Raw genomic sequence first — 125671 nt, forward strand, 5'->3', positions numbered from 1 at the left:
TTGTTGGTCTCTCTTCGGGATCTTGATTTGCACTTTCATTCTGGTTGTCCTTGGTATAAGGTATGTTTTTACCTTGGCAATCTTCCTTTTGATGATCTTTCGGCATTTTCTAGAGTGACTCGATGTCTTCCATGAACAGTACCATACTAGAATCCTAGACACTACATTTTCTGACAGTAGTGGCTCAATACGTGAAATCACCAGGTCCCATTTTAAGGTAAAGTTACCAGTAACTAAAGTGACTTAGTAACCTAATGGACGAAGGAAAATTATGTTAATGTAGCTAGCTACAATAAACTACATACCTAATTGTACTCAGTAATTTTTTATGGCCGATAGCTATTCAGCACTGTACTGTTGAGTAATGACAGGACTGTTGTCTTTCCATTACTGGTAACTGTAGTGCTATAGAATTACTTATAACTTGGTAATATAATTTTGCCTACTTCACTGGTAACTTGCTGAATAGCTGAACCGTTAAACATTATACCTTTGTCTACATTACTGGTAACCTGGTAACTTTCAAGGTTAAATATACAAAAACTTTATATTTTGCCTACTTTATTGGAGACTGACTTGGTAACCTGCTGAATAACAGAACGTATATAAATTCAAATATTTTTTTGCCTACATTACTGGTAACCTGGTAATTTGGTAATGTACAGAGATAGAAGCAGAAAACTTTACATTTTGCCTATTTTACTGGTAACCGACCTACTGAATAACAGTAGTAAAACTTTGTATTTTCACCTACATTACTGGTAATCTGGTAACTTGGTAACTTACAGGGCTAGGAGCCAAAAACTTTACATCTTTGCCAATTTTACTGGTAACCAATTTGGTAATAACAGTAAAACTTTATATTTTGCCTACATTACTGGTAACCTGGTAACTTGTAAGGGGGCATCTCCAAACTGATTTTGGTATGCTTAACATCATAATGACGCTAACGTGAGACCCCCCTCCTTAACGTCACACTATGAAAACAATGCATTGGCAATAGAAGCACAAAACGTTATATTCTTTACCTGAAAACATAGTCCACAAACAGTATGGCTGTTTAATCACGTCACTTTCTCAGCTGTTTACGCTATAACTGCTTTAATAAAAATTAATAACATCATGGGCTGAACCCCCTCCCCCTTTAACGTCATTATGATGTTAAGTGTACCAAAATCAGTTTGGAGATGCCCCCTAACTTACAGGGCTAGAAGCAAACAACTTCACATTTTGCCTATTTTACTTGTAACCAACTTGGTAACCTGCTGAATAACAGAACCGTAAAACTTTATATTTTTATCCACATTACTGGTAACCTGGTAACTAACTTACAGGGCTAGATGCAGAGAACTTTATAATTATGTTTTTGCCTATTTACTGGTAACCAACTTGGTAACCTGCTGAATAACAGTAAAACTTTATTTTCACCTATATTACTGGTAACCTTATAACCTGGTAACTTGATAACTTACAGGGCTAAAAGCAAAAAAAAATACATTTTTGCCTATTTTACTGGTAACCGACTCGGTAACCTACTGAATAACAGAACTGCAAAATTTTATATTTTTACCACTGGTGACCTGGTAACTTGGTAACTTACAGGACTAGAAGCAAAAAACTTTACATTTCTGTCTATTTTACTGGTAACCAACTTGGTAACCTGCTGAATAACAGAGCCATAAAACTTAATATTTTTTTCACATAACTGGTAACTTGGTAACTTAAAGGCTAGATGCAGAAAACTTTACATTTTTCCTATTTTACTGGTAACCGACTTTGTAACCTGCTGACTATATAAAGAACTGCAAAACTTTTATAATATTTTTTTACCTACATTACTGGTAACCTGGTAACTTGGTAACTTACAGGGCTAGGGCTAGAAGCAATAAACTTTACAATTTAACTGGAAACCGACTTGGTAACCAGTAAGATAGACAAAAATGTAAAGTTTTTTTTTGCTTCTAGTCCTGTAAGTTACCAAGTTACCAGGTTACCATGCAGTAATGTAGGGAAAATATAAAGTTTTAATATTCTGTTATTCAACAGGTTACCAAGTATAATAGGCATAAATGTAAAGTTAGCTGCTTCTATCCCTGTAAGATACCAAGTTATTAGGTTACCAGTAATGTAGGGAAAATATAAATTATAAATTTATATACGGTTCTGTTATTCAGCAGGTTACCAGTAAAATAGGTAAAAATGTAAAGTTTTTTTTCTATCCCTGTAATTTACCAAGTTACCAGGTTATTAATGAGACCAAAATATAAAGTTGTATGGTTCGGTTATTCAGCAGGTTAGCTACCAAGTCATGTACCAGCAAAGTAGACAAAATAAGTTTGTTGGTTCTATATGTACTTCAGCAAGTTAAAAAATTGATTACCCATCTATAGTCCTGCAGTATAAATTATACCATAGGCAGTGTTGGGCCAGTTACTTTGTAAAAGTAACTAGTTACATTGTAAAAGTAACTAGTTACATATTACATATTACTTACAACTGAATTATTTAGTTACAGTTACATATTACCCATAAAAAAAGTTACTATAATAATATTACATATTATCATACAGTACGATAGTAACTGTATAGTAGGGACCACAAAGGAGTAGGCGTGGCCCACGAAATAATATTACCCAAAAACCATCCTCGATTTTCTATTACGACGATGAGGCAGTATTGGTGAGGTAAAACTAAGCCCAAACAAGCTTTCAGATCGACCCGAAACGCTTTTAACAAGTTGCTACGGAATTTAAAAAAATTCTTATTCAACGGAATTTTCTACTGACTGACTGAGTAACTGACTGACTGACTGACTGACTGACTGATACCTTCAGACAAGCGTAACTCGATAACGGCTAAGGCTACGGGGTTGATTTTTTCACTGTTCGACGTCGCTTCTGCCCGACAGGTGCCTTTTGGCATACCGCAGTACGTGCAATGCATTCATCATGGACTTACCAGTGTCCTCCTTTGTGTTCCATTCATCTTTGCTGACAGGGAAAGGTGTCGATTTGGTGCGAGCACGTGATGGCTTCCTTTCGAAACGGAAATCATCCGTATTTTCATCGTGGCTATTTCGATTGCAGAGGTGCTTTTCAAACAGTTCTTAATTCGTACTGCTGTGTAACGGGTTGAACATAGCTGACAACGAAGCGCAATGGATACTTCACTTTTGAGACTATAATTGATATAGCCGGGGCGCGCGGTGCCTTTTCAGATGCGGTAGCTGATGCGTGTAGACGCGTTTTGTCAGACAATGTTGCGTGTAGACGCGTTTTTTGTCAAACGTACACGCAAAACGCATTTAATTTGTCTCCGGTTTGTACCGTATGCCTATACCATACGCTTATGGTAGGGGAAAACGTACTGTACATGTATGGTACAAACCATACGCATACGGCGCAAAATAACTTTAAGTATTAGCTACATATAGATATATAGATTTTTCGGATCCGAACCTCCAGTTGATTGATGTTAACTCAGAAGAACTTTCTTTAACTTCTGTAATACAACGCATATTGAGTAGTGTGAAATTGAAATTCCTTTCTTTTGGTAGGGTTGGCAATGAAAAAATCGACCACTATAGTTTCCTTTCTCTGATTTTCCTTTCCTCAAATCCCCGTTGTAATTAATTGTGTTTGTAGTTTAGTTGTAGAGTAATTTGTATTGCAACTGTATTATAAAAGAAAGAAAAAAAACCACTATAGTTTCTCCTCCAACTCTGGGTGATCAATCCTACTCAAGCCTACATCAAAACCGCAGGGTAATAATACGATCATTCCCCTTGCTGTTTCTGTAGCGCGCATTTCAATTTTTCGAGATTTTTCAGCTTTTTAAATAAAATGGGTAGCAGCATCAACGATGCTGTTTAGAGCACCACAATGTTTCCATGAATGGTGCATTGCATGGTAGTCACTATGCTATCGATAACGGATTAGTATTCTTGGTGAAACAGATGCTGCGAGTTTCTAAATTATAGCGTTATCGAGGGCATCAGTTTTCGTTGGCAGGTAAACACCGTAAATCTCCACTTAATAGGTCCAAAAATGTGCCCGGGAGTTAGTAAACCAACCTTGGACTTCGTTAAGTGAGTTTCAGTTGGTTGATTTTTCATTGCAAACTCATCAAGGTCCTTTTTAGCAAACACTGAAGTACAGCGAATTACATTTTAGGCAAGTGTATTTTGTGGAGCACCTCATCCAATAATGCAAAACAGCAATGGACAACATTCTAGATGTTCCTGCCCATTTTTATGAAAATGAGCAGAAATCCTTCAAAATTTACGACACCGGTTATATCACAAACGGAAGGCAATTGGTCTGTAACAAAATATTTGGTCCGGGTGCATAAATGGTCCGGCCGGACCAGCTGTGACAACAAAAATGGTCCTACCCGAGCAAAACTGGTCCGGGTTATAAAATTACTGAATGTCGATGGTAAAGCTAAGCCATTCGTCACTATACTCACTAGCTACTTGTCATCACGGATTAGCTATAGCTCATAGTATAATATTATACGGAGAGACAAAAATAATTGTTATAGCTACGTATACGTACCATATAACTATTGCCGTACATAGTTTCAGCCACACCGGTCTCTTTGACAGAGGCGTAGGCAAAACCAGGGCCACTTGAGTCCCAGTACCTGGGCAACCATAATTGTACACTACAATAATTATAATAACATGAAGATCGAGATACTCTAATAGAACAGTCAACGTACAGCAGTTTGTTAAATGTTCAGTAATATATAACAGCTACAAATAAGCTGCTAAAACTAGCCACATGTTAAGTCACCCAAAATATTTTGATTGGATAAGAAAAAATTATAGATATGATTTATAATTCCTTTTTGCAGATCGATGTAGCTATAAGCTATGGCCTGACACTATTAATTTTGCGTAAACATGAAACCTGAAGATGTCATAGAAGATGTCTTTATTATGGAACCTTGAAACCTGAAGATGTCCTGTGTAAACATGAAACCTGAAGATGTCCTTAAACATGAAACCTGAAGATGTCTTTATTATTTCTAATTTATAGTGTCAGTCAATTTTTATATTCCGGCGTACATTTTCAGGAACTACGTCGTGAGCAAGGATTTAATATTTACGTTCAGTGTAGCATCAACCATATTAAATGCTTCAAATAGCTATAATTACACTGCAAATTCCCACGCCAGCATAATTGGCGGGTGCATGCACGGCACACTGGAGGCGGACCGTTTATGTTCAACCCGGACCATTTATGCACTGGCATAGGTGGTCCGGGGGGACCAGTTATGTAAGCACAAGTGGTCCGGCAGGATCATTTGTGACAGCATAAATAGTCGGGGAGACCAGTTATGTAAGCACAAGTGGTCCGGCCGGACTATTTGTGACAGCATAACTGGTCCGCCCGGACCTTATATGCCCGGACCATTTGTGCGTTGACAGGTCACTACCGAACGAACCATTTAAAACTAGACCATTGGTAGGCTCCATCCCCTGAGTTACAAGGTAATCCAAAAAGGGACGATTTTTCATTACCAACCCTACTTTTGGGGAAACATCATTGTCAGTCTTTCTTGAACGTCAGACAGGATGCTAAGGACGATTAGCTACTCCTGTGTCCGCTCAAACTTTTGCTAGCTCTAAGTCTCAAATGGTGTTTTCTACAAAATCTAATTTTGTACTGTCCAGGTAACTTGGTACGACGAATCGAACCAGCGTAATTGTAAAAATTTTCCTTCGTCACAAAGGCGTTTTTCAGCTTTTTTGCTCCGCGCAGGCCTTCTTTTGCTAGCTTTAGTGTAACGAATCGACGTCCTGTGGAAGTGATCGCGTAATTTCATGATAGATAATACATCAGTTAATCGAACCAGCACAGTTTGAAACTCAACTACAGCCTTGAAAACAAAAATTACAGTATCGGCAGTGGGAAGGTAATTTAGTAGATAGAGCATAGATTTATTTCGTGTAGAAAGAGTGGCGAAATTAGACCCATCCTCAGCAACTCACTTCGGCGAAACTTTTCAGCTGTTGTACCGTGGCGTTTAGTTCTACTAACGGTACCCTCGAAGGTTTGAACCTAAATTTCGTTGAATTGTTGTCTTGGTGTTTAGGTCTCAAATGGTGTTTTCTACAAAATCTAATTTTGTACTGTCCAGGTAACTTGGTACGACGAATCGAACCAGCGTAATTGTAAAAATTTTCCTTCGTCACAAAGGCGTTTTTCAGCTTTTTTGCTCCGCGCAGGCCTTCTTTTGCTAGCTTTAGTGTAACGAATCGACGTCCTGTGGAAGTGATCGCGTAATTTCATGATAGATAATACATCAGTTAATCGAACCAGCACAGTTTGAAACTCAACTACAGCCTTGAAAACAAAAATTACAGTATCGGCAGTGGGAAGGTAATTTAGTAGATAGAGCATAGATTTATTTCGTGTAGAAAGAGTGGCGAAATTAGACCCATCCTCAGCAACTCACTTCGGCGAAACTTTTCAGCTGTTGTACCGTGGCGTTTAGTTCTACTAACGGTACCCTCGAAGGTTTGAACCTAAATTTCGTTGAATTGTTGTCTTGGTGTTTTATTGAAACAGCCGGTGCGTGCTATTTGGAATGAGATGTCTAAAGGACCTATAAAACGAAAAGAGCTGGCTAGTTCAGTCTCACCAGAAGCTAATCGATCAAAGAAGCATAATCAGGAAGGTGATACATGTGTTAATTGTAAGACTATTATTAATGATGGGGAAGAATGTAGTATTCAGTGCCAGTGGTGCCAGTTATGGGTGCACAGTAAGTGCGCCAATCTGAAGGATGAAGAGTGTGCTATTCTACGTAAGCCCAGCATTAACCTTGTGTTTTTCTGCACTACTTGTGCGCCAAATTTAGATGAAGCACTAGAGTTCATTGAAGACAATAAGACTGATAAGTCAGTACACTCACTTGTATCAAAATACGATTCCTTATCACAGTCAGTTAAAGATCTCTCCTCTAAAATCGAAAGCCTCTTCTCCAGAAATAGTAATCTCCAGATGGAGATTGACTCTGTTTCAGAATCAACTACCACCCACACTCAACCAAATGAAAAGCCGACCTCTGCTGCAACCACATTGACTATTCTAGATGAACTGGCAGACAGAGAGCGAAGAAGCAAGAACCTGATAGTTTACAATTTTAGAGAGGCATCCGACTCCAAGTCTGACACACCAGAGATTAAGGATCTAATCAAGTCTGTCTTTGATCTTGATGTCAATCTAACTAAAGTAGCACGCCTTGGCCGCAGAAATGAGTCCAAACCAAGACCTTTACTAATATCTCTAGAGGATGTACTTGCTAGAGGCTCAATCTTGTTTCAATCCGGAAAGCTCCGCAATTTTGACCAACACAAGAATGTGTATATAGCACCAGACAGAACCAAAATGGAACGAGAGAAACATAGAAAACTAGTAGATGAATTAAAACATAGGAGATCTAGTGGGGAACAGAATCTGGTTATTCGCAATGGTGTTATTGTTTCCATAATTCGTCGTCATCAATCCTCTGTCCCTAGTAACCCCAGTACCTCTAATCAGCATTCCTGATAACCCTTCAGTTTGTAATATAAGTAAATCTACATTGTCTGATTTGTGCCAAATTCCCCAAAACAACCTCAACCCTAATCGGAATTCCAATTCTATTCATGCTCTCAAATTTATTTCTCTAAATAGTCAAAGTATTGTATCTAAACGGGCCTCCCTTGCTGCATTACTAGATGAATGTGACCCTGACATTGTGGCAGTATGTGAAACATGGCTAACACCAAACATTTCCAATAGCGAATTCTTCCCTGATGGGTATCATGTTTTCAGAAGAGATAGAGCTGATGGCTATGGTGGGGTGCTTTTAGCATGCCGGAACTCAATCAACTGTCAGGAATTAACATTTGACACTAACTCTGAAAGTGTAGTCTGTCGGGTCACTCTAAACTGTCACCAATCCGTAATAATATGTTCCTTCTACAGACCCCCAAACAAAGAGGTTCAAAATGTAAAAGACCTGTGTGATCTATTTACCAGTATTACAACAACTTACCCTAACATACCCATCTGGCTGGCTGGTGACCTAAATTTGTCCAATATTGACTGGGAGAATAGTTGTACACAAGGCTCTGCATATCCCCTTGCTCTATGTGATACAGTTTTTGATTTTTTACAAGAATATGGTTTCACTCAAGTAGTGAACTTTCCTACCAGAGCAAACAATACCTTGGATGTATTTATCACTAATAGACCATCGCTCATCCATTCATGTAGTTCCATAGCAGGTATCAGTGACCACGAAGCTGTCTGTATTGAATCCTCTATCTCACTTCCACAACAACAACAGTGTACTGAGAGAAAATTATATCTTTGGCACAAGGCAGATACATCTTCTATTAATGAAATTATAACCCAATTTACTAGTTCCTTTTTAAATAAGTTCTCACCTTCTACTCCAGTTGACACCTTGTGGGAAGAGTTTAAGATGATGTGTTTCGATTGTTTAGGTCTTGTTCCCACCAAACTTCGTTCTAATAGATCAAAGCAACCTTGGATAAATGCTTACATAAGGCGACTATCACGTAAGAAACAACGCCTCTATAACTTGGCCAAATTTTCTAACAGTAGGCAAAACTGGGAAGTCTATCGAACCTTTAAAAGACAAGTTCAAGGAGAATGCCGCAAAGCATATAACAACTACATTGGAGGGTTAATTGATGAGAAAGGTTCTGTTACAAAGAAACTGTGGTCTTATATAAAGAACCAAAGAAAGGATCATTGTGGTGTAGCACCTTTGAAAGTGGATGGAGTTGTCTACAATGACAGTCTAGATAAGGCTAAGATCCTTAATCATTATTTCACCTCAGTGTTTACACCAATCACAACAGATACACCCCCACTGATGAATGAGCCACCAACAGCAGATATTGATCCTATTCAGGTTGACATTAATGGCGTTGTTGAACTATTAAATTCTCTAGAGACTCACAAAGCTGCTGGACCTGACGAAATACCAGCACAATTTTTGAAGGAATTTAGTCAACTTCTTGCTCCCTCACTTACTGTTGTTTTCCAAGCATCGTTAAACCAGTGTTCTTTACCGTCTGATTGGAAAAGGGCATATGTTGTACCCATTTTTAAGAAGGGTAACCGTGCTATCCCTAATAACTACAGACCCATTTCCTTGACTTGCATTTGTTCAAAAACTCTAGAACACATAGTTTATTCACATGTATTTGCTCATTTATCTCACCATAACATTTTATGTGACCAACAACATGGCTTTCGTCGCTTAAGATCATGCGAGTCCCAACTGATATTAACTGTAAATGATTTTGCTGAAACCTTGAACAATGGAGAGCAGTCTGATGTAATATTTTTAGATTTTTCAAAAGCATTTGACAAAGTGTCCCATTACCATCTATTTCACAAGCTCCATCATTATGGCATTCGAGGAGATATACTAGATTGGATAAAGAACTTTATGGTAAACAGATCTCAATGTGTAGTAGTTGACGGTCAACAAAGTGACCTGACTGGGGTATCATCTGGTGTTCCTCAGGGGACAGTCCTTGCTCCCCTATTGTTCCTTTGTTTCATTAATGACCTGCCTAACCGAATTACATCTAAGATAAAACTTTATGCTGATGACGTGCTATTGTATACTACGATTCATTCCCAAGATGACTGTCACAGATTACAACAGGATCTTAACACTTTAGAACAATGGGCAGCTGACTGGAAAATGTCATTCAACTTACAAAAATGTGAATTTCTTAGAATCACTAACAAGAAGCACCCAATACTAGCTCAATACACACTGCAAAGTAAAACTATAAAAGAGGTAACACATGCTAAGTATCTAGGTGTAACTATCGACAAAAACTTATCCTGGTCAGAGCACATTAAACAAATTACTAAAAAGGCCAATAACACCAAATGCTTCTTGCAACGTAACTTGAGCAAGTGTCCTCTCCAAGTCAAAAGTAACTGCTACAAAGCCCTGATTAAACCTATCTTAGAATATGCAGCCACAGTCTGGTCACCCCACACGCGAAGAGACATTGATGCCATAGAAAATGTCCAAAGACGAGCAGCACGGTTTGCATTTAACAACTATTCTAGATATTCCAGCGTCACTGAAATGTTATCTAACCTTAATTGGCCCACCTTAGCCAGATGCAGGAATGAACAGAAGGCTACAATGTTATTTAAAATTATATCTCACCAAATCGATATTAATGCTGATGATTTCCTTTTTCCTAATCCTAACCTACATCACACCAGAGGCCATGATAAGAGATTTTTAACCCCAATGACTAGAATTGACTGTTATAAATTTTCTTTTTTCCCCTCTGCAATCAATATTTGGAATTCCTTACCCCAACACGTGATTGATTTAACAGAGATTGACCAATTCAAGCGCAGCCTAGCTGGACTAGTAACTGTTTAATAATTTATCAATGTGTATATATGGTCTTGTGTATAGTAAATATTGTATAATTATATAAGTTTGTTTTTCTTTTGTAATTAACAGTAGCAATTGTACCCTTTTTGTGCACCATACTCTTTTGAGGTCTGCACAACAATCAATAATAATAATAATAATAAAGGTGTCAACGGAGGTACGGATAGAGGTGTCATAAACAACCAGTTTCCAATCCCTGGTGGGTGTAGTATCTATGCATACATCGGACTGACATCAATGAATTTACCACCTCTTTGTACAGGTACAGACGTGGTGACTTAATAATTTCTTTTCAAGATGTTGAATGGTTACTTCAATCCGCTGAACACTCCAACTTTTTCACTCTTTCCCACAATACACAAACTATAGGTCATGTATATATATATAAATTACTTAAACCTCTGCCCACCATTCATGATGGGTCAACTATTTGGGTACTAGAGTAATTAAGGACTGTACAAGTGATATTGTAGGAAATCCTTTATTAAATGATTTGAATCAGCTATAGATAATTACTTTTATGACTAGATTTATGTTAATGTAATAATTATATTCGCAGTCAATTTTTGTTTATTGCATCTAATTTATGTATGTATATGTATGTAATTGAATGGGTGTACAGGCTTCTAAACCTCAACCCAAATCATATCATAATCATAATCATAATCTGCTAAACTTTCAGTAAGTTCATGTAAGGTAGACAGTTTAGCTTAGTTAGTTTTTTAAGTTTAACCACAAGGTAAAGTGGATACAGAAGGCTATAAGACCTATAGGGGTATCATCTACAAACACAACAGTACAAAAACAATAAACACTATAGCTCGAACATTGAGGTCTCATAATCAAAACTAAACGTGTCAGCTGATATAAGGGCGTGACCTAAGCACAAATACTGCTATTTCAGAGAATGCTGACACACGATGGAATGACCCAGCTTCAAGTATTTTTTTAAAAGGAGGCACATATGCATTTTAGTTCATAGTTTGTATTGACGCTAAAATGTCGGTTGAGTCTTCTCGCAGTGGAGATGTAAAAACGCTTATAGAAAAGTTTGATGGGACAAAGCAAACTGATCAGTCTAAACAAATTTGTCCGACTATTAAACAAAAACCTACTGAGAACATACCAAAGAAAAGATCAAGTGGACCACCACCAGCCATACCAAAGAAGCCTAGAAAGAAAGGTTTAGCATCTGCATCTAAATCAGTAGATATTCAGTGCAACTGCTGTGGTTTTATAAATGGTGGAGATGCCAAGATATGCTCAAAGTGCAGTAATTCCAGGACTGAACGACGGTCTAAAGTAAGCTGAACTTTAAGTACATGTAACTAAATGATGGTGCAAATATTTAAATGATGGAGTAAATACTTAAATAATTGTTAAATGTGCACACTGAGTACTGGTTAAAATAGATATTCTGAGAATCGGATATTTTAGCTAAAAGAAATTTAAGCAGCTCTTGGGTAGCTAATTTAATGAATTTGCTATTATTATTATTATCATTATTATTATGAAGACACACGGTAGTGTGTCGTGCGGCCAAAGAAGCTGGAGCGCCACACAGTGAGTATATTTACAGGAAGAAAAAACGTCATTTTCACACTTTGTATCTCGATGATCCCTTATCCGATTGGAACCAAATTTGCTAGTGTTTCCAGCCAGCCATGAGAGTCTACTTTCCAATTTGAAAGGAAATCGCTCCAGCTGTTTCCGAGATACGAGCTGCCAACGTTTCGGTTTTTTTCTTGGTTTTTTTCTTCTTCGTGTTTTCGCAAACTTGTAAAATTGCTATAAAACGCAAACGAGTTTTCCGATCGCCTTAAACTTTGGCACACAGCAAGGAAGTCAAAAGGCCAATTCTAGCATTAAATTTGGTGTAAATCCGATTGATGGTTCAGGAGTTATGACCGATTATTCACGTAAAACAAGATCGATTTGTTGTCATGCCTACAGGGTAAACCGCTTCATGGAATGAGTTGAAAATTGCTATGTAGATGGAGTAACGATCGTAAAAGTGCCTTTTGCTGGTTTGAAAGGAATCGAGATAAAGACCACGGAGATATGACACAAAACCCAACCTGTGTCACAATTACGCGCTCGATTTTTATGAATTAAAAAGTATTAGTTTTCACGCCTACTAGGCAAACCGCTTACAGCAATGAGCTGAAAATCGGTGTATAGCTGGAATAATTTTCATAGAAAGTCCTTACAGTAGTACTGAAGAATTGGATTACAAAGCACTGAGTTATGATTCGAAAGCCAACTCCGTGTAGCAAATGCTAGATCGAGTTACTCTAATAGAACAGTCACCCTAATAGAGCATTCGGCTAATTTATTTACTCCATTATAGAATTCTATTACATTACAAGTTATTCTGTAGGGAGTTCAGCTGCAAACTGTTAATCTTATAGACAGCTCAGCAAGAAGCAAGTCACCCTGTGGAGAGTTAAGCTACAAATATATCACTGTAGAGATTCAGAACATTACAAGTCACACTGAAGAGAGTTCAGCTATAAACAAGCCATGCACTCTGTAGAGAATTCAGCTACAATTAAGTCACTCTCTAGAGAATTCAGCTACACACAAGTCACTGTGGAGAGAGTTCAGTTACAAACAAATTACCCTGTAGAGAGATCAGCTACAAACACAACACTTTTCAGAGAGTTCAGCAACAAAAAAACAAATCAACTTGTAGAGGGATCAGCAAGAAACCAATCAACCTACAGAGAGATCAACTACAAACAAATCAGCTTGTAGAGAGATCAGTTACTCACAAATCAACCTGTAGAGAGATAAGCTAGAAACAAATAACCCTGTAGAGAGTTCAGCTACAAAAAATCACCCTGTAGAGAGATCAGCTACAAACAAATCACCTTATAGAGAGTTTAGCTATAAACAAATTACCCTGTAGAGAGATCGGCTACAAACAAATCAACCTGTAGAGAGATCAGCTACGCACAAATCGACTTGTAGAGAGATCAGCTACAAACAAATTGTCCTGTAGAGAGATCAGCTAGAAACTAGACACAATGTAAGGAGTTCAACTACAAACTAATCAACCTGCAGAGCGATCAGCTAGAAACAAATCACCCTGAAGAGAGGTCAGCTATAAATATCACCCTGTAGAGAGACCAGGTAGAAACAAATCACCCTGAAGAGAGGTCAGCTACAAAAAATCACATTGTAGAGAAATCAACTAAAACAAAACATTTTGCAGAGAGTTCAGCTACAAACAAATCAACCTTTAGAGCGATCAGCAATAAACAATTTATCTTGTAGAGAGATCAGCTAGAAACAATTCAACCTGCAGAGAGATCAGCTACAAACAAATCAGCTTGTAGAGAGATCAGTTACACACAAATCAACCTGTAGAGAGATAAGCTAGAAACAAATCACCCTGTAGAGAGTTCAGCTACAAAAAATCACCCTGTAGAGACATCAGCTAGAAACTAGACACAATGCAAGGAGTTCAGCTGCAAGCACATCACCCTTTAGTGAGTTCAGCTACAAACAAATCAACCTGCAGTGAGATCACTTACAAAAGTGCACCTTGTACAAAGTTCAGTTACAAACAAATTACCCTGTAGAGAGATCAGGTAGAAAAATTCACCTTGTAGAGAGTTCAGCAACAAAGAAACCACCATGTAGAGAGTTCAGCTGCAAACAAATCACCCTGTAGAAAATTCAGCTACAAACATATCACCCAGTAGAAAGATCAGCTAGAAGAAGTTACCTTGTAGAGAGTTCAGCTACAAACAAATCCCCCTGTAGAGGAATCAACTAGAAGAAGCCACCTTGTAGAGAGTTCAGCTACACACAATTCACAGATCTGCTAGAAGAAGTCACCTTGTAGAGTGTTCAGTTACAAAGAAACTGTCATGTAGACAGTTCAGCTGCAAACAAATCACTCTGTAGAGAGTTCAACTGCAAAGAAACCGCCATGTAGAGAGTTCAGCCTCAAACAAACCACACTGTAGAGAATTCATCTACAACAAATCACCCTGTAGAGAAAAAGTTACCTTGTAGAGAGTTCAGCTACAAAGAAACCATCATGTAGAGAGTTCAGATACAAAGAAACCACCATGTAGAGAGTTTAGCTGCAAACAAATCACCTGTAGAGAGTTCAGCTAGAAACAAATCACCCCGTAGAGAAATCAGCTGGAAGAAGTCACCTTGTAGAGAGTTCAGCTACAAAGAAACCATCATGTAGGGAGTTCAGCTACAAAAAATCACCCTGTAGAGAGTTCAGCTAGGCAAAGTCACCTTATAGATAGTTCAGCTACAAAGAAACCATCATGTAGAGATGTCGGCTACAAAGAAACCACAATGTAGAGAGTTTAGCTGCAAACAAATCACCTGTAGAGAGTTCAGTTAGAAACAAATCATCTTGTAGAGAGACCAGCTAGAAGAGGTCACCTTGTAGAGAGTTCAGCTACAAAGAAACCATCCTGTTTATAGTTCAGTTACATTTCAAGTCACCCAGTAGAGAGATTAGCTGTAAAAAAATATCCTGTGGGAAACAATGGGCATGTAATAAATATATGTATATAGTTTGTATAATTATTCATAAAATCAAAAATAATTGAAGTATTAAAAATCTTCTTTAAGTTCTTTTCTTCTTCCTGTGGTAAAGAAAAAAACACATGGGTTAAAAAAGCCCCAAAGCCAGCCATGGGCTGGCTTTGCAGTATACAAATACAAAAAGAAGTGATATCTAATCAAAAACAGCCAAGCTGTAAACAAAGGTGCGGCCCCCAAAAAGGCCATGGTGAAAAAAGATGTGAAATCCAAGGTGGCAGCCAAGAAATGGCTGTGATGGTAGGTTAATGGTTAAATTTTAATAATGACAATTCAGGTGAATTTTGTGCCACTTGGTCTTGGCACCAAATTCACCTGAATTTTGTTATTAAAATTTAACCATTAACCTACCGTCACAGCCATTTCTTGGCCGCCACCTTGGATTTCACATCTTTTTTCACCATAGCCTTTTTGGGGACACACCTTTTTTTTACAGCTTGGCTGTTTTTGATTAGATAGATACAATACAACAAAAAAACACATAATTACGTATAAATATACAAAATATTAACTGAGTTGTAGCGTTAATAATGGTGCAGTCCTCAAAACTTAAACAACGCCATATTGTTTTCATTCATCTGATGCACAAACCAGTGGCTTTCACAAAAGCAAATGTCAGGCCCAGGGTTATTATTATCAATATGTGACCGTATCTGCAAAAACTGGACATAATTTCCCCTGAGATCTACTATATAACCACAATGAACAAAATACAAATTACCATTAGCTATGGGGATAGGGAACAACAAAATAACAAAGAAAGAATAACTACAGAGAAAGGGAAAGTCATCATCACCACCTTGCAGAGTTCAATACCTTAAAACCATTCGAGCAGTATTGATTCGTCCATAACAAATAGAAAGTTGCTAAAGTAAAATTCTACTGGGTACTTTAGAATTACAGGTGGTGGTACTTTTCAAAAATGATACTATTATTCCAGGATAACCAGCACCAAAGGGACTGTATCAGCGAAAACCGTCTATTTCGCACAAGCATGCGTATTGTGATTTTTTTTAATTTTTTTCGATTCACTAAACAGCTAATACAAAAGAATTCAAAGACTAGCTAATTACGAACTACCACACTAATTACAATAAACTTAACTACTTACAAACTACACCTATTTAACTGCATTGAAATTTTTAAAAAAATTGTAAAATTACGCATGCTAGCTACAAGAAAAAATACGCAAGTTTTTATTGTGCCAGCACTCGAAGAAGGAAAACTCAAATCGATTAAAATTATATATACATCGTCTTATTCGCCTACTCATTGGGACTCATTACTCTTTGCATCATAGTGGGCGAAATGGAGCATGAAGCCAAATGATCATGGTGTTCGAGCATAGTCTTCTTGATGAAGTCTGCAAATCGTCAAGTCCACTTTGCAGTGCCATTGCACCTACCGGTAGGTTTACCGCGCCCATATAACGTGGAGCTAATTAATTGTTTTTCTGCTATCTTCAAAATGTCAGTTAACATGCACATGTGGCATATAAAGTTGATTTACATACTTAAGCAGACCTTGATGGCACTTCTTTGGCTGGGTTCCCTGTGATTTTGCAGTCAAACAACTAAACAATGTTGTCACAACACTCTGAACTGTTAGCTGTGAACATGCAGGAAACAATCTCCGTCTAGCTGTGAACATGCAGGAAACAATCTCCGTCATCATGTCTTGGAGATTAGGAATGTTTAATGGAAATGAAATGGAACATTACACCAAACTGTTAAAACTTGGCTGCAGGCCTCAGGGAATCATGCCTGCATAATTTTGAGCATAATGATGAGTTAAAAGAATTGGAAATTATTCTGGTATTTTAAAGTCATTTAAGAGTATAATTTGCATAATATACAATTTCGTGTAAGTTGAGATTGAGATATTTTAATAGAGCAGTCAACTACTCTAGTAGAACCATCAGTAGAATAATCTTCACTCTATTGCAGTAGTAACTAAGCATCTTGCCAGCTAAAAATAGCTTTCTTATCTGATAAAACAGCATGACTACTACTCCAAAATATTTCTAAACATTATAAATTGCAAAAATTGAATAACTATTATAAAGACTGGGAATAATTTTGAAAATAATGAATTTATTTTGAGAAGAATAAAAGCATAATGATAACTTTTTTGGAGAAATTCAGAATATGAAAAATTATAGCATAATTCTCTGAGGCCTACTCAGGTGGTCATAGCACACTTAACCAGCAGCACATGTAAAGCACATAAAACAAGCAGTGTGACTGTACATTGGTGTGTATGTCTGTATGACAACAGTATTTATACATGAAAAGCTATTCTCTGCCATTATAGATGATTCTAGTATTTAAAAGCAGTATTTTGTGGCATCCTTTATCATTGAGGGGTTGTAAGATGGGTCAATTTCATTGAATTTATGTGTTACATAAATATAACTGTGAAAATAAACTCATTTTGTGCTAAACTATTACACACAGACAGTTCAGATCAATGCACAAAGCTAGTATATATGTTTGTATCAACAAAACTAATTTCCATTAACTCATAGCTAAACGAAATACATTCAATTATGTAATCAGACATCAGAATGTAAACAACAGTAAAGGGATAACAATACTGTGCACTAATGATCAGTGGGACCAGTACATATCATACTGTAGAACATGTAAGCCTTAAACCACACAATCAAACTCCGTGCTTGGCGATATAGGTTTTAAATACATTTTGAAAACAATGTTTAGGTGGAGATGTTAAAGCAGGTAAGTTGGACTACACATAGACATAGTGTTGTGTAATGTTTTTGTAGATTGTTGACATTCCAGGATTGCAACACCAATTGTGAAACTGTAGATGATGCAGCATTTCACAAATAATACTGAGATTAGTGATTGACTTTAGTAATAGCATGTCGTGGCATGCCTCCCACTGCTAAATGCATTAAGTGCTTTTTACTAGTTGTAAATTTATGGCCACATTCTTATTAGTGTGATTGATGTGGTGTGCATACTACCCTTGTAAAGATGTGCCAGTTTGGACAGCAATATCACATCTGTCCTGGTGTGTTATTATGACCACTTCTGCATGAACAGTGCATGTGTGCCAGCCAGAGGGCTCTCCCTCATTTTGTATCCCCTATTCTCTATTGATAATTTGATATCTCATGTGACTCACAAGTTCTTGGACAGCTAGCTGTCCTATATAACAGCTAGCTGTCATAGCACCAGCAACCACCACCACACTGTTAATACAGAAGTGGTCACAAGACCCATAACACATTCACTAACACAGGTGTGATATTGTTGTCCGAACTGGCACATCTTTATAAGGGTAGTATGCACACCACATCAATCACACTAATAGTGATGTAACCATAAATGTGCAACTGATAAAAAGCACTAAGAATATTATTTAGAGTGGGAGGCATGTAATGACATGCCATTATCAAAGTCAACACTCACCTATAGTATTATTTGTGAAATGCTGCATCACCTACAGCAATTAAAGGTTTTTATTCATAAAAATCGATCGCGTAATTGTAGGTTTTGTGTCATCTCTTGATAGCCTTCATCTGGATTCCTTCTAACTACAAAAAGGCGCTCCTACGATAGTTACTCCATCCATAGATAATTAACGAGAGTTAATTATCTATGCTCCATCTACATAGCAATTTTTAGCTCATCCATTCAAGGGGTTTACCCTGTGGGCGTGACAGAGCTTCGACCTTATTATACGCAAATAATTGGTAATAATTACGTGAATAATCGGATAATAATCCGATTATTTTCTTCGCAAATAATCGGATTTTTACCACTCTTGGTACTGAGATCCGCTGTAATGAGCCCTTTAAGTGTGCCAAATTTCAGCTTGATTGGAGCACGCATTTGTGTTTCATGGCGGATTTTACAAAGTGTGTAAAATGAAGAAAAAACGAAGAAATTAAAACAAAAGTTTGATCTCTCGTACTGTATCTCGGAAATATCTGGAGTGATTTTATTCAAACTCAGTATGTAGATAGGGTCCGCAATGAATAAAATCAATTATCACGAAATTACTCCCCTACTATTTCAACCGGTAGGGAATGTCAAAGTATTTTTCTACGTACCAATAAAACTTATTTATCTTTCTCCATACGACGGGAATCGCGATTGTTTTGTGCTGGAAATTGTGAAAAATTGCGCGCTCTCTGGAAGAAGCATGGGTTCCTTCCCCACACTTGGCATATATAGTCCAGGTCCATGCATACCTGATTATAACCCACAGCAGAAATAAATCGATTTGGTACGGAGCTACTCTTTGCCGAAAATCGGCCGAAAATCACGTATTTTTGGATTCGGAGCAACCCAGCAATCAACAAAAGGAAAGCCCACAAACCTTCACTATACAGCAATATAGATTGGTTATCGCTTCATGCACAACGCAAGTTTCATATGGATCTGAGCTTTCCTTCCATCAAACTAAGCGGCATGAAATTTCTTCCTAGCGCGTCTGAGACTAAAATAGGAGGCGTGGCTGCAATAACTCCAAGTTTTAGTTTCTCCAGCAAGTTATTTAAGTTTCATTATTGTGTTGTGACCACCTAATGGTATAAGTTTCCAACTAGAAATGGATCACGTGATTATGGATTGATTTTTCGTGTGAATTATAGCTATACATGGTTAGCTATGTAGTGGTATAATTCAGGCAAATTTTTTTTATCAACATATGACTGTCACACCACTGACGAAGCTACTAGAGTTAGACATAGTAAAACTCCAAAAATGGCAGGGTCGTTTGCATGTAAGATCAAGATACTCCAATAGAACAGTCATACAAACAGTCGTGGTATTTAACGGATTTGAAGCAGACAGCTGACAAAGTGTTTCATACTATATATATATTTTTTACAGCCAACACAAATCATTTACATCAGTGGTATGCAAATTTTAGCTAGTTTGTATTAATTTCTTCTTAAAAGTAAGGGATGGTATGGCATTGTCCTTAATCTTATTTTTTTACAGCAGGCTGCAAGCAGTTACTCTGTGCTACATTATATATATATAATATTATGAGCCTTTAATAACAAACAAGTAATTTTAAGTTTTTCACCCATAGTGAAGGGTATTACTTATTTTTGGCTTTATCGTGAGAAACCACAACAAAGGCCTGTTCGATAACTGTTATATATCAACAGCCACAATGTAATGAATGCTCTATAATGTATATATAACATGCACTTTGCAGAGCTGTCTATGTGTGTGTATAGCCATTCCTGAATTTATGTGAGGTTTGTAAGTCACATTAAGGTAACTTAAGTCACATTTATGTAAGGTTTGTAAGTCACATGCACTTTAGAAATCACATTTAAGTCACATTAAGGTAATAGATCCATAGTGGGAAGACATAGGCCATTGAAACTGCATGTTATACAGAGTATCACAAGTCCTTAAACTTATCACTCTTAATAAAAAGGATATCTATAGTAAATGTCTACATCTCACACATGCAATATGTTACCAAATATATACCATATACAGTCTATATAGTTCAGCATACAATTGCATGCACATCCTACAAGCAAAACAGAAATTTAAAAGCTTGCAAAAATTAATTAAAGCATAATTATATAGTTATGCATTTGTACCATTAAAATTATAATTATATTGTATTGTATTTATTACTGTGCAGAGCCTCCACCAGGGAGTATGATTAAGGCACAGGAAAATTACAATTTTGCAGATATTTCAACCATTGTAATTTGACATCCCGTTTGTGTGATGAATTTTTGCTTAGCAGTATAGTAGAAGGACCTATACAAATTATGTACAAAACTTACAGTTACAGTTAGTATGAAGATATAGCTGATTAATCAAAAGTGTGCGTTGTGCCATTTAGTAGTGCAAGGTGGACAATTTATACCAATATTTCTATTTGAAATACCCCTGCAGCTATATAGAATCATTATTGTAGTGAATTGAAACTCTATAGCAGCATAATTATTCTTATTACCTACTCTTGCTATAAATATTGCCTCTGTGTATTGCCATGCACTCATAATGTGGTTTCATTTATGGTGTGCCCCCAACCAATAATCTGATACTGCTGAGGTTTATTTCCAATTGCACTTTTACTCTGATGTTTAATTCTTCCTGTTTATGGATTCCGCTTTCTTACTAAAGAGAGCAAAATATAATAGAGAGAGTGGAGACTATTTACATGACTGCTCTGCTAGAATATGTTGCTCTTACATACAAAGAACCCTGCTTTTTTGGTAGAATCTGAGTTTTACTATGCTCAACTCTATGCTTCACCAGTGCACGGTGTCTCAGTCAAATCTTGATAAATATTAGTGAAATTTTACCATATTGTTGTATGTACCCGACATAAAGCTAACCATGTATAGTTATAATGCACACGAAAAATCAATCCATAATCACGTGATCCATTTCTAGTTGGAAACTAATACTGTTAGGTGGTCACAACATAATATTGAAACCTAAATAAGTTGCTGGAGAAACTAAAACTTGGGTTATTGCAGCCACGCCTCCCATTTTAGTCTCAGACGCGCTAGGAAGAAATTTCATGCCGCTTAGTTTGATGGAAGGAAAGCTCAGATCCATATGAAACTTGCGTTGTGCATGAAGCGATAACCAATCTATATTGCTGTATAGTGAAGGTTTGTGGGCTTTACTTTTGTTGATTGCTGGGTTGCTCCGAATCCAAAAATACGTGATTTTCGGCCGATTTTCGGAAAAGAGTATAACTCCATACCAAATCCACAGTAGCAAATCGAGCTGTGGGTTATAATCAAGTATGCATGGACCTGGACTATATATGTCAAGTATGGGAAGGAACCCATGCTTCATCCGGAGAGCGCGCAATTTTTCACAATTTCCAGCACAAAACAATCGTGATTCCCGTCGTATGAAGAAAGATAAATAAGTTTTATTGGTACGTAGAAAAATACTTTGATATGCCCTACAGGTTGAAATAATAGGGAAGTAATTTCGTGATTATCGATTTTTTCATTGCGGACCCTAATGTAGACCCCCCTGGCCGTCACGTATGTAGCAAATTTGTTTCCAATATGATAAGGGATCACAGAGCTACAAAGGTGTGAAATCACATTTTCTCGAGGGCTCCCACACTTCGGAAAGAGCTACGAGATTTCCCGATTTCTACCGTCATTTCTTATTTCCACATAGATTTTATTGATTTCCGCCCACGTAAGCTTTAGTTTACTCAAAAAGTCTCCAATTTACAGAGAAACACGGACGTTAAAGGCTTGATTATTATTATTATATATATTTTTTTGTTTGAAGATATAAAGAAAATAAGATTAGAACATACAAATAACAGTTAAACAATTAAATCAAAAACTGAGTCTCTGATTGCACCAAGGCCACAGGAGCACTTTTGATGTAAAGACCTTGTGAAGATCGTGCTCCTCTAATGCATTGGATTGCTGAACGCAGTAAACAAAATGACAATCTAAATCTAATCCATCCTAGTACTGTGGCATAAGGGTCATTCCATTTGTCAGACAGTAAACTCGCCAATCGCTTGTAAAAAACACTGGCTTCATGGCCCATTCCCCCGGAAGCAGAGAACACTAGAGGGGTAAAAGAACTGTGTTCCACTTCACGGATTCGCAACTCATAAGCTCTCTTCTTTGTTATTTCGTGTTTCCTGTAACATGACTGAAGGGTAGTTCCACTGTTGGATGGTGCAAGTGGGTTAAAAACTCTGACGTCTGTATAACATTTTTCATAACGACCACCCCAAAATGGCTTGATTATTGATTTCTACTGTAGAAGTGTACGAGATTTCACAAAGTGTCGGACCTCTCGCATTTTCTTCAGTCTTCCTGTTACTATACTCACAGTGTGGCATGCCGACTTCTTGGGCCGCATGACACACTATTGTATATCACTGTTTGTAACTTATTAGATGACAAATCAGCAGATGCAAGGTGCCAAAGAAATGTTGCCAGTGTTTGGGGTATTGAGTGGAATCCTACACATGTTGGATCAATATCTGTTCAGAATTGCTCAGGCTCTGATGGATTATATGGTATATTTCCTACACCTGCTGGATCCCTATCTGTTCAGAATTGCCAAGGCTCTGATGGATTATATGGTATGTCATATGTTTGTTATTGGCATTAACACAACAAGTGGCACATAATAATGGTATATACCATATTATTGCCTCAAATTGTTTTTAATTCTTTTAAGTACTTATCACCCATGTTAACACTGATATGAGGCTAATCAGCTATTAATGGCTTCTATTGTCACACCGAAGGCTTCAGATGATATGATATTTTAAAATCTATCACACAGTATGGTAGTACTGACTGTAGTATCATTAGGAATCATGAAGTTTTTTACTTCCTCTATTTAACAGAATTTTTCTAACTGACTGCATGATGCTTTCAAGTAAATGTAACTTTATTATTATTATTATTTATTACAGGTAATTTATAAGGCTAAACAGCCTGTTACACCTGATCAACAGGTAAAAAAAGTACAAGTAGACTAATTACATACATTTATACATAGTGTTAGATGAATATTGGTCAATCAATTTCTTAAAATCATCAACTGATGCTGCACATGCTACTTCTTGGGGTAAATTATTCCATGGTTCTCAGTAATGGCTAGCTATGGATTTGTAATTTTTCACTGTTAGTTGCTGTTTAAGCCTGAAAGGTGCCTTTTGACATAACACAATACAAGCAGTGCATGCATCATGGATTTACTTTTGTCCTCCTTTGTGTCCTATCACCAGTCATAATAATTGTTATGTTACAAAACAAGTAAACAACCACATATAAAAAAATTGAGATTTTAAGTTTGATTAGGGATCATATGCATAAAAAGTAGGAAAAACAAGGGAGGTTGCCCACATCTGCAAATATCTAGTGGACATTTAATCCCTAATTCACATGACTAAATTAGGGTGTCCACTAGTGTATCTGCAGGTTTAGGTGACCTCTCTTGTTTCACTGCTTTACATGGGTGTGATCCCGAACACTAATAATTTTTCTTCTACTTGTAAATATGTACTTTAATACCATACCTGTTTCACTGCCTATATAAGTCCCAATAGCAGCAGTGAAATTTATCCCAAATTTTGCTAGTAACAATGAAAGGATGAAAATTGTAATTTTATTGGCTAGAGTATGTAGTACAGTTACTTTAGCAATGGTTGCTAAGGTATGGGTCTAAGGCCCTAAATGTTTATTACCTTGAAACAATCTCTATGGCAATGATTGCTAAAGTTACCACATGGGTGGTTTCCTAGAAATGGCTGTTATGAGCTATATTGATGATTCTCAATTTGAGCCTTAGCAATCAACCAAAGTAACTGTTGCTAGGCAACCAAAGTAGGAGTATGGTATTAACTTGAAATAGCATGGGTAGCAGTGAAATTTAGGGTAAATACCACTCTTGTTGCACTGAAAATAGAAATTTCACTCAGCTTCTCCTTGTGAAATTTTACCTGTTTTCAATATAACACTTGTGATATTTATCCCAAATTCACTCCTATGCTATTAGTAGTATGAACCTGACATTTATTGTGGCTACGATGTTACTAACTTGGCAACTGAATGAAAAAGGTATTTATATTTATATGAGACCGACCATAATTTGAGGCAATATGATAATGTGGAGTAAGTAATATGCGACCTGTTCTGCGAAAATGGGTCTTATAGCTAGAGGTGGGTGGTATCTCGGTTATATTCTGATGTAATGATTCCTGTATCATCAAAAATTCTTGGAAACGATATTACCGTGATATCATGATTACCACCATGTTCTCCAATAACATTCGTATTAGCTAACTAATGTAAACATAGTACGACTGTTTAGCTCCAAGGAAAGATCGAGATACTGTAATAGAGCAGTCAAGCAACTTTATAGAGTTTTCATGCGAATATGAAAGTAGCTACTGAAGGTACTTTATTATTTAGGATTTTTATTGAGGAAAGAATATTTCTACACATTGTGGCATTGTAGCTAATAAAATGTGCATGGGTGAATGAGCTTTTGTTGCTATAGTTAGCAGTCTTTTAGTCATGCATGGGAATCTGTAGAACACCTTAATTTATGTCATGTACTTGGGTGTTTAAGACATATGTGACCCAGTCTGAGAAAACTGGTCTTATCGCCCATGTCAGCGGATCCGATTTTTCACCCAGGATACACAGCTACAGGAATAAACTATCTAATTCCACATTTAAAATCAGCTAGACTTGAGTGGTCTGGTTTTGCTGGCTGCTTTTCCCAAGCCCAGTGGCGATCTGTACATGTAGTGTGGGGCCTTAATGGAGCTCTGGTCAGCCTGGGAATGACTGTATGTGCATGGCTGTACAGCTCTGTGGTGTTGAATAAGTACCTCTGCTGTGAATTTCCTTTCATTTTAGCCAGTTTTGATACCTCAATGGCTTAAAACTTGGCCTAATTCATCCTTTGGCCTTCCTTTTCAATTTTTGAACATCATCTTGCCCGCCTTCCAGGGCCCCTGTCTCCCATCCAATTTGCAGCTCGCCTGATACAGTGAACCTCGGATTAAAAACTATCTAAAATGGCGGGAAACTTAGTAGTTGGCTACTTGCACAGTGGATGCTCTGGAAGGTAAGGAATTGATGTAAAACATGTTAAACTTTGGTACACATAGCTTCAACCATTGGTGAGCTACAACACACTGAATACTTAAAACCGGAATTTCTCGATACTTTTAAATAGGCGATAAATCCGGTTTTGTCAGACTGGGTCACATATCCTCTCCATACTTATTGTAGGTCTAGCTAATGTCTATATCTCTGAGTATAATTCAATAAATGAATAATGCCATGTACATGTATTTTTGCAAAACCATTCATGGTGCTGCAGGTTATATCACTTGTGTAGGTATAGGTGTAGTTTCATAGTAGAGCATCTGTCAAAATATGAAAAAAACATTGTGGTAATTAGTAGTATTGTGATATTTTTCCAATGATATATTGTGACAGTAAAATTTCAATACCGCCCAGCCCTACTTATAGCCTTTCCAAATTGTCAAGTTTTACTAATCACAACTCTGCATGTTTTCTGCCTGTCACCTTCATATTGCACCAAGCCATAGTGCTATGTTAGGAGTATGTGGGGTCCAAATTTCAGAATGATTCCACATTCACAAGTCACGTTACAGGTAACCAAGTACATGCAATTGAAAAGGCTATAAGGCCCTTTTTCGCAGACCGGGTCGCATATATTATATGGTAAATATGTGACTGGGCCTACGAAAATAGGGCATGTGGGCACAAACTACATCCCAGCACATAACATCTCATATCTCAGTACTGAGATAGAATATTATTATTATTCTGTAGCTTTTATTTTAAAGCCAACTAAATTGTTAACAAGTACTGAAAATTTCATGGCCATGCAATTATGGAATACAAAATTATGATGCATCCAAGTTTGAAAAAGTTGGCAATTTTTATGTGCCCAAATGCCCTATTTTCGCAGGCCAGGTCACATATGTTGACATGTGTATCTTCATAAGTGTGTACATACTGTAATATTAGATAGTGATTATATCAAATACGTCCCATACAAGCTATGTTCAGTGATAGTAGTGGCTCATCCCATTAATAATTATTATGTGTGTGAAAGTTTATTGTTAAGTATAGGATGACTACAGAGAGAATTTGAGGCCCTGAGAGGTGTGACTCATAAAGCGCTTGCCTAGACTGCAAGTTATCTTAGGATCAAGTCACCAACTTGGAGTGGCACTAAGTTTTTGCTGTCAAGATTGTGATTCCATGCTAAACAAATGTTTACATTATGGTGTGTCCCTAGTGGAATAATGTGTCATTAATGGCTATGTTATGTAGGCATGTTCCTTACCTGTCAGTATACTGTATGTGACCATACCTGTGAAAACAAGAAATGTGGGCACAGTTAGAGATGCGGTGATTATGCCAGCATAATGTAGGTAGCCGCTATGTGTGGGATACAGAAATTATATTAGCATTTTGAGGTGATTTTAAAGAAAAGGCTGAATGGGTGTAGTACCCAAGGAGTTGTCTCTAGCACTTATTATAATGCTGGGTAGTCGTTTGTATAGTCTTAATTACCAGTTTAGCTTTTGTGAGGTAGCTAGCTATTATTGTCCTTGATGGGGCGGATCACCTCGGGATCCAAACTTCTAAAAGCGAGGGTTCCACTCGTAATGGTGGACTCTCCAGCGGCATCTTACTGTAAATCATCAACATTTAGGTCACTAGAAATGCAGCTAAAGCCTTTAGCAGTTGCTGTAATAGCTATAAAAGACAAAACGATGATTAAGTTTAGAGTCGCTTATTGTGTACGATGCTAAAATATAGCTCCTTCAAGTGATATTTACACTATGTGGAAAACAAAAAGAGTATACTATACCTAGCTAGCTAGACAAAAACTTAAACAAACTAGCTATTAAAAAATATTTTTTTCAAAAGTACGTGTGGGCTGATATAATAATACTGTAGCTATAGAAATTATGCTACAAAAAGTAGGGAAACAAGCTCATAATTGTTACAGCTAAATGAGAAATGATCTAGCAGTAAAAAGTAAGGAAAAAAGATTAGATGACTACTTGCTAAAATAGGACACACTTTAATCCCTATACTTTTGGCTACTTTGATGGTCTCATTTCAAGATGCGAGCCAAAAGTAGGCATTAAAGTGTGTCTCATTTTAGCAAATAGTCGTCTAATCTTGTTTCCTTACTTTTTACTGCTGGACCATTTCTCATTTTAGCTGCAACATTTTTGAGCTTATTTCATTATTTTTTGTAGCATGTATACTATATCAACCCCACTTCCTTTTGAAATTTAAGTTTTTTTAAAAAGCTAGTAATAATGTATTTTCATGTGTAGTGGTTTTGTTGTACACCATTTAATTAGTTGATTATTTATGACATATTTTGATGAAGAAGTGTTCTTTCAATTAATTATTTTATTTGATTGCTTTATAGTACAGAAAATGAAAGATGAGCTCTAACCCTAATGAGTACCCACTGATAATAACTATACTCTAAGGACGTTCCCATTTTATAGATAAACACCACTAAGTCTTCAACAAAATCCCATTTCATAGATAAAGAGTCACTAAGTCTTTGAATAAAATAGCTAGTTTGTTTGAAAACTTAGCGACTGTTTATCTATGAAATGGGTATATCCTTATAGTATTCTTACTTATTGGGTTAGAGCTTACCTTTTGTTTTATAAATGCTTTACAGTGACTATTGTAGCAAAGTAGACTATCAATCATAATGCTGAATGGAATTAACGATATTAAAAAAAACATACTTAAGGTCACCATGGGATTTGTGGCATGATATTTGTTGGATCTCTGTAACTACTTACGTATAATTTTATCTGTAGACACATATCAAACAAGCCAAAATTGATAAACCTAAAGAACTGCAGAAATTGACAGAAAAATCAATTGGTTTGTATATTTACTGAGATACATAGGTGGTGTTAAAATGTTGCTGTAATGTAGGAAGTGAAGGGTTTCCATCTAATTGGGATACACAGCCATTTGAAAAAGAAGGTGTGAGAGAGATGTGCCATTTAGTTACACTTTCTAGCGATTCACAAGAATATAAGGATGCTATAAAAACATTTCAGCTGACAGTGCCAGACTCCAAGTGGCAGGTTGTTGAGGTGAACCGCATCCAGAACCCATACCTATATCAGCAATATAATACATTGAAGATGCAGATGATGTCTGTTGCTCCAAAGGATCATCCATTGGAAAAAGAATTGTTCCATGGCACTAACAAGGATGCTTGTGAAAATATTAATTACCAAGGATTTAACAGGAATTATGCTGGAACACATGGTTAGTTCACCATTATGTTGTTCAGAAAATATTTATTAAGTGTATTGTAAGTACGATTGCTATAATGGTATGCAAACACACTTTGGTCAGGTATACTTAAGTAATATGATTTAATACTATCATTGATTTCTGCTTAGCACACGTCTGCCATATAGAACGTATTATGCATGTTTTGTCTTCAACTAAACCATAGATGTGATGGACTTTATCAAAGATGGGTAAGCTTTCTGGTGGAAGCATTACCTCTAATGTGGGTGCATGTGGTCTGTAGGCGAAACCGATCCTACATGGTCTATAATACAACCATGTACTAATAAGAAAGTAAGAAAAATAAGAAATGCAGTTAAGAATAAAGATTACATCATAAATAAACAAATTAATAACGTTTGATAAAACTGCAAGACTTATGGCTTTGCACTCACCGATAGCTAGCTATCTGTATCTTTTTATACAGATAGCTAGCTAAGTCATAACAAGTTGTATTATTAGACTTACAATATACACTGTATTGTATGATGCACTCACCATAATGAATAAAGGAAAGACTACATTAATTTTTTCAAATATTCCAATGGCAGTTGGAATTGGTTACTAAGCACATGGTAAAAAGCTACTTGTAATGCAAAGAAACGGCTGCTTGTAACATCATGCAACAATAATCTATTATTAGTATTTATAATTTTTTGTATTGATATTATTGATTAAAACTTTTCATATCCACAAAACTTCTATACTAAAGAAAGGGAAAACCCTTTTGTCTACTGTGGTCTTCACACCCATCTCCATTAAAGCTAAAAATACATAATATATATTGATGCATTCAATTACTACACATGCAACTACATGCATGCAATCATCATGCGTGCAATTTTCACGCATGCAACAACATGCATGCAATTATAACGCATGCAACACACATGCAACTATCATGTATGCAATTATCATGTACGTGACACTCATACAATTATCATGCATGCAACAACACGCATGCAAAGATTTGATTTTGAATTTTACCTCAAACCAGTTGGCAATGCTGTTCTTCCCTGGCTGGCAGAGGAGCAAAGACATCTTCCCTAGCAGAGGAGCAAAGACACAACATACTTACATACATACATTCATACAAAAATTAAATACAACAGAACACATACATTAACACATGTACAACCAAACAATCACAACAGTTATCCCACATGTAACAACACGAATGCAATTATCAATCATGCCAGCATTATAAGTGGGTCAGTAGAGTAAATGGTCATTCTACGGACACCATCACATGGACATCATTATATCAGCCGGACCAGGCTACTAGCTGCAATTGAAACTGCACTGCTTTGAAGTACTTGCATTACTTGTTTTTGCATAAAAATTATAGGAGCATAGCACAGCCACTGTGAATTAGAGAGCTACACTTTTTGAGGCCTTCCAGACCATCGATTAATGGAGCAGTGATGCATATGCTGGACAACAAAGGAATAACTTCCACATTGCAAAAAAAATGTTATCCTTTTAGAAATTACATGTCAGTCTATGCACATCATTCTATGTAGTAAGCCCCTGTGGTTGGCAAATAGTATTCAGCCTGTCACTCCCTCTTTAATGCAGTCATAAAGGCGCCAAGTAGCCAACCCTCAATGCATGGAATATCAGTGGCGGATCTAGGAATTTATAGAGGGGGTTTCCAGTTTAGAAGGTGGAAATATATATTGACATGAGATACGCAAAAGTTTGCACTACATCGTCTGGTTTGGTAACCAAAAAAAAAAAAAAAAAAAAAAAAAAAAAAAAAAAACAAAAAAAAAAAAAAGAGGTCACAAACCTAGTAATAGTACATAAATAACTTCCTACATACTACTTTAGTAGCCACTGTGACTGCTCTATTAGAGTATCTCGATCGAGACGCACGCCGCGATAATTAAAACATTTAATTGTTACGCAATCATTTTTCAAAGGGAGTTTCCGTGGAAACCTTTGAAACCCCCCTAAATCCGCCACTGAATATAGTCAGCTACAAAATGCACAAATTACAGTGCATAGCTTTGGTAAATGGTTTGGTGTGGCATTTGAAGTCATCAATAACATATTTTGAAAATTTCATAATGCATACGTATTAGTACAGCTGCTATAAAAATCATGTCTACATTAGTAGCTAATCACATGTAGGGTTGACTGCAATTCTGTAAAGTTTTCTGTAGGATCCTGCTCCTAAATATCACAGCTATTGTTTTCTTTGCTTTAATGGCTAAATCAATCTTGTTAGTTTTGATCCAGTTTTTATTACTACCACAGCAAATTCTGATTCTGTTGCTTCCTCCTCTGTAAGTTTTGATCCAGTTTTTATTACTTCCATAGCAAGTCCTAATCCTGTTGTCACCACCGCTGCAAGTCTCTCTCCTCAGTCTCCTGCCTTTTCAGCAAGTCCTGTTCCAGTTGCTACCACCTCTGCCAGTTTTGGTCTGGTGTCTACTATCACAGCAAGTCCTGATCCAGTTGTTACCACCTCTGCCAGTTTTGATCTTATATGTTCTATCACAGCAAGTCCTGCTCCAGTTATCTCCAACTCAGTAAGTGATCTTGTGTCTATTACTACAGCAAGTCTTGCTTTTCCTACCTTAGGAAGTCCTGATTGTTTAGTTATTTCTACCGATGTAGCCCTTAATACTGATACTACTCCAGCAAGTCCTCCTCACTGGTGGCAGTGGATACCACAGCTTTGGATGCGGCAGTGGCTGAGTGCTCCTTTTCTCTTTCGACATGCCCTATCTGTAATAAGTCTTGTGCTTCCTGTTCACTCTTATGGCAACACATTAATTCTGTGCATATCTCCAGAGCTGTCTTTCTACCTGCAGGTTTTTTTTTACTAGTTGTAATCGTCTTATTTGTTCTGTCTCCACCTGCCGTTGGGCTTCTCATGAACAATATCGTAAGACAGGCTGCAGACGTTTACTTAAACCTGGCCAACTTTGTAATGCCCCTTTGGTTCTAGCTAATGAAATTCCAAATCCCCGACTATCATAGTATGTTACCCTTAGTGCCACACCACTAATACCACCCTTGGTTTAGAACTGTGTTCCCTTGTAGGAGAGACGCGCGGATTTTAATAATATCTCACGTGATTGATCTTCATTTCATGCACCCTAAAGAAGATGTCTAGAGCTCCCAGATTCTGAGTGTGATATCAAGTGTTGTAGGCCTACCAAATCATGCATAGAAGTGAGTAAACTTTGCCTGTGTTTTTCCAAGGAGGGTGATTTTCTGCAGATGAGTCGAGAAAATTTTCGTTTGAGGTGGTCTACCAGCCAAGAGAAGAAAAGCCAATCCTATCACATAAGATGGTAATGAAGTTGGATATATAAGTATTCTACACACCAACTTTGAAAGAGCTGCAACCTTTCTAACCATCTGGCTGGCAGAGATGAAATTTTCAGTGCAATGATCTTCAATGATTTTGGTGGGTTGCCTCCTTCCTACTGTTACAAACTGTCTTCATAGGAGCTTTAAATCAGGAGAAGATCCAGAAGAACATCTGAGGTTTCTAAGAAGTGGTCAAATCCTTGACTTTTAAAGTTAAAAGGTCATTGGAAGCTACTATTCTAATAGAACATGCAGTATTCTATTAGAACAACCATGTATATTCACTAAATTTACTATCTGCTTTTGATTGTGTATAGATCGCTTGGAAAATGTTCATTTATGGACATTTACATCTTGATATTTTAACCTTGTGATGGTACAAAATATCACCTTGTGATGATGCAAGCAATGCAGTGTCCAGGATGCTGGAGAGTCTAATAGTATTTGAAATCCATTCATTTGGTATGAAGTATATAATCATTTTGTATCAGCTGGAGCACTTTATCAGGGGCGGATTCACTCAGGATACTCTAATAAAGCAGTCAAATCGAGAGCAGTCACAGTAGTCTTTTGAGGAGCAGTGTAGCAAGCTATATATTATCTAGTTATAAATAAGGAAGGAAATATAGTTGGTGAAGTGACAGCTATTGTCAGCAGGTGCTGACTTTTTTTTTTTTTTTGGTCTTCAACTTATACAGCTAAGCTGAAGTTGCAATTTCAAAGTGGAACCCCCCATTTTAAAAGTCTGGATCTGCCCCTGTTTATTGCAGGACCAGTTCCATTAACCTCAAATTTTATGTACCTGGTTTTCTATACAAAAATTAACAATAATAATTATGTATCTTGTGCAACTGCCTAAACAAATAGCAACTTAGTAATGCAGGTATAACCAATGCTGCTGTGTGTATGGCATATTGATTCATGGCTAAGATAGAGGTAAAGCTTCATAGTTTTGTGTCAATATGATCGTTCTATTAGAGTAGTTTATTACTTTATAGCTGTAGTAGACCAATAGATCACACACGTTTTTACAGTGTCCCTTTATCATGTTTTGCACGGGTAGTGAAAATAGGGCAGGGAACCACAAGGTCGTAGTCCCCAACTTTTGGTGGTCAATTCTTCTGGCAAAAGATCAATGTGTTATTAATCATTCTAATAGAGCAATCACAACTGTTAGTAGCTGTTTAAATTTTAATTTACACCCAAAGTACTGTCTTTGAGCCCTAGGGCATGTATCCAGATGGAACCTGTGTCTGTATGGGTTAATTAAAGAACTTTTTACATTCAATTGCAAGTAGACTTGTGTCAAATATGCTCAAAATTTTTCCCAAAAAAGCTTTCAGGAATTTCCCTAATTTTTCACCTATTATGCTCATCAGATGTTCCCATTATGCTTGCATTATATTTTTAGATTAGCAACAATTCTGACAATTATCTTTGAAAATTTTAATCAGTGAATGCTCTATTAGAGTATTTCACTACAAAAGTGACTGTTCTATTAGAGAGTATCGATCTACAATGTATTTGAGTGCTCAGTTTGTAGCATCCATGCACTGGCTGCTCTGTTAGAGAGTATCAATCTATTTTCATGAAATTAAGCTCCATAGCTTGCGACATCCACCTAATATGCTAGCATTATGCTGGCATAGCACTCCTGCCTATTATGCTTTTTATTATGCTGGCATATTTGACACAGGCCTGATTGTAAGTACTTCATAATTAAATGTATCATGCATAATTGAATAATTATTTGAACAAATTAGTGCATTTTATTGTCCAAAGAATACATTTGACCTGTTGTATTGATTTCTGATTGTCGCAGGTCCACATGCATTGGAATGGTCTGTGTAACAACACCCGTTCAAAATAACAAACTTATCTTGATAATACTCATCAATCTGCAATGTTATCTGCTTTAATGAAGCCAAGTTTCTCTTCACTAGATCTATTAATTTAGCATCTCTACCTGTGTTATTGTTCCCTTACCATATGAATGATATATTGGTCCATTGATTGTAGAGTGCAACTGTAAGAAGCCGTCATCAAAGTCAATAAATGCATGGCTACAGCAGATTAAATAGTAACATTACAAATCATTTGGGTATCAATTCAGCTAACTAGTTTGGAAAAAAATAATTGGCTATATGCTTGTGCAATATTTTGAGTACTGATAGATGATAAACTGATGATTGAGTTTATGTGACCTAATTTATTTAAGTGTATGGTTATGCACATGTATGAATAATTGTTTACTGTAAACTACATGTGTGTAATGTAATAGACTAATCAAACAATTTGTTCTTGAAGTGACCTATAGAATGTGAGTAGGTTAATGTACGCCTCACTATATAGATTAATAGGATGTGGGAAATGTATGCAGGAGCTGGAATAAGAAATGAAAGACCTGGCAGTTTGTCTACTTATTGAGCACAATGCAACTACTGAATATAGATAATTGTTATAGAGTTAATTATGAAGGAGTCATTGCAGTGATAAACATGCTTACTTATTAAGCTCATAACTATAAATTTAGCATGTACTTATTGTGCTACACTTGAAAGTTGTTAACACAACTTTATGGCAAAACAATCTATTCCTCAGGGGTAGCAGAGAAGGGGGCTGTAGCCCCTGTGAAAAAATTATGAGGGGCTTAGCCCCCCTCCCTAAAATTATCTGTAGCTGTGATGGAGAGCCTAGCTCAATAGCATCAATAGTTAGATACTCTAATAGAGCAGTCACAGTATTCTTAGAGGAGCAGTGTAGCAAGCTATGTATCTAGTTATAAATAAGGAGATATAGTCTAGTTGGTGGAGGACAATTATTGCCAGCAGGTAGTGACCTAGGTCTTCAACTTACAGCTAGACCATGGCATCATCAATCTAGACCTCAGTCTCCCCTCCCCCCATAAATAATGTCTGCCTTTGCTATTCCTGCATTAAAATCATACTGCCAATTGTTCCATGAATTATTATTAGATTGACTACTATCATGGATGATTCAGTTTTGGTGACTGCTTTCCAAAGTAACATGAGTGAAATGATGAGTGTGCAACATATAACACCGGAAGTGCAACACTTAGTGTGTGCTGGGATCAACTACATGGCAGGGGTCTGGGATTTCATCCTAGAATACTTTTGTGCTTTAACACCTTGATTGAGAGTGCTGATAACAAAATGGAAATTGTAATGCTATAAATTAACATTGTACAACTTTTAAAAGTATGTACCACATTGTTTCAAATGAAACTATAGCTAGATGTACTCCTATAATTATAACTAAGTGCATTTGGATAAAAATGTAACTACAAATGTCAACAATTAGTGAAAACTAGCAGCAATTCTATCATCATGTACATTGTAGGATGTCTGGGATACCAACCCTGAAAGACTAATTTACTTGTACATAAAACACCCAACCACACTGCATGAGGATGTCAAAGTTCACAATAAGCACCTCAAACATTGCAGATTATACATAGGTTCTTCAGTTTGATTTAAAGCTGTAGCCTTTGCCCTAAACATTGAAGACGTTGCTAGCTAGCTAGGTTATGACATACCGATACACAAGGTTTTTGATCTGAAACTATATTCTATATTATTTATACAATAATATTACAATGACTGTGCAACTTTTATTAACTATGCAACTTGTCTACAGCTGTTCAATTAACACAACCAATAGTAGATGGCAAATGTAGTGACTATACATGGTTGTTCTAATAGATTGAATGTTCTATTAGAGTAGTAGCTTGCAAAGGCCTTTTAACTAAAAGTCAAGGATTTGACCACTTCTTAGAAACCTCAGATGTTCTTCTGTATCTTCCCCTGATTTAAAGCTGTTATGAAGACAGTTTGTAACAGTAGGAAGGAGGAAACCCACCAAAATCATTGAAGATCATTGCTCTGAAAATTTTGCCACTGCCAGCCAGATGGTTAGAAAATTGCAGCTCTTTCAAACTTGGTGTGTAGAATACTTATACATCCGACTTCATTATTTGTGACCGGATTTGCGAAAAGGGGTCTTCCACACACATCCAATTCTATGAACTTGGAAGACCATAACTTAGTGTTCAAGTAAAATATGACTCTGCCATTTTCTTCATCCATTAAGCCATGTTGGTACTCACTACTGACCAAATTTCAAGCCATTACCTTTTTCCAATCCAAAGTTATGGATTGTCACAGTTGGTAAATTGTATGTGTGTGGAAGACCCCTTTTTGCAAATCCGGTCACATTTTTGGAATGCACGAAATAAAGATCATTAACATGAGATATTAATATCTGTGTGTCCCTCCTAAAAGGGAACACAGTTCCAAACTAAGGGTGGTATTAGTGATGGGGCACTAAGGGTAACATACTATGAGAGTTGGGGATTTGTTTCTTGCTACTTCATTATTCATGTTGCGGACCCTATCATCATTGAAATTATTTCTGAGAGATTAAATATTGCCTTAAATTTATGCAGTTTAGAAGATGAAATTAATTTTGATGATTGGGAAAATGTAACGGATATTTACAACTTTTTACAGTCTAAAATTTATGGATTTACTAATTTTGAATTTACTAAATTTTGCAGAGAACGTTACCTGAAATATGTCTTGAAAGATGAAATATGGGCAGTCATATTTCTGAAAGATGAAATATGGGCAGTCATATTTCTGAAAGATGAAATATGGGCAGTCATCTTTGAAATTTTGTAGATGATTTTGGCTCGTTACCTACCCCTCGAGATTGATTAAGTAGCAAACGGCATTGAATCACATTGACTAACCACAATTGCTAATCAAAACCCTAGTAGCTACGTACTTCGTTCTTGATAAATAAAACATCCCATTTGAATTTTAAAACCAAGGAGATTCTCGCACTGTAATGGTGTGGCGACTCATGAGACAGTGCAGCATGTGATTGCAGCAACTGGCTCTATCGCACATGATCTAGTCTAGTTGTGTATGTTAGCAACATTACTATGCATTGTAACTCTCATCGGGGTACAATAACTTCAATTGTTTTGTTGGTGGACAATAAATTACATAACAAATCACCCCATTTGCAAGATAATTGTGACTTGATCTGCAAAAAGGGGTCTTATACCTTTTCCAATTGTATGTACTTGGCAATCCATATATCGACTTGTGAGTATGGTACTAGATTGAAATTTGAAATTTGGTAACTTTACACTCCTAACATAGCATTATTCCTGGATGTACTTTTAAGACAATAGGTTTATCACATGATGAGTTATGATGTATCAAACTTGGAAATTTGGAAAAGTTATATATAAGACCCCTTTCACAGATCCAGTCACAATTGGTGTCCCACACTTTGTGAAGTCACTACATAGTCTGATAACACATCTCCTTGCAGAAAGAAGCTTTGGGTGTGAGACTTCAGATGCAGCAAAAAGGTTTAATAGTTGCCTATCCAATTGTGCAAACAATAAGTTTTAATATGCTGAAATTTTCAATTGAGTTTTCCTACAAAAATTTTTTCTCCAAAATTGGGCCGCAATGATCATTTCAGTGTTTTTTTATTTGCATAGTTTACTCGTTTTGTATTAATGCTTCATCCTTCACCTGGCATGCTAGCTAATTAGTATTTTCCATCTTCAGCCATGCCAAAAATAACTTGTTTGATACGTGTATACTAGCACTGCTAGCTACAGTAATATGAAGCTGTCTGTTGCAATTCTGTCTATTTTTCTGGGCACTAACACTGACTGTACTGTCTGTCCAAGCAAATAAACATCTCCTGTATGAAGTATTTACAAAATTGAAGCCATCCTGTAGAGAGCTGCCAGATTCTGTATAAATATTTTTTCTAAATACTCCAATATGCTGACTACACTAGATCTACCTACACTACAACAGAGAAGAGTCAGTGCTAAACTCATAATGATGTACAAGATTGATAATGAATACATTCATATCCCTAAAGATTTCTTTAACCTAATTGGACCCTCAAATAAGGAACTGATACATTGATTCCTTATAAATTTTCCTTTTTCGCCTTTGTGATTAAGCTTTGGAACCCTATCCAACCTATGTAGTTAATTCTTTTTCTTTAGATCAGATTCGCGCTATTATATCTGTGCATTATAACCTTGTGTGATTTGTGCACCGTAAAACAACTAAGCTACTAAATAAAATAAATTACATACACCAACCTATCCCACTAATATTGCAAGGATTGATAATAGACTAAGATTTCAGTGTACCTTTAATTCTCAATAAGTGTTTGTGTTCTTGAAATGTAAAATAACGTGCATGGTTCGTTATTAGAAAGGAGCTACACTGCATTAATAATCTTCTGCTCAGGAAGATTTTTCTTTTGTGTGTGTGGAAGGAGAAACTCTACACAAAAGAAAATCTGGTCTGGGAATGAATCAGATACTACAGTATATTTGGTGATTTCAATTATTCATCTAACAGGGAATATAGTCCATGCAACATAATGTAGTGAAATAAGAAGAATAACAGTTACATAGTAATATTGGCAATATAATTATTAGCTGTTACTATTGTTCCGGCAGTCACATGAATAAAAATATAACTTTGACAAAAAGGTCCTCAAATGATAAAAAGAAAACGCAAAATGCCTTGAGTGGGAATCCAACCCGGGACCTCCAGTGCTTGAGCCCAGAGTCCTGATCTTTGTGCTAAGTGCCTCATAGCTACTCACCTCTCTTAGTTTCTACTTTATACGTCTCTGAGTAGAGTAAGCTCTGTACAATATAATGAAGGTGAAGAAGAAACTAAAGCTGAACCTGACCCTACCCCTAACACTAGAACTACTTTTCGTATCCCCTAAAGTTTTATGCTTGGGGCCGGGCAACCTACTAGACATATTCCCTAATGTTGAATGCTCGGGGCAACCTACTAGATGCATTCCCTAAAGTCGAATACTTGGGGCAACCTACTAGACATGTTCCCTAAAGTTGAATACTTGAGGCATAGCATACATCTAGGGTGCTTGCTAGGGAGGAATCTAGTGGACTGCTGGAACAATAGCTCTGACAAAATATTTCCGGCTGCCGGAACAATAGCAACTTTGATAATTATTATATGTGGCTCTGTTGGAAAATATTTAAAATTACTGTGTACTACAGTATGTGTATATTATTGTATAATATTATTTATCTGTTGCATATAGCTGCTCTTTATGGCAAGGGAGTATACCTTGCAGTTAATGCTGACTATTCCTCAAATGAACAGTACTCCCAAGCAGATGAAAATGGATACAAGTATGTTTACAGTTGTCTAGCCCTACCTGGTGAATACACAAAAGGAAATGAAGACATGATTGTACCACCGGCCAAAAATCCTAAACAGAATAAGGCCATCTTGTTTGACTCCTTGGTTGATAATGTGAAAGATCCTCGTATATTTGTGATGGTAAAAGACAATCAAGTGTATCCCCAGTATCTTATTACGTTCAAAGCAAGATCTTTAAATACTTCCAACCTCAATTGTTCTGAAGAATGTTTAAATCGGAATGATGAATCTGTCACTTTGAATTGCTTAAAAGAAGATAATTATGTGGAAGTATCTGACGAAGAAATCACATTTAGTACTCGTGGAGATGGTGAAAATTTGGTGGAGAAGATCTGGGAAGAAGATTGATGCTTATTTCAAGACAGTCACTTGTAATCTAACTACTTTTGTCCATTAGGTAAAAGAACTACTTTTACAACTAGCCAGAGTGGGGGGAGGTATTTGTTACACATGTAAACAAAATTTTTGCATTTTATGTTTGATGTATATACATAACGTATTCTATACTTATTGTTGTGATTGTTTAAATAGCTAAAGTAGTTAATAGTGATCTTGTGTAGTGAAGTGTCAGTGGATGGGGAAGGCCAAAGGAGGGCTGAGGCATATAATTATACTGCCCCAGGAAATTTTTGAAATGTAGTTGTGATGAGATTGAACAGTTTGAGAAAAATGACTGAAATTTGGATGTTTTAAGGAAATAGTGAATTGAAGGATGAAAAGAACTATGTATAGAGGCAGCATAGGTAGAGGGTTTGAAAGTAGTTTTTTTTTAAAGAATAAAGTATTGTTTTATTAGCTAGATTTAGTGCAATTTAATCATGGACTGTAACTATGACTATAGGCTGAATTGTAAGGCAATCTCTAATCAAATAGTGTAGTGGAGATTTTTTTTCGCAAAATAGCTATCTCAAGATAGGATCTTGAGGCAGTTTTAGCCAAATCGCTGTAAAAGAGATTTAAGCTGCACACATATGCACATAATATTATACGCAACTTTGAGGTTTTAATTTTCTGTGGTGTAGCTTTCTATTTTAGCCTGACTTTACAACTAGCCCAATCACCATACACAACTAACCAAAAGTCACTTACAACTAGCTTTTTGGCCACAACTAGCCCCCCGTTTTAGCTGCTGCTTTTGTCTGCTTTTATCCAGATTTCAATTGTGAAGATTACTATAAGGAAACCTTAAATCTGCATAACTTGCTATGGATAGCAAGCACACTGCATTTAATATTTACACAAAAGATGTATCAATCTATTACCTTTCAGACCACTTCCAGTACTTGTAGCTGCTTGTAGAGTTTCCTGCCAAATAAGATAGAAAACTGAGTAGTTGGACAAGCGAAGTAGTACCACGAGTGCTCACAAAGGGGAGGAGGGTGGGCAAGAGATAGACTTCAAAATGGAGGAAGACCACGATAGGAGTATACACACGCGATTACAGTGCTGCACTGGATTCTTAGTGGCTGATACATATATAGCAAAATCAACAAACAAATCATTTGGCCAACATTATTAGGCAATCCACCAGTAATCTAGTGAAGCCAGACCCTTCACAAGGCCAGAAATTGCCATTCGAGCTCTACACACTACCAAGAAAAGATGTCTGTTAAAACCAGCTTCGAGTAGTTTGAGTAGTACTGAGGGTCAAAACTAGTAGTATGATAGTGTAGCTATCCAGTGGTTGTGTTAGTTTGATTTTGCCTTATGTGCGATTTGGATTGGTTTTGTAAAATCTGATCACTATTGTGTATTAGTGTACTATTATGCATTATGTATACCCCTGGCATCTGAAGTCTAACTTACTTAGACTCTTTGTGTGGCTGTTGTGTAAACCTGTACACTCTAGACAGCTGCTTGTAACAGAGAAATGTAGCATTAAATAGTAGAAACAAGCTATTACTCCAACCAGGGGGGTGGAACAGGCCAAAGAGTGAGGGGGCCAGGCCAGCGGTAAGTTAAAGATTTTTTAAAAAAAGTCACAGCCTGCTGTCAATAGCTGCTCTCCACCAATTATATCTCCTTATTTATAACTACACATACGTAGCTAAGTAACTTGCTACACTGTTTCTCTGAATACTGTGACTGCTCTATTAGAGTATCCAGATCCTGACTGTTCTATTACAGTATCTCAATCTTTACTTGCAAACATTGTTCCATAAAAATGGAGGGGGAGAGGGGGGGGCATGGAATCCTCATCCCCACCGCCCATGACTTCAACCAAATCTGTTTAAAATTAAATTTCAGGTAGTGATATGATGCCAGCGCTACCAGTGTTGGTGCACGTAATTGACATGAAAAGAATCTGAGCAAACATGAGATCTGAGATTTTGTCATATGTGAGCACAAACATAGGTTAATCTATGGAGAAAATTTCAGGTTTTTGTCTTTCTTGAATGTTATGGTCTTCCAAGTTCAAAGAATTGGATGTGTGTGGAAGACCCATTTTTACAAATCCAGCCCCATTTGTTTATTGTTAGTCCCATGATCAGATGATAGTTAGGTCTCTGCACATAATAGTGACTGGGCATGTGATAATTGATATGTAAAAAGTTGCCTACTGCTCCAAACTGTCACAACTGATCACAGTTATTGTAATAGTGTAGCTATAAAATTAATGATAAATTTGAATCACCTTTGCAATAGGTTATGGATTACATTTTGTTCTTTTGCTTAGATATAGCCTGGAATATATGTATAATATTATATGTGATGGGATGTCGTATTTGCTCAAATACCCGGTTTTCAAAATCTGAGTAACAGTTTATTTTTATAGTAACAGATACTACATCACTGGTGATTATTTCTCAACTCAACAGCCCACTGTCTTTACATTAACGTGTGGATCTATCTTTTAGCACTAAATTAATTTACCAATGGTGGATCCAGGATGGGGAATTTGGGGCAAATGCCCTCCCCCCTCCTTCAAGAAATTGCATACAAGATCGAGATACTCTAATAGAGCAGTCAATTACTCTAATAAAGCAGTCACAATGTTCATGAGGCAGTGCAGCTTACTTATGAAGCTTAATAGAATTTTATTTTACATAACATACGTGATATAATATATTTGGTAAAGGATAACTAGCTACTATTGTTGTGACCTTTTTTTGCTCTTAAACGTTTTTCAGCAAGGTGCCCTCCCCCTCTTTCCAAACTCTGGATCCGCCCCTGTTTACAGCCCTTTTTTTTCAAAATAATATTATAAAAAAGTCGAGAAAAAGTTGCAATTAGTTGTTAGTTTAACTGTTGTCACCAATATTAATATTGTAAGTTTTAGTTAGCTGTACAAGACTTGTATAGATGCAGTAGTTGTATTCAGCTTGGCCTACTACGTACTTCCACATAGTTACATGCCGATAACTAGTACAACTCCAGCAGAAATATATACACTCAGTATAGCTGTATAGCAATGTCATGCAGTAGATAATGTAGCTAGGTACCTGCTTAATCAAGAGCATTATTATTTAGACACACTGTACAGTTATTGCCCATAGGCCATAGCTAGCTACATAGACTTTTTTTTTTTAAGTTTCCCGGGGCATCCAGCACCCCTTGCCACCACCCCTAGCACTAGATGTTGAAGTGCTAGCCAAAAGAAAGTCTAAAAAATTTATTGGATTAAGGGAAAGGCACCTGACCTTCTATCAGAGCAAGGTCAAGAGCCCTATGGCTGGCCGGGCAGCCACTGTGAGAGCGTGCTCCCCTGAGACAAGCAATTGCTGAACGTAGCTGCGAAAAACTAAGGCGACAGCGTAGCCAGGCCATTACACTACTGTAAGGAACACCCCTTTTCAAAGACAGCAAATAGGCCAGACGTTTGTAAACAACATTAGTGCACCCACTCATTCCACCAAATTTGGAAAACACTAACGGTACAAAAGACTCAACTTCTCTGATCCTTTGCTCATATTTTCTGCATTTCTCCTTCTCAAATCACTGATACAGTGAAGACACTGGAGTGGTGCAGTATGATGAAGCAGTTGGGTTGAAAACCTTGACATCAAAAAAAATCCTCTGGTGTTGGCCACTCCAGAACCCCTCAGCTGAGACGTCTAAACGAGCCCCATCCTCAGCAATTGCCGTTGAGTATGTGAGTGTTTCAGGGTCTGTAATGAAGGTTCCACACACACACCAGAACACACTTCTAATAGGGCATCAGCAGTAAAATCCCTTAATTCATTATGTCTAAGGGTGGGATAACCACCAGTGGGACAATTCATGGCACCATCCACAGAGAATCCTATATAATTATATAGATTACGTTGTAATAGCTATCCCATCCAAAAACAGCTTATAGCTGTAAAAAAGTGCGCGTCCAAGTAAAGCAGAGTTAACTGCGACAAAAAGTAATGATATCATAATTAGAGTTGCACCGATAATCGGTTGAATTATCGGTAACAACCGATATTAGCTAATTTTACAAGTATCGGTATCGGCTACGAAGCGGAATAACTTGCCGGTTAACCGAAACCCACAATCAATCGTTAAGTTGACGACAATGAACAGGTGAAAGTAAAGAAGGTGGTGAATGTAGCAGTAAGTGGTTTGTTGTAACTGTTTTGTAACTATTTGAGTTTGTTTGTTTGCACAAATGTGGTTGCAAGGCTATAGTAGGCTGTGTATATTTATCGGCCGCCCACGCAATTAGTTGATCACTCTTCACAAAGAGTCTGTAGTCCCACTAAAACACTGTTTGATTAGCTGTTTTATAACTACTTGGCTTCCTTTTCCATGAAAGGAGATAGTAGCAAAACTGTGTAAAACATTGTAAAAGTCGGCCGCCCACGTAATTAATTACATTGATTACATTATCATTACAAATGCAGTTTATACGCATAAACTTTAGGTGATTTTCTGCTCCTCCTCCTCTGTTCTGAAGAAATGAAGAATATCGGTAAATATCGGCATATCGGTTACAGGAATAGGCAAATAATCGGTATCGGCAAATGTGAAAAAATGCATATCGGTGCAACTCTAATCATAATGCGGCCATGTGCGAGGTGTGCAAGTTGTACACCTCGCACATGGCCGCATTATCATATATTGTCACCTCGCACAGCGAGTATATATGCAATATTCAAATCAAAATATATAGCTACAGCTAACTAATTACAATTTTACAGTTCATTTATAAGAAGGTTGTTAAACACGGTGATAGATGAAGCTTCAAAAGTCTCTGGTTGCAAGTTGTTCCATATATAGCAGTGGAAGGAAAGAAGCTGAATTTGTATGTGTCAATTCTAGTGAATGGCAGGGTAAGTTGATCTGATTACTGCGATTAAGATATAATTTACTTTACTGCATGATGCAAACCTATTTAAAATAAAGCATTCCTTAAAATAAAAGAATAGCATGATATCTCGCATGACTATATATAAGTGATGAAACTGACATGACATCTTGATTTAGGACAATATATGATAAAAACAATCATGAATTCATCACACTTTTGGCAGATCCAGTCTTGAATTGACAGTGTGTTAAGTCCTGCTGATCTGGTAGGATCTGATGAAATTCTACATTGTCAAAACTAATAAAGGTCAATCATCTGGGTTGGAAGCTTTACGAAAAACATGATAACACTTAGCTGCATACAGTATAAGTCTGAAAAGTATAATCAAAGGAAGGGGATTAAATATAATATGTCTTGATTTATACGTAGTCATTGGTGTATATCTAGCTATAACAATGTATCTCGTTGTCTGTTTAACATTTCATTTCATCAAAGCATCTGACAGTTCCACAAAATACATGCAATAGAGCCATCACCCATATAATTATGATGGTTATATGTAAGCACCTGTGGATTATTTTCTTGATGTCTTCTGACTTTTGTACATATTGATTTATTGCCTCGTCCTGCTGTCTACTGCCTTATTTGTCATGGATTTCCATCTTGCATTTTTATAATAAATGACTTCATTTATCCACAGTGTAATTGATTTGAAAGTACACAAGCTGGTATACTGTATATGTTCTTTAGAATAGTTGAGTTAAAATGACCAGATTTGTGAAAAGGTACCTTTTCCACACATTTTATATACCAGCAAACAAAATGGCGTAACACTTGACTCCTTACACTGATAAACTTGCTCTTAGTATCAAAATGCAGATAGATACTAGTAGCTACTGTACTGTACACTCATGGATAATTGCATACAGGCAATTATAAGGTATATGTTCAAAAACTTACGGAACCCCGAAGTTCAAAATATACATGGGTCAAATTTTGTCTGTGAAAAGGTACCTTTTTGCAAATCCGGTAACAAATTATCTAGCTGTTGCATAGCAACTGCACACACTGACAACGTATAGTAAATTTTAATTTATGTTTCTTCTTCCACACAGTACATTGTGGCTCCAATTGCTACACATATATTGCTTCTTATTGGATTCATGATCCATTGTTGATACAATGAAAATTCAAAAACTAGGCCATTATTACAAATGCTACTCCTCCTTCATATTCTATAATAGAGTTAATGATGTAATGTAATGATGTGAAATGATGTAATATAATGTAATTTATGCATACCTGTAACATTAATATTGTGTACTGTAGTTGTAAGAGTTAGTTGTTATTGTGTACTTTCAGTTATTGATTAATAATATTATATACAGTAGTCTGTTTTGCCTATAAATGGTCTGCCACAATTATAACAATACCCACACATAATTAAACAGTACGATAGTACTGTTTAAGTAGGGATCCGGGTGGATTTGGCGCGCGCCTCAAATTTCAATCCCTCAAAAATCATCCTAGAAATATCTCACGCAGCAAATAAACCTTTTACTAAAGAGTCTTCAAGTTTCTAACTTTATTTCTAGCGTTATATATCAGGAAACGACTAGAAAAGTGCTGAAATTTTATTTCTAAAAAATCGCTAAAACAGAAATTTTCGTCTACCTGCCTGCCTGCCTGCCTGCCTGACCACATTCGCAAGGCTACAGGCCAAACGAAGCAGCGAAGGATAACCATTCTTTGCCACAATATTTAACTAGCTGCTGGGATGTGCCTTTTCGGGTTCCGACGAGTGTCTGCCTTCTGCGCTTTGCCCTTCCTTTTATCTTCAATTACGGATCGTCTTCTTCTTTTCCAGTCACGGAGGCGTTAATAATTCGTATCGACACTTTCCTTAGAGCAGCCGTATTCGGACGCCACAAAACTAATAACGGATTCCGTACTGTAAGGGCAAGTAGATGCCTGTATAGCAACACTTGCAAAGCGATCAAACAGCCTAGCGAAGTATGCGCAATAATAACACACTGTTACGCCCTTATCAATCAGAGCGCGCGCTCGTACTTAACGATCAGTGGACCACGCCCATTATTAATGGTCCAGCTGTAACTAATTGTAGAAAACAGGAGATAGAAACCCTGCATGCCTTTCAATTTAGTAATTGAGCAGCTTGCATAAAGCAAGCAGCAAGATCGAGATACTCTAATAGAGCAGTCAGTGCCAAAGATCAATAATAGCTATATACCTATACCAAAAAGTTAACAAACTAGTGAATTTAAAAAATTGTTAATTTAGAAATAGAAGTAGGGATCAAGCCATAAAAACTACTGAAACAAGTGATTTGAATGATGGCAACTATTACAACATAGCTTTGTGGGGAAATCCCTACTTTGGCATTGAACATATATGGTGAGGTGGTGAGATGCCAATGTAAGGATTTCCCCACAAAGCTATGTTGTAATAGTTGCCATCATTCAAATCACTTGTTTCAGTAGTTTTTATGGCTTGATCCCTACTTCCATTTCTAAATTAACAATTTTTTAAATTCACTAGTATTTATGTGTTTACAAATACTCCTGAAGATAGTCAAAGATTAGTACAATGATTAAATCTATGTAGAGCGATATTACCCAAAACTCTACTAGGGATTTCTCTATACTGAACTTTGTAAAAACGTGTTTGGGTTTAAAGGTGCCCAATTATCCCTTCAACATAAAACAAGAGCAGTATGCTCCTTGTTTTATTCAGAAACTGAAATTTGAAGTTTGATCTTCTAAAGCATTATTTAGGACAAAAGACATTGATTTCTTTTAGGCTGTAGAATTGTGCCAGCATATTGATGTTCACGATTTTTCAATGAATATAACTGGAATGCATAGTGATATAAACGCTAAGCCAGTAGAGGTAGCATTGTAGCTAAATATAAACATAAGATTTTGATATAATTATCCTTATATTACATTCTGATTGGTTACAACATAGCAACCATATTAAATAATTTGCATCCATTGGCAAATGGAGCCAATTTTTTCAGGCATATATATAGTACTTCATTAAATATTTTATTCTATTGTTGCTACATAGAATCTATTGTTTACCTTTAATTTGTTAGTACACTATATAGCTTCCACTTAAAAATGGATGTTTATGCCTGGTGGCACTAAAGGTGTGTCACAGTTGAGCAGACAATTTTAATCAGATGAGCTCGAGAAGTACAATGTAAGGATTGCTGAAACAGAGGAAGACCTGGAAAATGCTGGTACAATAACATTGAGGGAGGTAGCAAAGAGATATAACTGTAGAGAAAGTAATGTTTTTAGTTTGCTAATCAATGTAAATCTGCATGGCTGTAGCTTATAGCAATATTAGACATTCTATACTCTAAGACTGATGCGCATAGTAATTAATTTTGCAATAATTTTTTTTAAAACTGTAGTTCACTGAATCTTTGCTATTGAATGAGGCATGTGCATCGCCTGCTGAGATGAAGTAGGAAAACATAACATGGCAGAGATTTTATGGTGAGTTTATGAGTTCTAATATATAGTTCAGTAATGAATGTATATTAAGTAGCATTGTTTTATTATTGTTAAGTGCGTTGTATAGCTACTCGCTACTTACTGTCATGCTTGTGGATGGGAAGACAATGTGTTTAGCTACTCTTATCTGAATGTACTCTTTAAAGTTAACAACATCCACATTAATTTGTGCTGTAGGTCCAGTGTGATGAATATACTATTTACAGTATATATAAACAAGAAAAGTATGTAAACAAGAAATTGGATCCTCAAATGAAGAAGAGTGTACATAGTATATAAAAATGCAAATAGAGTGAGGAGCCATGTTGCACAACTGATGACACTTACGAAGCTCATTTTTCCAGTCAGTTATTAGCTTTGCACAAGCAGCATAATTATGTATAATTCATTTAGAACTTACTAGCTACCATGCATGTTGTAATTGCTCTCCTTGCTTATTTACCCAATTCTGTTGTAAATTGTCAGTTATCCACACTTATAATTGAGAATATTATAAGACCATCTGCATGCTTCTGATAGCTACTGTATAAAGTAGCATACATGCACAGTACCATTTATGTAAAGTTCTGCAGACAAAGTGACATAAGATTTAGGTACATTAGTATAGGACTATAGTGGATATTGCATGGGCGTGGCAAGGATTAAATGCATGTGTGTGCTGATGAATAAATTTATAGTTACAGCTCAGTAGTAAGAAGATTATTGTGTTGAGTTCTAAGTTTGCTCAGCTAGAACTGAATGCTTGTAAAGACAGCCCATTGTAGCTAGGTGATGGCAAGGCTAGAGAAAAGGCATAATACTGTCACCCGGCCAAGATCAAACTTTTTGCAGTAAGGAGCATTAATGTATGGAACAATTTACCAGAGAATGTGATTGCAGCCCAATCTATCAACAGTTTTAAAACCTACTGGATCAACACTTCTCCTCACAAATGTTTACTATCGATCATGACTGGTAGCTAATTTAAATTATGTTTGATTTTATTTTGCTAGCTATAGAATAGGATCATATACAGGCATTGCCTATGTATCCTAAGTCACTAATACTAATAATACGCATATGGTACGTACCATACGCGTATGTCTATACCGTTCGCGTATGGTATGTACCATACGCGTATCATACACGTACGGTACAAAATACGCATATGGCAGGGGCGGATCCAGAGTTTGGAAAGAGGGGGGGGCACCTTTCTCAAAAACAGTTGAAGACCAAAAAAACTTACTGAAAACCAGTTGAAGACCAAAAAAAAAAAAGGTCGCAACAATAATAGCTAGTTATCCTTACCAACTATATCACGTCTGTTACGTAAAATAAAATCCTATTTATAGCTTCATAGGTAAGCTACACTGCCTCATGAACATTGTGACTACTTTATTAGAGTAATTGACTGCTCTATTAGAGTATCTCGATCTTGTATGCAATTTCGTGAAGGGGGGGGGGGGGTAGCATTTGCCCCAAAGGCCCCATCCTGGATCCGCCACTGTATGGTATAGAACACATATACAATATCAAAGAACGCATATGATTAAAAAGTTGCATGATACTTATAGGCTGCTTTTTCACTGTCAACAATTTTTTGTGTGTGTGTGGGTACCCACCCTCCCCTCCGCACCCTCCAACCCACCCACCCCCTATATGATATACGTGCTATACAGGTGAGCATATAAAAGTTGCTAAAATTAACAGGTTTTGTAGAAACAGTTTTTAAAAAAATTCTAATTGAACAAACAGTACATTTTCATACTATAGCTGAATGACATTAAAATATATTGAATTGGTTTGATATGATATCTCTAATCAGTAAGTGCCGTGCAGAGAATTCTGCCACCTGGAGTCTTGCTTGATTCATAAACAGGTAGTGCGTAAATATATCAAGTCACACGGTAATGTGTCGTGCGGCCCAAGAAGCCGCGCGCAACACACGTGAGTATATTGACAGGAAGAAAGAAAACGCAATATTCGCACCTCCGTAGCTCTGTGCTGCCTTGATGAAACAAGACGATTTTTGCTGTGGACACTCCCTCCAACTTCAGTACTCCACATTCCTAATTTGAGAGAAATCGCTTCAGGCTTTCCCGAGATATGCGACACAGCAAGTACGTGTTCTCCAGCTGGTCGTGGCCCAATTGTCACTTCAGCAATTCCTGATAAAGTCGTGTCCACTTCAACAAGTTCTGTTGAAGTCGTGTCCTCTCCAGCGAGTCCTGATAAATGTGTTCCTATTCCAGCAAGTCTTAAAGGTGTGTCTTTTCCAGCAAGTCCTGATAATCCTGTTACTTTTTCAGCAAGTCTTAAAGCTGTGTCCTCCTCAACAAGTCCTGTTAATGTTATCACTATTCCAGTAAGTCCTGTTAAAGTTGTATCCTCTCCAACAAATCCTGATAAAGTTGTTCCTTCCCCAGCAAGTCCTGATGAAGTCTTGTCCTCTTCAGCAAGTTCTGATAAAGTTGTTATTCCAGTAAATGTTGTGTCCTCTATGGCAAGTCCTGATAAAGGTGTTACTATTCCAGCAAGTCCTGATAAAGCAGTGTCCTCTCCAGCAAGTCCTGATAAAGTTGTTCTTTCTCCAGCACGTTCTGATGTAGTTTTGTCCTCTTCAGCAAGCCCTGATAAAGTTGTTACTATTCCAGCAAGTCCTGATAAAGTTGTACCCTCTCCAGCAAGTTCAGACAGTCGTGATTTGTCTCACACTATGATGCAGTCATCTTTGCAGCCCTCACCAATGATGGCGGATATCCCAGCCAGTGCTTCCTCGGCTGATCACTTTTCTTCACTTCTATCTTGTCCTATTTGTAATAAATCCTGTTCCTCCTGTTCTCTTTTATGGCAACACATCAACTCGGTTCACATATCTAGGTATGTTTTTCCATCTGCGACTTTCTTTGCTTGCTGTAACCATCTTATTTGCACTGTTCCCTCCTGCCGTTGGGCTACTCATGAACGTTTTCGTAAAACAGGCTGCAGACGTTTACTTAAGCCTGGTCAGCGCTGTAATGCTCCATTAGTTTCTGCTTCTGATCTTCCTTTCTTAATTTGTGATCAGTCTGAAAGTCAGTCTCCCACTTCTCCTTCACCACCTTCCTTAACTTTCTCCACCAGTATTCCTTCTGATCCTTTAGAGTTAGCCCTTCTGTCAGCTTCTGCATGTTCTTTTGTTGGCCCTCTTCATCTTGAGTCTGAGGCTCTTTCTGTAGTGATGAATTATGTTATGACCTGTCCTGTCTCAACTGTTGTTCACATTCCCCGGAGTGTTCGTCCTTTGCTAGCTAGAGTCTTGTCTACCTAGTTTCGAAATGCAATTTCTTCAGTCTGGGGCTTTATGCGTCTTTTTCTGTTTGCTAAACTGCACTACGTATGCCTCCACTTCGTCAGCGCCGCCGTCGTTTTATTGTAGCTTCTGTTTTGCTAGACCGCCTTCATCTCTGGTCTCAGTCCGATGGTTTGTATAATCTTTGGAAAGCTCTACAAGATGATTTACATGTCTTTCGCTCCAGTCACTGTGTTCAGTCTTCAAAACACAATATTTCTCGAGCTTTGTTCTGGGCTCGGGAAGGTAGGTACAGTAATGCTGTACAGTCTCTTACTTCTACTGGTGTGGCTGATAAGAATGATGATTTGGCATTTCAAGAGTTGCTTCAGCGACATCCTGTCTCTGATCCACCTTCTTGTTCGGCCCCCAAGACTGCTTCTTTAGTTGTAGATGAATCTGCTGTATTAATATGTTTGAAGGGTTTTCCTCGTGGTACTAGTCCTGGTTCCTCTGGTTTACGGGCACAACACCTTCTCGATGCAGTCAGTGGCCACACTGCACCTTCTGCTGAACTTTGCCTTACCACCCTCACTCGTCTGATGAACTTTTTGCTTTCTGGTAAAGCTTCTCCATCGCTTGCCCCTTGGTTGTGTGGTGCCCCTTTAACAGCTCTTCTGAAAAAGAACGGGGGTGTTCGCCCTATTGCAGTTGGTGAGATTCTTCGTCGCCTTGCCAGTCGTCTGTGCTGTCAGTTTGCTCGTCCCTTTCTCTCTGAGTTTTTCCTACCTTATGGTCAAGTGGGTGTTGGTATCCCAGGTGGTCTTGAGGCAGCTATCCATGCTGTCTGTCATCCTCTTTCCCAATTTGGCAATGATGAATCTCTAGCTCTACTCAAAATAGACATGAAGAATGCATTTAATGAATGTAATCGCTCAGCTTTTCTTGATGATATGTGTAAAGAGTTTCCAGAGATTCCCCCCTGGGTGTATTGGTGCTACAGTCAACCTGCTGAGCTGAGGTTTGGCCACAGGCGTATTCTTGCTTCCACAGGTGTCCAACAGGGAGATCCTCTTGGTCCCTTACTTTTTTCTTTGGTGTTGGTGCAATTTCTTCGTTCCATCTCTTTTAGTGAAACATGTCTTCTTAACCTTTGGTATTTAGATGATGGCACATTTATAGGTACTAGATCTTGTCTTCACGCATTACTTTCACATTTTACTGAGTCTGGTCCCAGTTTTGGTCTTTACATCAATCTATCCAAGTGTGAACTATACTGGCCTTCTGGTGACAGTTCTTTTCCTAACTTTCATCCTGCCATCAAGCGTATCAACCCCAAGAACAGTGGTTTGGAGCTTCTTGGATCTCCTATTTGGGGACCTCCACAGTTTTACGATGCCTTTTTATCTGTTCAATTTGATAAAATAGTTGCAATTCAGGATAAATTGGTTGACCTCGAGGACCCTCAAGTAGAGTTGCATCTGCTTAGGAGCTGTCTTAGCGTTTGCAAGGTCACTCACCTTTTATGTTGTGTGCCATCTTCCTCTTTGGGTTCCTTTCCCTCACATTTTGACCTTAGGTTGCGAGAATGCCTTAGTAGAATCTTGTGTTGTGGAATTTCTGATAGTAGTTGGACACAAGCCACCTTGCCATTTAGGTTAGGAGGCTTGGGCCTACATGAATCTGAGCGTTCTGCTGCTCCTGCATTTGTGGGGTCCTGTAATTCTTCCCGTATTTTAGTGTCGCGTTTAGTGGAAACTTTTGATGTTTTTATGCCATTTCCCGGGGAGGATTGTTCCCTCGCTTTCTTCGAAGGTATGTCTGTTTCTGTGTTGCAAAACTCCTCTCAAACTGACCTTCAAGCCATTTTAGATGATTCACTTTTTAAACAGCTTGTAAGCAGTTCCACCATTTGTGATCAACACGTCTGCGTGCTTTATCACATTCTTCTGGCACCAGCAGTGGTTGGCTTAAAGCACTTCCACAGCCTGCTTTGGGTCTAGCTATTCCTCCTCATGATTTTACTATAGCTTTACGTTTGTGGCTTGGCATTCCTTTGTTCCCTTCTTTACCACTCTGTACTTGTCTATCTGTCATTGACCAGTTTGGTGATCATCTGCTGGGGTGCTCTCATGGTCCCTTGAGGATCCAGCTTCATAATGCTTTAGTGTCTGTTGTACACCATGCCTTGCTCCAAGATCACCCTGGTGTTCTTAGGGAGCAAGGCATTCCATCTGACTGATCTCGTCCTGGCGACATATACCACCCTGACTTTCATCTTGGTCGTCCTGCCTATTTTGATCTTTCCGTCAGGAGTACCACTCAGTCTGCTGTCATATCTTCTGCTTCTTCTCAGGCTGGGGTGGCCGCTGCTGTTGGTGAGATAGCTAAGGACAACCAATACCAGGACATTGTAAATGATAATGGAGGAGATTTTATCCCTCTTGTATGTGAGACCTTTGGTGTTTGGTCACCATATGCCCTATCGCTTTTAGGATCCATAGCTGACAGAACAACTGTTAGAAATGGTTTACCTCGAAAGTTTGCTAGGCGCCAACTTCTCCAGCAACTGTCTGTGACTTTGTGGAGGTACAATGCAAAAATGATACTCCGCCAGTATTCGCTTACTGCTGAGGACGAATTTCCTGACTTTGACATTGGTTAAGTTTTTTTTTTTTTTTTTTTACCCGGGCTTGATGGACTGCCCTTGCCTACCACCCCCAGCACATAAATGGCCTGTGCTGGACAAACGGGGACTTTCTTAGTCCACGGCAAACTGAGACTCTGCCCGAATCAGCTCCACAATTGGGGGAGTCTTAACATAGTGACCGATGGATGAGCGGGCTCCGCGGATGCATTGTATGGAGGACCGCAAGAGAGAAAAAGATAGAAAAAGTTAGGTTAAGTTAAGTACGTATAGGTAGTAATAAGTATAGTTAGGTAATAAGTAGTAGTATGTTGTAGTTTTCAGTATGTACGTGTATACTTAATTTTACTTCTAAAATTGGCTTAGTTTCTTCGTTTTTTTCCATTTATTTTTCTTCCTCTTGTCGCACACTTACAAAAACTGCTATAAAACGCGAACGCCTTATCCGATTGCCTTTAAATTTGGCACACAGAAGGGGCGAATCTCGGTACCAACCTTGGTTGGAATACGATAAACAGGCAAAGAGTTATGAGTGATTATTCACGATAAATAACACCAATATGTTGTTACGCCTACAGGGTAAACCGCGTACGGGAAGAAGCTGAAAATCGGTGAGTGAATAGGTTAGCTATTGAACCTCAAACCTTTTGTGGTTTGAAAGAAATCGAGCTAAAAACCAGGAAGATACAACGAAAAACCAACAGTGTGTAACAATTACGCAATCGAAATTAGCTAATAATAAAACAACTGCTTGCCATGCCTACCAGATAAACCTCTTGGGGTAATACTTTGAAAATCGTTGTACAGATGGAGTTATCATCTTAGAAAGGCTCTTCAATGGTGTAGAAGAATCAGACTTAAAGCCACGGAGTTATAACACGAAATCCAACTTGGTGCAGCAAGTGCGAGATCGAGATACTCTAATAGAGCAGTCATCCTAATAGAGCAGTCACCCTGAAGAGAATTCAAGAGATCAGCTAGAAACAAGTAACCTGTTTAGAGATCAGCTACAAACAAGTCACCCTGTAGAGAGAACAGCTACAAGAAGTTACCTTGTAGGGAGTTCATGCAACTATGGAAAGAGATAGTTCAGCTAGAAGAAATCACCTTGTAGAGTTCAGCTACAAAGAAACCACCAAGTAGAGAGTTCGGCTACAAACAAATCGCCCTGTAGAGAGATCAGCTAAAAGAAGTTACCTTGTAGATAGTTCAGCTACAAACAAATCTCCCTGTAGAGATATCAGCTAGAAGAAATTACCTTGTAGAGAGTTCAGCTACAAAGAAATCACACTGTAGAAAATTCAGCTATAAACAAATTGCCTGTAGAAAGATCAGTTAGAAGAAGTTATCTTGTAAAGAGTTCAGCTACAAAGAAAGCATTCTGTAAAGAGCTCAGCTGCAAACAAATCACCTGTACAGAATTCAGCTACCAGCAAATCACCCTGTAAAGAGATCTGCTAGAATAAGTTACCTTGTAGATTGTTCAGTTACAAATAATTCACCCTGTAGAGAGAGCATCTAGAAGAACTCACCTTGTAGAGTGTTCACTTACAAAAAACCACCATGGAGATTTCTGTAATCAATAATAATATTATGTATTATATATATAATTTGTACATTTACTGATAAAATATTTAAAGTACATCTACTTCATCTTTTCTTCTTCCTGTAGTAAAGAAAAAAATGATAGGTTAAAAAGGTCCCAAAGCCGGCCATAGGCTGGCTTTGGGGTATACAAATACAAAAAGTAATGAAATCTAATCCAAAACAGCCAAGCTGTAAAAAAAGTGTGCGACCCTCAAAAAGGCTATGGTGAAAAAAGATGTGAAATCCAAGGGGTTTTACTCTTTTCACCACCTTTCATAACCCTTACGTAATATTAAGCTCAAAAGCATCCAGACTTCCTACTGTAGTTGTTGCTCTCTCTCGGGGGGTCCGCCACTTTCTAGAAGGGCGTACGAGATTTCGAAATCACAGTGATTTCTCTGAAATCAATGATTTCATTAGTGATTTCATGATTTCAATTGTGATTTCGTGATTTCAATTGTGATTTCGTGATTTCCGTGATTTCACCATTGTTGACTCTCATGGAGCTAGAACAGGTCCAGAAGCTTCGTCATCAGTAAACTGGATGGTAAAAGTTATATCTTCACTAGAGTCTAGTTCGTAAGCAAAGATGCTGGGGCCAAAGCCGTCTGGTTGAGATGATTCCAGGCACCAGTAGCGGTGATGGTTTGTAGTTGTGGTCGTACGGTAGTGCTGATGATTAACAGGCAAGCTAACAGTGTAAAGAGGCTGTCTAAAAATGAATAGAAGCCGTCCCAGAACTTCGTGCATAAGTTATATTCTAACAAGGGTAAAAAAATAATAGGCATGGATCAAGCAATGCCGCACTGGCCTAGTTATAGCTAGCCGCCGGCATTTTTACGAGGCAATCCACAACTTATCTGCAGCCTATCAATACCATTATCCTCTTAGCCACACAATGTTCAACTGGACACCACTACCCTTACCACTTCATCCAGGTACTTAGCTACATGAACAGGCATTCCTTCTTTCCAAAAGCTGTCATCGACTGGAATAATTTGCCAACTTCAGTGATTGAGTCAGAAAGCATGCATTATCAAAAAGCTACTACATACTTGTGCTGTAAAGTAAAAATGGTATAGGCAATGTTAGGCATTGTCGAGTATCGTCTTTACCGGTAGATATAATAAAGCAGTACTGTTGTTATCTTGTGTATTTTTTCCTTGGAGCATTACTCATGTCCCCTTGGCACATCGGCATGCCCAGCAATAATAATAATAAAGTAGCTGATGGTGATACATGTGATTGATTAAGTATATTGGAATTGGTTACTATTACATGGTTGCATGTCATCAGTGGGTCCACATGATTTCAGTTACACTTTTATCACTGAGTTATGATGAATTTAAAACAGTATCTTTGGTAGGAGATAGACTTGGACTCAATCAGTAATGATTAGGTAATGAAAAAGGTGTAAAATTATTTACAAAAATAGATAACAAACAAGTACACAGAAAAATTAAGCACAAAAGAATACAAAGACTAGCAAATTACAAACTACCACACTAATTACAATAAACTAAACTACTTACAAGCTACACCTACTTAACTACATTATAAAACCTGAACAAAATCTATAATGTCCACCGAGCAAAGAGCATAGTGTCTGAGGACCATTTTGGCATTGTATTTCCATAAAGTCACTGGTTAGGTAATTGTTCTCCGTAAAATTTGTGTGCTATACACTGTTAGCTCCAATGCATCCTGCATTATCAGTTCTTCAGATAATATAATGCAAACCAGTATGATGCATTGCCAGCAATGAACATACCTGCAAAATTTAGCAGAACTTATAAACCTTATCTGATCAATATGTGATGTATTTAATCTGCATGAAGCTGACTTAGCTATATGCAGAAAGATAGCTACTTGTATGTATTACCTACCAGTTTTATAATACACAATAGATTAAATCACACCTGAAAGTTGACATAAACAATATCTCTGCTAACATCAGTAACGTGCACATCCCTTCCTTCACAATGGTATTGAAAACTGGAATGGCTCTCTGTTAACAACCCTGATCTCATTTCATATTGACTAACAACCACAGTGGCAGGAAACACCTAAGTACACAGTCAACTGATCTGGATACATCCATTGTCTTCTTTGTGTATGCCAGGATTGTTTTATATGAAATGTTTGCTTGCGAGTTATGTAAAGATGTTTAGTGGGTCTGAGCTGAACAAGCAGAATCATATTGTGTGAGCTAATCTTTGAAAAGTTACACCTAGTAGCTAGTTACTAACCAGTACTGACATACATATTTTCTAGACAAGCTGCATAATTATTTGTCCTGAAGCTAATGCTGGGAACTACTTTCTTTGAAAAAGTGTGCTTATAGTTTGCAGCCCTTCTACATGGTTTACCCGTTTCATCATTAACCCATGCAGTCACTATGATGTACCGTCACTTGTGGCTGCGAGTAGAGCCTAAATTGCTAGTTAAAACTGACTAAGATTCCGAGATGGATTCTCAGATCACCCGTGTGGCTCCAGCATAGATTGTAAGCGCCTCTAAATTCTATGGCTCCAGTGATGGAAGCTTTTGACCATTAGTGGACTCAGCTTGGGCTGTAAAATTCTAGAGATTGGCAGCCGAACCAGTGCCAGATCAAGTAAATTCTTTTCAGTAAGAACCATCAATTCATGGAATAATTTACCCAATTATGTAGTGTCGTCTAATTCTACTAACAACTTTAAAATTTTGATTGATAACTCTTATTCTTAATGTAATGGTTTATTGTAATGAGCAGGACTCACAGGCATAATGCCTTTTTCTCTGTATTTAATAATAATAATAAGTGATTTGGGCCTTAAATCACTTCTGTTATGTTCCAATTAATAATATCGCGTAATTCAATGAGTCCGTAATTTACGGAAATATACAGAGTTTTACGATTTTCGTTTTCAAAAAATGTGATTTCTGATTTCTTTTGAGTGTGTGATTTCATGATTTCAAATGTGATTTCTGACGAAGCGTACGAGATTTCGAGAAAACTCGATTGTGGGAATCGTAATGGTCGATTCTCTCCCTGGTTTTCCGGAGAGTCGCTCAACTCTGGAGGCCGTCGACATAGTATGTGGGACTTTGCAAGCGAAGTTGATAACCAAGGAACTGTCCAGTGGCACCAGTCGTTGTGTTCGGCTCAATGGGGACCTTTTGACTCCATGTGACCTTCAACGCAAAGCGGGTAAAGCTTCTTCTAAGAACTGGAAGACAACCATTCGCTACCAAGATCAGTCCATATCGAAGTTTTTGGTGTCTTATCGTGATGAGATGGGCAGGCGTCGTTGCCGTTTTGAACCAAATGCGACACTCCAGGCCAGCTCGAGGGCCAGCTTGGATCCGCAGAGTTCAATTCTCCGGGAGGAAAGTCCCTCATCCGTCGCGCAGGTTGACGAGGAGGAAGAACCTAACGCCCCCTGCTTGACTTCTAACAACTCCAACGACATTCTATTGAACAATTCGTCAGGTGTTGACCTACCTGATTTTCAACCTGTAGTTCAGCCTAACTTTCAGTGGGGGGATCTTGATGGAAGCTGTTTTATCTCAGAATTGGATAAAGTTTATTTGGAAGTGATACATTGGAAGAAGAACAGTTTTGCAGTTCCACGGGGTTCAGCTGGTAAGGCTTTTGTACTTGAACTGGCTCGTTTGTTTCGTGCTGTAGGTGAGGGTTCTTCCCTGGAATCTGTCGCCCTTAAGGCAATTGTTGTGGTTTGTATATTACTGCTCCAGAAGCCAAGCCGCACATCTAAGGACAAGGATCACACTCTCCTATTGGAGCAGCGGCTGAAACAGTGGAAGGATGGGAATCTACTTGAACTGGTTACTGAGGGAGGAGCTATACAGGGTCGTCTCAAGAGCCATTTACCAAAACTAAGTGAGGCACAACTTGTACGTAACTTTTCTAAGCTAATGTTTGAGGGTAAAACCAAGGCTGCTTTACGATTAGTCTCAGGTTACCAACGTGGTGGAGTTCTAAACTTGGATGAGATAGCTGATTCTGCTTCTCCCGGCCATTGTGTTCGCGATGTTCTGCGGGCTAAACATCCTCCAGCTCAGCCTTTGGATCCTAAGTGTCTTCTACAGCATTGGGCTGACCCACCATCCGTACACCCTGTTATATTCTCTTCTCTTAATGCTGTTGTTATCAGGTCTGCTGCTTTGCGAACATCTGGTGCGGCTGGACCCTCTGGGATCGACGCTCGTGGTTGGCGTCGACTTTGTACCTCATTCCACTCTGCTTCAGGTGAATTGTGTGTTGCAATGTCCTCATTTGCTCGTCGTTTATGTACTGTTTTCCTCTCCCCAGATTTGCTCTCGCCTTTTTTGGTGTGTCGCCTCATTGCTTTGGATAAAAATCCTGGGGTGCGGCCTATTGGTGTGTGCGAGGTTATGAGACGTATTGTTGCTAAGGCTGTGCTGGTCATCCTGCGGGATGACATTCAGGAGGCAGCTGGTTCACACCAACTTTGTGCGGGGCAACTTTCTGGGGCGGAGGCTGCGGTTCATGCTGTCCGAAAGGTTTTTGAGGAAGGAAGCACTGAGGCTGTGTTGCTGGTGGACGCCTCCAATGCCTTTAACTCGCTGAACCGTTTGGTGGCTCTACACAACATCAGACAACTGTGCCCGCCACTTTCCACTATTCTGATCAATATTTATAGGTCTCCAGCCTCTTTGCTTGTTTCTGGGGAGGTTATTTTATCAGAGGAGGGTACTACACAGGGAGACCCACTAGCTATGCCTATGTATGCCCTTGCTACAGTGCCTTTAATCAATCAACTTCATGGGACAGTGGACCAGGTCTGGTATGCTGATGATGCTTGTGCTTGTGGCAGTATACAGGACTTGCTCATCTGGTGGAACCAGCTCTGTATTAAGGGACCTGCTTTTGGCTATTTTGTGAATGCTCCTAAAACTTGGTTAGTTTCTAAGGAAAGGTTCCATTCAATTGCTACTACTCTGTTTTCAGATACTGATGTTCAAATTACTTCCGCGGGCCGTCCCTACCTTGGGGCTGCCATTGGTTCAAACGCTTATGTCCAGGAATTTGTGAGGGACAAGGTTGTTGGTTGGTCAGCAGAGATTACACGGCTTGCCAAGTTCGCACAAGTTCAGCCGCATGCTGCTTATTCCGCTCTCACTCATGGCTTGTCAAGCCATTGGCTCTACCTTTGTCGCACTACTCCAAACATATCAGAGGTTTTACAACCCCTTGAGGACAACATCCGGCTGGTACTTATCCCTACTTTGATGGGTTGCTCTCCACCAAATGACACAATCCGTAAATTATTTGCCCTTCCACCTCGATATGGTGGTTTGGGTATCATAAACCCAACTCTTATTGCAGCTGAGGAGTATTCAGCCTCGTGTCACATTGCTGAGCCTCTTTCACAATTCATTCTGGACCGGGGTATCAATTCGGCTATTGTTAAAACAGAACAGCTATCTCGCAAGTCCGCAATCCGCAATTCCAAATCTTCCAACTATTCGGATAGATCTTCCAGTTTGCGTACCCACTTAGATCCCTCCTCTCAACGTGCTTTAGATCTAGCCTCAGCCAAAGGGGCCTCCAACTGGCTTACCACCCGGCCCCTACAGGAACATGGCTTTGCACTGCATAAGTCCGCGTTTCACGATGCCGTGGCACTACGTTATGGGTGGTCTCCTCAGCGGACTCCTGCTCACTGTGCATGTGGGACTTCCTTTTCAGTGGAGCATGCTTTATCCTGTCCCAAGGGTGGCTTACCTTCTATCCGACACAATGAGATCAGAGATCTAACTGCTACCCTGTTGACTGAAGTATGCTCTCAGGTAGCTGTTGAACCAGAGCTCCAGCCGGTTTCACAGCAGGACTACCCTGCTTCTGCCAATATCCAAGATGGTGCCCGTCTTGACATCGCCATGAATGGTTTTTGGGGTGGAAGAAGTGAAAGATGTTTTGTGGATGTGCGGGTGTTCAACCCTCTGGCTGCTTCTAATGCGTCCTCATCACTGGCCTCCTGTTATCGGAGGCACGAGAACATTAAGAAACGTGCGTATGCTCAGAGAATTCGTGAGGAGGAGCATGCCTCTTTTACCCCCCTGGTAATGTCTGCCTCTGGTGGTCTGGCTCATGAGGCTTCTGTTTTTTATCAACGCTTGGCTCATCAACTTTCAAACAAGTGGGGCGATGATTACTCTGTTGTCATGGGGTGGTTAAGGTGCTGTCTATCTTTTTCTCTCTTGCGGTCCTCCATACAATGCATCCGCGGAGCCCGCTCATCCATCGGTCACTATGTTAAGACTCCCCCAATTGTGGAGCTGATTCGGGCAGAGTCTCAGTTTGCCGTGGACTAAGAAAGTCCCGGTTTGTCCAGCACAGGCCATTTATGTGCTGGGGGTGGTAGGCAAGGGCAGTCCATCAAGCCCGGGTAAAAAAAAAAAAAAAAAAAAAAAAAAAAAAAAAGAGATTTCAAGAGTGTCGGACCCCTCGCTCTCTCTCTCTTCGACTTTTGGGCATGCGTCTAGTAGTTGCCGCGAGTAGTCAACTTTAGGGGATGCGTCCAGGTTTTGCCCTGAGTAGCTAGTCGACTTTAGGAGAAGCGTCCAGTAGTTGCCACGAGTAGTCGACTTTAGGAGAAGCGTCTAGTAGTATTAGCGGTAGGGTTAGGGTTCAGCTTTGGTTTCTTCTTCACCTTTAGGGTTAGATTCTTCTTACTATATACAGCTTATTTCGTTAGTCACATTTATAAGATACAAAAGAAGGGAATCGAGGGAGCTAGCAGCGGTAGCATAATCGGTAGCACACTGGACTATCACACTGGGATCCCGGGTTCGATCCCCATTCATGATTGCATTTTTTTCGCCTTTTTGGTTCACTGTTTTTGTCTAAGTTCTATAGGGATATGAAATAGGGTGAAAAGAGTGATACCCGAAATCCAAGGTGGTGGCCAAGAAATTGCTGTTATGGTAGGTTAATGGTAAAAAATTTTAATAATGAAAATCCAGGTGAATTTTGTGCCGCTTCACAAAGGTCAGCTGAATTGTCATTATTAAAATTTTTACCATTAACCTACCATCACAGCCATTTCTTGGCCGCCACCTTGGATTTCACATCTTTTTTCACCATAGCCTTTTTGAGGGCCGCACACTTTTTTTTACAGCTTGGCTGTTTTGGATTAGATTATAGTGTATCTGTGCATAATATAGTGATTATCCTCCACTAGACTGTAGGCTGATTTTGTTTCGTTTTGTTTCCCGTTTCGATTCCAGTTTTTATAACTATCCACCGTATATGTTCATGACATAAATTATCAATTATAGTTTAATTGGTCATACTAGTTTATTTGGGCAGGCTTAGCAACACGAACCAACTGGATTTCATTTTCGTTACTAAGCTAGTGAAAGTTGAGTGTTTAGTTTAGTCTAGTGACATAGCAAGTGTTTAAGAGGATGAAAAGTTGAAAATTAGCTAGTTCTAGAAACGTTCCAAAGTGCATAATTAGGTGTGTAGTATTGTGCAAGTTTATGGAGTTTTACTACACTAATACTTGTCGTAGCTATTGTTCATTTTTACTATTAGGTCTATTAGTTAGACTAGTATTAGTAGTGATAGTTTAATTAATTATTGTTTGTTTGAATACATTAAGGTGAATAGTACTGCACTTTGAGGGTGATGGTAGTTAGTTGGTAATGAAACAATTAAAGCTTAGAGCTGTGTTAAACATTAGTTGAAATAAGAATGTGAAGAAACTAAAATTTCCTGTTATTTCTTATAAAGTTAAAAAATATATATATGTATAATGCAGCTATTCCTAATGTGTTTAATAGTTCACAGAGGTCAAATTGACACTAAACTATGTGTAGTCCTTAAAACTAATACTTGTAGCTAGCTATATGCAATTTTAGGGTGTAGCTACCATTTTCTGTGCTAGTTTTAATGTATATATAGCAGGTTAACTATATGTGTGAAGTTCATTTTTTTGAATGTAAGTTCAACACAAACTTTCAATTCAGTGAAGTTCTAATATTTCTGAATAATTATTTTAAGTATGTCATCATACAGTATGATAGTAACTGTATAGTAGGGACCACAAAGGAGAAGGCGTGGCCCACAAAATAATATCACCCAAAAGCCAGCATCAATTTTTCCTTATGACGATGAGGCAGTATTGGTGAGGTAAAACTCAGAGGCGGCGCAGCCACCTAAATTTTGCGGGGTCTGGGGGTCTAGCATAATGTTCCATGGCCTAGTTGTAAGTCCAAGACCAAAAAAAAAAGAAGGTCATTACCTGCTGGCTACCTGCTGCTTTCCTATACCAACTAGACTATATTTCCTAATTTATAACTACATAGTACATAGCTTGTTACACTGCTCCTCAAAGAATACTGTGACTGCTCTATTAGAGTATCTCGATCTTGACTGCTCTATTAGAGTATCTCGAATAATGCTATTGGATAATTTCAGGGGGGCTAAGCCCCTCCATAATTTTTTCACAGGGAATGCAGCCCCCCTTCTCCGTCGCCCCTGGTAAAACTAAGCCAAACAAGCTTTCAGATCGACCCGAAACGCTTTCAACGAGTTGCTACGGAATTTAATTTTTTTTTATTCAACGGAATTTTCTACTGACTGACTGAATAAGTAAGTAACTGACTGACTGACTGATGCCTTCAGACAAGCGCAACTCGATAACCGCTAAGGCTACGGGGTTGACTTTTTTCCAGGGCCAGATACTTTTTTTGAAGATATAAAGAAAATAAGATTAGAACATACAAATAAACAGTTAAACAATTAAATCAAAAGCTGAGTCTCTGGTTGATTTTTTTTCACTATTCGGCGTCGCTTCGGCCAGCAGGTGCTTTTTGGCATACCACAGGACGTACAATGCATTGTTCATGGACTTACCAGAGTCCTCCTTTGTGTCCCATTCATCTTTGTTGACAGGGAAAGGTGTTGATTTGGCGCGAGCACGTGATGACTTCCCTTTAAAACGGAAATCATCCGTATTTTTCATCGTGGCTATTTTGATTGCAGAGGTGCTTTTCAAGCAGTTCTTGATTCGTACTGCTGTGTAAAGGGTTGAACATAGCCTACAGCGAAGCGTAATGGATACTTCACTTTTCAGACGATAATTAATATGATAGGGGCGCGCGGAACGATTTTTTCTTTTGGTTAGCGTTAATTGTAGAGGTGCTTTTGGAACAGTTCTTGATTCGAAATGCTGTGTAACTGGTTGAACATAACTGACAACGAAGTATAATGGATACTTCACTTTTCAGACGATAATTGATATAGCTTGGGCGCGCAGTGCCGTTTCAGATGCGATATGCGTGGGTTCACCAGTCATAATAAAATTATTTATAAAAAGTTAAACAAGCTCACGAAAAAATTTGGAATTTTCAACTAGAGTAGGGACCATAGCACATCGATAAAAAGTACTGAAATCACTGTAAAACAATAAGAAGTGTTATATCCTTACTTGAGAATATCATGGACTACTCCAACTTGTTTCAGTACTTTTTATCGATGTGCTATGGTCCCTACTCTACTTGAAAATTCCAATTTTTTTGTGTGCTTGTAAGGTTGTGTGTAACATTTCAATAGTATCCAAAGAGATGCGAAAATTGACAAATAAATCATTCGTGTAATAGTCTTGGTGAAAAAAAAGGGCTATTTTTGTAGCTTTGCAAATTTTTGAATCACTTGGCAATAGCTAAATAGCTAATCTGTTGTACAATATTTGGTAGTGTTGTCCATAGAGGATTACGCCTGCTGAGCCTAACTACTTTGTTTAAATATACCCAACTAGCTAGCTAGTAGTAATACTTTAAACTAGATCCCATCCAAAAACAGCTTATAGCTGTAAAAAAAAAGTGCGCGTCCAAGTAAAGCAGAGTTAACTGCGACAAAAAGTAATGATATCATAATGCGGCCATGTGCGAGGTGTGCAAGTTGTAAAATTAATATTAGCAAATCAGATAATACAATGTTATTGTTAAAATGTTAATGAGAACTATGTGAAGCTGCTAGTTTTTAAGTGTGTGAGCATCTTCATAAATGCCACATAAATTTAATTCTCAATAAAGCAATGTGTATAGATTCTCTGATAGTAATAAATAGTTTGAGTTTGGCCACCTTTCCTTTGTTCGTAGCATTGCTGTATACAGGAAAGGTGGCCAAACTCAAACTATTTATTACTATCAGAGAATCTATACACATTGCTTTATTGAGAATTAAATTTATGTGACATTTATGAAGATGCTCACAAACTTAAAAACTAGCAGCATCACATAGTTCTCATTAACACTTTAACAATAACATTGTATTATCTGATTAGCTAATATTAATTTTACAGCTTGCACACCTCGCACATGGCCGCATTATGATATCATTAATTTTTGTCGCAGTTAACTCTGCTTTACTTGGACGCGCACTTTTTTTACACCTATAAGCTGTTTTTGGATGGGATTTCAATACTTTTTGTTAGAATAAGCAATGCACTGCTGATAACAGTAGGTGAGTTTCCATGGTTTTGACAGAAACCCCAAGATTATAGTGACAGAATATTAAAATATAACTGTAATTTTAGTGGCCAGGGCCGCCAACATTGGGGGTAACTGAGGTATTTTGCCCCCTACCACAGCCCGAAAGGGGCCACTTGAATACCTGTTTAAAGAAAGATCGATATACTCTAATAGAGCAGTCAGGATCTAGACCCTTCCTTGCCCCTGGGCCCCTCTTTAACTCTTTTCCCTTGGCCCTCTAATTTCTCTTGACGGCCCTGTTAGTGGCATGCAACTGCAGTCAACTAACACCCATTTTAACTAGTAAACCCTTAACAACACTTTGCCATTCATCTTGTACTGCATCGAAACGATCAAGATACTCTATTAGAGCAGTCACAAAACAGCTGTAACACAACAATCAATATTTAGCATAGTTACAACTTCTGCTAGCATCGGATTGTATAGTTCTAGCTACTTACAGACTTTACAATATAAAAATATGGTACTTGTAGAAATGTGACTGTTCTATTGGAGTATCTCGATCTACTTCAAGCATTGACTAATTCAAGTGAAGAAGCTACGCCCCTGCAAAGAGATCTTGTGAAATGAAATGAGAATAGTAAAGAAAAGGCAAGTATGTACAGAGACAATAGAGGGGCGCGTAATTATGTCCTGTTGTAAATAAACGCCTTTAAAATTTATATTACTACTAAATAAACGCACCAGAATAGGCTTGTGTGGCTGTTGCGAGGGCTGTTTTCTCCAAGGTTGTCTTATTACTTGTCTTTTCGTGTTGAAGAGATTTAGTCACAATTGGTGAGTTTAACTATACACATATTTGTGTTGTAAACAGGCGATTAGCACATATCATGATAAACATGTATTTGCCAGTGTCACAGTAGAGTCTCTCACGAAGTCACGATTATTACGAGACATTGGACCAGGATAAAAAATTTACTGCTATATTTAGAGGTTGTAGCGTTTTTATATCTTAATAAATAATCCCCCATGATCACTAATCACTAATAGTACAGTGAAAACTGGTCATTATTCAGGCCGTAGGGACAAAATTTTCTGACCTTGCATTTTAAAGAGGTGGCTGCATTATGCGGACTTAAAAAAAAGGTAAGAAGCATGCTGTTCTAACTGGCTATAGAGATGGATTTAGTGTATGACAGCGTATGAGACAGTGAGTGCTGGCAGCAAGCGGGCAGCCAATCTGTTAGAGCACCAAAAGCACTGTTTCAGACATAGGCAGTTGACTGTCAGCCCCAAGTGTAAAAAGTTTCACTATTGGTCTTTATAAGCTCCTGATGAAGAAAGTGATGAAGTCATTATCCATAGGATATATTTTTTAGAGTATCCATTTCAGTTCTACAATATAGTAGCTAAGCATAAGATGAACATAACACAGCATTCCAGTAGTTTAGTGGTGACCACAACACTGCCTGAGTTAAACTGTGGTGAGATTTGAGACTACCAGAAGCCCTGGAATTTCTTCAACACATGAAATGCCAAATATTTAATGCCTGGCTTTCATCCACAGTGGACCTGTCTTGGTGGCCACTTGTACAGAAGGGAAACAGCTGCCACACAGTCCTGCGAGCGAAACAGCTAGTTGCCACACCCCTTAATTATCAATTCGTAAAATCTTTAGCAAAATTGTGTGTGCGAGCAAGTGCGATGTGGCAGTGCCGTGTATATGGTTGCTGCCTAGCAGTGACACATCACAAGTATTTAAGTCACAATGCGTTACTGTATCATCCATCTAAATACTATCTCTGAATGTGTCGTTTTGTGTAGAGAGCAATCTTCCACAAGAAGTGACCTGCAGGTTTCAGTGTATATTGTTAACCATTAATATTGTTCACAATATTGTGAACTGTATGTACAGTGAAACCTCACTTAGTGGCCACCTCTTTAATAAGACCACCTTATTATATTGGCCACCTCTAGTAGGTCCCAAATATAGCAAAGCATTACTTATGACCTCATTAATAAGGCCACCTTGTTATTCAGGCCAAATTTTTGGTCCCACAGCTGGCCATATTAATGAGATTTCATTGTACTTATGTGAATTTTTATTTTTCGTAACTTTTCTTCAGGTTTACCGATGGGCACTATGAAGCATTGTTGACTGGTACGTGTATAATGTGGTGACTTGAAATGCTAAAACGGTACGTAGCATGTCTTGTATGTACATGTAATGTGTTGTAATGTGTCCACACATCCACACATCTTAGAAATAAATATAATTGTATTCTCTATAAATAGTCAGTTCCATTGTGCCACTGGGTCATAAGTTGGTTGAGTATGGATCATCCAGGACACTTGAGTCACATTTTGTCCTGGCCAAGTGGATCTCATCCACTGACAGAATATACGGGATCAGATCACGTGTATAAATTACGGTGGAACTTGTTTATTGCCACCTTCACTCATTCAGCAGGTAATAGTGTATAAATTCTCAATTGGAATTGGCTTTTCAAGAGTGGTTGTCTTTCTATACTAGTGGCCATTAAGATAGGTTGTACTGATAGAGTGTACATACTAGAGATGCAACAATATCCTCCACTTAGTGTCGTTTGATAGTGATGCAATGGAGACCATGTATTATTGCATTTAAATACTATACTATTATATTGCATCTCTAGCACATATTTATAACAGGAATGTTTGTTAACTATTTAGACATACTGGAGCCACACCCACTCATCTGGATTCTACAAATTGAGTCATACCAACTTGTTGTCATCATACTTACTCGTTACTCCCATTGTGTTTGGATGAATATAGATGCCGTCATGTGAGACTTGCTACCATGGCGGGCCACTGGAAAACATTTGCATAGCAGTTATATTACAGTCATTATTGTACAATTCTTACATTATTGTTGTGAAAAGTGTTTGGTATTCATGTGTCTCTTCTGTATGTTGTAATTACATGTGTAATTTTGTGTGGGGTACTATATAATGCAATAATGCATGGTGACAATTGTATTAGGTGATTTTGCACACTTCCTTTTAAGCAAGCTACACGTGCTAATTACTCACAGCTTGTGTCAACAACTGGTAACTGCAGTTGTACTCTTGTGCCATTCTTTAAGCCGTGCCCTTAGAGGACAAATTATGTGGGGCGACTAATTTCAAAACGAAGGATGGTATGCAGCACCATAGATTATATCTATGGACTATAATCTATGGCAGCACACTTCTTGGTGGCTATATGTACTGATTAACTACATAGAACGCCAGTTCATCAATACCTAGTGACCGCAGTTGTGCTCTGCGTCATTCTTTAAATTCCGAGTAAAATTCTTAGAGATCAAATGACGTGGGGGCGACTAAATTCAAATTTCAAACTAGCCATTCTCGAAAACAAATGTTTCAATCTGAACGAAACTTTTAGAACAGTTTAAAGATACATTGCCCTACATGCCAAGCGAGTATTGCGGAAAACAACAATCTGGGATTTGTATTTGGGCTCTAGGTCGACTGAGGACGACTGAAACTTCGTTTGGTGCTGAAATCACGACTGTAGGGTAATCATGTATGGTGAAATCGATGATGTGAATCTTGAGGTGATTGAGTGAATACTGAAGCGATAACAGGGCGATCAATGTTCGGAATGCACAAAGGAACGCAAGGCATACAGCTGCGGTTGCGTCTAACCGCATGCGATTAAAAAAAATGAAACTTCCCCTTTGATGTCGGCAACCTCGATCACGAAACAATCAGCATGGATTTGCTTCACTGCTTGTGTGGTAGTTACTAGTGACACGATGAGTTCAACTCCAGTGTTTCAGAAGGATAGCGTAAGTGACGGGTGGATTACAGGAAGGCCGAATTTGACAACGTTCGTTCTTGTAAAATCCACACGTAGTGGTCGCGTCATTTATTGTCTGCGGCGCGCGTTTCTACTTTACTGGCCGCGCGACTCACTACCGTGAGTCTTGATAACTATTGTACTAGTTCAATCATTGATCTTGATGATCACCATCTCATTCTCATTGATCATTGTATTTATCTTGTTGATTATCAACTTGATTGCTGTTAGTGTGTCATCTTGATCACTAAAGTACAACTATAGCTCAATGTCAAGTTGATAGTTTCATTACCAACCAGCTGATCATTAATAATAGGGAAGTACCCTGACGGTGTAGTGAACATGTCTCGTTAACCACAAAACATATAATCAACTAATTTAATCAGATAATGACAATAATTGCGGGTAAATACAATCTAGTTATAACACAAGAATTTTTCTACAATCACCAAAACCCAATTTCCAACTTTACGTCACATCCTCTTCTTCTTCTCTTCTTATTAACAACTTGTTGTAGTGATGTAATCTCTTTGTTGATGTCCTCAGGGTAGGAGGGTAGCCATAGGTCTTCTAATGAATTATTGTCCTTGAGGGCATCCAGGATCAGTTGTGAGGTTTGTCCAGTAATTGGGTTACAATGCATATACAGCTCCCTCAGGGTATTGTTAACAGACAGCACATCACAGATCACACCACACACATCATCAGAAATGTTGTTACCCCATATTACCAGCACCTTCACTGTTTTGTTCTCCCTCAGTGACGAGAACACCTCCATCACCCATCTTGCAGTGGAGTAGTTGTTATAGACCATGCCCAGTCTCTCTATCACACATGAAGGATGTGTTAGTACGGTGGTGAAGAAGTGTGGTGTTTCCCCAACAGCTTCGTTATGGCCAATATCCAACACTTTCACTTTACAGGTGATGACGATATCGCTGAGGGAGCTGTCTGAGGATGATGAGATATCATTGTTGTGCAACCTGAGTTCTTCTATTGTGATGTTGGAATGGTGTAGACTACGTTGTAGTATTCGGAGTCCGTGATCTCGAATATGGCAGCTGTCCAAATTAAGCTTCTTCCGGTTTCTACAAGATGAGCAAGTTAAGAATGTTGTTAGATCTTCTAAGTTACTAGGTGATAGAGTAGTTCCTGATAAGCTGATTATTTTATTTCGAAAGTCTCCCTCGATAGTTTTACAAGTTGAAATATCGCCAGCCTCGTGAAAGATTCTGTAGAAGCGAAACCACCGCAGTTTATCTTCGAGGAATTTATCGTCGATGGTGATCGTCTCGTTTCCACTTCGAAGGAACTGCTTGAATGATGGGCTTTGTCCACTGGTAAGTGCCACATAGAAATTGAACATATTGTAATGAATATCACTCCAGAAATACTCTTCGAGAATGAAACGCTGTTCGTCGGATGGAGCAATAGCCATGTAGTGAGCGGCAAGAAACTCCTGCACCGAGAAATGGATGAAGTTAAAGGAGCAAGTTTTACTCGTCGAACCAACATACTCCACACCTTGAAGGAGACCAAATCCACTAGGATGGTCAGAAATTGCAGGAAAATGTTCCTTGATCTCAGCCAGTGAGAATACTAGCTGGTTTTTGTTTAAAGCTTGGTAGGCAAGTTGTGATAGCTGTTTGATGAAATTTCCATGAGGCTGTGGTAAGCCATTAAGATCACCAATCTCTTTTTGCAAAAGTATTCCTGACTTAGCAAGATTTCTACAAATGGTGAGGCATATAAACAACTTGTACAGGTCAGAGGAACGAGTCGGGAGAGTAGCCTGTTGTTGATAGATGAACATAAGGATTGTCATATTGAAGGGAACAAAACACAGACTAGCAATGGTGGGGTGAGTGGTAAGATATTTGCTAAGATGTGAGATTTTCTCTTCTTGTCGCTCTAGTGATTGTTGAATGAAATTAATTTGGTCTTTTTCAGAGAAGCCTAATATCTCTACCTGACAAAAGACATTGTTACGAAGATGCGTTGAGGCATGAGGACGAGAGGAGACCACTATGGCACTAGCTGGTAATACTTTATGTTGCAACAGACAAGCAATGAAACTGTTTTGTCTCAAGTTAGCTGGCAATTCATTGTAACCATCAAGGAGAATAGTAACAGATTTTCCACCATTTTGTAGTAGGTGAGATTCAGCTTCCTTGTCCTGGTTGTAGAAATGGTGGACAAGACACTTGAGTGATTTCATCTCCTGTACAGCAGGATCTCTGAGGTGAAGAAGAAACAGAAAGCTAGTGTTCGTCAATAATTTATTTCTGGCCCAGAGGTATGAAATTTGCTTCAGTAACACTGACTTTCCTATGCCAGGGGATCCTTCTACTAAGAGGGTACGTGGTTGTTCAGTTACTGTACTGGCTGACTGTTCTAATTGGGAGAGAACCTCTTGCAGATCTTTAGTAGTTTTACTACTAGTTGATGAAAGGTATTGTTCAATTTTACTTTTCACTGTAGCTGAAGCCATATCAGTAGTCTCTTCCTTAGATTGTCGACCTTCTTGACGGACCAGGACAAGTGGTGGAATGAAGTGCTTAGGTTGTTCAGGTGACCACTGGTCATCTTCAACAAGGAAGCTTGTTTTGGTGTGGTAGGTCTTCAAGTAAGAAGAGAATTCAACATGTCCTGCCGTGACATATGTAATGTTACTGATTTTAATATTTATTACAGCCTACCTGTCAAGAGTTTGATAGCATCATCCAGTTTACCCCAAGTTGGTTGGTAAACACACTTAAGCCATTTCCTCACCATTTCTGTACAACCTTCAATTGATCGGTTAGCATTGTCTTTAGAAATGATATCAATGTCATGTTCTTCTAACCCAAGGATTGAACCAAGAGTCTTCCATTGAGCTGCAAACTTTGGAATCACACTTATGTTTAGGTCACACCAATCTGGTTTATCATCCCCTTGGGAAACAAGTGACAAGGGAACACTAAACGCATTATTGTTACAAATTTTGGAGAGATTAGTATATATCTGGTAGAATTTATTTTTGGCGAAGTTATCTGGCGTGTCAACCCCTTCCGGTTTGCGAAGGGACAGCCGCGCCAGACTGGCTATCTGTAAAATTATTTTGCGAGCTTTTAATTAACTGAGCCCGCCTCTAAATGTAACTTAAAAAGTCTCTGTGTTGGGGAGGGTGACGCAAGACAAGACTAATCCACCTCTATCGAAAATCGTATGTTACTATTAGTAATATAATTGTTCCAACGCTTACTTGATTTCCCATGAGGTATGGTGAAGTCGACGGCCATTATAGTACTGATGAAAGTGTTTAGTGATCAGCGCGGTACATAGTAGTAGTGTTACCTACCTACGCAGCCTCAGTGATGGATATTACTATTCACTAGATAACACTTTCTATACACTCCAGGAAGTCACTGTGGTCAAATCCTTATACCTGCCACACCTTTCGTAAAATGCCACACCCTTTCCGTAACGCATGCGTAATGAACCACGTGAGGTTTTGAATGAAGTGCAGCATGATGCAGCTGATACGTCACATACTTGAATTATCTGATAAGGTGAGAGCATTGCAAAAAATCATTTAACGATGTCTCCATTAGTGTTTTAACTCGAGGAAGGTGAGACCATGAAGTGTTTGAAAGTAGTGATTCGAACTTACTCACAGTAATGCTGATTCTTCGTGCCCCACCACTGCTCATGTCTTTAGTGGCTGTCCAACTGCATTATCTCAGGGTAGGTACACTTATCGACATGACTTGGTACTTCAGTCTTTGTTCACCTACTTCATCAAAATTTTTACCAATTTGCCATTTATTCGTGTCTATGCTGACCTTCCCAATTTGCAAGCCAGTGAGTCACCTTTGTCTACTATTCCAACAGGGGTGATGGTGACCCCTTATAGACCAGACATTGTTATACACAATACCATCGCTTCCAGTTTGTTGTTATTTGAACTGATGTGTCCATTAGACAGTGCCCACCATCTTAGAGAAGCTAGATCTCGTATGCAAGATAAAATCGAGTACCACCAAATACTATCGGAACTAGATTGGCTAGATATTACCAACTATTATGAGACCCTTGAGATCAGTGTGCTAGGGCATTACCATCAATATTCTGTTACCAACACTTACAATGCACTCCGTTTTGTTGACCAGGTTTTGTCTATTACCAAATCCTCAGTGAGACAACTACTAGATGATGCCTCAAAGGTGTGTGTTGCAGCATCCCAGAGAATTTTTATGACAAGAGATTGCAGGGAGTGGCTGTGTCCAACCTAGTACTTGCATAATCATTGTAGTCCTAATTTTTACTTGTATGTTATACATGTAGTTACTGCATAGCCTTATATATCTATAGGTCATTTTTTTCCACCCTTGCCATGCCCACACTGGGTTCATTTGCAAACCAGTATTTTGTGGTCACATGAGACCGAGTTTTTTGTGGATTTGTATGTCTTCTCATTATTTATTAATAATGGTCTCAATCAATCATGGTGACTATAACATAATTAATTTTATGCTAAACCAGCAGGCGCGTAGCTAGCTTTCTGGATTGCCTGGGCACAAGGTTCAACTGTCCCCATGCAAACTATTTAACAAGAAATGGGAGCCCATCTCTGTGGACTCTTTATTATTACACATTTGCTTTCGAAAAACTGTTTAAAAGTGCATACATGTACCTAACTAGCTACTGTACACTGCTGTTTATGCAGCTTGAATAAACTAAGATAGTACTGAATGAAAAATATAGGAGCTAAATCTAAACAGTGATGGACTAACTTAGCCTCCAACCCCACCAGTATCAGAATTCTTTTACACTCTTCTGCATGACACCAGCAGCCGGCACTTTATGGGCATGATACTTCATTAGTGACAACTCCAGCCTCAACATCGACTCTCTTTCACTCTTCTGTCTTCTCTACTTCAGCGCTTTAGCATACCAACATTGAAAAAGCTTGAATAAACAATGATCTTCCTGCCTTAGTCCTGCCTCCAGTGTACCACAACCAACTGGGAATTGGCTTTTGTCCATCTTACCATTAGACGTCTAACAGTACTGTTGTCCACGGAGTGGTTCCACCAAATTGCAACACATGTTTGACCTCGTGTTTAGTTGACTCTCAACCCGTGCTCAAATCTTAAAATGTTATCACGTGATGCTGGGCATTACATAGAAGTTTACTAAATTGACGGATGAATCCGGCAAACTCAAGTATAGGTGATTTTTATGATACTATTATGGAAAGTAAAACAAGACGTGTATTTTAGTGTGCATTAATTACGAGCGCACCCTGGCGGACGCCGCTACTACCAGGCTCATTATCTGGGCACCAGCAATGATCGCGCAGGCCTGTTCCCGTGCAGGCCCGGTGTAGCTACACTTCTGTAAACCAGTAAACCGAGATCTCTAGAACTTTCAAGTTGGATTTATTAAACATGTGGCTATGTTCTATACCATATGCGTATTTCGTACCATACGCGTATGGTACATACCATACGCGTATACGCGTATGGTTATACCATACGCGTATGGTACAAGAATGCGTACCATACGCGTATGGTATAGCAATCCCATACCATATGAGTATATAGTTTGAAATACTATTAGCTATACAATAACAGGTATGATTCTAGCTAGCCACAGTGGAGCACAATCATGTAAGCTAGGAATTTATATCTCAGCTAGCTATAGGTTAGGCTGAAGGTGGCGCTGCTGTGTTACAAAGACAAACAAAGTAACCAATACAAAGACAAACAAAATATGTTAATCATGTGATCGCTACTAAAAATCTCTCATGCATGTGGTAGCTACCTTTCTGAGATCAAAATGCTCTTTAGTCTCTGTGTACTTGCGGTAAATCTTTCAAGTCTGTAGTAATGTTAACGGGATCCGGTCTTAAAATCTCTGAAGACTCTGAAGTCCTGGCTAAGCTTTGCCAGAAGTACAAGGAAGCAGTTCCTGACCGTATCATCAGGGAATATGGTACAGAATTGTATGAAGATATTATGAATGACTCAACTGCAGAAAGCTATGTTATAAAGTTATTGAGAGAAGAAAACCCAGTAGTAGCCAATCTTTTGATAGATTACTTTGAGATTCATAAACAGAGTAAGTATATTGCTGCATGCTGCACAATACTTTAACACTTTAAAATTATTTTTGTATAGGAGCAACTGGTACAATTTGGTACCCTTCAAATGAGTCTTTTGAGGATGCGGATAATAAATTAGGTTAGTTTGTAAAGCCCACACACATACGCAACAAATCTAAAAGTAGCATGCCTATATATATATTTTTATATAATATATATTCACATTTTCCTGATGCACATACACTTACAAATGTTTTGCTTACAGCTGTCAAACAAGAGGAAGAACCCACCAGAAATGTTGCCAAGAACTGCACCAGTAAGCAAGCTTATTGTTTATCTATTTGTCTTATTATGTATGGCTGTTCAAACAGAAGAACAATTAGAAAGAATACGTAGGCTTCCAGCACAGTGGCTTTTGGAGGCTAAAATTGGCCATTACAAACTATTTGATAAATCATTCCTCTCTCTAATTCTTAGAAATGCATGGGTTGCTGATGAGGTAAGAAAATTCTGAAGTTTTATGTTGTGTGGACACTGGTGGCACTACAGGTTATATCTGCATACATTGGAGCTGTGGTTAAATCAAACAATCTAGTAAGTTATCATATATCATTAGATAACAGCATGTGATATGGTGTTGTACACCTGCATCCTACACTCATACTGATTATCATTTGTATTGCAGCAAGATAAAGTTAAAGTGATGGATGTGACTACAGCCAATAGAGTTTGTAAAGGCCGTTATTTTAATGATGACAAAAAGCTGCTGAAGGTACAGTAAAATATTTTATAGTCCTTGTATCTCATTTTATATTTATGTTTTATGTGCATAGTTTTTTATACCGGAGTATGAAGTAGTGATTGGTGCATGTCTGGAAGACAGAAACCACTGGGTTTTACTGGTAGGCATTGTTGCTATATATTTGTATATAATAAGCAATCGTGAGGTACACTAAACTGCATGTTGCATAATTTACAGATGTTCGAGGAAAAGTCATCTACAATTACTTATGTTAATCCAAAAGGTGAAAAAAGCTCTACCATATCTTCACTGGAGCGGAGATGGAAGTGAGTACATTAAATTATTTGGTAAATATTAAATGCATTTGTAATTGTGCAGCCAATTTTCAAGTTACCAGTTTTTATCAGAAAAAAGCAAAAAATTGTATAAATGGAAGGTTATAACCAAGTCGCACTTTAAGCAGAGGGATACTTCATCATGTGGAGTTTTTGTTATGAGAGTAAGCGCCAAAGTTTTGTTTGTGCATACATGTGTATAATAGTATGTAATACTATGTATAGCTTTTCATGCACAACATACTAGTTATTGTATGCAGCTGACATGCAATATACTTATATCGCGAACAAATATGAAATCCATTATTTTCAGTTTGCAGAATCCTTGCTATTAAATGAGGCATTGCCTGAAGAAATGAAGCAGATTTATGAGTTAAGACAAAGAATGGCAGAGAAGTTAATTGAACTATCTGGTAAGCTCACTATTTTCTTTTAACCAATGCACCCATGACATAAATAAAGCTGTACATTTGAATAGCTTGAAAGTTTGACAATGTATACATGCACGCATTAACTTTTAATTCTTTCTTGTTGTATAGACCCACTCGGTACATACTGTCATGCTTGTGGATGGGAAGATGGAGGTGTTTGGGTAGGTGCACTCTATAATATTATAATATAATGCATAAGGACATGCACCAAATGGATACATGTGTCAATGATTGTTCATGGGCTACAATATGCGCATGATTATTTCAGTCTTACTTGTATGCTGCAGGTCCAGTGTGATGAATGTGACTGGTGGTACCATTTACCATGTGTAAATAAGAAGCTGAAGAAGATGTGCGTGGCAGATGAAGATGCAGAGAGAATCAAGTTTACTGGACCCTGTTGCACAGCTGATGGCAACTACAGGGTTCAGTTATAAGTATACACATGCATTATTATCTGCAAGTCTATGCATGCACATCAGTCTGAACTTATATATAGCTATATACTTCATTGTAATAGATTTGTTTTGCTTATACTTGTGTTTTGTTGTTGTAAGTGTTTCATTGCTGTATTTACTAATGTTGTGCACATACTGTATATTGTGGTAAATAAAATAATTTAGTCTGAATGTATAATTATGGCTTATAGGTTGCATGCATGCATGCATGCATGCTATAATTTATAAAATTTCAGGTTTCCGAGTCCACACTTACAGCAATATATATGTATAGGAAGATACCACACAACCTTTACATGCTCTGCATGGGATTTTTAGTCACTGGCCATGGAAACAGACAAAGTAATTAAATAGTGTACAAAACTTCTCTAGAGTGTGAGTGCACCACACAAATTACAATGATGCAGTGCGTGGTGAGAGCAAAAAAATGCAAAGGTGTGGTGTGTGATTACTTAGAATACAGTACATGATTATGTAATGAGTACCAACATAGCTTAGTGGATGGTAAAAGTTTCAATTTGTGTGATCCACTTTAACTGGCTAGTCTAGTTTCAATTTGTGTGATCCGGCTAGTCTCAATAAGATCCACTTTTAGAGTGGATCTTATTGATTATAAACTCTGCCATTCTAAATCATTTATAAGACTAGCCGGTATGCCATGAATAACAAATTTAGCTGAATGTCTGAATTTTTCAATTTTGTTGATATAGTGAAGATGTGGATACCATAGCTACTGTGCATCCGCATCCTATATGATTGGTACCACCAATAATGATGAGCTTTTGATATGAGGTAGACAATTTTTGAAATTTCTGTGTAAAATCCCAGTGTATTGCTTGCCTTTTTGAAATATGCTCTAGTTACCCATTGCAATCTTTCATTTCTAGTTATAGCCATCCCAGTATTTCGCTACCTAAGGTATTTGTCCCGTTTCAATCGAAGATTTAGTTTCGCTCAGGTTCTTAACCTATAGTGGTGCATGCGTGTAAGTGATGGAAAGGATACTCCAGAAGTGAGTAAATATGGCCATACGCATACGGTACGTACCATACGCGTATGGTATAGCCGTACGCGTATGGTACATACCGTACGCGTACGGTACGAAATTTCGTACCATACGCGTATGGTACAAAATACGCATATGGTATAGAACAGCTACATTAGACTGGTCACTTTGTACATTTGTGCACAAAAGACACATTTGGAGGTTGTCAAGTACACTGGTTTAGACAAGTGACCTTATTACACAGTGACCTTCTTAAACAGGTAGCTAATTAGACAGGTCACTTTTGTATACAAATGACGCATTTGGGGGTTGTCAAGTTGACTGGTTTAGAGAAGTGACTCTATTACACAGTGACCTTATTAAACAGGTTACTACATCAAGGCCGGAGGAGACGGTCCGGTTGGTCAGGCCTGAACCGGACCAATAATCTGGAGTTGAACCAACTAGCTGACTAGCTCGAACTAGCTACATTACTCTCATGCAATCTTTGGACGATCACATCTACATGTAGCTACGTACATTTTACAGATGTTATTGAAAATGCATGACACGAGTAGTTACCTAGTTTCTCAGCCTAACTAAAGCACAGAACTACACGTATAGTACCTCCAATTACCTTACAGTGCAGCATTGCATTCGTATCGTTTTGTACAGAAATGATTGTGGGTTCAACGTACAGTATCTCGTGTGCTGACAGTTGGCATTTATCACGTGTAAGGCAGGTGCCTTCTTTGATTCTAAACCAACACACTTATATCACAATTTAATCTTCATAAAATAATCATTAGCATCCTTGGCTTGTCTCTCTTGGCTTCCTTTACTGGGCGAAGGGCTGGCAGTGACAAACCAGATGACTCATTCCTCGGCAAGAAGCTGCACACTCATACATTACATGGTGGCCATCTGGATGAGATGTTGAGTAGAAATCACTCCTCTTCAACTATCCACTCGTCCTGTCGAGATACCGAGCAAACTCTCAGTCTCACCCACATTGCGCCATTTTCGAATGCTGATTGGTCTCGTGACTGTCCACCAGTATATTTACGTAATGATCCGTTCACTTCATACAAACCAGTATAGTAGTATACAGCTGTGTAGCATTTTATTGTAGCTGTGTGAATTCACTGTATAGTAATTATATCCTAGCTAAAGGGAGCCATGCTGCATGGTAGTCTGGCGCCGCCCGCCCCTTCGCATAAAGTAAGGGTCTGGTGAAATACAGATACTAAATCATTTCTAGCGCCCAGATTCGGCGCTAGCCAATTAGTGCATGCCAATGACGTTCATACAGAAATCGCCTTGGCAACACAATGCTTTTGTTCGAATTGAAGTGCAATTATCTGACGTAACAAGCATTACGTGCACTGTCTAATTGAATTCCTTTTGAAATGATTAGGTATTTGTATTTCTCCAGACCCTTACTTTTTGCGAAGGGGCGGGCGACGCCAGACTAGCTGCATGGGTTACCTGTGAAATTGGGGGGAAAGTTGCAATTTGCTAGCTAGTTTTACTTTAAAATTTAGCATCAATTTTAAATTTTAAGGCATTTTCAAACCTTTAAATTGCAAAACTTCTGCAGCTCTTAGGGGTTGCACCTCCAGACCCCCCTTGAACTTCTAATTGCTAGCTATAACTAAATGAACCATACAGCAAGTTTCATGCTGTGTCCCCTGCCGTAGCTATGTCAGGTCTACAATTATACATAGTATAGAAAGTCTGAAGAACAACAGATAGACCTGAGCATATTTATATAGCTAACTAGCTGTGAAATATCACTAAAATTGCATATCTGAGTGTCTAATTTTCAAACATTTCCTGTGGGGGCATGCCCCCAGACCCACTGTGCAACAGCTCCTCTCTCATTGGCATGTATACAGTAGCAATTTCAACATTATAGTCAGTGGCCTGACCAACCCAATTTTCCCTCCTCCGGCCCTGTACATTAGACAGTTGACCTTATTACACAAAGCAATTTCTCCATAGGTGCCTGTACGTCCTCCAAATAACACAGCCATCTTGTTATCATCACATCATTATTGACAAAGTCCAAATGAATATCACAACATTTGAATTGAGTTCCAATTTAGGACACAACAAATTATCTGTTTTTTTTTTAATTTTCTTTTGTAAAACCTGAGGTTATGTGTTAATGAAACTCTTCAAATATAAACCATATTATTTCTCATTAGTAGAGGTGTGCTGATATGACTTTTAGCTGATATTATATTAGACAATATCAAGGACATAGTTATACCTGGGCACAAGCCATGACAACCACTGCTGGTGCCCAGGCAGCAAGCCTGGTAATGGTGGTGTCTGCCTGGGTATATACACTCATACAAAATAATATACAGACTAAAAATGCATTCAAAACAAAAGCCAATTCTTACCATAGGCCAGTCATGGATAGGAACGTACAGGAGGAGCCGTGGGTAATGGTGTCTGTACATGTCTTACTGGAGGTGTACATGTGTGCTACAGTAGCTATAAGATACATGTGTGCACTTTCAGACAAAGTGAATGTGTAATAGAGAATACAAAACAATGGACTCACATTCTTGTTAAATAGTCTGCATGGGGCCAAGGCTATCCTATCCTGTGTCTAAAGTGTCAACATTTGACATCACATGAATTGCTTGCAGACAGGTGACCATAAATATGTTTACAAATTATACATATTAATCAAGACTCACGATAGTGAGTTGCATGGCCAGTAAAGCAGAAATACACACCCCACACAATAAATGACACAACCACTACACATGAGGAATTTACTAGAGCAAACATTGTCAAATTCGGTTTGCCTGTAACTCACTAGTCATTCTTTCTGAAACTCTAGAGTTAAACTCATCATGTTACTAGTAACTACCACACAAGCAGTGAAGCAAATCCACATTGACTGTTTTGAGATTGAGATTGCCGACATCAAAGGGAAGATTTTGTTTCATTTTATACAGTTAGACACAACCGCATGTGTGGTCCCTTGCATTCCTTTGTGCATTTCGAACATTGATTTCCTACTATCGCTTCTAGGGACCAGTCTATTTTGCTTTTTTTTCCACCTATTTTTCTTTCCAGCAATTCTTTTATTTTTCACCTATTATGCTCCATATTTTGCTCAAGAATCATAAATTTTGCTCAGCACTGATCTTTGTTAATTGAATATTTCCAATTGCAAAGCTACAGTTTCGCCTTAAAGTGACTGTTCTATTAGAGTATCTCGATCAGCAATTACTTCTAACAAGTAAAGCAAGAAGCTAGCTAATATTGCTTAACATGTGTGACTGTTTTATTAGGGTATCTTGATTGTCACCTATTGTTCCTGTAACAATTAGCTATGCATTGTTGGTATTTTAGCGCGTCTGACTGTTCTATTAGAGTATCTCGATCTTTTGTGCAATTTTTATGTCCACTTCACAAAAATTGCACCTATTATGCCAGCATTTTGCTCATTGCTTTTACCCACCCATTTTGCCAAAAATTTGCTGGGGAAATCGACGGGTCCTTAATCGCTTCCATATTCTGTCAATCGCTTCAAGATTCACATCATCAATCAGAGGCGTAGCTAAGGGGGGGCAAGGGGGGGCATTTGCCCCCCATCACTAAATGATTTTTTTAAAACCTCGTCACAAGTTTACCAGTATTAAACTGACACGCAAATGACTGTAAATTATGTACACTACTACGCGGTATCACTAGGGGTTGCAAGTGAATGCGCACACACAACATTCAACTCGGTCGTGAATCCACCGGACGAAAATATTAGAGACATACTTCTATATTTAGCCTAGATTACTCGCGTGATAGAACATTTTTGAATCTAAAAGGAGTGACCCGCTTCTCCGCGGCAGGAATCACAACTCACAAGTGACAAAGGAGACCCAAGCTTGAGGAGACCAGATGACGCTACGAACCTACTGCCTACGAGGTGATAAAGTGTTAGCTAAATAGATGTACCAAGTTTATTTTATCGAGTTTTTTTCCCGGGCTGGATGTACTTCCCTTGCGTACCACCCCCAGCACCTAGGAGCAAGTGTGCTGGACAACTGAAAGAGGGACAACTAGAAGTCCATATGGCCCATTTCCGGGGAAGCATTGTTGGAAGGATGGATCGTGTTCCCAGATGCACATTGTAGCAGAACGAAGCAATGAAAATTTTATCGAGTCGATCACACTGGACCTTTGTACGTACGGCAGTGCAGTCTGTTTTTACTTGCCTGCATTAAAAAGCAGTTAAAATAAATAAATAAATAAATAAATTTGTCAGCCAGTCAGGTGGATCAGTCAAGCTTACAAGTTCTGCTAGCAAGACAGGTGGGATTTTGTGCGATACATGGCATTTGAATTTCACCGAGTGAAGTGAGTGAATACGTCATCCTGTCAGCAGTGTGCTAGGACTGCAGCATAGGCTGTGGCTAACGTAAAGTAACTTGTATTTGCACTAAAGTATTAGCTCTACCGGACTGTGGATGAATTTGTTGGAGTACAGTTGTGGCACGTGCGATGATGCTCGACGAATATAGCTACCTCGATTGGAAGCAGTCAGTACTGAAATAGTTATGTAGCTAGTTATTTAAGCTGTAATAATACAACACCGTATGTTGGCTAGCCCACCATTGGGTCATTAGCCTTTTTTTGGAATCATGAATGATTTTGAGTGTTTCGTGGGGGCATGCCAGCCCCTCCATCACCCTCTGGCTAGCTACGCCCCTGTCATCAATTGCACCAAACATTATTACCCTACAATCATAATTTCAGCACTGAATGAAGTTTCAGTCATTCTCAGTCGGCCTAGAGACAATATACAAAACCCATATAGTTGTTTTTCATAATACTTGCTTGGCATGTATGGCAAAGTGTCTTTAAACTGTTCAATTTTTTTTCTGCTGGGCAGGCAGTGTTTACTGATTATGTCCAGGGGGAAAATTAAGTGAGGTAGGGATCACAAGGGGGAACATATGTACAATTGTGACTGAAATTTGGAAAATCAATCATATGGGTGCAAGAATCGAATAGCAAGGCTTATGGTGCAAGTTTACTTGTTAATAATTGTAAGCAATTATCAATACCTTGAATTACCAGAATAGTCTTAATATTTTTTTAAATGGGTTCTGCTCTTAATAGCAACTCACTAAACATGAAAATTCTAATTATTTCAGGCGCGCCCATATGGGTGATTTCCAAAATTCGGTCACAATTAACTATTAAATTTTACAAATGATTGGTTAGCTACAAATGATTAGTTAGCAACAACTTTCTTTGAGTTTGTTACATATGTTTTTGAGAATGGATGGTTTGAAATTTGAATTTAGTCGCCCCCACGTAATTTGCTCTCTAAGGGCGTGGCTGAAGGATCTAAAGAATGACGCACAACACCACTACGGTTACCGGTTGTTGGTCTGTGAATAGTAAGTTTAGTTAATATAACCAGTGCACGAAGCCAAAAAAACAAGTGTATAAAAAACTATGCCATCGTTCGAGAATAGTTAGTTTTGAAATTTGAATTTAGTCGCCCGGCCCAACTTAATTTGTTCTCTAAGAGCGCGGCTTGAAGAATTTAAAGATAAACAAAGAGCACAACTGGGTTATTGTTAGTGTAGTTAATCAGTCCATGTAGCCATAAAGCAAAAAACTATGCCACCGACACCAAGTATTTAAAACCGTCCAGCGCAATACAGATCATTTATGTTACTGTTGATTTCAGTTCCGTTTGAACATTCCGTCCGCGCCGCGAGCTATTCCGTGGCGGTTTTTAAAGTGAACCAGCCACAAGAAGCTTTACGGATTTATAACAACCACTCACCAGAAATACCACTCACCAGAAATCAGTGTGACACTACAAGATCACGGCTAAGCTGAAAAGGGGTTTAGCTTCCCTTTAAACGTAACGCGGAACTTGTAACGCGGACGGAAGTGTTCAAACGGAACTGAAATCAACAGTGGAGTTAAAGCACCGCCGCGCGTGTATACGGAAAATACAGTACGAGGGTGTGTGTCGAGAGGCTAATACAGCACGAGGCGAAGTCGAGTGCTGTATTTGCCTTGAGATACCCCGAGTACTATATTTTTCGTACATAAGAGCAAGGCGGTGCCTTAAGTGTTATATTGTACTTCCTGGTCGTCTGACTCGTAGTGATTTTCTCTAGTACTCAAACCGCTGCGATTTTCGGTAATAAAGATATCAGCAAGTGTTTAACTAATCTATTTTTAGTCGTAGAACGAACTTATAGGATTAGTTTAGCTAGTTTTGGCAATTTACAATGTCACGCACGTGATAAATCGTGCTGTCTTAGTGGAGTCGTGTTTAATAATAATAATAATAATAAGGAGGAAGTATGGTGCTGCTTGTCAGGCGCGTCGCGCCAGTTTCACGCCTCTGTGCTTTTTTGTAGATGGTTTATTTGGCTCAGAGGCTGATTATTTTTTGCGCAGGCTTGCAGACTCTCTATCAGTTAAATGGGAAAAGAATTATAGTGTTGTGATGGGATATGTGAGGGCACGATTATCATAATTATTCGAGCTACCTTATTATGTGTGCGTGGATCACGAACGAAATGGAGATCACTAAGTTTGGCAGATGGAGCGGCTATTGATGAGACATCTTATTGACGGTTGTGACAGATATATTCCTTTTTGCTTAATTGTCATATTTACTGTTGTTTCATTGTGTGTATGCTTTAATGTGTTTTATTTAATTTGTCATAATAAATAATAACAACAACAAAAATAATAAAATAATAATAATAATAAATGATTGGAATGGACTCCCATGACTCAGTTAATGTTCATTCAACCAATTTGTTTAAGACACACCTAGATAGATTTTATTATGATTACCAGTATGATATTGTATAGTTATTTTTGTAGTAGTTTGATTGTTTAGATCAGGTTTTTACAGGCTTTGCCTCCTTATCTGTACCCCCAATACTAATAATAATAATAATGGTCCAGACAGGGTGTTGTACTCACAGTCATGTAAGATATTGTGGGATCATACGATTATGACTGATCGTCATCTAGCACATAATCGTCCAGATATTACAATTGTGTTCCCAAATAATAAGAAGGCCTTTCTGGTGGACATAGCTATTCCAGGGGATCATTCCAGGTTGTCTTCTAAAGTGTTAGAGAAACAAACTCGTTATACTGACTTAAAGATTGAGATTGAGAAACTATGGAAAGTCAAACGTGTGATAGTAACAATTGTTGTAGGAGCATTGGGTTCTATCCCAGCTAATTTGACTAAGTGTCTGAATACCATTGGTTTACAAGCTACTTTAGTGAAGATAATACAAAAGACTGTTTTGTTGGCATCAGTTCACCTAATTATACGTTATTTGTGACCAGATTTTACAGAACCGATCCAAATCGCACATCAGGCAAAATCAAACTAACACCACCAGTGGATAGCTACACCATCGTACTACAAGTTTTGACCCTCAGCACTACTCAAACTACACGAGGCTGGTTTTTACACACGTCTTTTCTGGGTGGTGTGGAGTGCTCAAATGGCGGTTTCAGGCCTTGTGAAGGACCTGGCTTGGCAAGAGTCAGTGGTTTACTGGTGGACAGCCTTATAATGTTGGCCAGACGTGTTCTCTGTTGATTTTGCTACATATCAGCCACTAAGGAGCCAGCACAGCCCTGTAATCTCGTGTCTGGACTCCAATCGTGATCTGCCTCCATTTTGAGGTCTAACGTTTGCCCTCCCCACCACCCCCCAGCCTCCACCCCTTTGTGAGCACTTGTGATACTACTTCGCTCGTCCAACTGCTCAGATTTTCTATCTTATTTGGCGGGAAACTGTACAAGCAGCTACAAGTACTGGAAGTGGCTTGAAAGGTAACAGATTGATGCATCTTTTATGTAAATTTCATACGCGTGCTTGCTATCCTTGGAGAGTTATGCTGGCTTCAATTCTTTAAAACCGTTTATCTCGGAACTTCCAATGTGCGATTTGGATCGTTTTTCCAAAATCCAGTCACATTTTAATGTAACTTTATAGTCACTGTACTTGGTTTTGTATAGGACCTTTATTCCAGTTGTACACTGTGTGAAAATCAAATAATAATTACATAACCAAGTAATAAGAATAATACTTTTTTTCGTCAAAATACGTCATAAATAATTAAATAATGTACGGCTAAACTAGTGCACATAAAAATATGCACTCACCGGTAATGAAATAAATAATACACGAAGGGAAAAAATAAAAATGGATTCAGCTCTGCTTGCTGTAGTTACGAAGTTTACTATTCCAAATAACGCTGTCCAATAAACAAACAAAATAACTTTGCGTTCCCTAGCAACGAACTCGTACAACCGGTTTGAAAAACGGGTTGTAGCTTATAGCAACCGACTAGTTGATATGCGCTGCGCGTTTAACCGGCATTAGATACTACTTCAGTGCAGTTGAGAAGCTCAGTGAGAAGACACTTCAAGTTAAAGGAATTGTTAGTTTATGGATGAACAGAATACCACACATCGAGATTTAGTGGGCGTGTCACATGCGTAAGGAACTCGGCCAGTTAAAGCCAAGTGTAATTTTACTCGTCCAGCTAGGACAGCGACTGAAGGAGCAGGGAGAAACGACACAAGAAGGTTTACAGCTGAAAAAGTGTTGTAAGTTGAGTAGGAAAGGGTCCAAGAGAACATATAAGAGGAATGTCAAGTCAAGCATATTGGATATTTAAGTAAAGCAATATATTAAAATTTGTTTGTTCCTTCACAGTAAAACAAACTAGTGAACGTCACTACTAAATGTAGTGAACGTCACTACTAATGTCTGCCACAATACTCACTATTTTTGTGTAGTGACGTTCACTACTAATTTTGTAGTGAATGTCACTACATTGACCACCAAGTAGTGACGTTCACTGCAAAAAGTAGTGAGTATTATGGCAGAGCAATTCACTACTAAATTTTTACAGTGTTGCTTCACTACATAATGTGAAGTGATTTTCCAATGATATTACTTTTTTATTTCCGCATTCACATTTTTGACTGTATCTCTAGCGTTGAAGGCAGAAAAATCTGTAATGAATTTCAACATGTTTACCCCTTCATTTTATTGGTCATCACATTGTGTATTGCACACAGTTTTATTGACTGTAGAAACTAGTCTGCCTTTCTATAGAGTAAGGGTCTGGTCACTCTCACATTCAAAATTTGTGGTGTAACACTTTTAAAACTGGTAATGCTGCCTAATTCATATGGAAAGAAATCTTGGTTATGTTAATCCATATGGAAAGAATCTTTGGTTCTCTTTGGTTAGCAGCTGTTCGCTGATGTTTTTAAGAACTACTCACTTTATGTGGCTGTTGGATGTGCCATTCTTGCTGACATCAGGGGTGTACACAGAATTTTGAAAAGAGGTTTCCACTACAGCTAAGTGACTGTTATATTAGAATAGTTTATATTGTCTGACTGCTTTATTAGAGTATCTCGATCTTTTCACCAAAATCATAATTAAGAACAATGCTATAAGTGTTGCTATCATGTGAAAAACTGTTATTTAACTAAGATAAAAGTTTAAAATGTATCCTGTTCCACAACAGATTCCAGATTCTAGAACCGTGAAGTTTCAATTTCTTAATGTTTTAAGTACAGTGTAAAATCCAAAGGGGTTTCCTGAAACCCCTGGAAACCCCCTCCATACACCCCTGCTGACATCATTGTGACATCACTGTTTAATGACACCTTGAAAGTGACCAGACCCTCTCTCTATGCAGAGGGGCAGACTAGATAGAAACACTATTAACATCTGTAACATTAACCATGCTAAATTTCTAGGCCAAACTGTTGGTGTTTTTTTTTCAGGTATTCATAAGTTAGACTCTAAATTGATGAATGTTCTATGAGAATACAAAGAGTGGATTCTAAAAAAAATGACATCTGTTTTTCATTTCAACACCATTGTGTAGTGACTTTGCCATGTCTGGGCACTGGGTGGGCAAGTCATATTCGGCCATGCAACACACATACACATGCCCATCTTCATATGGACACCAATACAATATTTTGAAGAATAGTGTTATGCATTATGTAACACTACTGTATGCAAAATGACTAATATAACCTTGAGAACTCTAACTAGCTATTGGCCTGCTTAACCCATATATATACATCTGAACGTGTCTTTATATAGTTTATACCTGACTATAGGAAGAAACTTGAAAATATGAGGTGTTTTTAATGCTCTTTACACATGATAAATATGCCCTGCCACTAGACTAGAAACAAAGAAACAACTGTTGATTGAACAAGTTGACCACACCATTTGAACTATCACTAAGTAGTATCCACATTGCTAGATGGATGCTATTGTCTCAAATAACTTCCTCTATTCTCTGATCAGAGTTTGAACCATACCAAATGTTACTTAACTTATTCCAAATGTAAACTGTCCAACCCACTACTGGTTGTTTGAGCTGTGTTATTTATTCTTGTATAATAGTTAAGTACACTAGACCCTCAGTTATCCAACCCTCATTTATCCGTACCCTCATTTATCCTAAATTGGTAACAACTGCTTTATTAGAATATTTTGAGTACAAATGTATGTCTATTAGAGAATTTCAACAGAGCTCTGGATATAAATGTATAGACTTCAGTTTTACAAACAATTGATTTATCTGAACACTTTTACCATTGTCTGAGACACATTGGGTTTCAGATAACCTAGGGTCCACTGCACCTTCATTATATTTGACTGGTTCATAGCCGTGGCTCTTACAATAGTTGCCCCAGATAGTGGCCGATCTACAGCCTAAAATTATTGTCATAAGAGTTTCCCTCAGATAAGAGCCACATTTTGTATCTTAATATGCTGGTACAAGTGTTGATAAGACATGTTTGGAGTAGAAACCAGGCAAAGGAGTTGTTTTAAGCCAGGAAATAACGTTTTTGAGAGAAGTTTAAATGAGTGATACTGTTGAAGGATGATTGAACAAGGCCAGTTACTTGTGAATCCATAAAGACACCATGAGCTGCTGCCACACAAGCCCATAGTAGCCGCCTTCACATAGTAGCCACAGGGTTTTCTTTGCTGAAAGTTGTAATAGCCTCAGCTATAACTGGTCAAATGTAGTATTTGTTTTAACAACTAAATATTCCATGATTGCTGAATTGCAGCATGTACAGTTTCTTTTACATTCAACAGAACAGTCACTATAATACAGCAGGGAGACAGAAGTAGTTGCTACTTGCTAATAGTCAGCCTCATGTTGGGTCTAGTGTTAAAAAATTTCTGAAAAGTATGTTTCCTGCTTTTCTGTAAAATTTCCCTAATAGAGCAGTCACTCTTGTACAACAGTAAAATAAGTACTGTATACAGTAAACTGCTGAAATCACCCTGAGACTCAACCGCAATGGTCTAATTTTCTTAGGGATAGGGGTGGGGTGCATGGCCTACTAGGAACCACACTAAGGTATGCCTTCTGAATATTACCAAACTTTAGTATTTATGTAGCTAGGCCCTAAAGTCTATCAGTTCTTCTACTGAATTTTACTTGCATTGGAATTAGCAGTAATGAGAAGGTGCGTACACTGGAGAAGTGATTGTCAGCTCACTTATTGTACAGTACAATAGTACTGTTATCGTACTGTGTAGTAGGGACCACAAAGGCGTGGGTGTGGCCCATCCAAAAACCATCCTCACTTTTCCCAAATGATGATGTGGCAGTATTGGTTAGGTAAAACTAAGCCCAAACAAGCCTTCAGATTGACCCAACATGTTTCCAACAAGTTGCTACAAAAAAAATATTTATCAGAATAACTACTCTTCTACTCTGTGTGTGTCTGCATGCATATGTGCATGTGGTGTAGTGAGTGGTGATGATTGTGTGGTGTCAGTAGTCTTTTTCTAATGGTACAGGGAACAGGGAATTCTTATTATAAGCTCTGCTTGTGATTAATTCAGAGTAAACCAATTACTAATAACTGATAGTTACTCTGATGTAAAACTTAGACCAACAAATAAACCTTAGTTTAAATCTCGGGGTAAACTATGCTATATATGTAGTGTCCCACCCGTTAGTTTACTGTTACATTTCTTACAGGGTAAAATGGTATATCAGTCTTCTTCCTGTGGTGAAATGATGTACAGTGCTAGCTCCCTTGATTATCTGAACACTTGGTTATCCGAACAGCAGAATTGAGTTCTCTTGTTTATGACGTATGTTCTATTAGAGTATTTGAGCTCTGTATACAAATGTATGGGGTTTGATTATCTGAACATGTCTTGGTCCCGAGGGATTGGATAACACTGTATTACCCTGTGATTAATGATCATGTGGAATAACACAGTTACTTTGTTTATGTGAAATGGTAGTGTGAAACAGCCCTTGAATAGCCGTACTTCTATCCATTCACTAGCTAGAATAAAATCCATTGGCAAAAATGATGTAGTGTTGTTTAAGTTGTGTTACTCATTCTTGTACAGTAGTTGAGTAATTTCATCAGTCAGTCAGACTTTTTATTCAGAATAATATGTCCCTGAGAGGTTCCCTATACTATACATGTAACTGCATGTATTTGTTGAATATCAGATATAGGAATAAGCAGTTTCATGTATTCTTGTTTTGTAGCAAGATAAATAAATTGAATACCTGACTCAATTTGCTATTAATGGATAAAGATAAACACTTGAAAAATTATTTTTGTATGTTGTCAACTGTTACATGCTTTTATGTTGTTATCATACCATATTTGTAGTGTGTAGCATCAGAATTCCACTTAAACTAATGTCGATTAATGTTAGGTCGTTAAGTGGGTGGTCTTCTTCATATTTTTTGGTCTTGAAAAAATCTGCCCTACTTGTAAGCTAAAAGTTGCTCTTATGGTGTTGCAAACTGACACTACATCTACATTCTTGTGGCATAATCAGGGCCATGGGGGAAAGGTAGAGAGGCCACCATCAGTTGTGATACAAGCAGCTGATGCAATAGGACCTTGACTATCCAACCCTTGATTATTCATTCTTTATTAGTGGCTGTTCTATTAGAGTATTTCTTCATTAGGTGAACGTTCTATTAGAGTAAGTGTATGTTCCATTAGAGTAGTTGAACGGAACTCTGTGTATATTTAAACTGGCACACAGGTGTTTGGATAATGGAGGTCCTACTGTACTTATTATGCATCACAGTTAAACAAAGCAGCCACAGGTTGTTTAATACGCTAACAAATTTACTTGGTTATGTGTGACCCGGTCCTAGTAATTATATAACCAAGTACTAAGAATAATACGAAACGCGGTTAAAATTACGTAATAAATAAATAAATAATTAAATAATTAATAATTAATGTTTGAGAAAACTACGAGGCCTAGAGACATGAACTAACCGGGGATAGATTCGCCTGTGAATGAAGGCACAAACGTATAATCGTCGCTCCTGTTTGTGCTGATGACTTGACCATACGTGTAATTCTATATAACGCCCAGTACCACACCCTTGCTTAATTACTTACATATTGCGCGAAGAAGATTAGTGATGCCCGTGCAGGAGAGCCAGAAGCCACTTGTGTAAACAAGAAGATTACAGAAGCCACTTGTGTAAACAAGAAGATTACAAGTAAGTTTTTATGTTTGTAACATCTCAAGTCTCCATGCCAGCTGCCAGTGGATTCACTGATTCATGTAAATAAACAATACAAGAAAACATTAAACTGACATATGCCACGCTCTTTACAATAAGCTTACAGTTACATATAAAATACAAGTAAACAATTTTGTCTTGTGCAGCTGGCATGGCGAACTTTCTTTGTGTTGGTGTCAGGCAATTCAATACGTGCTTAATCTTTTTTGCCTTCACCTGGCGTAGCTACTAGGCTCTAGTGGCTTGGCTGTCTTCCTTTATCTGGTTCATCTGGCTTGCATACGCCTACAGCATTGTGTAGCTATCTCCTGAAAGTTGTGTATGCATAACTATGGTGTGTCACCCATCACTGTGCCATTGCTACATCACTGATGAACCTTACTTAGCTCTAGTTGATGTTGATATGCATTGCTGTATATTGGCTAATAATTTTTATCTGCATGGTGATGTTGCCTATAATGTATTGCTGCATACAATACTGCGATAATGTATAGTTCTCTCCTGTATGTTTTGTATACATATACTTTGTACACATCACTGTGCCATTTATACCACACCAATGATGTACTGGCACTTAGCTACTGGTGGCCTTTAGTTACGATGCCACTATTGTGTTATATCTGTCACTACTGTGACATATTGAGTTGATTTGGGGATAATGCATTCACCACCTAATAGCCTCACCGGGGGGCTGTCACGTTGGTGTATGTACTTGGTTATATGTGACGCGGTCCTAGTAATAATAATAATAATAATAATAATGCTTTACAGAATAATAATTCTGAGGGTCTACCAGTGACTTACACTGATAGCCTAACATACGTTTAAAACGTTTCGTGATCAGACGATCAGTAAGTGTTCATATAATAATGTCTACTCTGACTTGTTACCAGTAGTTTCAGGTGTTCCACAGGGGAGCATCCTCGGTCCGTTATTGTTTCTAGTATATATCAATGATATGTCTGCATATATCCATCAATGCCAGCTTCTAAAGTTTGCGGACGATGCCAAATGTTTTAATCACATTAAATCGGTTTCTGACAAGGAAGACCTTCAAGATAACATTACTGCTCTTTTCGCCTGGTCACAGGACAATGACTTAAATTTCAATATAAAGAAATTTATTCACTTATCATTCAAACGCAAATTCCACACAACATACTCAATGTCTGATTCCATTATACCTCATGTAGATTCTCACAAGGATCTTGGCGTGATACTATCTGAAGATCTGAGCTGGGAGAAACATCATAAAACCATCATTGCCCGTGCTTACAGAACACTTGGTCTAATTCGACGGACATTTGTCTGCAATCATTCACCTACTACCTTGGTTAGATTGTATGTATCCTTGGTAAGATCGCAATTACTTTACTGTACTCAGATCTGGCGACCACATTTGATGAAAGACATTGTTAACCTTGAGAGAATCCAACGCCGAGCCACTAAACATATCCTTAATGACTATGTTGTATCCCTCATGCGTATTTTGCCCATACGCGTATGGGATATCCCATACGCGTATACTCGTACGGGGTGCCTGTACGCGTATGGGATGCCCATACGCGTATGGGACGATGTTTTGAAATAGGTTCCATCTTACTATGCACGCCTAGATCTTGTCCAAATAGCTTTGTTGCACTACAAAATCACTGTTATCTAGCTGTAACTGAATGAATTGGCTAGACGATAAATGATTTTAGAGGCGCTTAATTCGCTATCGACAGCTTCAATGGGTTGACATGACGTGGAGAGAAAAATGACTTTTATAGTTTTACTGGAACTTGCATGAAGGTGTAGTACACAGTCTATTGTATGTGAATAAAACAGTAAAGCTAGCTATAGCATGATGTCAAGTTTATTATAATATTTATTCTTAATGCAAAACTAACTTATAGATAAAGCAGCTGGTATCCTGAATCCTGATTTGAACTATCAGCACTTAGAAGAGTTAAAATTGCAAAGGTGCAACAAATGCAGGAGTGTATAGCTAATGTATATAGCTAGCTATTCTGGAACATGTGGGGGACACCCCGAAAGGTGTACTGGGAACATCCTTTTTAACAGTGTGGGTCATAAACAACATTATAACTAGAGAAAATTACTTCATTGCATGGGGCAATTAAGTAATATGTAGCATCACCGATAGCAACTGCTGAGCAACAATACCTCAAGGAGCCATCCAAGCAGGAAGTGAAGTGGCTATCCAGTCAACAATCGAACATGCTCCTAGCAACCACTCACCCATGTGGTCTTTGCCACACATGCATAGGGCCGGGGCTGATCCAGGGAGTGGATGGGGTGGCTAGGCACCCACCTTGCTTGGCCTGTGAATTGCATAGGCATGCCTTTACTTCCTGCCAAAAAATAATAAAATACTGTGGCTATGCATTTACATACTAGTTTCATACCATTGACAGCATGTAGAGGAGAAGTGAGTCTATATAGCATAGGCAGTTGGTAGTAAGAATAGTTAAACAAATCCTAGACTTAAAAGATTTTCTTCTATAGTTTTAATCTCAGGAAGGTAGATATTCAAAAATTGGGAAGAATGCCCTTTTATTCCTAGCAGGGCATGCTGTGCAGTATGCTAGCCTACAGTGTACTAAGAGTACACTGTGACTCATCATGTGTTTATCTAGACTGTAAGTCGTACACCAGCCATGGATATGGTCAGTAGCTATCACCACCCTCATTATCTGATACATTGATCATGCTCGAGTCCTACTAAAACTCACTTTCATTTTGTCCATGTATATATTATGTATAGAAGAAGAAACCATCATTAATAATTGTTGAGAAAACACGAATGACTGATTACAAACAAATTATATTATATTGTGTACAAGAGAATGTGTCCTCGGACAACATGCGACCACATGTCTGACCAACAGTGGACAGCAGTGGGCATGGCAAGGAAAAAAATTAAATTACAAAACTAAAGTTACAGGTTATATTATATACAGAATTAAAAGCAGTCTGGGTTGATTATATATTTTATGTAGATTCTACACTTCTATTCTCTCAGCTTGAACTTGGACCAGCCACCTCCCTTCATAGTATTATGAACTCTTGATAATATATATTTCTGTATCAGTGCCTGATACATGCTCTCTCTATAATTTTAACACCTCTCTTTTGATCTCTTTGCTGCTCGCTTTACTGAGCTTATTTGCCGCCACAAGTGCTGATGCATGCAATCCTATAGTGTTTGCTAGCAGTATAGTTTATGACCTGAGAGTATCACCTGAGAGTATCGAGTCCCGCTTGAATGCCGTGATGGATGATAAAATTTCCGTGGAAAGGGTTCGGAGAGAATTTAACGAGTTCCTAGCTAGCCAGGCCGCGAAACGTTCTAATTCTTTGTTTAACCGTGAGAAATTCGATTTAATCAAGGCCACCTTGCTTGAAGGTAGCTAAGCGGCTGTGTAGTATAGGCTGTAGTTCAATGTTCCTCTTTCGTTCGTACATTAGACCACTCTGGTCACGGAGCTGAAGATGGCTCGGAAGATGGTGGTGATTCCAAGGACGATTACGAAATTAAACCAAGATTTAGGCAGTACGTCAAGGAGAAGCAGTTTGAACTGAAAGATTTTCCGCAGATTGGATTAAATAATGCTGTGATCATTCCTACAAAGAGCAAGAGCATGGTGAGTTTAACGCGGCCGCGTGCTCCTTCAACACCGCGCATGTCGGTGGCATTAACTATGGAGTATGCATGGGTACTTGACAGTCTGTCTCAATAATATACCCTGTTGCAATTGGAGAAATAAGTTTTTAACGCAAAATATATCAGACCCTTTCAATGTGTGAGTGGCTAAATCTTTTTAATATATATTATGTAGCTGCCTATAAAATTTGGAGATATATAGCTATAGCTATTTTCACATGTATGCATGTCTCATTAATATAATAGGTTCCGGCCGATTCTCTGTTTGAAGGCTATAGAAGAGTAGTAACAACAGATGATATATTTGATATCATCCAGTCTGTTCATGAGAAAGGCACGGCACACTCGGGTGTTAGGAAGACTTATTCAGTGGTATGCATAATAGTATAATATAATTATATGAGTGTTATTAATAAATCAGCTAGCATTAATGCATTAACTATGTACACTCCCTAGCTGCTATTGTCATTATTGCATTATTAAAAATGCACATTTTCACTGTATGTGTAAGCGGTATAAGCACTGCCACACAATAATTTTCATTCTTTCGCCTGAAGATTTCGTCAAACTACGAAGGGATAACACGAACTTGTGTAGAGGAATATTGCAGACTGTGCCTCACTTGCTCTTGTAAGAAGCCTCAATTAACAAAAGCTCCTTTGAAACCCATCATTTCAAAGAGATTCCATGTTCGTGGACAGGTAAATAATATTGCTTTTATATTCCATTTATGCAGGAATAACATAATAAGTGTATTATATATATATATACTTCATATTGTAGATTGATTTGATTGACATGTCAAGCATTCCAGACAGCAACAACAGATGGATTGGTCATTACAAAGATCACTTTAGCAAGTTTTCCATTCTATGGGCACAAACTAGGAAGTGTGCTGCAGAAACTGTTTTGTGCTTGCAACGATATGTTTTCGCATACCTTGGGGTACCTAAGATACTCCAATCTGATCATGGTCGAGAATTCAACAATGAGGTTGGAAAGACAACTGTCTAGGTGCATGCTGTATTTTATGCATTCCTTTATAGCTTTTTGAGACGATTGTTCATGAGTGGAGTCAAGAGACAATTTTAATTCGAGGTAGACCAAGGCACCCCCAATCAAATTGGTGTGTTGAAAAAGCTAACGGAGTGGTGAAACACATGCTCACTTCACTCATGGCTGACATGAAGACAACAGAATGGGTTCAGTTTCTTCCCAGAGTTCAATGTAAGTTTTATTTAAAACAGGTGCTATTGATGCCAATTATTGTATATAATTTTGTTTTTCCAGTTACAATCAATAAGCAACCACATGCGACCATTAAAACATCACCATACCAAGTGGTGTTTGGTCTAGATCCATCTTCTGAACCCGTGAAAGGAATGTGTTTGGCAGAAGAAGAGACCATTATTATGGATCCTCCCACAGAAACTGATGATTTGACAGAGCTAGGTAACACAGATTCTTACTCTGATCCGGTGACCAAGGCTACGCAACCTGAAGTGGCCAAGGCCAGAACCTGTGTTGGTGACACAGAGTTCAGACAGCAGACACCTATCATTCCAGCAGGTATAAGGGGAATGATTTAAAATTGCCATTGCAGCTGCTTTGTTTGTTATTAATGCAGAAAATGAAGACAGGCACCATGAAGTTAGACAGTTTGCAAAGAAAAACATTGCAAATTCAGCTGCTAAAATGAAGAAACTTTATGATAACAGCAAAAGAATCAAGGCTGTAAAATTTAAAATTGGGGATGGTGTGACTGTAAGGATTCCACGACATGACAGAGGTGTAGGTGATTTGAGAAGAATACCAGGAGTTGTGGTTGCAAAACAACATGGGTCTTACAAAATAAGAACCGAGTATGGACTTTTGAAAGGAAGATGTCGAACTGACCAGCTTCAGAAGTGCTTTCATGCAACAGTACAAACCACTGGGTGGGAAGATGATCCCACAATAGCACTGCGATCGGCTGCAAAAAAAATCAATCGAAGGAAAACTGATGTTTCACACTGCAATTGCAAATCTGGTTGTGTAAATGGCAAATGTGTATGTTTCAAAAGCAAAGTAAAATGCACAACATATTGCCACAAAGGGACAAGATGCAAGAATTCAGTCATCGGTATGAATAGTAGTTATTTTTGTGTAGTATAATATAATTATATTTCACTTTGACAGCAGATGATTCTAGCATTGATGATAGTTGCCCATTGAACACTGAGACCGGTGAACAAGCTAATGAGAATCGTACAGGAAGCACCTCAGTGAAGACAAAACAAATTGGCAGTGATAGCTTTCCAGTGAAGAGGGAACAGGTTGACCTAGAGCCATCATACAGCAATGCTCGGGATGGATGTGAGCACATATGCATACAATAACTATCATGCCAGACATGATATTACAGCTACATATAGTTACAATAGAACCTGTCTCTAAAAATAACTTTGTAATAAGGACAAAAAATATTAGCCCCATGAGTTCTGGTCCACATAAAAATTAATATGTGACCCAGTCTGACAAAATCAGTGTATATTCCGAAAATACACATGTTTACTGAATCTTGTCTATCTCCATCACTGTATTTGACCTAGAATAATTCTGTAAACTTCATTAAAATTGTAAGCAATTTTTACATAAGTGGTTAAACGTTTATGTGGATGCTAGCTATAATCATGGACAAAGTAATGTAGCTTCAAGCATTTAAAAGTAGGCCAAATTTTGACAGGCTATAAGAGACTGATTTTGTCAGCCCAGGTCACATATTGGTCAAACTCTTGGTTCCAAATGGTAGAGGGTACACTGCATGTACTATGTTGAAGTGAGATGCATTGAAACATCTGCATGGACATGCACACAAAATATCTTTAATGCTCCCCATACATAGCATATTTGTCATGGATATGTCTAAGTAAATGTACATGCACGGGTAGATCATCGGTATAAGATGAATTGGTACAACAGGTAGTTCTGGGGTCCAGGGAGTAGAAGAAGAAGAAGCCAGTAGTATGTCAGTAGAAGAAACCAGCCCTAAGCTTGAAGGTAAGAAATAAATTCAATCATGTAGGTGTGTGTTAATCTGCATGGATTATACATTTTAGGGGGTCATGAAATTTTCAGCAATGAAGATATTCCACCAGGGAACAGCTTTCAGTTTGACAAAATCGTGAAACTTAGCAAGAAGATGAAAACTATTATACAGAACCATCCATCGTTTTTGTTTAAGCCATGTGGGCCTGCCCATGAATACATATCTAACAGTCTCAAAACCAACTTACCAGCTGCATTTCTGCACAGCTATGTTGTGGATAACTATGAAGACCAGAAATGTTTGAAGGATCTTTGCTATGCTCACAAGGAACCAGTTCCAATCACAATTGTGCAAAAGTTTACCAACAAAATGTATGATTTGAAGGATGATGTAGAGACAAACAAACAAACAGCCGACTTATTGAATCAAGAAGAGCCTACAATGGCTAATGTACTTATTGACTATTTCCACTTGCACAAATCCCGTAAGGATATTTTGTAGGCTGTAACTACTTTTCTCTATCTACACTTTTCATTCATTCATTTTCATCTTTATTTTGCGGGAGGGGTAGTTCATCAGTATTGTCCTAATTCATCAGATGAAGAAGTTGATGAAAATGATTATCAAACCGAAGGTTTTGTGCCCGGTATATCATCTGTCTGCATAATATTGCTATCATGCAGGCCGATTAATGAGAATCAGAAACAAAACCCAGATGCTTTTTGAAGCGAAGTTTGGTAGTTACAAAGTTTACGACGAGGGAATTCTGTCACTGATCGACACCAATGGATGGGTTACTGATGAAGTATGTGCTTGTAAACTTTATGCAAGCAAGCATATATGTATATATGTTGTATATAGGTGATAGCATCTTATCTACTATACATGATCCGTGCCAACAAAAAGGTTAGAGATAATACATAGAAAAGTCTAGTGCATATGAATGTATGCATTATGTGCATGCTCACTTCCAAACACAGGAAGAAGAAATATTTATCATGGACGTGTCTGCAGTGAATGACATTTGTAATGGGACGTATATCCTTAAGAAAAAAGTTTTAAGCAATGTATGAGTTGGTACTTTACGAGGACTTACAGACACCTGTATACATATATTTCTGCAGGTTGATTTGTCTCATTACAATGCCCTCATTGGACCTTACTGCTACCAGAAGATGCACTGGATATTGGTGGTCAGACATATTTGTACATTTATATCTTTATAGCTACTATTTCTTTAGATCGTCGAACCAAAGAATGGAAAGGTTCTCTACATTGACCCAAAGAAGTATGAAGAAAGAGATCATAGACTAATACAAAGGATAAGAAAAAACTGGAAGTTAGTGCAGTTAATATTTTGCACACATAGTTAGTTAAGTATGTATACACATTAATTTGCATATCAACAGGAACACATTCTTTGAACTCCCTGGCTATTTGCATATAATCCCTGGCTATTTGCATATAATTCTCTTGCAGCGCTTACAGCACCTATCAATATTGTGGTGGATATTGGCCAAAGAAGTATGTATGGGAAGTCGTTATGCCTCCACACAGTATACAGGAAGACAATTCGTCTTGTGGAGTTTATGTTATGAAGGTATGGCCTTAAGTATATTCTGCAACACAACATAAAGAATTTCTAAAATAGTTTGCTGAACAATATTTAAGACATTTACCAATGAACATCCATGCTGGAACAGTTCACGATTTAAGAATAGAGATGGCAAAAGAAATACTTAACAATTCAGGTAAACAAGCAGTTGTAAGGTACTTATGAGTGTTGTTAGCAATCTATTTGTTTGCAGAACCCATAGAAGAGCATTGCAGGACCTGCTCATTCACTGCTACTAAAGCACAGGATTGGGTAAGTGTTGTTTGCTCTTTGTTTCATTGACTATCAGCTGAATATATACGTAGATTGGCTGTGGAACATGTGAATCGTGGTACCACCTGAATTGTGTCAACAGGCACATTAGCATTAAGTTGAATCCAGAGGATATACCTATAGTTAACTTTATTGGACCATGCTGTTCTACTGGTGCAACCTATGTAATTGACTTTATGTAATCATGGTTAAATATTAATGTATGGCATATTATAATTTATAAAATTGTGTTTGGCCCCCAGCAAACATGCATGGTGTAGAGCTAGCACTGCTACTGCTTAGTGCAGAGTAGATATTATGATTATGTGATCCTATGTCAGAAAATCAGTCGATTTTTAGTAGTTTTATATACCGTTAAGTGGATGTGTAAACTTCAGTCTCACTTACGCTTGCGTTAACTAGTTGAAACGAATCTCTTGGACTGAACTCTGTGTTAGTGCATGGGTATTATGTTAGCTGTGCTGTTTGCTTTTGTTTGTAAAGCTTTACAGTGACCAGCTGCACTGAAGGTCTGACAGCACTATTATGTTATAAGTATGTAGTCTTAGTCCATGTCTAATTTATATGCATTAATTTATGACCTGGCTTGTTATAGCTAATAATAATTATATTGATTCATGGAATTGCAGCTTTCAATCGATTTTAATGATTTACCCGGTACTGCATGTTGTGCTACATATGCACGAAGTGCATGTAGCTATTTATACTAACTTACCGTAGTTCTGCTTACACAATAATTCACATTAATTTCTACCCAGCATGCATTTGACCACTGGTATATGTCCAGTCACATAATAGAATAGCTAGATATTTATGGTGTGCTATATAAATAATTTGCTATTTATCTATTATACTGGACAGGCAGACTGACATGCCCATCGCTACTCCCTTAAGAACAATTAGTAATTATAGATTATAGAATTAATACTCAAATTGAGTTTGTACATTGCAAATAAATAAATAAGTAAATATTTTACTGGACAGGCAGAATGATGCCTGATTTGTTCAAGGGACTCGTGACTAGCTAGTCCAAAAGGTTGCTAGACTACTCAAGAAGTTCGTCCGATTTAATCAACATATGCATGCTCCACATGATTTGAATGGTGAAGGCCAGATATATGATACATGCAGCACATAGCAGCTTATAGCATGGAGAAGAAACGTGCGCGAAGTACTATGAGGCAAACAAATAGCTAGCTAGCTAGCTACAAATAAGCGCGACAGCAGTGTGCTAGCTATGTAATTTCTACATAGTATATGCCAGTAGGTAGTACAGCCAAAACAAAGGTATATTTAATGAAACTGAACTGCAAAAGCTACGTATTTGTAAACCCAGTTGAATCTATGCAAGCAACGCTAAGCGCCTCAGAATTAAATTATATCGTCCCGTACGCGTACGGGGCCCTATACGCGTACGGGATGCCCATACGCGTATGGGACAGGGAAAATGCCCATACGCGTATGGGACAAAATACGCGTACGGGATGCAACAGGCTACACCAGCTGCTACAAAGATCGTCTAATTAACCTGAAGCTCCTTCCCCTCATATACATATTTGAACTGCAGGACATACTGTTTGCTATCAAGTCACTAAAGTCACCAACCTACCAGTTCAACATCAACAACTTTATCAGTTTCAACTCTTCTACTACTAGGGCTGGAGCAAGCAATAAACTCTTGATACCTCAACACCTTAACAACACAGCTCGACATTCTTATTTCCATCGGTTACCATCCTTGTGGAATGCCATGCCGATAATGGATATAAACACATCATATTCTACTCTCAAATCTAAGCTTAAATCATTCTTATGGAACCACTTTCTAACGAATTTTGACGAGAGCAACAACTGTACCTTTCACTTCCTTTGTCCTTGCAGAACCTGTCATCAATCAAGACCTCCAGTCACAAACTTCAAACATTTATAATTAATCAACATAACATTGTATAATTGTAGATAATTTTGTATTTAGGCAGGCTGATGGTGCAAGTTACCATCAGACCTTTGGTGTCACTTTTCACCATAAAGCATTAAATAAATGTGACTGAATTTGACAAAACCCGGCTTCGACGCACAAAGCTTCGTTAGGAGATATGGCGATTTTAAGTAATCATTGTGTAATAACTTCCCAGTGCCTACAGCTGTGCAAACAAAATTTGCACCAAGTATGCATCTATTTACTAGCTATCACTGAGTGGGTGTATACATTTCTGATACCCAAAATTAGCCCTGTTTTGGGCAGCTTTTCTCGAGTGGGTAATAATATCACAGGTGATAGTAATAGGGTGGGAGGGTGGGGGTGGATAGTAATAGGGTGGGAGGGTGGGGGTGGATGGTGGTCTTAATATACGGGTATAAAATGGAGTAAGAAGACGATTGGAATCCAGAGGCCAAGTTTGGGCTCTCCATGGCCCTCAAATCACTCCAAATTGACCGAGAACACTATTGGTGAGCTCTCTGTGAAGTCCCAGCTCACTACACACCACCATCACAAAGCCATGGCCATTCAATGGCGCCAATCTCCCACTCGTGGCTTTGACAGGGTCGGAAGAAAGCTGCCACAGAAACCAGACTTGCCAGTCCTGAAGGAAGTGCAGTGTGGAATGTGATAGTGTATTAGGCCAGCAATCCATTTCTGGTAAAAACGTAAGTTTGATTTTGTGTGTGTGGAAGCCTTGTTATGTGAAATCCGGTCACAAATAAATAAATAAATAAAATAAATATAATCTGTTCCTAGCCGTAGAACGAACTGGTAGGATTAGTTTGGGTGGTTTTAGCGGTTTACAGTGTGTTGTTTACGCAACATTGGGGCACTAGATCTGGTATGTTTTTTAATCCTGATAAAAGTGTATTCATGAGAATCACTCGTAAACACAATCCGATCACGTACAACTACACCATTAATGACATCTCTATCCAAGAAGTTTCATCTACTAAATATTTAGGAGTTACAATCACCAATGACTTGTCTTGGTCCACACACATTACTAACATCACATCCAAAGCTCTATCAGTCACAGCATTCCTACAGAGAAATCTTAAGTCCTGCCCAACTCAAATCAAATTGAAATGTTATAATGCCATGATAAGACCAATCTTAGAATACGCCAATCCTGTCTGGTCCCCTCACATCAGAAGAGACATTGATAAGCTTGAACGAGTACAGAGGCAATCTGCCAGATTCATTATGTCTGACTTCTCGCGTTTCAGCAGCGTAACTAACATGCTCATTGACCTTAACATTCCCAGCTTAGAATACCACAGACAAGTATCTAGTGTCACCCTCCTCTACATAATTGTTCATAATCTCATTGATATATCTCCAGTTGATTTAATCCCTGTCACTTCTAACACCAGAGGACATGATCAAAGATTTCATCATATCTATGCAAGGACCAATCAGTACAGCAATTTATTTTTCCCTAGATCAATTAGACTGTGGAATTCACTCCCACCTGACCTAATCCAACAACAATCATTACAAATTTTTAAGTACCAACTGAAATTATTATTACTTTCCCCTACCAATCAGTAATCCCATAGTCAATCATATTGTAAAACATTTTGTATGCATGTTTCATATGCGCATTAATCCTCAAACTGAGGCTGCACATTTTTGGAAAATAATAAATAAATAAACATTCCACAAATAAATTCTCCGCATAACTGTACTGTACTTATCCAATTAGCTGAATAATTGTACTGTATGACTCATACAGTACAGTTAGCTATACAGCTGATTAGTACTGTATGGAGAATACGATACGCAGCATCGCTTTTATCCTCCCACGAAAAGTACAATATAGCCTGTAAAGGCACCACACAGAAATGATACGGATACAAGCATGTACGTATACACATGCAGTTACAACATACACAGGATACATGAATATCCAACAGATTTGAGACTGAATTTTGGAAACTCACCCTTATGGGAACACGTAAAATAATTAGAATTTTCATGTTTAGTGGGTTGCTAATAAAAGCAAGACACATTTTTAAACATATTTCAAGAATTTTCTTGTAATTTAAGGTATTGAGAATAGCTTACAACCATCAACAAGTAGATTTTCATTATAAAGTTTGTGATGTGGCCATTAAATTTAGATGTCAAATGCGCCCATATGGGTGATTTTCCAAAGTTCAGTCACATTTAAGGTACACAATAATGTAGGAATTTACTGTCTGTGATGTAATTGCTATCAAAACAATGCAATTATGTCTCCATTTCTCTAATTTGGCTCAGTAGATTCTGCAAGGTAGCAGCTAGGTCTCATATAATGGCATCTTCATAGTGCTTCTCCAAACACAGATAAGCAATGATCAATAACCTACTGACAACAATGTGTGACTCCATTTGTAGAATCCAGATGAGTGGGTGTGGCTCCAGTATCTCTATACAATTAACACACATTCAGAATAACTTGGTGTGGTTCAAATAAGTACTGTATGTACTAGAGTTGTAACAGTATCGATACACAGTCTCCATTCAGGCATTGCACCATGATACAGCAATATATGAAACAACACAACGAGAAACATACTTTTACACTTGTAGTACATACACTCCATGCATTAGTACAATCATGCTTGTCAGTGAAACCTGTTTTAATGGCCACCAGCACAGAAAGGCCAACCTACTAGAAAGGCCAATTCCAAATTCCGTTGGTTAGAATTTATACATATAATCATTGAGCAAAGGTGGCAATAGACAGGTTCCACTGTAACACAATAGCCAGGGACGGATCCAGACTTTTAAAAAGGGGGTTCCACTTTGGAATTACAACTTCAGTCTAGCTGTAGGTTGAAGACAAAAAAAAAGGTCATCACCTACTGACAATAGCTGTCCCTCACCATAAATTCCCTCACCAACTATACCTCCTTATTTATAACTATAGATACATAGCTTGCTACACTGCTCCTCAAAAGACTACTTTGACTGCTCTATTAGAGTATCTCAATTTGACTGTTCTATTAGAGTATCTCGAGTAAGACAGGCTCTCTCAAAGGGGGGGTCCATGGAGCCCTTTGAACCTCCCTGGATCCGCCCTAGATAGCGGATCCAGGATGGGTCATTTGGGGAAAATTCCGCCCACCACCACCCCCCCCCCCCCCCACCGGAACCTTGTGGAGGAGCCAGCCATACCTCTGATTAAAATAGCCACTAAACTTTGTCAGGCCAAGAAATTCATAAAAATATGCTATTACTAGCAATTTATAACAAATTCGAGCGAACCAGTCAAACTAGATGTGAAATCGTCAACCAACACCTTCGTGCGTATTAAGCGCCTCTAAAATAATTATCGTGTTGCTATAGTTTGAGACATTTACAGCTTTTAAAGCAACTTTTGAGACTTCACAACCATCTGAAAAGGCTAAAATGGCAAAAACCAACAGCGAGACACTACTAAGAGGTGATTATTTGCTGCTTCAAAAATACAGCACTGAACTAGAGAATCTGGCTCTCCCCAACCATTTACAACTTAGCCTGTTTGTGCCCCATCCCCTTGCCAGCTCTCCTGGATCCGCCCCTGTAACAGGTGATCTGATCCTGTACATTCCGTGAGTGAATGAGATCCACTTGGCCAGGACAAAATGTGATCCAAATGTCTTGCACTTACAACCTAGTGGCAAAATAGAACTGAGTATTTAAAGGGGACAATGTGTCTAAGATGTGTGTACACATTACAACATGTGCATACAAGAAACACTATGTACCTTTTTAGTGTTCCAAATCACCACATTATGCATGGACCAGTCAACACAAAACTGCATAGTGCCTATCAGTAAACCCGAAGAGGAAAAGTCAGGAAGAATTAAATTTGGATATGTACGGATAACAATTATGAACAGTAACAATATACAATGAAACATTAGTCTGGTCACTTCACGGCCAAAAATTTTGAGCAGGTAGCAGATAAGCTGTTTATACAAAATGACACATTCAGGGACTGTGCTTATATGGGTGACGACAAGGTGCTTTAATTAGACACATTGTAATAGCATAATATAGTATGAGATATACAAAGTGTCACTGCTAGACAGTATACTGATATGGCTACCGTATAACCTGAGTCTGAGTAGTAAATCAGCAAAGTAGGTGCAGTGGAACTTGTTTAGGATGATTACTTTTGGGCCAACTTTTCTTGGCTTAATAAGCAAGTAGCTGCTTTAGCAAAGCATTCATATAGATGTCTCACGTGGCAATTAATTTAAAAGTTGGCCTCTTCAATAGGTGACTTCTGTACAAGTGGTCACCAAGGCAGTTTCCACTATGTAAGACTTAGGGTTTAGATATTTGGCAAATCATGTGTTGAAGGTTTCTGTAGTCTGAAAACCCACCACAGTTTACTCAGGCAATGTTGACTTGTGGTCACCACTAAACCACTGAAATGCTGGAAGTACATGGTGTTACTTGAAATGCTCCTTCTGTGATAACATAGCTATGTGGATCAACATTTTTAGCATTTACTTACAGGTTGGTTATCAATACTTGCCCTCTTGTTGCCAGTCTCACACACTGCCACAAACTAAAATTTCATCACTAAATCCTTTCTATTGCCAATTAATAATACAATAACAGCTGCATTATAGATGCTTTTTAGCAATTTTCCTGTGGATTTGTGGTGTTCCGAGTAGGGCAATGTTGCACTATGTAAATGTTGCGTGGTTACATCTTCAAACACAATGAAAAACCTGTATAATGAGGTCACCCATCTAAACTGGCCATTGTAAAATCCTCTCATATGTCAACTGTGTACAAGCAGCTGCATACAGCAGCCACCTCATGTGTTCCCCATCACTCTGTCGCTGTAGTAATGCCTTCTCAGCCTCACTACGAATAAACATCATGTTATTACAGGTACATGGAAAAATTTGGAATTTTCAACTAAAGTACGTAGGGACCATAGCACATCGACAAAAATATTGAAACAAGTTGGAGTAGACCATGATATTAAATCACAGTAAAACAATAAGAAGTGTTGTATTCCTACTGTGCTCAAGATACCATAACGGAAATGCTCAGTAGGGATGTTTAGCTGTGTATTTTGAGAATTGCAGAGGGGGGTATGAATTAATAAATACGTTTATTCAATAACCCTTCGTTTCCCACATTCCTTTAGCCAAACAATTACACTCCTTGCTTTATAACCTTATAACTCTTGTATAGTTGCAGGTATCATCACCAAATTTTTAGCAGCACTTCTCTACATAAATATGCACTAGTGGTGTAAATGGGATGGTGATTGAATAATCTAATTAGAAGTATGATGTAATTAATATGCAAAAAAGGGAAAATAAATTCATCACAATAGATTCACTCTGTTTATTTACAACTTTTACAAGTTTGTTGGGTAGCTACACCATTCAGGGACAAGCAGAAAACAATTCAGCACAAAAGATTATTGTATGATGATTTTACAAAGAAAATACTGTCGTGACATAGATGCGGGAATATATAAGAATATATATCAATGCCTTGTTGTACTAGATCCTTATAAGGAAATTTTTATTTCTAAAATTTGCTTAGAAGTTACTGATCCAATAAAATGTATGTTATTATTAAAGCTGTTTCTATTCATCTAAAAATAAATATTATCATGAAGTCAAAAAGTGTAAGGCAAAAACTATTGGTGGGAAACGAAGGGATAAAAGTTACAAAAAAAGTACACAAACAAGTGCAAGAAAAAATCAGGAATTTTCCATATGAGTAGGGACTGCAGCAATAAAAAGCACTGAAACAAGCTAAAAAATAAAAATAAAAAATAAAATAAAACTGAAACAAGCTGCTGAAACAAAACACAACTGAATGATTGCATTTTAATCCCTATACTTTAACCTGCTATGGTGTATGGTTAAAGTAGGGATTAAAATGTAATTATTCAATTGTGTTTTGTCTTAGCGGCTTGTTTCAGTGCTTTTTATTGCTGCAGTTCCTACTCATAATTTTATGGAAAGTTCCTATTTTTTCTTGCACTTGTAATTATTTCATTCTGTAACTTGTATTATACAGCAGCGTTGAAACCGGGTCACTACTGCTGACCCGGATGACCCACTGTGCTATCCCGGTAAGACCCGGATTAATTTAAGCCGAGGGGTGCGATAAGAGCTATGTTTCGGGTAGTCTCAAGCGAGCGAGACTACGTTTTGAGCCTTCAATTTGTGTTGAGTAAACGAGTAGTTATGTGATAACTAAGCCGGTAAGTTTATGATTTAAAGTCAGTCAGTGGGTTTGGTTCCACGTAGCCACTGTGAGTTTACCGGAGTTTACAAACAGCAATTGGGTGTGGCTTAGTGCATACCTAGTATTACAATTTCCCGATATATTAAAGTGGGTGTGGCTCACAAAAGTACTTATCCTGCTGCAATACTAGGCTAAATACAACTTGTGCAATAATCGATTAGTGGGTGTGGCTCCACGTAAGCTTGCAGACAGAAACGAACTCAGTTTCGTGCTACAGACTGCACCTACTAATAAATGGGTGTGGTTGAGCATATGTTTGTAATGCGATAAGTGGGCGTGGCTCACGAAAGAGCTACGCGAATATCGTTTTTTTTTTTTCAATTCAATTATTAGCTTTATAGTGCAATGTTACAGGTGTACATGGTTGTACAACAATAAAAGTGAGTTTGTATACAATTGCACTAAAGGTAAACTGGTAAGTACCAGATCCCATAACTTAAATTAAGTACTTATCATTACTTATTACAATGAGCTGCTAAATGTATCAAAGTTAGGTGGCTTGGGTTGTTTGGAGCAGATGCTACAAGGACATGTAAAATGGAAACTATGCTGGTTATCTGGATCGAAGTTTCTTATAAAATGCTGCCATAGGATTTTAGTTAGTTGAAATTTAATGGTAACAAAGGGTTGAGTTAGGTCAATTACTGGTAAGCTGTTGAAGGTTCGAGGAAGTCTGTTGAAGTAGAAGTTTCTTTGTTGATTAGATGATGTAAAAACATGTTCAAGTTTGTTGCTGGAAGAAGACCTAGTAGAATGATGACAGAATTTGATGAAGGTCTGGATGTTGAAATGATCAGATGGATTTTGAATTGATTTTATGAAAAACAGAATGTCACACTGGTCATAAATATAATGGTAGTAGGTTGAGCTTGATAAGGCGAGTTTTATAATCAGAAACATAATTGTTGAGGATGTATTTGGTAGCTCGGCGCTGTATTGTTTCAAGAGCAGAGATATCTTGGATAAGGTAGGGATGCCACAATGGGGAACAATGCAGGAGCTGAGACCTTACTAGTGCTATGTACAGAGTTCTTTTAATTGTAGTGTTAATAGAATGGCTGAATGTACGTCTAAGCAATCCTAGGGTTCGATAAGCTTTGGATGAAATGTGGTGATAGTGGTTTCTCCAGGACAGGTCAGTAGATAGAATGATACCAAGGTCACGATGGGTGTTGCTAGATGTTATTGAGGAATCGTCAATGTTGTAAGAAGTTGGGAACTTTGTATTAAAGGAGAGGTGAATAAATTTCTTAGTGTTAAAAGATAGGTTTGAGTCTTGAGACCAGTCAAATAAGGAGTTGAGGTCATCCTGGAGTTTGATGGAATCAAGTAGTTCAAAAATGAGTTTGTAGCATTTAGTGTCATCTGCAAAAGATAAAGCATTGGAGTGATGAATGGATAGATACAAATCGTTGATGAAAACTAAGAACAAAAGTGGCCAAGGATGCTCCCCTGGGGCACACCTGATAAAACTGGAAGTAGAGATGAGTAGGAACCATTGAGTCGTACACATTGGTATCTATTATAGAGATATGATTTGAACCACCACCACAGGTTGCCAGTAATGCCAATTTGCCACAATTTTAAGAGTAGTTTATAAGTTTCCACGTCAGCAAACGAACAATTACGTTTCTCACGTGACCCAATCCGGGTCAGACCCGGATAATTTGTACAGCCAACTAAACATTTAATACATGCTGAAAATTACATGCCATAATTTTGGTAATTCATAAAATATAAAAAGTTATGTGTTATGAAAGTTTGAAAAAGTAGGTAAATTTGTAAGACCCTAGCTGTCATATACTACAGTACATGCATGTATACTCTTTAGAGTCCTGCAATTGTGACCACCGGGCCGGTGAAAACTGGGCATGTAGGCACAAACTACACCCTGTCATACTACAGGTCATACCTCAGTACTGGAACAAAATATTTGCATTCTGTAACTTGCATCATAAAACAAATTAAACGGTTAGTATTACTTGAAAATTGCATTGCAATAGCTTAGTAGTATAAAAAGTTATGTGTGATGAAAATTTGAAAAAGTAGCTATAGGCAAAATTCATTTTCCCACATGCCCTATTATTGCAGGCCCAGTCACAATTATTGTAATAAGATGTCCATGGTATAAGGATGCTGTATTTATGCTAGCTTCAATAATAAAGGCAATTGGAGAGGAGGTCTGCTTGGCATGCTCCCCACAGCCTTTTCAAACATAACCAGTGAACCACAAAATGATTTCAAGATATATAACAAATATAGAGCTGTTAATTCAGAAACACTCAACCATTCTAATTACGGTATACTGTTTTGACAAGCAAATTTAATGCTATATACATCCACCCCTTATCACAACTAATCTCTAAAGTGATAAATACTATAATCCACCAACTAGCTACCCTATTTTAAGAGGTATCTTATTACTAATTTCAGTCAGAATGTGCTTCCAAATTCAAACTCAAAGGGCCAGATATCATGCCCCATACTCCCAGGTTTATAATTTGCAATTTGGAATGTGCTTCACACTCAGTGTGCTTGGTGGCTTATAGTCATGTGTCCCTTTCTAGATCTCCACCAACTTCAGAATTGAACCAAGTACTGTAGCTTTCCATGAAAAGTAATTATGACATTCCAATACATCATTGTAAATGAACTTTCCTTAACTACCTGCATCTGGCCTGTGCGTGTCCCTCCCCTGGCTAACGTTTGGATCCATTTTTGATTTTAGTCAGCTACATGTTTTCCCACTAATATCTTGATGATGACACTAAAATGCATTCTTTTTTCCTTTAGCTAGCAACATAGATAGTCTTTTTGATATAATTGCTGTATGTAGATTATCTTGAATTTTATTATAAGGTGGGTTAACGGTCAGTGATTTATTCACAATCATATGCTGTATAGCCATAATTCCTGGGTCAATTATTCTGTCCCTATATACACTATGTATACATGTATGGTTAGCTACCATAATATTTATATGGAACTATGTTTTAATCATGATCAATAATTATTTCCTTGTGATTCTTCTGCTATTTAACACCTGAACAAAAAGAAGTCCTGCACAGTAAGGAAGACATTTATTGAAAGGAAATGCTAATATCATTAGTGAATTTGATCACACTACTGCACCACAGCTACATGATGTTGAATTCCCCTATATTGTCATGTATATTATTATGTGATGTAACATAATGTCAAATTCATCTAAGGTCATGTATATTAGTATTATTATGCAATGAATGTGTTTAATAGCATATGACAACTTTATAGAAGCCATGCACCACTTGAAGTATAGACTTTAGACTTTAATGGACATTCTTTAGATTGCTAGAGTACAGTATAGTAAGGATTTCAGTTGGACTCTTTTAGTGTATAACTCTCACATTTACACCATGGAAGCATAACGACTACATAGCTATGTATGTAACAAGCTACTACAAAAATGTAGTTAACACATTATTTGTTTGAAGTTGTACACTTCATTAATTTTTACTTGTTATATTTCCAAAGAACATACTTTACAGAATTCTCATGAAGTGATGTAAATTTATTTGTTTATTACACGTCACAGAAATTTTTTGGGTTCAACACAATTATTTTCTTGTGTTTTGTAAGAATGAAATGTATTTATCTTTTCAAGCCCATTACAGTAGCTAATTCCAGTACCAGTGTGACAAAGTATTAATAGGGAATGTATTAATGGGAGATTTAAGCAGCAGTACCACTATACCTGTAGTTAAGCAAAGCCTTTTTTTCTTCGTACAAACCCCACGCAAATGTTGTAGATTGTGCCCTCAAGCCCGTTTTTTGGAGGTCATCAATTTGTTGCTAAAATTCAGCTATGTATTATTTTAAAACACATTTGGTCAGGCTTCGATCCAGCATTGTTATAAATACGGTCTGCCATCTGTTAGTTTCTAAGCAATAAAAGCTAGCTAAAACTTTTCATTATTACGACGATTTGCATTAACATCATTCCAGCCATTTCCTGACTACCACATGGTGTCAACTTTGTGATTTTGCTACTTTTTATACATTTAAAGGCTGCACCCTTTTTCAAAGCTTGGCTGTTTTGTATGGATAAAATAACACAGGAAAATATAAAAATACATAGCTATGTGTAAATACTTGAAAAAAGGACACTACTAATTTTTCCAAAACACTGCTTGTAGGACCACATGTCCTAAAACCTTCAGCACTTGCGGTGTAAAGCCTTAATAAATAAATTTTTCCAAATTATCCGAAAAAGTCAGAACCAGGATACCATTGGTCACTCCTTAAGGATTCTATAATTCAGACTTTCATTGTGGCCCTGTATTTTCGTATAAACAAACTACTTTTCACTAAGTGCACATGCACTGAATATATTCAGTCAGCATAGCTATTGCAGACCAAAAACGTCCAATTAATGTATTGTCAACACATCTTAAAGGCCACTCTCACAAATTAGTAGCAATGTAAAGCACTCATTGATTAGACCCACTTAAAATTTGTAGAATGCATTACTCTAACAGTATTGTTGGTGACATGTCATCATCATTGGCATGCATCAACATCATTGTAGCGGTATGGGTGGAGAAATAGGGGAACAGAGGAGATAACTGCCATCTCACTTTAAATAGTGGAGGACCAGTGTCCCCCTCACATTTTCCAATTCCCAATTTGATTTTATGTTTTACATACCTCTTTGTAATCAGCTACAGCTGTTCTTCCTTACAAGTGAAGGAAAAAACACAGCATGAAATAAAAAGCTAAACACAAAAAAATTTAATAATTACACACCGGTGCACATGGAGATTGGTAGTGTATTTATTAATTATTTTGTAATAATGTCAACCTTGATGATTGATGACGTTGCTGTAATGTGGATATATTAAGAGAGGGTAATGATGTAACACTGGTAGTTCTAAAGTATTCAGATAAAATCAATCATGTGTTGTACTTTTCTAACTTATAAATGTCAGTATTATATGGATTCCAGACTGGGGTCACAACATATTCAATGATGGGTCTAACTTATGTCAAATAGGCTGTTCTTTTAGTGTTGGGTGGACAGTTGTTAGGTGTAGGAATTGATAATACCATGTCATAGTCATCACATATAGACTTTGTGCATGCCAAGGCGTGGTCTGGAAAAAATGGAAAGGTTGCTACGGCTTCAAGTTTCACGATAGTTTACAAGAAAAGTGAGGGCAAAAGTATCGAGTGTTCTATTGCAATAACCTTCCCTAGGCGGAATAACATGAAGCAAATATGTTATATACTTTTACCCAGTAATGTACTTTATACCAGCACTACTCTATCTTTTAGCACAATTCCTTCATATTAGCTAGTATTAAAAAAATTCCTAGCCATATAGAACTGTGTACACTTTTTGCCCTTAAAAAATGGCGGATTCGTTATTTTGATGATGTAATAAAGTGCCACGCCTTAGCGTGCACATGGTCTATATAAGGAACAGATCAACCAAAGTGTTGAATTTTATTACACAAAATCTTACCAAGCTATGTATGGAGTTTAATTTCTTAATATCAAGATTATGACCCAATAAATAGTGTGTAAAGGGGTCAGGGTACAGGTACACCGTAGCACAGCACATCAACATTAATTTTATTTTTATTTGCCATTTGCTAGTCCATTGATTCACATAATAGTTATATACACTGTAGCTAGGTCTTCTTGTAACTGTTTTAATCTTGTAGTTTTGTAATAGTCCTTTATAAATAACACAATCATCAACAAATAATGGAACTGAAGATGAAAGTGTTAGGCGGTCAAAACACTCAATGTGGTTGACAGATTCCTTAGACAATGACTTGTATAGGGACAGCAAACAGTGTACTATATAGAACTTTGAAAAGTCACTTGGAATCCAGGAGGGATAATTCAGAAGTGTAGCCAAGGGTGGGCCTGGGTGGGTCGTGCCCTCCTGAATTTCTTTGGGATAGTGGTGCCTGCTCACAAATGATATTATGAACAAGAAACGAGTAGTGTATACCTTGGCAGTGCCACATTTTCGTTGTAAATCAACAAATGATATTGAAATAAGTTTAATATTTACATCACATGATCTGAGTAGTCCAGTACTTTATATTTAATGCACAGCATCACATGATCCAACATTTTGGCTGGGAAGAGCACGAGGAAGGAGAGAAGCCAGCTTTTTTTTGGAATACTGAGTTGTAAGGAGCAGCAGGGATTCTGTTATTAGCAAGGTTATAAGTGACCTAGAGTGATAAACCATAGATAATATAATTATAAGGTAAGGCACATATATATTATCTATGGATAAACAAAACTGAATTAAATTCTCCTGTGTTACCGTGTTAGACAAGTCAGTTGAAGATGAAAATTAAGCCATATGACTATCTTAAGAGCCAGGCTGGAGTAGAATTAGTTGTGTACAAGTGCAGATAAGCTAAAAGAGAACAAGACAAGGAGGTTTAATAAGTTAGCTTATATATTATTCATGCAGTAGCATTAGACTAGTGAAATAAGCTGCAGGAACAGCAGCATAGCATATTTTTAACTATGCATAGATACCTTTATGCTCATTAAGAGAAGTGAATATATATTGAGTCCACTAATTAAGGATGGACTCGCATTTTGTGCTAGTTAGTAGCATAGGGTGAAATGTGTGGGTGGGTGTGCCCACACATCCCTCAATTTGGATACGCCACTGAGGGTTATAAATTACTGTAAAATAGCTAGCTACTCTGCAACCTGTGTCAGTTACTTTAAATATATAGAACATAATTGTTTTACTAAGTTTTTAACTCTCAGTAAAACATCAGTAAATGCGGGTTTACTGAAAAACTACTAAAATAACAAACAATTACCTGTCCCATATACTGGGGATATACCACTCTAGTAAACTAAGAAACTTCAAGTAATGTAACCACGTGCAAACACTTTCAAAATATAAGCACAAGGAGGTCATGTTATTTATAAGTCATGACATCCTGAAGTTCTGGTTATTCCTTTGCTGACTATGAATTGCATACTTGTGACCGGATTGAAGGACTGCATCTCCATTGTTCACCTTTACAAAAAGCGAATCCTGGGGTTGGAGGGATTTTTTCCTTACTTTGGCCTCCTTTTCTGTTACACCTTATCAGTCAATAAGTCAACTCATTAGGTCTAAGTCCCTGAAATTAGGTTAGGTAATTCTGAGGCTGCAGCACATGTTGCTGTCAGACCTTCAGTGCTGGTCACTGTAAAGTGCTAATAATAAAAAACAAAAAGCAGAAAAATTTCAAGGTTGAAGCCTCTGGCTTGACAATATGTAGCTATAACTTTAATACTTAGCTAGCGGAAAATTCAGACAAAATATGGTACATTATAGCTAAGTACGTAGCTAATGGTGCTGTTACAGTAACATTGTCTTACTACTCTTTAAAGTTGAAGTATATCAACCACAGTACAAAAATTAATTAGCCTGTGATTTTTTTTTCCTGGGCTGGATGTGCTGCCCTTGCCTACCACCCCAACACCAAGGAGCAAGTGTGCTGGACAACTGAAAGGGGCCTGTGATTTTTTAACTATATTGAGAGAAAAAATCAGCTAGCTATATTAACCAGAAAGACTAAGACGAAGTTCGAAGGTGCGTCAACTCTATAACGGCTGCTTGGATGGATTGGGAGATTTCCCTCCAATTATGAAATGTAAGGTGTCCCATTCAGGGTAAATTCTCTCAAAAATGGTAGCTATCTTTCCGCTTAAGCACAATCGTACGTGAAAACCGCGTTTTCTTGATTCGTGATATCGCGCGCACCCCGCACCGGCTTTCCTTTGCCGCATGACAAATGCGTGACACAGGAGTAAATCGCGCAATGCAGCTATAATAATGCAAACATTAAACCATTGCAAATTGATGACAGTTCAGCGAAAGCGGAGAGGGAGTGACACTTAAGTCTACTTTCATCACCATTAAGGTAGCTACAGTAGCTGCCTAACCAGCGCTCTAACAATTTGTAACAGATTCGGAGAAACAGGTCTTGGAGTTAGCCAGTCAATAAATTAGGTGAGTTAGAAATTCTTGTGCTTCACTACAGCGATAGCTTACTAACTGACTGGGTAGAACTTTTCAAAAAATATTTTATTGTTTTCAAAGTATTAAGACTAGGGTCCGCAACGCGAAAAATCGATATCCTCCAATCAACTATACCTAACTATTGTCATGTGTTAGACTAAGTGTAACTTAAATAACACCAGCGTAGCAGCCACGCTTGTCACTTTCTTCTGGTAGAAAACGATACAAATATGGAGCCAGATATGTTGGTGAAACTGTTTGTGTCAATAGTACCGGCCTACACTGGAATATAGTAACTCTGTATGGGGGCCACCTTTTTGTTTTGGATCAGAGAAAGATCCAACGAAGAGCTACCCGTTTGTTACCAACACTGGTTGATAAATCCTACTCTGAAAGATAAAATTGCCATCCTTAGCTCATCGATGACTAAGAGGTGATCTTATTTTGTTATACAAAATTCTAAACAATTATTTTAGTTCAGACTTTCACAACTTCTTCACTTACACTAATACCATCTCAAGGGGACATCAATTTGAGTTATTTAAATCATTTTCAACAATTTCAAGATTAAATTTTAGATCTGATTATTTTTTTAATAGGATTCTCAATGACTGGAATGGCTTACCTGACTATGTTGTAAATGCTAGTTCAATTAATTGTTTTGAATCATTGTTAGATTCTCACTTAGCTAATTCAAGATTTATTTTTGTATAGCCATCTTATGATTGTACAAATTTTGTGTTGACCCGGTATACAGGCAGTGCCTTTACCGGTAATTAATAATACTAATAATACTAATACTAATTATCTTAAAATCACGTGATTTTTCATTGCAGTAGTTCGTAGAGTTTATTTATTTTATTTATTTATTTATGATTACTGGGCAGTCAGCACAGCTGGTGTGCCCAGGAAAAAAAAAAGGAATCACAGTATTAGGTACAATTATATACTAACTAATGTGGTGTTGATTGTTTGTAAAGTGTGATATCAAGTTAGTTGTAAACTCATCATAGTTTGTCATCTCTATAATAAATACAGGCAGTTCATTCCATTCTTTGATTGATCTTGAGTAAAATGAGTGTTGATAAGATGTTGTTGATGGTGTGGGCAGGATAAAATGCAAGGGATGATAGTGTGACCTTGTTTGTCTCTCTACAGATTGATAATATGGGGGAATTGATAGGGATATGTCTTGATGGAGGATTTTGTGGAGCAGATGCAGTCTAGATATCTTTCGTCGTGTCCGTAGGGTAGGCCAGGATAGTTGATTTAATATTTGTGTCACGGAGCTAGTTCTGTTGTAATCACTGATGACCCACCTGGCTGCTCTACGCTGAATTTTTTCCAATTTGTCTACATCAACGTTATAACAGGGGTCCCAAACAACTGAGACAAAGTTCTTCGTATGCCACAGTATCCACTCTCAACATTGTTCAAGTAGTCTATCATCAACTCAAAGTATTGGTGGTTTGATTTCATTGGTCAGTTTCTAGTGGCAGCACGATCTGTGCAGCTTTCTGGTGACAGACAAAATGTTTCTTTCTCTGGAGCACAGGACAAGCAGAGCAGCAACTGCGCCGTGGGTCAGCAATGACCAGTACTAGGTAAAGTACCTGCATGCGGAGTATGGTTATAATTGAAGCTTGTTAGCCATCTGGCTGAGCCAGGAATTAGGCTAAAATGACATGATTTTTGCAAACAAATACCAGAATTGTTGATACATCAGTGAGACAGTCTCCAACAGCAAGGATACGAAGCTTATAAACACCTAACAATACGGCTATCTCGCCCAGTAAACGTAATATATATTACAATTTACGATTCTGAGTAATATAACGCGTTACTTTTGGAAATGCAGTAATATAACTTTACGTTATTTTGAAAACTATAATTCGTTACTAGTAACGAAAGAAGTAATATTATTGCGTAACGAGTAGCTGGAAGCGAAAAGTAACGAGTAACTTTACCGCGATGTTACGAGTAATTGTAGAACCCCAGTAGTACCTCCTACTCGAAGCCCAGGTGGCCGCAGCCGAGCCTCCGGTTGACACACAAAGTATATTATTTAATATTAGCAATCTTAATAAAATAATATAACTGAGTTCATTATCTATGATCCTAAGAAAAAGCAAACTGTCACTGAATAGAGTCGAGCTACAACTCCTGTTGGCCCTCTGCTCGACTGACTCTTCCAAACACCTCACGTGAGCCTATCGACTGTCCATCACGTGACCTCTTACAACTTCCCCCTCCTTTAAAAGATTGCCCATCATGGCGATCTTCTATCAGTCTTGCTGGTCTTCTAACTGTCCGTCCTGATCTTGTTCTATAATCAATAGCACTGTCCTGCACATCAACTTGAGCATCTTGAGCAGACTTAGATTGGCGAGGTTTAGGTTTTCTTACAGTTCTTCTTTTTCTGAGTTTACCAGATTGGCCTAACCATGGTCTTGCTTTAGCCATTTGTACACTACATTTAGAAAGCCTTTGTCTAGACACAATCATCGTCTCACCATCTTCATCTCCCTTTACCTGTATGACAGCATTCGTATTAGTCAGTGACACAATTACAAAAGGTCCCTGAAACTGTTTGTCAAGTTTGAACTTTGGTTGTACCTTAAGCATTACCAAATCTCCAACCTTGAGATCACTGCCCTTTGCCTTCTTATCATAGTATTTCTTCTGTTGCTTTTGAGAAGTTTCCAGATTCTGTTTAGCAAGTGATCGGGCATACTTAAGCTCTTTTTCCAAAGCAACACCGTAATCTGTTTCTACCACAGGGAACTTAGTCACAGGTACATGAAAATTCATTGCTGTTGGGAGATTAGGCTCTCTGCCATACACCAAGTAGAATGGTGTTTCACCAGTTGATTGGTGTGGAGTACTCCTATAAGCAAACAAGACAGCTCCAAGCACTTTATCCCAATTACGGCCTCTTCTGGTCACTACTTTAGCCAACATTTGTTTTAAAGTTCTATTAAAACGTTCTACAAGACCGTTTGTTTGAGGGTGTCCACCAGAAGTAGGCAATTGAGTAATTCCCATTAAGTGAGCTGTTTCCTGCAACACATCTGATAGAAACTCTGGTGCCCTGTCATGTATAATTCTGTTGGGAACTCCATGCCGCCAAATCAGATCTATTAAACATTGAGCCACAGTCTCTGCTTTGTGATCAGACACAGCGTACACTTCAGGCCATTTAGTTAAATAGTCCTGAAAAACTAAAGCATATCTCTTCCCACTTTCACTTAAATCAAGCTCAACAAAATCCATACCAAGGCATTCAAATGGGCCTCCCACAGGAACACTAACTAGGAGTGGCTTACCCACAAAACTGCAACCCTGTACAGAAGCACAACTCACACAAGATTCACACTTTTTCAACACATCAGCATTCATACCTCTCCAGTAAAAGTAGCGTCCAATTCTCTTGCTCATTCTCTTCACAGAGAAATGACCTGCGAAGCTTCCATCGTGATGTTCATCCACAATCTTCTGGTGTAAGTGAGCTGGAACTACCAGTCGACGCTTGGCTGGAAATTCTCCTCCTTCATAGTAAAGAATTCCATCAACTAGAATAAAACCCTTCTTAGCTTGACCCACTACGTGTCTGGCAGCTTGTACATTATCAGGTAAGGACCTATCCTCTAAATAATTCATGAGCTGTACCAATTCCTGATCCTGTCTCTGTTCCTGACGAACAAGTTGTAACAGTGACTCATCACTCTCAGAAATCTGCAATACTGCGACCTCAGTAGCTGGTAGAGGAGCTCTGGAAAGACAATCAGCCACAACATTTGCTGATCCTGGTTTATATTCAATTTTCATCTTGGGCAAAAATCTAGATATTCTCAAGTACCATCTTGCGAGTAACCCTTTAGACTGGTTCTTCAAATGGGCAAGAAATGCACTGACCAGTGACTTGTGGTCAGTATACACAGTAAAGTCGTTACCCAACAGGTAAACCTCAAAATGCTCCACTGCATAAACAAGTGCAGCCACTTCTAGCTCAGTAGGGGCATAACTGGATTCAGCTACGTTAGTTTGTCTACTAGCATAGGCAATTGGATATCTTCTACCATCATCACTTTCTTGTTCTAATAAGGCTCCAAATCCTTTACCGCAAGCATCAGTCCACAAAAAGAAAGGTTTGTCTAAGTCAGGTGGATGTAAGAGGGGTGCTGAAACTAGCATCCTCTTGACTTCTTGGAAAGCTGACTCACACTGACTATCCCACACAAACGGTACTGTTGACCCTGTCTCCTTATCTTTCCTTGTCAATGCAGTGAGTGGTCTAGCTACCACGGCAAGGTTTGATAGATGGCGTCGATAAAAGTTCACCAATCCAAGAAAGCTCTTCACTTCTTTACAACAGGTTGGTGTAGAAAACTCTTTCACAGCTCTCACCTTACTATCATTTGGTCTTACTCCTTGTGGTGATAGGGTATGGCCCAGATATTTGATCTCTGATTGTGCAAATGCACACTTCTGAGGTTTCAGTCGTAAGCCTGCTTCCTGTAACCGATGTAACACTTTCTCAACATGAACAAGATGTTCCTCAAATGATTGGGACACTATTAGAAGGTCATCAAGGTATACAAAAACAAAACTCCAGTCACGACCACTAAATAACTTATTCATTAACCTTTGAAAGGTTGCTGGAGCATTAGTCAAACCAAATGGCATCCTTCTGTATTGGAATAATCCCAAGTGACAAGTAAACGCAGTCTTATCTCTAGAATCAGGTGCCATCTTAATCTGGTGATATCCCTTCATTAGATCTAGTGTGGTAAAGATCTTTCCTTTACATCTACCAACAGCATCAATTAGGTCGTCAATTCTAGGGATCGGATATTGATCAGGTATTGTCTTCTTGTTAATTCCACGATAATCAACACAAACTCTTAGGGAACCATCCTTTTTCCTGACTAAAACCAATCCTGAAGCAAAAGAGCTTCCTGAGGATTCAATACAACCTGTATCTAGTAAATGTTGTAACTCACTCTCAAGTTCATTGCGTAGAGCATATGGCAGTCTTCTTGGTGGAGACTTAACTGGTGTAGTGTCGCTCATGTCTATGGAGTGCTCTACCAAATCAGTTTCTCCAAGTTCCTTGTCTGTTAAAGCGAACACATCAAGCTTCTTCTTCATCAAATTAATAATGGCTACTCTCTGGTCAGGTGTACAGTTTCTGCCAACAGTTAATTGTGTCTTAAGGAGATTCTCACGGTCACCATTACCCATGTTCACTACGGCAACAGTTCCAAAGGATTCATCTTTCCAAACATTGTCATCCATCTCAACTACAGAAACAGTATCAATAACTCCAATGACAGTACCTTTGGTGAGTACAACTGGCTCCACACCCCAATTAGTTACTGGAATGTTAAAATCACTCTCTCCAGTCCAGTATCCTTCCATAAAGTCACAGCAATCACTGGCCAATACAGACTCATCAGGAGTCACTACTCCTACTTGGCTGCTTACATCTTCATCATCATTGGCACTCAGCTCTACACGAGCTACTCTAGTCTGTTGTGGTCCTAATCTCAGGGTTTGAGATAAAACAACTTGTCTTACCACTGCTGACTCTGCGTGACTGCTTGACATCACTGGCTGTCCGACGCTGTCAATTATCTTGTAGCCCAAATCCTCCATGGCATTAGTACCAAGGATCAAACAACAGTTCTGCAGTTCGCCCCTCCAAATAGGCTTTGAAGAGTCTAGAATATAGCAGGGTACACATTTAGAAACATTAGTACCTTCAATTGTGACCTGTAAGGCCACAATACCCTTAGCACCCAGTGATTCACCACCAGCACCCAAAGGTTGTCCATCTAGTTTGAAATTTCTTTCTCTACACTGTTCTATGGACCAGTTACTCTTCTGCTTAATGTGAGGTAGTAACTGCTGTCGAGCCAAAGAAACTTGTGCACCACTGTCTAAAAGAGCTCTTGTCTTAATTCCGTCAACCACAATGTCTACCTTATAAGTTGGGCCTTTCAGTGCCACTTGTAATGCTACTGCTTGAGTATCAGATTCAGATAATATTGTACGCATCCACATTTCATCATCCTGATCTACTCTGGACTCAGATTCTTCCTCAGTCTCCGGACTATCAACGTCAACCCTTAAGGATGATTTGGTTTTAGACTCTGTACAGTTCCTGGCTATGTGCCCTGTTTTCTGACACTTAAAGCACTTGACACCCTTCATGAACATCTCTACTTGGTTCTTAGGCTTTGTTGGAGTACTATTGCTACTATTCTTGTCTTGAGAGACCTTGCCAAACTTGTTGTAGACAGTTTCACTCTGCCTTTCCTTCTTTGGAATTCTCTCACCTGAACCACCCCGTCTAGCTCTCTCTTGAATAACTATCTCGGCACGCAGCAGTCTCTGTAGAAGTTCTTGTACAGAACCAGCAGGAATCTCTCCCAACTCTTTTTGGAGCTCTAGTGGAACCTTATTCCACAAAATAGATTCCAGGGTTTCATCATTTAACTTACGAGGTGCCATGCGCTGGTAATCACGCATTGCGTCCAGCAGACCTTGAGCTGACCCAAACTGACTGTACTGTAGATCCTGGCATCTCTGATAGGCCGTGCGTGGGTCGAGGTGAACACCATACTGTCCACGATAGATCTCCACTATCTTTGACCATGAAGCCTTGTCGCGTTCCTTCACAGTATGTTGCCATGTCGCCTTCGCAGGACCAGTCAAAAACCATGAGAACCAACGGGCACGTTGCTGGTTACTCCACCCACAGTCGTTGGTTGCTTCAGTAAAGTCTAACAGCCATATCTCAAAATCATCGTCACCCCGTTTGCCACTAAACTTGTCTATTCTGCTAGTAAGAGAACGAAATCCCGGTGGATGAGGGTCACACTTTCTGCTCTGTCTATTCGGCAGATGACCTCTCTGATTGCTACCACTAGCATAGGAGGCATCACTGCTAGAATCACTGCCATCACTGTCGTGGCTACCTTCTGTCTGGGTCACTGGTAAACTTGTATCTTCAGTGGGTTTTTCTGACCTTACGACCTTGTCCACAACTGGTTGTAATTCTGCACCTGCAATTTCAGCAGACGATTTGCCCTTTCCCCGAAATGACACCATTTGTTTAGTGAGGACCTGTATCTCGCCTTCCAGACTTGTCTGTCTGGTAATGAGATCTTTCTTCTCATCACGTAGCTCCATAACTAGAGCATTAAGTTCGTCGACACGTTGCGCGCTGGCCAGCCGCTCTTCGTGTCTAGCATCTTGCGTACGTGCAAGCTCAAACTCTGACATATGCAAACGATTTGTAATCGTGCCCTTTGCTCGACAAGGGGTGCAAACATACAACACTGATTTAGACCGACACCCAACCAATGCATCATACAATTCATCGGTCAGCTTATCACTACGTTTTAAACAACCTACATGTTCTCACTTGTCGCAAAGGTCACACGCCATGGCCTTCTCTTCCTCCGTAACCTCTCTCTTACAGGATACGCAGGCGTCCATAGCTCCTTCACGTTCCTGTCTGCTTCTTCAGGATCTCGGTAGGACCTCCAAAGTTGTAGAACCCCAGTAGTACCTCCTACTCGAAGCCCAGGTGGCCGCAGCCGAGCCTCCGGTTGACACACAAAGTATATTATTTAATATTAGCAATCTTAATAAAATAATATAACTGAGTTCATTATCTATGATCCTAAGAAAAAGCAAACTGTCACTGAATAGAGTCGAGCTACAACTCCTGTTGGCCCTCTGCTCGACTGACTCTTCCAAACACCTCACGTGAGCCTATCGACTGTCCATCACGTGACCTCTTACAACTACTACGAGTAAAGATGAACAAGTAACGCATTATAAATGGACCAATTATCCATTCCACTATTAATTAATCACCTTAATCCATTAACCTTTCTTCTATAATGGTGCTCAGGTGTTGCACCAACGCGTGACTGATGTGCATCACATGACTGCACGTGGTTTATATGTTAACTTTAACTTAGCTGTCTTAATAAAAAAGTAACTTAACATTAGTAACTTAATATTTATAACTAATATTATTAAG

At 38.2% G+C, this 125671-nt stretch overlaps 7 protein-coding genes and 1 long non-coding RNA gene across 10 annotated transcripts; 7 read left to right on the forward strand and 1 right to left on the reverse strand.

The window, feature by feature from the left end:
- The first annotated feature begins 11141 nt into the window (after positions 1-11141).
- LOC136246254 (protein mono-ADP-ribosyltransferase TIPARP-like) lies at positions 11142-40045 on the forward strand. The gene is made up of 5 exons (XM_066037674.1): positions 11142-11769; positions 22951-23139; positions 28417-28483; positions 28538-28879; positions 39383-40045. Exons 1-5 carry the CDS (start codon positions 11467-11469, stop codon positions 39850-39852), a joined length of 1371 nt encoding a protein of 456 aa, XP_065893746.1. The 5' UTR covers positions 11142-11466; the 3' UTR covers positions 39853-40045.
- Positions 40046-43872: 3827 nt separating this feature from the next.
- On the forward strand, positions 43873-100002 carry LOC136247593 (uncharacterized). 2 transcript variants are annotated; one of them, XM_066039355.1, is made up of 10 exons: positions 43873-44043; positions 96660-96785; positions 96971-97114; positions 97197-97406; positions 97460-97640; positions 97704-97982; positions 98041-98535; positions 98592-98768; positions 99375-99452; positions 99512-100002. In XM_066039355.1, exons 4-10 carry the CDS (start codon positions 97212-97214, stop codon positions 99940-99942), a joined length of 1836 nt encoding a protein of 611 aa, XP_065895427.1. In that variant the 5' UTR covers positions 43873-44043; positions 96660-96785; positions 96971-97114; positions 97197-97211; the 3' UTR covers positions 99943-100002. The 2 variants fall into 2 exon arrangements, with proteins under 2 accessions (XP_065895427.1, XP_065895428.1); XM_066039356.1 differs by having other exon boundaries at positions 98595-98768.
- Positions 58762-62171, forward strand: LOC136247590 (uncharacterized). 2 transcript variants are annotated; one of them, XM_066039351.1, is made up of 2 exons: positions 58762-60024; positions 60088-62171. In XM_066039351.1, the coding sequence occupies exons 1-2, from the start codon at positions 58788-58790 to the stop codon at positions 62112-62114; spliced, it is 3264 nt and encodes a 1087-aa protein (XP_065895423.1). In that variant the 5' UTR covers positions 58762-58787; the 3' UTR covers positions 62115-62171. The 2 variants fall into 2 exon arrangements, with proteins under 2 accessions (XP_065895423.1, XP_065895424.1); XM_066039352.1 differs by having other exon boundaries at positions 58762-59655; positions 59728-62171.
- On the forward strand, positions 66962-69220 carry LOC136246255 (uncharacterized). The gene is made up of 3 exons (XR_010696337.1): positions 66962-67079; positions 68369-68440; positions 68955-69220. It is a non-coding gene; the product is annotated as an uncharacterized lncRNA (long non-coding RNA).
- Positions 70434-73541, reverse strand: LOC136247591 (nucleotide-binding oligomerization domain-containing protein 1-like). The gene is made up of 3 exons (XM_066039353.1): positions 73333-73541; positions 72788-73021; positions 70434-72737 (listed from the first exon to the last, which is right to left on the reverse strand). Exons 1-3 carry the CDS (start codon positions 73367-73369, stop codon positions 70534-70536), a joined length of 2475 nt encoding a protein of 824 aa, XP_065895425.1. The 5' UTR covers positions 73370-73541; the 3' UTR covers positions 70434-70533.
- Positions 75779-78313, forward strand: LOC136247592 (uncharacterized). Its single transcript, XM_066039354.1, has 12 exons — positions 75779-76193; positions 76253-76315; positions 76442-76492; positions 76548-76675; positions 76726-76770; positions 76862-76948; positions 77010-77078; positions 77156-77244; positions 77297-77417; positions 77567-77666; positions 77793-77845; positions 77972-78313. Exons 1-12 carry the CDS (start codon positions 75962-75964, stop codon positions 78119-78121), a joined length of 1188 nt encoding a protein of 395 aa, XP_065895426.1. The 5' UTR covers positions 75779-75961; the 3' UTR covers positions 78122-78313.
- LOC136248212 (uncharacterized) lies at positions 86150-86491 on the forward strand. The gene has a single exon (XM_066040023.1). It carries the CDS (start codon positions 86150-86152, stop codon positions 86489-86491), a length of 342 nt encoding a protein of 113 aa, XP_065896095.1.
- LOC136247595 (uncharacterized) lies at positions 99985-101575 on the forward strand. Its single transcript, XM_066039357.1, has 10 exons — positions 99985-100075; positions 100125-100246; positions 100303-100347; positions 100422-100508; positions 100566-100634; positions 100683-100780; positions 100921-101041; positions 101093-101192; positions 101250-101308; positions 101362-101575. Exons 2-10 carry the CDS (start codon positions 100133-100135, stop codon positions 101509-101511), a joined length of 843 nt encoding a protein of 280 aa, XP_065895429.1. The 5' UTR covers positions 99985-100075; positions 100125-100132; the 3' UTR covers positions 101512-101575.
- The last annotated feature ends 24096 nt before the right edge of the window (positions 101576-125671 follow it).

The sequence above is a fragment of the Dysidea avara genome, chromosome 2 (assembly GCF_963678975.1).
Source record: "Dysidea avara chromosome 2, odDysAvar1.4, whole genome shotgun sequence".
In the NCBI taxonomy this organism is placed as follows: domain Eukaryota; kingdom Metazoa; phylum Porifera; class Demospongiae; order Dictyoceratida; family Dysideidae; genus Dysidea; species Dysidea avara.

Bases quoted from the DNA above. Each gene is read 5' to 3' on its own strand.
- LOC136247593 (XM_066039355.1), top strand. From the start codon at position 97,212: ATGTCAAGCATTCCAGACAGCAACAACAGATGGATTGGTCATTACAAA. The intron at 97,407-97,459 runs GTTGGAAAGACA...ATTCCTTTATAG, and splicing joins GTCGAGAATTCAACAATGAG to CTTTTTGAGACGATTGTTCA. The intron at 98,769-99,374 runs GTGAGCACATAT...TTGGTACAACAG, and splicing joins CAGCAATGCTCGGGATGGAT to GTAGTTCTGGGGTCCAGGGA.
- LOC136246254 (XM_066037674.1), top strand. From the start codon at position 11,467: ATGTCGGTTGAGTCTTCTCGCAGTGGAGATGTAAAAACGCTTATAGAA. The intron at 11,770-22,950 runs GTAAGCTGAACT...GTAACTTATTAG, and splicing joins GGACTGAACGACGGTCTAAA to ATGACAAATCAGCAGATGCA. The intron at 28,484-28,537 runs GTTTGTATATTT...GCTGTAATGTAG, and splicing joins ATTGACAGAAAAATCAATTG to GAAGTGAAGGGTTTCCATCT.
- LOC136247595 (XM_066039357.1), top strand. From the start codon at position 100,133: ATGAGAATCAGAAACAAAACCCAGATGCTTTTTGAAGCGAAGTTTGGT. The intron at 100,509-100,565 runs GTATGAGTTGGT...ATATTTCTGCAG, and splicing joins AGAAAAAAGTTTTAAGCAAT to GTTGATTTGTCTCATTACAA. The intron at 101,309-101,361 runs GTAAGTGTTGTT...ATATATACGTAG, and splicing joins CTACTAAAGCACAGGATTGG to ATTGGCTGTGGAACATGTGA.
- LOC136247591 (XM_066039353.1), bottom strand. From the start codon at position 73,369: ATGGCCGTCGACTTCACCATACCTCATGGGAAATCAA. The intron at 73,022-73,332 runs GTAAGCGTTGGA...TTGTTTCCCAAG, and splicing joins CATACCTCATGGGAAATCAA to GGGATGATAAACCAGATTGG. The intron at 72,738-72,787 runs GTAGGCTGTAAT...ATGTCACGGCAG, and splicing joins TGCTATCAAACTCTTGACAG to GACATGTTGAATTCTCTTCT.
- LOC136248212 (XM_066040023.1), top strand. From the start codon at position 86,150: ATGACTGATCGTCATCTAGCACATAATCGTCCAGATATTACAATTGTG.
- LOC136247590 (XM_066039351.1), top strand. From the start codon at position 58,788: ATGGTCGATTCTCTCCCTGGTTTTCCGGAGAGTCGCTCAACTCTGGAG. The intron at 60,025-60,087 runs GTGAATTGTGTG...TCCTCTCCCCAG, and splicing joins CTCATTCCACTCTGCTTCAG to ATTTGCTCTCGCCTTTTTTG.
- LOC136247592 (XM_066039354.1), top strand. From the start codon at position 75,962: ATGTTAACGGGATCCGGTCTTAAAATCTCTGAAGACTCTGAAGTCCTG. The intron at 76,676-76,725 runs GTAAGAAAATTC...GTGGCACTACAG, and splicing joins ATGCATGGGTTGCTGATGAG to GTTATATCTGCATACATTGG. The intron at 76,949-77,009 runs GTACAGTAAAAT...TTATGTGCATAG, and splicing joins ATGACAAAAAGCTGCTGAAG to TTTTTTATACCGGAGTATGA.